Genomic DNA, 144179 nt, shown 5'->3' with positions numbered 1-144179 from the left:
TCACTCTCCTGCCTGTGGGATGAGGAAGAGAGTCAGAAGGGTAAGTGAGAAAACTCGTGGGTTGAGATAAAGACAGGTTAACAGGTAAAGCAAAAGCCACTGCACCCAAGGAAAGCAACACAAGGAATTCATTCACCACTTCCCACGGGCAGGCAGGGGTTCAGCCATCCCCAGGGAAGCAGGGCTCCTTCATGTGTAACAGTTACTTGGGAAGAGAAGTATCATCACTCCAAATGTATCCCTCATTTCTTCTTTTTCCACATCTTTATATGCTGAGCATGACATCATATATGGTATGGAATATCCATTTGGTCAGTTGGGGTCAGCTGTCCCCACTGTGTCCCCTCCAAACTGCTTGTGCACCCCCAGCCTACTCACTGGTGGGGTGGGCTGGGAAGCAGAAAAAGCCTTAACTCTGTGTAAGCACTGCTCAGCGATAACAAAAACATCCCTGTATTATCAACACTGTTTTCAGCACAAACCCAAAACACAGCTCCATACTAGCTGATATGGAGAAATTTAACTCTATCACAGCCAAAACCAGTACAGGCTCCCACTAGGTTCCACAGCAATGCTTCTACAGCCCTGAACCTTCCTTGCTTCCTAGTCATCTCTGTTTCCTCAGGAGTCCTTCAAACTTTGGCAAGTCATATCATCCTGTCTCGGTTCTGCTGGTCAAGGAGAGGTTGGAAGGCAGGTCTCCTCTTACTATTGCTGTATTTGTTACTGGCCTTTCCTTCTTTAATTTCATTTCATTTCATTTTATTTCATTATTTCTGTTCCTCGTCTTTCTCCTCTGGTCTTTACCTTCCCCTTCTGTTACAAAAAGAAGCAGCAAGGCATACCTTTTCAGTCCCAAAAGGGCTCAAGGTCACCTAAGTCAGAGACTCCTCCTGGATATAAGCAAGAAAGACGACAGTAACGGGGAGTTTCTCAGACTTTGTTACCCAAGGCAGCTTCTGTCACTCTTTAAGTCTCAGTCAGTTGTAGGGCCTCTAAATATGTAATATGGTAACGTGTTTCTATGAGACTCTCCCAGTCTGCATAACCTACTCCATGCATGCATTCACAGAAGTGCCTCACGGTCTCATTCTAGATCCTGCAAAAAACACACTTGTGCTTAGTGTGCCAGCCTGTAAGCACAAAGATCTGTGAGGCCAAATACAAGTAATTAGAGATTCATGCATTTAAATCTCTTTAAGAGTAAAGGAGAAGTAACCAAGCCAGTCTCTTCTGTTGCAGCATTGTCAGATCACCAGCACTCATCCAGATGTCGTGCTTTCCTCTGGCAGGATGTGGGTGTAAGTAAAACCTACTAAAAAATGGATGCTTTTAAGACTGAAGATGTCCCTTTCTTCCACATTGCAGGGAGAAAATTCAGCCATATCCACAGGTAAATTACTCATCAAATCAAAGCTGCACAGTATGGATTTGGGTTATAAATCCACAGGAAATCTGACTGCTGGTGCCTGATCCCAGCAAACCCTTGACTGTGTCACAGCTTTGAAGGCATTCAGTTGGAAAAGTCTGCCTGGAAGCCCAAGCACGTGAACTATGCCTTTGGTGGTCTTTGAGTAAGACTTGTTTGATGGCAGCTATTAGTGACTTTTAGCAGCCCAATATCTTCTCCTACTTCTGTAAAACCAGAAGATTAGAAGTCATTCATTTCACTATGAGAATGAGGTTCAGCTGCTTTTTCTTACAAGAGTTTGAAGTATTTTTTTGTTAAATTCTTAATCTTTTGCTTAGGCTTTGTGACTGAAATAGCTTTATATTGTTTTAACTTGCTCGTGATAAACACAAGAGAAAATGTATGCTCACACAGCAGCCTATTGTTCTGTGTAGATTTACCCACACCATCATGAACAATGGCTGCTCAGTTGCCAGTATTTAACTATAAACAAACACCAACAAATAAAAATGTTTGACAATAAATTTAATTACCGTTGCGGGGAGAAGATGTTTTTTTGGTCTTACGTAACACCAGGGAAGAACTTGCTCAGGAAGGACAGTCAGTATTTCAAGCAGAGGAGATATGAAAGTAAATCATCAATGGAAAAAGGGCCCTGCATCTGGGACAGAGGATAAAACAGAGCTCAGCAGCCAGCAGGATGCAAAATGACAGCTGTTTAAACCACATTTCTAACTGCTGTGGCCAATGGTTTAATATCTCTGAGGAGCAAGCAGGCAGCCATGGTGGGGTGGGACACAGAAAAACAGAAAAGATCAGCATATTATTACTTCTATTGTGACCAGACTGTCTGTTCCTGTCCAACTTCTGTAATAGCTAACTAGCAACTGCCAGAGTTTGCTCCATCTAAACATCTGGTTATCCAGGCCCTGCTTTCCTCTTTAAAGCTTTAATGAATTTTAACATTTGAAAGTATTTCCCTCTGTCTTACTGAGATAAAACAAGATATAAACAGTCCCCTTGGTACAACCTCTGCTCAGTAGTGATCCCAAAATGGCTTATTCCCCTATCCTCCCAGGCAATTTATTTGATCCTCAGATCTCTTATCTCCTGACTTGCTGAAAAAAGCATCTGGTGAAGTACACATAAGCCCTTTGCCTTATGAGAAGGACCATTCCCCAACTCTGTCCAGGAGCAAGAATAAAGCTGCTGAAGAGGATACTTCTTAACTCCGAATACTGTGATGAGGCTTTGCAGCAATGGAGGATGCTACCTCCTGGCTCTGATAATTCCTCTGTGTGCTGTCTCCACCCACGATGAAGCACACCTCTCATCTGCAGCAGCCAGTCTGTGAATGCTTTCAGCTCTTGACTTATTTTTATACAGCTTGTATCAACCAGACCTCCACAACTGTCTCTAGTGAAAGTCTTACTAAGCATGTTCCACCTTCTCTAAAACACCTGGATTTCATGTTAAATCTGTCTGTCTGACAGGAGGAGGTTGGGAATACAACTAGCAGTCTGTATCAACAGTGATCAAAACCAGCCTTCTAGGAATATAGAGTCCTACCTGGCTGTGTGAAAGGATGAAAGGAAGGGAGGTGGAAGAAACTGACCTGATGCTCCAGTAACTCCTGGAATTACTCCAAACATGCTTCACAAGTTTCCCATTGAACCAAACACCTGTGTGCCTTCACATGATGCATCGCCTATTTGCTCATCCACTTCTTATTCTGAGCACCCAGAATACCTCACAGGCAGGCAACCTGGGTTTAATCCACTAGCTTGGTACTATCAGCAGCTGGAAGCCAGAAAGAATTATGCCAGTGAAAGCTTCCACCCAAATTTCTGTAAGGTGCTTCCACACTGCTTTAGGAAGTCTTATTCAGCTGTTCATTCACGTTAGCTTACACTGAAACCAGTTACATGAATGAAAAATCTAGCTGCAGTACTGTACGCAGAGAATGATGGTAAACAACATACCAAGTTTGACAAGGTCTCTGGTGAGAAGTCACAGGGTACTGAAGCTATCCAGTTTTTCACTGTTTGCACAGAACTACCACATCAGAGGAAGAGGAAGGTGACAGTATTTCTTTACACAGCCCTGTAAGCCTGCTGCTATATCCACTGAATCCTCTAAGACACTGACAATAAGGAAATTCAGAAAAAAAGGGAGAATGAGTATATGGCTGAAGGATGGATTTTTCTGCAGCAGCTTGCTTCAGAGCATGAATGATTACAGCTACTACTCCTGGCTCCTGTTTCTCCGAGTTCCCAGTCTATTTATTGCCATCATCACTCCTGCCTTCTCACTACAACTGCCCTACAAAACGTCTCAGCTAACTCACTCTACCACCTCACAGGTGCTGTTGCATATGCATCTCAGCTGTCCCTGCTCCCCAAGCATGCTTCACTGCAGACAGCTGTGAGAAACAAGACCGGGCAGAGCAGAAACCTTGTGACATACACCACTACACATTAGGGGAGCTCCTGCCCTCTTCCAGGGCTCATAACACCCCATGAACCACCTGCAAATCCCTGAAAATCCCATCCACTTTGACTTGACTGGAATGAGAAGAGATGAAAAGAGCACACAACATGGATGGTGCTATGGGCAGTTTCTAGCATCCAAAAAGAATGTAGACTGTATAGATGCAAAGCATAGCTAGAAATTACATCACATACTGGAACGCTATAACTGTTGATTAAAACAGAGCAGCCATTTTTCTTTGGTCTTTGGTCATGCAACAATACAAGGCAGCAAGTAAAGCAGAATTTTGTGTCTCAGACGAAAACTGATTTTAGAAATAAGGACATATTTGCCAGTCTACCTGTAAAGTCATGCGAAGAAGAAATTTGTCCCCTTTACTTGGGAAGTTAACAAATTTTATTTTCCTTTCCCCCTTCCACACCCCTGAAATAATCCCTTATCCTCCTGGGAGGGCTGTCCTTTCCTGGCATTTTCTCTTCTTTTGGGTTTTTTCCATACACACTGTCTGCACCTACACACTCAACATGTTTCTGCTACCATTAGTTATCTGAGTCTTGTAGCTCAGGTTTTGGGAGAGCTTATCAGAGAAAAGGGAAAAATGAGAAAATCAGCTCAGTGGACCTTCCGCAGCCTGCCAAAATCTTATGTGACACCAAAAGACGGGCATAGCAGGAGGTGTCGATGATGGCTACAAGACTAGAAACACAGATCCATGTCACAAGGGAACATCATCTGTAAATTTCACATGTGGTCTCAGCTGGAGGCCATCTCTGAAACCTCAACTAGTGGTCTCTGCTTGAGGCAGGATCTCATGGTTGCATGTCATCTTCCTTTCTCCAGTTTTCTGGGAAAAGCGATGCATTAACTTGCAGTGTCTGGAGACATTTTTTTTATAGTCCTTCACAGGAACATTCAGGTTATATTCCAGATTTCAGCTGGAGATCCCCTTAGTGAGCTTTTTATGGCACTTGAGATGATGGAGCTTTGACTTTTATTTCACCAGAGTTTGAGTCCTTAAAAGGACTTACTCGTCATTTGAATGCCCACCCCATATCCACAGATTTGTCACTGGCTACTAACACATCAGTGAGGAATACCAAGCACATGCATAATGTGGTTTTTTTATTATATCTGTGTGGGGCCATTATATTTGATAGATTCCATTTGAGGGAATTTAGGCGTCTGTGTAATCAACCTGTGAGATGATGCACATGAAAAAGCATCAGCACAATTACACAGCCAGAATGAACTGTGGCATTTAGTGGTTAACTGTGTAAACATACTCTTGAGTTAATGTCAACTTTTGTATTTGATTCCCCTTGGATTTGTTGTTTGTTCGTTATTTTCCTTTGAGGATAACATTTCAAAAGGCTAATCCCTACTGCTTCGAAGCTATGCTTCTTAGACAATAATTACACACAGCAACCATGCAAGCATTGACGTTTGACTTGACACTAATCCAATCCTATCATTTTATTCTATTTGCCTGTAACGAAGATGCCTTTAAAGTAATACATAAGTGAACTGTGAATACCATCTTTCATTACTCCCTGGACTGGAATTATTATTTTTCTCTTAAATTATGTCCTATCTAGTTTGCAGTTGTCTTGGAGTTCAGGGAGCTTGGCTTATACTACACAAGCACAGACTGCTTTCAAAATGGCAGCTTTTTTTTCCTAGTGCCATGCTTTCCAAACGCTCATATTTAAATCAATTAAAACTGGGTTTTCTTTGCTAAAATACAATGCCTTGCAGTCTACGGAGAGCTATTTCCATATCAGTCCCAATATTTAGTTTTCAGCTTTTGTTAGGCTTAAAAATATGTACTTTTTCCGTTGTAAATATGGGGGGGGTTCACTCCATCCAGTATCACTAGCTGAACTAATGTTTCTAAAACATTTCAAAGGCAATTGCTTTTTCACAGAAAACTCCAGGGAAGGAGTTAGACAGTAAAACGGTTATGTCTATGCTTGAGGTCCTTCAAAGCAAGGAGCAAAAGGGGCCTTGTTAAAAAAAAAAAATACAGAAGCCTATAAATTTATAACTGTTGTGCTGCTTTGTATTATTTTTTGTATTGCTGCCTGGCAGATTAATACTGGGTTTTATCTTGCACATACCTAAATGCCTCAGGGATAAATGCACCAGTGATCCAAGGTAAAAGCATGACACTGGCTTTCTTTACATGTGGATGATTTACAAGATACTGAACATTGCTTCTGTTTACTATCTCAGAATTTAAGGCTCAAGACAAATTACCCTCCTTTTCCTACGTGTTGATTTCCTTCTCTATAAACTGTGAAGTAATTATGATGGTCAGATAAATGGGACTTGGGAACTTCACCCAGATACATGGGAGATACATGGGAATGGGGAAAAAGACTGATTTCACTAACCCAGGAAGAACAGTAATATAAGTTTAGACATTAGCACTATCACTTAATCATTTAGCACTAGAACAGTTTATGCAGTGTCTATGCAGTCTCCATCCTTGGAGGTTTCACAGTCCCACAGGATGAAGCCCTGAGCAACCTGGTCTGGTCTCAGAGCCAACCCAGCTTTGAGCAGAGTTTGGACTAGAGAACTCCTGACATCACCTGTAGCCTGAATTACTCTGTGACTCTGTGCCTCCCCTCATCCTTACAGCCACAGTGGCATTTCTAAAGCAAAAACCCATCTCAGAGGTTGCTGGATTTGAACAGGTTCAGAAACTGATAGAGCAATTACTTCTACCCAACTTCTGGTGCTGAATTATGGCAGAGGTTTAACTTCTGTATTACAGGTATGAGGTGCTGAGACCACTGTAAGAAGCGATGCCTGGCATTAGTGGTAGTTGAGTAGTGAGTGATCTCACAAGGTTGAGGCTTCAGTGGTGTACTGCAGTGTATCGCCTGACAGCATCTGGACAGAGAAATGAAATGAACAGTAGGCACTAACCCAAAGGTTTTAACAGCAGATCTTTCGGGTGAAATCACTTCACACCTGAACAGATTGATCAGAGAGAACAAAAGTGTCTGAATGGGATGGTTTATCAAATAAATTAAAAGCAGAACATTTTGAGAGGTTGAGAGAACAGCCTGTAAGAAGTGGATAGCACACACCAAGTAAACAGTAGTCTGGAGTAAATCTTCCTATGACAGTGGCTGACCACTAGGCTATTTGCACTGTTGGAGCTTGAGTTCTGAAGCAGGTCTTTTTTCTTGTTACTATTATGATCATTTGGTGGCTAAAGAAACTTCGGACTCCATCCTGACCAGTGAATGATCTCTAGCCATCAGTTTTCTCAGGCAGTAATTCATGTCCCTCTCCATTCAGGCTAGGAACGAAGACACTAAAATTCACTGTGATCATCCTTAGAAGCCTCAGTTTAAGCCAAGGCATGACAATTTTCTGTTTCCTGCCAATACAAACTGAGTTAGCTGGTGACCAAGTTAACTCAAAGCACAGTATTATTTCTATAAGGTTAAATGCATCAAAGAGAAAAGATATAAATTGGTAAACTCTGTATGAATCCCAAGTTAACAAAATGGAAGTATGTCCACAATCTGAATAGCTAAATTAATCAGAAAAGTCTTTCTATTATGGACCAGGTTTTTAGGGATAATCCCCTAAACAAACTTTAGTCTGTCTACAAGCAACGCAGAAGATCTGCATTGGCAATCTCCAAAGCACTTTGCTATGACATAAACAGCATGTGCAACAGACTGAGGGGAAAAAAACATATTTCTTTAAATAAAAACTTCAGCTCTTCTGTGGAGCTACAGCCAGCTCCTTCATTAATTATACTCTGTAATACTCAGTTTTGTAAGACATTGTTGCTGAATCTTAACTATAAAGTCATTGGAAACAGTGACCCATAACTTGGAAACGATACCCAATGACAGAACTAATTAGGACCACTGAATACAGTTTTATTACTGGAAATTACTCTCTTATTAGAACGATAAGAACATATTTCTGGCCATAAAATGCTCCCAGTCTTTGCAGTACATATACACAAAAATACACATAGAGAGAAAACAGTGGATGTGTACATGGATATTGCTAACCGGGTTTGCCTGCAGACCACTCACAAAATTTCCACTTTCATGCATATATTAAATAGGTGCATCCTGCAGACTGGAACCTCTAGTGATCATCTCGCTTTTGGGTCAATACACTTGCTTGCTTTATAAGCCCACTGCTAAAATCACCTATGTAGCCAAATGATAGGAAATGGAGAAAGGGCTTGAGGGCAAATAAATACAAGAGAATAAGGATTTTAACTAAAAAGATAAAATCCTCATCCACTGTAGTCAAAGATACTAGTTTCAATAGACTGGATTTCACTGTATCTTTTTTTAAAAAAGGTTTCAAACAGCATGTCTAGATACAACTCTATGACTTCTTTTATTTTAAAGTGCCATTATTGTGACTGTGTTTTAACCACTCCGTTCTTGCAAAAGGAGTTGTCTCCCACTGTTTTCTCCTTTAGAAAAGAAGGAATTGTTCTTACTTTTTCTCTCCCTTCACTCCCCCCAACCTTTCTACTCTTGGGTGGCTACTCAGTGAAGTTTCTTTCATTAATGTATATATTTCCCCTCTACTCAGCAATGCATGCATAGTCTCGGCACAGACACTTTGAGAGGATTATGAACTTTACCAGGTATAAAGGAAAGAGTTGAGTTGTCCATATCACAAGGCAGAATGAGCACAGGATATGTAATACTCCTTGATCTAAGCAAATTCTGGGTTATTTTAACATCTAGCAAGGCTTTGGACCAGATTACTTCCAAGTGTGTCTTTCAACCCCAATTATTATTCAATTCTAGACATTTAAAATGTTTCAGGACAAATTCTTTCAACATCCTTCACAGTTTGTTGTACAAGATGATTTATCCTTTTATACAATAAGCTACTCTATTAGTGATGGCTTCTTGCAAACTCCTCAGAGCAGGGTGGATAGGATTTTCTTTTAAATGGAAAAAGTATGATACAGCACAAAGGAAGAGAGGAATGATGTCTGTTTTATAGACATGTACAGATCAAGTGGCTCATCCAGAACGAAGAAAGTTCAGTGCAGACTCAAGTAAACTCTGACCAAGCTAGTTCCAATCCAAACCATTGACCACACCACATCTTGCAAATCCTATTAATGCTCTGAGAAATGCTCTGAACCAGAAGAGAGAATTAACTCTTGTCAATTGTCAGCTGTTCAAGTGCTGTTTCCAGATAGACGCTATGTCCCACAACAACCACAGCCTAAATATGGTGTGAGTGCAAACCAGCAAAAGCATGTGAGGCTGACACTGACAGCTCATCCTGAGACCCAGCTATATTTCATGTGTTGCTATGGAGCAGTGGGATCCTGGAAGCGTGATGTTTTCTCCCATTTGTGAGCTACTTTCATATGTGATCTTTCCTGAAGATGAGCTTCTCTCTGCAGTATACAGCATATGTCTTCTGGCTCGGTATACCTGCAAAGATCCAGAAGTCTGATTGTGTTCCTCTGGATTTAATCCTAAACAAATGGAACTTAGTATTATGCCCTGGAGGTTAAAAGCAGCTTTTCCTTAAATCCAGTAGATTTCAAGGATTCCATCCAGCTTCCAAGCATGATGCCATTTCACCAGTTTTAAATAAATGCAATGGTTTTAATGCAGCAGATTTTCTGAACAGGATAATGTAATATGTATGTACACTAGTAGGTAGGCATTTTAGTAATATGCTGTATTATCTATTATCCCTTCCATTATGAGATTAACTGATTATTTTGGCAGTTTAAATAGATTTGTTTCTCTTTCACAGGGATGAAAATGGTGCTGGCATACCGTGGATGGCATCATTTGCCGACTGGAAAATTTATTCATGAGATGAGTTGGAACTGAACAGTGTTTCAAACAACTTTCAGACACTGTTAGATAATTATTGGGTCAATTTTATGGTGATGTTTTCAAGTACCATTTAGGCAATATTTAAAAAAAAGCAAAAAGGCAACTTCAAAAATTTTTCCTGTTAAAGAAGATAGAAATATGACATGGATTAAGTTACTAAAAGCTGTTGTCTTGCCACCCTCTTCACGTGAAGTACTTGGCTTCTGCAGAAGAAAGGTTTTCATTGGAAGGAAAATTTCACAAGAATTTCTTTAGATTATCAGAACTATTTAGAGATGGATTTCTTCAGAAATGACCCACCTATGAGATTTTTCCATTTGTTTTCTATATTGAAAGGCTCCTTATTATAAAGAAAGAGTTATGTAGGAAGAACTGTTTAACAAGGTAGACAATGCAGAAATATTCTGTAAAAATAATACTTACATACACCATGATATTTAATAAGTGACTCTAGCCTCTGAAAACTTAAGCATTTAAAGACATTTCACGGAATTACAATTCATGTTCCGTCTTAAACATGAAAAATCATTTTTATCGGTTCATATTACATGTTAAAACCTAACATGCCAAAAGAGCAAAGTATGAAATAAGTATGATATAAGTGGAAGCTAAAGGATGTAATTATCTGCCAACACTGAAATTTTAGTGACCAATTCACGAGCAATAAGCTGGGCTAGGGAATCTCTAGCCTGGTAGCTCTGTGGGACTGAGATAAATCCAGACAATGTGCTAACAATGTGCTAGAAAAGGCAGAAAATCCCAGAAATGAGCAGTCAGTAATTTCTCATTAGCCCCAAATCCAGTGTTTGAGCTCTAGCACAAAGCAAGGTGTCTTTTGGAGGCAATGACTGACAGGGTCCCGGAAGAAGTCTTATATAGCAGATGGCAGAAGTGAACACCATCCAGAGCACATAAAAGTTATGTTACACCGGCAAGGCCTTATTGTGAGCGCAAAATCCCAGAGCTCACTGACTTTTGTGACAGAGCCACTGCCACCATCGCTGAAAGAAGGATTTCACCCCTTCTGTATAGTGGAAGTCAACCAATCACTTTTGTCATACACAGGGGATGTGAAAAAAGCCCATGAGGTAATTGGTAGCTAGTCAATATTCAAAAGGGAGAACTCAGGAACTACCAGATTAGTTTATCAGATTACTTCAAATATAAAAACAAATAAAATTATTCTTTTTTTCAACAAAGATCTACATACAGCATCTTGTCACTTTCACTTTATTTTGAGTTCTGGTTTTTCGCTGTTTGAGCGGATATACAAAATTCCAACCAGAAATAAAAGTAACATTTCTTTCTTAGTATTACCACTGTCTTCTTGAGTCATTATTAATTTGAAAAATAATAATTAAACACTTTCTAAATATGGACATCTCATCCACTGACTTCTGTTTGCCATTTTGAGAAATAATTGTAAACTTGCTTATTGAAAGTACTTATTTTTCACACAGACTTTTGCCTTCAGTATTGCCCAATACCTTCCATCAGGCAACATACTCACCTCTACCCATACTGGTTTTCCGCTGATCTCTTTGGTAATTTTTCCTCAGCATGAGTCTCAGCTGGAAAACTCAAACTTTCACTAAAGGGTTTTATAGATAATTTTCACAACTTTTGAAGAAAAAAGAATAAATTCCAGAGTAAAAGCAAACCCACTCAATGCACTTACATTGTTGTTTCCCCTTTTAAGAAATTACATTTTGAGCTCTGAATAATTTCATTATTTCTGCCAGTGAATAGACTTGTCGCTATACTAATCTTTAGATTGTGACTCTATTAATCCTTCTTTTAGATTATAATTTTATTTAGATTATCATATTATGTCTGAGGGGGTGGGTGCAATTCTGGTCTAAGGAACACAGCTAAAATTCCAAGCCTTATTCCTAAGAGATGTATAATTCATTTAGATGCTTTGATTACCAAAATAGCTGACACCAAGTCCACGGAGACTGCTGTTCATAGTAGTTTGTAGCTGTAACTCTGTGTTACCATAGTGTGCTATCAAAGGATCTGAAATATAGGAACGTGTAGGAATATCCTGTTAAGATGATAAATCTGTGGATTTTTCCACTGCAGTAGAAAATCATTAACTCTTTCTTAAATATCAAAGGCACAGCACCAAAGAAAAGAAGCAAGCTCCTCCCAGCTCTAGGGAAATTGCTGCCCATTTTTTTCATGCTCTTAGCTAGTCAGCTAAATCCAGCACTTCTGAATTTGTTCTTCAGGACACATGGATGCAGACAGGAGATTTTTAGAGGTGTTCACACAGTAAAGTGTTCATGTTGTAAATGAAATATCTCTTATAATGACTTAGTCAAAGGGTGCTCGGCTTTCCGTTGAGGATGAATGCAACAAAAAGCTGCTTTCTTTTGCTTGTCTTTGTATTATGTTGCAGTCACTAGGGAACTAGTAGTCTAATCACTGCCTACTGACTGTCAACACCAAAGCAGCCTCTGAAGTCAGTTGAATTGTAATAATTTCCCAGGTGTTTTCAAATGGCTACAAAGAAGATGGTAAGAAAATTACCATGTGGCAGAAAGACAAATTACCACAACTATTTTAGGTTTACATCTATTTTCATTACAAGAAATACCACCCCTGTTTTCCTCCATTATCTCTTTCCTTAAGCTAACGCTAGAAGAAACAGACCATAGAAGTGGGTGCAGTCATGGTAATTCACAGTAGATTAATTCTTCCATCAGTTCATAGTAGAGATAAATTTTCTCTCATCCCCATGAACATCCATAAGAAAAAACTGATCTATGCTTCCTTTATCAAAAAAATGTTGTCAATAACAATTTAAAACCATTTAAAATCAAAAGCAACATTTCCCAGTTTGGGGGACGGTCAGTCACATTGTACTTATATAATACTATATATAGTTGAGTCAGACAAATAAACAGGACAAATTGTCAGCCAGGATAACCCAGGGTAATTCAAGGGATTTTGCTGACTACATCACTTGAACAAACAGTCTTAGAGGTGTACAAGAAGCAGTGCTAGCTTTATGGTGAGCTTCATAACTTCTGTTCCACCAAAAATAATATTTCACATACATTTCTTTGCCAACATCCAAACATCACCTCTTAAGGTTTCAAATGTCACTATTAAAAAAGAATGATCCATTGTCTGCATATCCAAACAGTGAACTGGTATGTACTAATAAAATCAAAAAGCTCTCTGCCCAGGTAATACTAACAGCAACATCTGGCAACTAGGTAAGTAAGCACAGCAAAAATTCCCTTTCACTTGCCCTTCTATTGCCCTCATAGGTTCTTTAGTTGGAAAAAAGTGTATTTTATTGAATTTTGATGATAAATTTGAATTAACTTGATGATCCTAGATATGAGTTTATAACTTTCCAAAATACTAAGGGGGGGGGCAGGTGTGTGTGTGTGGGGGGGGGCGCGGGTTCTAAAGTAATCTCCTGTCACAGCACATTAGGTCCTAAAATGCATATGCAGAACAGAAAAATGTTCGTAGAGATTTGATGGGAATCCTGGTCATTTTCATTATGATGATTATCATGTGGGAAGCCACTGATGAGCAAACAGATGTCGTTCTTTAAAACTTGTCTTGTCTTGGCAGGACTATCATATCCACCAAATCCAGCTGTCTAGATAAAACAACATCAAAATGTAACACTGGGGGGCAATTGAAAACTTTTTCTTCCCATTATTACATGTTTTCTGGTGGTATGCCATACAGAGCTGGCCAGGAAAAAATAAACAGCCTTAAGGCTATATGAAAAGCTAGTTAACAGAAATTTAATGTAAAACTATGATTTTTCATGTACAATTTTATCTTGTGATTTACCCCATAGCTGGCCAATCAATACCTGTCATAATAACAGCCTTTTAGAGTGCTCATGGTGATGAGGATGCCAGGTCCTTCTGACTCAGCGTTAATCTTCTGCCTACAGCTTTTACACTGAACTGTGAAAAAGATGGTTATGAAGGTCATTAGGAGAAAACCTCTGCAACTTTCGATGTAATGATAGCTGTCCTGGGAACCACATTCAGGTAAAAGAATCAGTCTTATTTATCAACATTCAACTGCACAGGTTTCAGCTCTGTATTCCTGACTGATGATTTGCCAGCTGATTCTTTTCTCCATTTCAAAGTCACTTTGCCTTCAGCTAAAAAACTACAGTTCTTTCCTTCATTATGCCTCTATTCCTGCAATAATCAGCTTGCAGAGAAGAGAATATAACTGTCTGAAACTAAGTGCAGCAGCACAGAAGACACTGGTTTGAAGGTCTGGAATCCAGGGCTGAAGATAATTTGAATTGTTGCTGGTTTATTTATTTAGGTTTTTTCTCAGTTTGCCACTTGTAAAATGAGGTAAAACATTTTGCAAGACCCTTAAAACACTCTGGGAAACAAAAGATGTTCACACATTGCCCAGATTATGTCAGGGCCCCCACATGTACCAACAAGCTTTGTAAGCTCGTGCCCCCTCCTTAAACACATTTCTGGTTGTGTGTACTGTGTTACAGCTGGCCTGTGTAGCACAACATATTCTTGTTCTAGCTGGTGCCACTTCCAGCCAGGAGTTCTTGTAGGTCTCCTTGCTGACAAAAGCCCTCACATACTGCAAAGTTTTCTGCCAGCAGGGCAGCAGCAGAGGGCCCAAGCTACACGTGAGTGATGCCCATGGATCAGAACACAAAATCAAGATAAGGCACAAGTTTATCACTGCTGAAAGAACAGACAAGGTTAGGCAACCTTGAAGCAAACTTCACGAATCTGATGGCATCATGCTTAAGACTCAGGCCAGTAAAGGTGTACCTTAGCAGCTAGGGGCTAGAAAGCTTGAAGACCATGGGAAGGATTCATGTAAATGGATAGATAAATCTGGAAGAGTCACACTAAAAGCCACTAAGGAGAAAGAGTAACACCTACCGGGGATCCTAAAGTGGGTGCCCAACATAGGTCAGGTGAATTATCCCCTGAAGCACACCGCATGCATAACAGGCTTTATCACTGACTACAGAGAGACTGAAGAACAGTTGCTTTAGATATGTGTCTGTCAAAACACTGATGAGATAAAACCGTCTCCCAAATAACTTGAAGTGAAATTGGAGAAAGCAGGCTAGCAGCTCTCTGATCTGCCAGGTGAGATTCAGACCTGATCCCTTGGCTGTTGTCTCCTAACCCTGTTTCAGCATTCTGTTTTGCATGATACCGCATGCTGTTGGATTGGATCCTGAGAGATGAAAAACAGGCACAGCATCTGAGAAGAAAGGCTATCACCTAGATCGCTAAGAGCTATCAGTGTTGTGACCAAGACACTGGAGTTCAAGCTCACACCCAAGCAATTTGTAAAGAAACTCTCAGAAGAAAAGAGGAACTACAAAAGGGAGTATACATAAAGCTGAATAAAGTCTTCTTAAAAAAAGAATTATGTAGCTTGGGAATTTACTCACATGTAGTAATACTCAACAAGTGCTTTCTCCTAAACACATTTTTTGGAAGTAACTCTTCAAGTGAAAAGGTTTCAACTCTTGAAGTGACCTATTTTTAACATTAAAAGCATTACCTACCCAAAACAATGCCTCACTAGGCCTAAAGCAAAGTTAGAGAGAGGCAAGTTTTACCAAGACATTCAAGTAATTTCTGGTTTACTTCAGCCCAAAACAAAGCCACTTTTCATTACCCTAATACAAATACCTACAGATGATTGCAAACCAAGTAGTTTCATACAAAAATTGATGAAAAATAACAACTCTGTTTCTCCTCTGCCTTTTATCCCCTTTGGATATTAGTTATATTACATTTGGGATGTCATCAGTTTCAGAAAGGAAAGAGGTTTTTCTCCATACAGTTTAGGATATGCAGAAAAACGACCATTGGAGTTCCATAGGAGTTAGTTCTGGAGAATAGAAAAGGCCTCTACTTTTTGTGGCATTTTAGAAAGATTTTCTGTTAAGGTTGGGGTGGGATGGTGTTTATTTTTTCCTTTGTTTTGTTTTTCTTCTATAAATCATATTTTCCTTCCAGAAGAAGTTAAAAAATAAATGCTTTATACAGAAATCATTGTGTAAAAGTGGGAAAGCATACTGCATCACTTGCCAACTTCTGGGAAAGTATTACTGTCTACTGGTTTGTTTAAAAAAAACAACACTATTAAAGGCAGAATTGGCAGTGCATGAAAAAATCATCTAATAGTTGCTCTCATTATTAAATTCCCATTAGCTTTGCTAGATTTTAACCATTTGGCAGAGATTTCATACAATAGGTATCTGCCATTAATCAAAGTTTAAAACTTCTCAGGCAAAATGTTCTATATTTTTGAGACCAAATCTAGAGGATAAAAATGTACTGTTTGTGCCAGAAGGACAACATGGGAATTTTTTTCTTTCATTAGTCTAGCTTTGAATTAGTCAACTTGAAATTTTGCTGACAAATACAAAAATAGTTTGTGTAGTTTATGTTGATTCCATGAAATCTGCCAAAATTTGTCGAAGGTACAGCCTTGGAAAAATGGCAGTCTAACCCTGACTAAATTTCAAAAGGTTTCTGTCCACACTTACTGAAAGGATCACCTGAACTTGAATGCTCTGTGGCTACAACTCTGGGACAAGCCAAGACTTTCCTCTCTAACAGAAAACAGAAAGCTTCCTTTCTTTTTTTCCTCTAATTAGGGATGGGAGAAGGAGGCTGCAGGCTTTAAGATGAGCAGCATTTTGGGTGCAGATCTATGAACCCAGAAATGACAAAGTACCAGAGTGTAAATCTCCTTTGGTGCCTTTTTTGGTCTCTTTGGGGAAGAGCCCAGTTCAGAGGACAGAGCAATGGCTGCAAAACCTGCACAGCTCCCTGCCCAATTTCATCCAGTTCTGGCATTATGATGGGTCTTAATCACACATTCAAGCTGTGTGTTGCTCAGGGTACAGGATGTCCTAGCTCAAGGAATGAATCAGCACTAAGGAGTGTAGGACACTGCTGTCTTTGGACCACTGCTCTTTGTTCAAAAGCTGAGAAGCATAAGGTGACTGAAGATGGCAGTCATAGGGAGAGAAATAGGAGTCCTCATGTGAATGTTTCCCCAGAAAAACAGTTTTTATCTTTTCATCTACTACATAGTTCTTTTGTGGTGCTACCCAAGCCATTTAAACTGAACTTTTCACAGGGTTCACTAAAGTGCATGCTCTTTATTCTCTGGATACTTGACTTGAGACCTGAGGTCTAATAAGCAAGGGAGCAGAACACTTAGAGCTGCAGCTGATGTCAATACCACCTGTGCTCTGAGCCTTTTAGGAGTTATTCAGAGCTAAGTATATGGAAAGCAGGATATCAGACATTTTTACTTGGACAGCAAGAATGAGTTATTTTTGCCAAGTTACTTTTAACAGATGTGGCTGACTCTACCCAGTCTTGTGAGAGCATCCATGCTGAGACCACATCTGCCAACCTTCTCACCACAGAAATGCTCCTAGAGGAATCTCACTGATAGACCAAGAGATAAGACTCCAAGTGTGTTCTGAAGTTTTAAGCCCTCATTAGGATGCCCACATACACACAGAGTAGACTGCCTGACCCTAGGATTGACTCTTACCTGACTTGCACTGCAGCTCTCAGCACAGCTTGCATTCCAGCTGGAAACCCATAACCCTCACCCCATGACCAAGTACTGGTAACCCACTGCACTTGTTCTGTCCATACAAAAGTGCAGCAGATGAGGTAGGGTACACAGCCTGATTTTTTAAGGCCAGATCATACTGCAAAAAATGTGCCACAAACCCCACAGAGCTATTACCAGGACTGTAAAAACATATTGTTTGCTTCTCTTGTTTTCAAGAGCTGTCAAGCAGCCATAAACCCATCATGAACTCAGAAGCAAGCATCCATTCAAGGGACTAACCTGGGAGCAGTGCTCAGAGAGCACAATAGCTAGATGAGTATGTTCAGGATACACCAAATTCTGGAGGCTATTTGAAATGGGACACAGTAAAGCCCATTTCCAAACAGCTCCATCAAGGACTGGAGGAAAAAAGAGTGGAGCAGAGAAAGCTTTTTACCTCAATGTAGACAGCATGCAAGATTTTGAGGACAAACAGCCAAAACTTAGGGGTATTGTAATAGAAGGCCCCTTTGGCTGATGCACAGATACCTTTCAAGAGGTAACATAACCAGCAACCAGACATTTTCTGCTACATGGAAAATACAGCACAGATCCATCTATGAGGCTATCCTATGACTTGGATGCAACCCACAACCCGAGCCAGCCAGGTATAGCTGAGATGTCATTTCTCCTTGCCAATGTGAGAGACCTTCTAGACTTCTCAGCAGCAGGAGACAAGTTGCATCTAACATATGATCCGATACAGAACAAGAGAGACACCTCAGGAAAGAATAAGAAAGAAAAAATGCAACAAATTTTGCTTGATAACCCAGGAAGAAAGTTGATGACTTTTCCAGCCAGCTCTGATAACCTACACATCTCTGAAGGACCTGCAGGGACATTGCTGAAGGTATATAATCCTGGACCACATTATTTTATTTCCGGACCCTCCACCCTAAAGAGGTTGTCAATAGCCAGAAGGACAGCTAGATGTGTTACAGTTAGAGGCAGGTCCTCAACAGGGCTGTAAGTCGCTTCTAGACAATGCTGCACTCATTTATTTCTCTGCTGTGAGACTAAGCTTCACTTGTGCACTAGAGGTCTATTGAGAAAGATGATCCTGAAGGCTACAAATCAGCTTAAATTTTGGCTTAGGTAAGGTAGAAAACTATAAACTAAAATAATTGCTTAGCTCTTAAGAGGCAAGGCAGCAAAGCTGAGAATGGGTTTGGTCCACCTGGCTATAGTTAGTCCTCTGGCAAACAAATGAGGCTATACTAATGCTAAGGCTAAATCAAATGAAAGGATAAGGAGCTGTATAGACAGAATCTGGGGATCTCCTACATTAAGAAGTGACTTGCCAGGTGAAAAGGGGAAAGGGCTGGCTGGAGCATCCATCGGTCTACATTGCTGAGGTAACATGAAGCATAAGGTTTCAGCATACAGAAGTTTAGCAGCATGATTAATGTTCAAGTTCAGAAGGTGACTGCAGAGGCCGGTGAGGACACCTGACTATTTCTGGAACAACCAGGAAAGCGGGGCTGGAGAAAACACTTAGGACAGAAATGGTTATGTTCAAAGTTAGCAGGGATCATTGACCTGAAGTCTTGTCTTGATCTGTAATGGGCCATAGGTCTAACTTGGAGGTTAACCCTGGGAGGAGACACCTGGCAAACCCTGCAGCTCTTTAAAAGACCATGGCTAAGGCTGATGGCAGTGTTACAGACCAGGTCAGCAAAGGCCAATGAACTGATGCACTGGCTGTGCTCAAAGCAGACTACCAGGAAAAGACTCATAAAAATGACAGCTGATTAAATTTAGCTTCAGACGGTAGGTGTATTTTTAGTCTAAAGTTAGATGACAGAAAGCTGAGATTTGAGCATGAATATTAGGATTTAGACCAGAAAAGGCCATTCACCTATTTATTTTATAGATTTAATAATCTATCATTATTTATTTTAGAAAACCCATGCAAGATAACTGGTGCTTAATCAGTTAAATGACTTGGTTATATTTGCTTCTGAGGATGAAAATTATAGTTCATGGAATTAATGCTATGGCAAAAGTTTGTCTAGGATTGGGTTTATAGCTGGAGCAAGGATGATACTTGTTTGAAAAGATAGTATCTTGTGTAACTTAAGAAGAAAAGGTGATAGGAGACAGTTAAGTACACATACATAATCCAAGCTGAGAGAGGTACTTGCTTTATTACAATTCGGTCTAAGAGGCAAGTTAGGCAGTGCAAGTGAATTCTGGGCAAAATGAATGCAATTATGATTTCAACTACATCCAAAAATAGTCCCCCAAGTTATGCCAGAGAAGTGTTTAAACCTTTAAGAATATTTTTAATTCTCGGTAAAGAAAGTTAGAGATAATTTTCAATTTATAGCACTAACAAATAGGAAGGAAATAGAATGACTTTTAATATAATTGCTACTAGGTTAATGTAAGTACACTGATCACATTAAAGATAAGTCTCAGCTAGAATAAAAAAGTGAACAAATAATAATCATAATTTCAGAAAACCACACAAAACAAAAAAACCCTCCAGGTCCGAGTCAGAACTACTTGATCAAAAATGGCCTTAAAACAAAGTTTCCAGCTAGCTACACTCAAAGCCACCTAAACCAGTCCCAAGCACTGTATGTCAGAGAATAGTTCACACTAGCCTTGACCTCAGGCTAGCACTCTTACTTCTTTCTTTTACCAATATTTACACAACTGTCACTTTCAAAAATGACCCCAAATGGCAGCTGTCAGAGCCCAGGCATGGGTACCAGAGAAATGGGCCTTCCATCTAGCCCAGCCATCTCCACCATCCTCTGAAATGCAGGTAGGCAAACAGAATAGCAGTTTAGACATTCAGAAGTTGGGGTTAGATTTAGATTTAGGATGAGGACTCCATGAGCTGAAGAGCAGGAATAAGGTCTGGTCTGGTAGACCCTGTGCTAATCTGGGGACTGGTGCTTGCAAAGGGCCACCTAGGTATTTTCATACAAGAAGTTGTGGATGTAAAGTCACAGTAGCAGCTTTAAAGCACATTCAGAAGATTTCAATTAGGCAGCAGCAGAGCCTGTTTATGCACTACACAAAAATGCAGAGTACCAGGAGCAGAGGGCACAGCCCTCACCCCTCTCGAACACAAAGGTGGTTTTGCTCCCCCAGGAAGGGTATGGTTTCACTTGTTGATTGCCTGTCTCCTTCCCACTGAGGCTGTACTTTTTGCTGCAGACCCTCACCACTCCAGCCTGCCCAGCTGCAGTGCACCTAGGTCTTTACTTGGGGTTGGAAAAAGACAGCTTTGAACACTGTAAAATCTCTAGACATTTGCATATTTCATCAGGCAATAAGGTCTGTCCCATTTCATCTGATCCTAATGTCACCTTGAAAGCAGCACAAGGAGTCAAAGGAAAAAAACCCAAAGCTCATGTTCCTAAAGGCCCTACTTAAAGTAAACACACTTGTACTATCAACTGTCTGATAGGGTAAGCACTATTTAAAAAAAAAAAAAAACACAAAACCAAGAACTTAGTATTCATCCAGTTTGGCCTCTAAGAAAAAGAGCTAAGATAAATACTGTAATACTGCCACTGTCTTTCAAACAAAGCCTTTGAGTTTGTTTTCTTATTTCATTCTTTTGGAATAATCCTCCCTCAATTCATGGTTACATCCATTGCTAAGCAAAATCAAAGTAACTTATACACACCAGTTTGGGGGTATCATGTTTTGGTTCATGAATGAGTTCTGAAAAAAAAAAAAATCTTTACAGAAAATGAAAATGTCATACTGAAAAGGTTACCTGCATTTGCAAGTGTTCCTTCAGCCATCTGAAAAACGTGTGTTCATTACACACAATTTGAACATTTGTGGAGATTAGTGCTTCCTCACAAGCTATCTAACAAATAAACCACCTTTTCCGAAGCTTCACTTTCTAATCAGGCAACCAAAGAATGCCTAAATCAATTCTAATGGTTTCCAATCAGTTCTGTAACACAACAAAATAGTGAATTACCAATGTTTGGATGAATTCTCAAATATTGCAATACTAAAATCTGTCTGTTCACAATTATTCAGTTAGCACACTTGTTAAAATTAATATCTAATTATAAATAATGCAACCAAAGGATAGATCAGTACTATTCTTCCATGAAGGATGAACAAACCAGCGTTAGATCCCGCTGAATGAATCAAAACAAGTGGGGGGGGAGGTTGTTAAAGGCTTGCAGGTATTTCATCTTCTCTTGCAACTTACTATATACTTGACTCAGATCTTTCCTACCAAACTTCATGAATGTGAAAAGTAAAAAAAAAAAAAAAAGGAATAAAGTTTAATAAAATGTATGGATCAGGTTACCTTTTGTAAACGGGCGTTGATCTTGAAGCCACTTCCATCTGACCTGCTAAACAAATCCCCTAGAAACAAATCTACAAGAAGAAAAACTAGTTCTCCACGCCAGCATTTGATAAAGAGGCTTTAAAAAAGAAAATGCTACTGCTAAGCCTAATCAAGCACTTGTTGAAAATTTGACTTAATTGCATATGAAAAGGAGGTGACTGTAAATTGGTAAATCTTCACATGGTTACCTTGGTAAGTTTAATCGTGTACACTAATTTTTCTGCATGTGTGGGGCATATTTCTGCACTTTTCTTGATGTATTTTCTTTACAAAATTTTGTTGCTGAGAGATTCTACTTATTAAAAATAACTCATAAGTATTCACAAAAAAACTCGTAAGTTTTGACTTACTAAAAAAGAAATAAAGCTTGGTAAACTGAAAAGCAAAAAAAGATTCTATTTTTAATACAAGATTTCTTCAATCTTGCATACTTCTGCAACAGAACTCTATTTACATGAATATCTGGAAGCTCATGCCAAGCTGCAATGGCATTCTTGGAGCATGGAGAAGAGGTGGTTATTAAAAGAATAAAACAAAAAACCACAACCAACTAAAATCAACAAAACCCGAATCAAACCTAAAAAAGCAAAAAGAATGCCTGACCAAATAACGATCAGTTAGATGTGATTACACTTCACAAAATAAAAAGTCTTGAAAGATTAAAAAGTGATAACATAAATCTTAGAGCAGTGATATGCAATCATATCTTTGCTCAGAAGTGGAAAATAGTATTAATTTGTTATTATTGTCATTCACGACATATCTTCAATGTGATTTTTAGTGCTTGTCCATTTTAATAAGTATATGTGCTAATTAGCCCTTATCTGTTAAAGGGGAATGAACAGATGTTAATATATTTGTGGCTATTCACTACAGTTCTGAAAAAAGCCATTTCCATCATAAAGATACTCCTTTTCTTTCTGTAAGTGTCTGAATAATTGTCTTCTAATAGCTGAAGAGTTTGTAAAAAGAAATACTTTGAACTAGCAAACTTGATGAAATAAATGGATTCTAATCACTTTATAAATCAATCTGATGGGACTATATAATTACACAAAAATCATATTCAATATATGATATTCAATAGCTCAAGAAAAAATTCAACATGTTTGAATAAACTTATTCTAATAAATAAAAGTGCCGAAAAGAAGCCAGCAATCACAGATTTAAGATTCCTTTTAGCAAACAAAGAAGCTGAATTAAAGAGATTGAATTAAGAATCTTCAGTTATAAGTTGAAATATCAGATCAGTTTTAGAGAGACTAGTCATCAAAGTACCTTAAAATAGAGCTTCATAAATCACAGAACATAAGACTATTTACTGATCAATCAATAGATAAGTTAATTTGATAAACCATTGTCTTCATTATTTCATTACAACATATACATAGTGTTTGCTACAAAATACGTTCCTGCCGAAAAGAGTGATTAGACTCACCTTACATAAATGCTAAATTGTATTTGCCTAAGCATTCAGCAAGTAATTAGTATTTGTACATAGATGATTTTGCAACAAGTAGGAGTCCTGAGAGCTAGTGACTTTGTTTTTATCCCATGTATAGTGATCCCACTTATTGATGGGGGAGTGGCAACAGGAAATTAGGTGGCTGCAGTACCAGATGAGAAGAGTTCCTAATTACACAGTTACTCTGTACTACCTAATTAGTTCTACTGACTAATGCTGACACTGCTTGCACACTCAAAGTTAGTGGCTGTTTAAACAGCTTGCTGAAACTGGGTCCTGAAGCTGTTGAAACCCGCATTTAAGCAGGATTTGAAGTGCAGGAAACTGTTCCTGTGCTAGTGCATATATCTACATTATTGTCTTTAGATTTTTTTTTTAACTTGTATATTTTCCCATATAAAAATTCAAACAGCAAGTTTCTAATAATCTTTTCTTACCATGTTCCCTAGGTACATACAGCTATAAATCTTCAGGCTGCAAATAAAGAATGCAACAACCAAGCTCTGATTATTCTCCAGACCTGGTCAAAGAAACCTGCATTGGCGTGGAACTTCTAAACAGGGAAGCTGATCTTCAGAAAGAAAATGTTGCTTTGTCCAGAAGTAGCAGTCCAGAAGGTGCCTTCAGTTCCTGTGAAATACAGTCAGTATCAGCCTGTATGGACACCACCATAACTCCAGGTGACTATGTTCAAAGACAAGGTTATACAGAGTCTTCACCTCTGAAGCTTCCCGCAGAGGAGGGCACTGGGAGCCACCATGCACATTTCCAGTTTGACCGGCAGGCTCTGGCCAGAATTTCCACTTCTCCGACTTTAAGGCGTCTGAAGATGGCCTCTGCCTCGCAAGCACTGTCATTTCGGGACTGCTCTGACACAGCTCAGTGGGGGAATCAAAAGGAGTACACCAGCTCTCTCCACCACATTTGTAAGAGCCCACCTCGGTGTACTACAGCTTTGTCATTGTCATTGCCTTCTTGTGTTCATGCAAAACTACTGTCTTCCAAAGCTAAATCTGAGACAACTATAGCAGATCCAGAGTCTCCTGGCCCCTTTGGTCTTGGAAGATCAAAGCTTCCAAGCCAAGAAGCTCCTCTCAGCAATGACAGTCCCAATGAAACACTCCAAAACTCTTGGAGAGCCAACTCTGCTGTGCTGCCAAGAAGACTCCCCCATCCCAGCCCTGCACCACAGGAGGGTGTCCAGGTAAGAGGACTAGGATGATGCAAACTCCTTCTCAATCTTACATAATCACTGTTAGTCCATCATGGCCCCATGCATAAAAAACCCCACAGTTCTTAACCTGAACTGCAAGCTGGCACGTGTTCCTTTGACACAACCGACTGAGTTCTACACTCATCAGGAAGAAAGTTTTTTCCTTCCAAATCAGCAAGAGTCAATGGTTCCAGACTTGTCTCTCAGTGACCAAGTTGGTCTAGTCTGCTCCTGTACATGGAGCAGAATCCTTTCCCACTTCTGTCCATTCATTCTGGTGAAAGAACCAGACTAAGCAATTTATCTAGTTCTCATTTGGGTTTTAGATTATTTCCTTTATGGGGTACTTCAGCAGGATTCTTCCTAAGCTGGGACAGTTCTCTATTCTGTTCTACTGAATAACATTACTAACCCCAACAAAACTAGGAATTAAGTCATTCAAGATGGTTGAGCCAAATTTAAGGTTTGCTGTTTGCTGCTGCCAAAGGAAAAGGTCTCATTCCCTTTCTTTATTTCCACTTACCTAGCTCTGCCACTCACTGCCCCCCCTCCATTTTTATGTTCAACTCCATAAACAAGCAGGCAATTTTGCAATCTTTTCTGGAAAAAAAAAAAAAGAAACATTGGTCTGGTGAGCATCAGCATCAGTAAAGAGAAATACGCAAGGGAGGAGCTAGCCCTCTGGTTTTCCCTGGCAGCAAACTACTGTTCAGCTATCCCCCATGACTTCCCCTCAAGAAGAAAAGGAGAGGCACTGCACAGGCCAAGTTTGCACTTAAGTCTACTCTCAAAGACTTTGCATTACTTACACAAGCAGTTAAATTCAGGCACATGCTTGACTCCTTCCTTACACAAAGCACCTACGCACACGTTTCGCTGAAGATGAATAGTGTCATATAGGTGTATAGCTCTTGACTAACTGGTTAGTTTTGTGCCACAGACCAAAAGCTATTTCCCCCTGCCCACCTTCAAATACAGAAAATTATCTGGATATCAAATGAGTTCTCCTCCTTTCTCCACAACAGTGAAAATGATTAGCCAATGTCTAAGTATGTAGAATATTAAATAATAAATAATTAAATAAAAAGAAAATAATACTTTTTCACAAAATCAGATTGCTTGCTTGCTTTCTGACCAAGTAACAAGGGTATCTCATTTTCTTTCAGAAGAGTGGATTGCCTATACAAAGGTATGCATATATTTGTTTTATATTGTCCTGTGCTTCATTTCTCTACATTTTTAATTAATCCGTTTCACTGTAAGACAAAACTGACCAGTGAGATACCTATGTGTAACTCAATTTTAATTTGTAGATTCGCTTTGTGAAATGCCTGTTACCAGCTTGTTAAACCAAACTTTTTAATGCTATTTTCTTTCAAAAGTGTTCTTGTCCCCAACACATTTAGCTATATTTCACACAATATTTCAGCTGGACCATTGGAGAGCTCTGCACTAGGAACTAACTGCTGTTTGGATTAGCAGCGTCAAATTTCAACTGGAAGAATGTGAAACATCTCATAATCCTGAGCAACATTCTTCAAACCTTTGTGGGAGGGAAAAGGGAGTAAAGAAGCCAGCAGAACAGCTAGATGTTTTTCTTATACGTGAGCAAAGTAGATCTAGGACTGCTGCTGTATGGACAGATTGTTACTTCTACAAACTAAGAAGAATACTTGAATTTTGAGTTATTTCTGGAAAGATAAGGTGCTGCGTACCATAGATCTGTGTAATGAGTTGCATCAAGCTCTTACAAGCAATTATCAGAAAGTAAAAACTTGATTAGAAATGAGTTTGATTCAGCCATATTTGTTTCCTTAAGATGTTCAAATATTCACAGAAGGGAAACAAAGTTTGTTTTCACCCCACCCAACAAGGAATTAGGAGCTAGTACCTCCCTTAATAACCATCCCTCTCTCACTGATGGTGCAGCGCTCACTTCACTGCACGATCCCCTTGAAGATTTCAGGTGGGGCATGCAGGTCAGTGAGTATATTAAAAGCACCAGCAGTGGTGAGCAAGTCTCGCTGAAGACAGAAATAGCCTCACAACAAACAGCAATGCCCTGCTCCTGTGACCCTACCACAACATGCTTCACTTGTTAAGGCAGTAGGCATCATTAGCTGAGCTGTATCTCTTCTTCTTCCCAATGTTTACTCATTTTTTCAGGTAAAAGCTCTGTTACAACCTGCAGTTTACAAACAGGTCTGTGTTTCAAGTAAGTTTATAGCAGGCTGACACAGTCTGAGTCATTACACAATGCAGTTCCCTAGATAAGGTTTAACAGATGTGTGTGTGCACCTGAAATCACACCTTTACTGTAGAAGAGGCCTCCTAGATTTTCTGAATTGTTACAACTCTTACAAGTGTTACAACTGTAGTGTTTTGAAATTACAATGGAGATGGAAAGAGTAGGGGGAGGGAGAGATCTTTGCATCATCACAGTGTGAAAGTAGGTGATCTGTAGCTACTATGGGAGAGCCTGCTCTGATCAAACTCAAAACTGTAATACATAAGTATATCTCACTGACAGGCTGAAGATTTGTGTGATCTGTAGCAAACTGGGAGAAAATTTGAAGATGCTGAATGCAAATGGCTAAACAGGAGAACATTAAACATGTAATGTACACACGTTCTCTTGGTACCACTTGCCTGGCAGCTTCAGAGGGAAGCCACTATATGCCAGCTAGGATACTGACTCTGGACTTCTATCCAGACACATTTTAAAATCAAAAAATCACACAAGGAACAATGCAAGCTTTGTTCTGTAGCCACCAGCAGGAAAGATTGACGAAAGGAGATTTGGATGATATATTATGATTTCTATTTTTTGTTCTGAGCAATATAAGAATGTGCAGAAATATAAAAAGAAAATCACCAGTTTCTGCTTTAAAAAATGTTTTTTGTCAAGTTGAATTTGGTCTAAGGTCTGGGCAACGGCTGTATTCAGCTGTTCCTTTATCCAAATCATTAGGCTAACTCCTTAACAGCAAATCCCTTTACACCACAGTCAGAGAAAACTGCTGAAATGTCAGATTATTCTTTCCATCTAGAAGCACATTGTGATATTTGGTAACCCTCCTCCAAGACTTATGTATAATTCAGGGTGAAAACATACCTCCATCCTTCAGTTTCAATGAACATTTCTTCTCCCTGCTCCCAGGCTGTACTTTCAGAAGTCTTCCTTAAAGCAGCAATGCTCATTTTAAACAGCCTTCCCTCACACAGCCATCAGTCAGGAATGCCAGTACATCTCTGTCGGCATGGCAACAGGCTGAACTGATGTTGATAAAAAATAATCAGCCAAAATAAATAAAGAAAAAGGACAAGAGGGGGAAGCACAGAGAGAGGTGTGCAGTGGTGACAAGGTGAGATGATAAAGTCAAAGCTGACATGGAAGGAAATGCTGCTAAAAAAAACCCATTTGTTTACTCTGAGCTCATTTTCTCCTTGCATCATTCAGCATATCAGAGACTGTGTGGAAAACTGGCTTGCACTATTTCCCAAAGACAACTGGCTAATGAAGAGTCTTCTCAATAACTGCCAAGGCAGCTTGTTTTCAGTGAATTAAAGGAGCTGGGCCCATCTATCTTGAAGTGCTCCTCTTCTTCCTTTAATGTCTCATATGCCCATAAAGTGTCATGCTAACTCTTTGAATCAGGGAGTCCAAATACCCTCCCTGAGTGGCCAATAATATATCTGTTATTTAGGTAATGTGATATATATAGATGTTTGTTTCCTGGGGCAGCTATCTAGACTAAGATTATGGACATATAAAGATACACACCTCTAAAAAGCAATCAGCTGAAATTCTCCATGCCCTAGAAACAACTATATGCACACAGTATTTACTTGTGCAGACCATGAGCTGGTTCAGTGTCTTTAACAATTTTCCATAACTTTTTAATGCAAACCTGTGACATCATCTTGTTTCACAAAACGAGTAGATTTAAAGGAGGAATTATTGCAGATGATATCTCCGCAGGTGCTTGAGTTCATCCCTACAGAATAAGCATTTCTGTCGCTCAAACACTTCAGTCATCTGCCCCTAGTAAGAAAAACAATCAAAAACTAAAGAAAAAGGCAAAGCCGCAGGGTATGTAGGTGTGAAAAGATGCTAAAATATTGCATACAGATGCAAAAACTGGTAAATTTCATTACACAGCACTTCATTAGTTTCATTTCTCCCGTAAAACTAACAAAGGCATCTAATGTATCTAATACATCTACAGGCATCAGGCCAGGTGATCACAGATACCTGTACCTTCACCTGTGAAGCATAAGTCATTAATCAGCCCAGGCATGTCAGATTGCAAAGGTATATTGTAGACACAAATCCAAGTGACCTTGGCATGCTCCCACACATCACAGGCTTGCATACCTCTGTGAAGAGCTTGTTTAGACATATGTGTCTGAAGTTCAAGGCCTTTTTGATCTAGGGAAATGACACCATTTAACTCCGTTAATGATGAAACTGTACTTCCCATTAGTAATCTTCATAAACCACTAGCCTCCAACTTCAAATAAATTCTGAAGTAGGCTAGGTACTTTAAAAATCAATAACACATTGGCAAATTTTTCATGTGAATCCAACCTGAAATAAATCTCCAAAATTTCCCAGTACTGGAGTGACAACTTTAAGAATTATCTTGGTATTATATTGCAGCATCTGGCTTGCATAATAACCCAGCTGACTAAGAGATTGCATTGCAGAATCACTAGAGGTTTCAGAAGCATCTTAATACAATTGTTACCAACACTTAAAACTTGCACTGGGTAGCACTCAGTGCATGTCATCAGGAAGCAGTCTTCCTTGCACTGGTATGGTCTTACAGACCAAGAAACAGATCCCACCCAGAAAAGGTCTGAAACCATGTGTTAGGTTTGGTTTTATGAGAAACCTCAGTTTCATTGTAAATCCCTAAAGTTAAATAAACAGATCCCATGTTCCCTGTTCAGTAGGACTACTAGAAAAGGAAAAGCTTTTAGAGAACTTGTACATTGCACATTGTAAACTGCTCAACACATAGTTTTCGAGCCCTAATGTGTCCACATGCCAAGTGTTAAAGTCCTAGAGCTGGCCCTCCCAACAGCTTACATCTCTTTCTGTTGTTAGCAGCAGTGTTTCATCTATAAAATTTGGTTGGTTTAGCTAAGGCAATTGCAAGCAATGTCATTGTCAGATCATAACAAAAACCATAATCTCCATGTCCTGCTACACATATCAAATCCCAGTTCTCTACCTCCAAGCCCACCAGTTGATAAGTTATCAAGTGATTATTCATGCACTTAAGGGGAAAAATACACCTGCCAGGTTTCACATCAGGTGTTGGCAAATGGGTAGATATTCACAGTAAGGTATCTGCCTAGGCCAAAAAAAGCAGTAAGAATTACACTTCACTGACCAAAAATACCATCCACAATAACTGATGACTGGAAAAGAGAATTTTTATCTATGTACACACACTTCATTCTTCCTCCCTCAGTTACTTAATTACTGACCCTTTGAACTCTAATGCAGTCTTCATGCATCAGTCAATTGAAGACAGCACAACAGCAGCTGTAGGTACCAGTCACTTTGCAGCACAATGCAACTAATTAGGTATTGGTGTGAGTTATTAGCAAAATCCAAAAATTTTTTTTATGTGCACCAATAGTTTCTGTATTTGAATGCAAGCAGCCTCTGGCACAAACACCCTGTTGGGAACAGAATACTGTGTCACTTCACTTGATGGATCTATGTCCTGGACAAAGCCCTCCATTAGTAACAACAGTGGTTAGAAAGAGCCATTTGTTTTTGATCAGCAGGGCCACTGAGTCATATTATATTCAAAATACAAAATATTTGAATTAGCAAAAAAAATCAAAAAATTTAGAAAGAAAATAAATAGCACAAACTAGCCAAAAGGTTAAATATTTAAAAAAAACAAAAAAAAACAAAACAAAACAAAAAAAAAAAAAACAAAATGAACAAAACACACAAAAAAAACCCCAACAACATACACACACCCACCCCCCAAACAACATTTAAAATGTTTCACTAGTATGCTGGCTTTTCTTGAAACCACCTGAGTTATATGAAGGTTAAAAGTAATGATAAACCACATATCAACTAGAGACATGGTATTTAACTGCTGCTTTGGACGCCAGTGCCAAAACATAGATTCTGAAATTTCTGCTCACTTTTTGCCTAATCTCAGAAGAACCTAGGGATTTCCAATATTTAAATTCTCTAAGTACCTATTATCTGAGGCAAGCCATGGCCATAAGCACCTTGATCTCAGCAGCAATATGGAGTTGGAAAGAAAATTAGATATTTGCTGTCAATCACTGAACTTTTCTACTCATTGTTCCTTTAACACATTATGTCACAGCCACTGTGATTTGGTTTTTTAGCTCATTTCCTCCTGCATCAGCAAGGAGCACTTCAGAAGTTTCCTCTGCAGCCAGGAGCAGAGGAGATGATGTGTGCTGTTGTTGCGTCTCACAGATCAGCTGAGCACAGGCGTAGCTCCGTGGTAGTGAGTCTGCCGGGACTCGAGGTGTTCCCTGGAGACCTCCTGCTGTCAGACAGTGCCATGGACTACCTGTCCCACGCAGTCCTCCTGCTGAGCACAGGTCAGATACAGGGTGGGGTTTGGTCATCTAAGCCCAGCAAAAGCCGCGACTAAAAAATGTGTAGGTGTGGGATGGGGCGAGAGGATCGGTGCAGCAATGACACATGAAGCAGAGCAGCCTCCACGGGGTATCCAGTTACCCCGCACCAAAGTGACTGCATTGCTAATTTTTAAATTCCCCTCAAGCCTTTCTTTTCTTTTTTTTTTTCCTTTTTCCCTGTGTTTTATTGCTGAATGCATAATGTAAGAAGTAGATAAGGGGGCAGGGCATGGATCACCTCCCTCCTCCACAGACTAGGAGCAAGCAGAGCCCAGGCCAGGATCTCCACCTGCAAGCAGCAGAGTTACAAATTCCTAGGTGCACAGCTTCAAGCAGAGGGAAGAAAGTGGCCCATGCCACTCTTTTCCAGTAGTGGTCTAATCACAGAAGATGGTAGACCCAACTAATGCCTGGAGGTTGCTCACAAGACCTTCCAACACTGAAACGTAGACTTGCAAACAATTTCAACAAGTATCTATTGTGGAATACAGTATAGTGTGCAGTGTGATTGCCAGAGACCAGAAGATGCTGGTGACCAGAGATTAGATTTTCTCAATAAGTCAGTCAAGGTCACAACCAGCAGTTTCATGAAAGCAAACAAGATATCCATAACTAAAATCTAAAAAGAGGGTTTTGACTGTGATTCCGAGTCACACACTGGCCTGAAGGTGGGTGCCACATTTAGAAAACTCTTCCAAATTTCTTGCTGAACAAACACAGGCATTCCTCACCTCTCACCAGTACATTCCTACATCTAGATCCCCAGCTTTCCCTGAGCCTCACTAAGGACCATAAACTACAGCCAGCACCACTGTGCTAGCTCCAAGACAGATCTGAGGCTTAGGGTTTGTAGGATTGTTTATTTACAGGAGTTTAAAATACCTGCATAGCTCCAAGATATCACTAATGAGCAGACATACCCTCATTCTTGCTTCAAAACAATTAATATCTTCAAGAATTGGCTTGAGATATGATGCATTTTCCCACATAAAGAATTGACAATCACATACCTATCATCTGAAACAAGTGGGAGTGTTTAGCATCATCCAATATCCCAGCACAGATAGACATGACTCTTGCTGGGAGGAACCCAACAGGCTTAATGGGTTTTAAATCTGGTGCACAAACTGTCTAAACACAAGTATTAAATCTAAGCCAAGTAGAGTATAGTACCTCAGGCTTCATAAAAAAACCAAAACAACAACAAAAAGCCCCACCACCAACATATAAATAAGTTTTCTTTCTAACTATTTGTTCTTTTACTGATAACACTTTTGTTTCACCCATTAGAATCCAAAAAGCCAAGATGGCCATTTGCCAAAAGAGGAGTTGTGAGTATTTTACTAGGGTTTTTTTTGGGTTTTTTTTTTTTCACTGACCTTGCTTTCTCCCATAACTAACCTGGGTAAAAATAATTTCTTTACTGCCCTTGGAGAAAGGCAGCCAGCAAGTGATCTAAACTCAGAGGTCTCAGCCAAACCTGGGACTGCTTGGACATTAATCTGCAATTAAGATAAGGTGGCTGCAGTACAGCCACCAGTGCCACTGCACATCACAACACAGTCAGTGCTGCTGCTCTCCATCCCCATGGGTAGTGGGAGGAGAGGTGCCCTTGGCATCGGGAGGGTAGAGCAGTGCAGGCAATGCAGAAGCTCTCATTCAAGGTGTTCAGAGGTGGCAGCAGGTCCAGCGCAGCTCCCTGGGGTAAGAGAGCACAAGGTGGTTCGGTTGCATCATTGCTCTGCCCACAGTGTACCCTGTATTTTCTGCATGCACCTTCATGCCTAGGCTCTGGAGTATCTGCCTAATTCCCACTCATGTGGAAGTGATCTAGGCTATCAGAGTAGCTTTTTAGATGCTTTTTTAGGCCTTTCCTGTCCTCATAAGCACCCTCACACTCACCAGTGACAGCATACACACCAACACACTTCAGTTAATTTCCTTGTCTAACACATCTTGTCTTTTCCAGTTATGAAAATTTTCACTTACTACGGCATCCGAATTTCCTGAGTGTTGTTCATCATTCAAAAAATCATTTACAAGTGTCTTGATAGCTTTACACCCCTAAACACATAACTGTGAACAGTCCCTTCCTAATATATTTTTGCATTTTGTCTTCTAAACCTTGACTATCAGAGTTTCTGCAAGTGAAACCAATGCAAGTACTCAGATTAGCACGAGCAAGAGTTCCCACTTCATCCAATACCATTTCTATAGCATTTGAAAGAGCATAGCCTAAAACTGAAAACTTTATATTCAGCAAAATATTTTAAACTTGCAAAAAAATGCATTTGATATTTAGCCAAAAATTATTTCTGAGGCTATTAAATACCATAAAATTTAATTTATGAAGGATCATTTGCTGGTGTATTTGTTAAGTGTGTGTATACATAATTGCATTATTGTTTCTGCTCCATTTCAAGCTATTTTTCAAAATTAAGAGTTGAGCTTAAACTCTGAATTTCAAATACTATAATCAAACACATATTTCAAAATTGGCTTGAAATCAGTGCCTAAAGTTCAGACAATAGAAATCCATGTAATACAAGTATACTGTTCCAGAAAGCAGATAAAACTTAGGCAAACACCTTATAAGTCTATGCTTACAGCACTAAATTAGAGTTCATAAATATTGGTTAAATTTTTTACACAGCACTGTCAGCCTGAAAAACAAAGCCAAACCAAAAGCAATTGTTTTTATTTCATGATGCCTCACACAGACAAACTCCTCCTGCTCTTTGAGTTTTCTAAAAGCTCATTTTATAGACACTACTCTGCAACTGACCAAAGGAGTTTTTTCAATATGTAGCTCAAGTTAAAAAAATGTTAAATAAATAAATAATCACACAAGCTTTGTATACCTATGGCAGGGGGATGATTTCAGCTATGAGTTTGTTGTCCCCTACTTCTGACAGTGCTGAAGGAAGCAAAATATTTTATTTGTTCTGAGAGTAGTCCATTGCCGGTTGCCGTACCAACGATTTGCCCTGCCAAAGACTTCAGCATTACATAAATAAGACCTTACACACCCATACCTAAGCCACCTAACACACCCCACCCATAGCTACTAACAGACCTCCCATCACTCCCTCACCTCTGTGTAGGAGAGCCTGGAAATACAAGGAAATCACTCCTGTTAAGGGCAAACTCCTTACAGATCAGAGCAAGGTTATTAAGCTGGGTAAACTTCTTAATGGTCTTTAAAACAGTGTATGAATCAGGGTAGTTTTTTGTCATTCAACAGGCTAAAGACAAGCAGAAGCAAGCGTCTGATCTGGAAAACTGTCTGTCAACCTTTAAGTTCATAGACTGCAGCACATATGAATTTTTCTGCTTTAAGGTATTAAAATATTCAGTGTACTATAGCAATGATACTTAAAGATGAGAATAAAAATGTTGTGTTCTTTTTAAATTACCATTTTTCACTACATTAATCTGGAGATGAGAACATCCTGTAAAATTAATGCATAAGCATAAGGTGTATTTTTTTTGTTTGAAATGGAGGAGCAAAACAGAAACTGTGAGCATCACAGAAGCTTACCAAGGGCATCACACACCCCCAGATTTTGCTAGGCCTCCAGACTGCCCTAGATCAGGGAGGTACCACCTTCAGAAAAAAGACATCAGGACAACACTCTCAGCAATGCCTGCAGATCTGGGAAATTCTGCAGAATCTGCCTTGCAGCTTGGACACCAAGCTGACCATGAGCCAGCAGCGTGCCCTGGTGGCCAAGGAGGCCAATGGGACCCTGGGGGGCATTGGGAGGACTGTGGCCAGCAGGTCGAGGGAGGTTGTCCTCCCCCTCTGCTCTGCCCTGGTGAGGCTGCACCTGGAGTGCTGTGTCCAGTTCTGGGCTCCCCAGTTCAAGAGAGACAGGGAACTACTGGGAGGGTCCAGTGAAGGGCTACCAAGATGATGAGCATCTCCCTGATGAGGAAAGGCTGAGAGAGCTGGGCCTGTTTAGCCTGGAGACATGACTGAGAGGGGATCTTATCAATGCCTACAAATGTCTTAAGGGTGAGCGTCAGGAGGATGGGGCCAGGCTCTTTTCAGTGGTGCCCAGAGACAGGACAAGGGGCAATGGGCACAAACTGCAACACAGGAAGTTCCTTCCGAATATGAGGAAGAACTTTACTTTGAGGGTGTCAGAGCACTGGGACAGGCTGCCCAGAGAGGCTGTGGGGTCTCCTTCTCTGGAGACATTCCAAACCTGCCTGGACATGACTCTGTGCAACCTGCTGCAGGTGAACCTGCTTTAGCAGGGGGCTGGACTAGATGATCTCCATAGATCCCTCCCAATCCTGACCATTCTGTGATTTAGGGAATGAAACCGCAGCTCACAGAGATGCCAAGTTGGACTTGGTCACCCCCACTGCTGCCTTAGGGGTGCATTCAGAGATGGCCACATAGAGGTCACTGCCAGAGTTCAGCCACAGAAATCCCACCAGAGCCTGTCTGCCAAAAGGCTTCTGGCCTCCAGGCCCCCTAGCCACAGAAACACCAAGCTTGGGCTACCAGGGTAGTATTCAGATAACTCGCATCTAACGCCATCCCCTTTGCAAAGCAATCCTTCCACTTCTCACGGCAGGCTGTTATATGCAGTTCCACATAGACTTGGTTGTTGGGGACTCCTGTCCGTGCTTAACTTATATGTGAATGTCTGACTTTGGAGCAGTTCAGTAAGGTGAGAGTGGCCACCTTAGGACTAAACAAAACCAGTACCTATGAAGACCCAGACCTTTGGTACATTTTCCAGATGGTATTTTACCATCTAGAAAATAGGAACCTATCATCCATCCCTGCTTTCTAGCGGCAGCAGCACAACAGACTAAATTCTTTAGCATTTGCAAGCTGCCCGCTATTTTTTGATACAGGATTCTACACAGACTATCATACTGTGTTACTTTCAAACTCAGTGTGTTTATATTATAAATATTTTGGAGGAAAATGTCAGCTTTTTAAGTCTTTTTAAAAGAATCTTCAAGCTTTCAGAAGAAGAATCACTAATACTGGCAGTTGGGCTTTTACGTGAGCAAATAGACCATAGATTCTTTTCATAAGGTCTGAAGCAGTTAGTGCAATCGCCGGTCGTTTTCTTTCTTCTTTGATCAATAGACTAAATCCTGGCATGAATTTATAAAGGCACAAAAGACTGAGCAGGAAGATGTCGACAGCCGGATAGAAGTGAAAAAAGAAGCAGCAGTGTGGGAACTTTTCACAAGTGAATGCACTTACTTTCTGGATCATTTGCTGGTTCTCAAGATGGTAACTTCAGATTTTATTTCTCAAAAACAATGAAACAGTATTTGCCCTGCTGTCAGGATGGCAGGCATTAAGCTACCTATAACCTCTCATTGGGTGCCTACAGGGGAATGAGTGAAGGGGTCGTTTTTTCTTCCATCTCACCTGCTCATTCTGTTTCCACAGTTCCCTTTGTTTTTTATCTTCTTGATGGAATCTCTTTTAGACATCACTTTCTGCAAATACCATCTGATTGCAGATTCTTGCAGTAGTTTCAGCTGATTTTCCACTGTTCCTCTCACTAACACTGAACTGAAGCCATTCTCCAATTGACTATACTGGGTATTTCTCTACTGCTAGTCTGTAACTCAATACTCTTCATTTAACTTCATATTGAGCTGTGGTTAGATTATCTTGATTAGAGTGTGAAAGCCTCAGAATTCAGCAGACCTGTGGTTTTAGTATTACAAGAAAACAAGCAAACTAAAAAAACCTCCTCTCCCAAAAACTCCAAATTGCCTCCATAATGGTGAATTTGAAGAGCTTTGAAATATGGACAAGAATATTACAAAGTTAGAAGAATATATGCACTGTTTGCATCCATCACACATCAAAAGTTAGTGTACCCATTTAAAAGGATGGAAAATTCCTTATATATCTTCCTATAATTTTTCTCTTATTCCACAGACAATTTCTGTTTTCTTATTAGTCAAAGGAAAAAGATAGTGAAAAATTTTCCATGTTGCTGAAAAGTTAGCCTAGGCAGTGCAAGAAGTATGGCAAAGTAAGGGGAATAAATAGAGAAGCAGGCTGAATTCCTCCTTGGTGGGGCAGAACAGGAAGGGAGAGGAAAGGGGATGACAGGACCAGCTATTGGTCCAAGGCAGGATGGAAGTATCCTTCCTTTCATTCACTTTGTTCAGAGACCTGAGAAGACTAAAAACAGGTGAATCTTGTGAAGGATATGGATAACAGAAAACATGCAGGCCCCTTAGTGAGTCTGATGTAGGAACTTACAGACAAGCCTTAGCCAGCCCTGCATGACCCATAAATGATAAACTATTCAATCCATGCCAGCTTCCCAAATTCTCCTGCCAAAGAAAGAACCCATTGAATTTGGGTAGCCAGTTTTACAGATACCTGCTAATCTAAGTGCTTGCCAGTACAGAAATATCCCACTGATTTTAATGAATCTTCACAGGGAACTTTAAGACCACCATAAATCCCCTTTAAGCTCTCAGGCCAACTGCCTGTGGCAACCAAAGAATTACACAAGACTAAGCAAACACCGTCACTAGCTCTTCAGTCTTGGTACCTGGGTGATGGGTTTTTCCATTAATGCTTTTCACACATATACAAAAAATTCTACTCTGCATCTACATTTTTTAAGCCTGTTTCAGATTTACGTCAGATTTAGCACAGCTCCAAGATCACCATCAGAGCTTAAATAATGTAAAAACTTAAACAACCAATAAATACACATACAGTTAGTAAAATAATCCAAAGAGATAAAAAAAAACTTCATGACCCCTCTAATTACACTATTCCAACAATATATTTTTTCCGCAGTAACTCTAAACAACTTTTACAGCAGCATGGGGTAGGAAGGAAAGCATTCAGAAAGGTCACAGAAATATGTAACTATGACTCTGATGTTATTAATTCCTTCACACAGATCTGCAGGGGGCTCAGCTGCCCCTCTTCTGCCAGAGGGCACAGCAGAGGCATAGCTGCCTCTGTAGCAACCTCAAAGACACCCCAGAGACAACACTCATATCCCTCCTCCTCACACAAAGCCCAATATTTAGCCTTCAGGCAGGTCAGGAGAAGTTTCTCAGAGTATTGTCTTCTGCCCTCCCCAAATCAAATGACCATTTCATGACAATTATAGTGCAAACTTGTTCTTTTTTTTCTTTTTTTTTTTTTTTGGGGGGGGGGGGCGGCGTGGCAGAGAAAAAAAGACAGTCACAAATAGAAAATAACATGGATTTGCTTTATGCTTTGTTTTTAAAGAAATTTATGAACACTCTAAAATACCTCCAGAATAATGAATTTCTCTTAGATGTGGATTTGTGGAGACTTTTTGCAAACTTAGAGGAGTTAAACAAGGTAAGTAAAAAAATAAAAGTCTTACTGAGATCAGAAATCAACTAACTCACTAAAAGGAGAGGAGAAACCATTCATAAAGCCTCTGTTCAGATTCAATGCTTACATTTGGAACTTAGTTCAGATAATTGGTCCTTCCTTTATTTCTATTTTGTATATCAGTGGGGGTCAAATTTCCTCAGTGCAAATTATTTTCATGTGCCTCCAGCAAAAGATAAACAGGCATTTGCACAGGGAGGAGAGCTCATTTGGCAGTTGTTTCTAAAGTAAGCATGAGTCTGAGACTAATTCTAATAAACAGCATCCTTTTAAAACAATTTATGGAGATAAACTCTGCACAATCCTTACAACAAAACAGTAAGAATAGCAAAACAACTACAATAACAAGTTTCATTTCACAAACAGATGTGCACCAAGACTTTGCTATCTATTATGCCACTCCAGAAGAGCAAGTTGAAACAAAACAGTGACCACCCCTCTCCAGCTAAGGTTTCCCTTGGTGTGGGTGGAAGGATATCTCCCACACAGGCTGCATGTTCTGTGTTCATGTGCTATTCACCCTCCAGCTTCCAGGAGAGAGACCACGAGGCTTGGCTGCGAAGTGCTCCAGCTCTTTGCTGCTTGTTGTTGGTGGCCAGTTGCTGGGAGATCATTTTCAACTCCCAAAAATAAAGGAACCCATAAGTCCAAAACAGCTTTTACATAATTTTAGAAGCAAAACAGTAATTTTTATTAGCTTGAGAGGTGTCTTACAGGACACTTCAGCCTTCATAGCAAAGTGAATTTTGGAAGGAGCTCTTCAGGTGCATATATTGAATGACTGATCACAATCACACCACATGCTCTAAACCAGTTACTTGCTCCAAGTTCTTTCCCTTAATGTAATTCCCTTGCCTTAACAGATAACATTTCCCATTTTAGCCAAAACAAGAAAAGCAGGAAAACTCTTCAGAGTAGGGGCAATTAGCCAGAGCTCAAATACATGAACAAGTCACCTCTGCTCAGGGGCTGACCTCACACCAAGTGAGCTGCTGCCAGTGACCACCTGAGCAGGTTTGGAGATAGAAAGAAAGAGATTTTTAGCTGATGTGTTTCACCTTGCACTGGCTGAGGGCTAAGACCATGCATGCAGCCAGCTACCAGAGTTCAGTTGATGTGTTGTTGCTGATTGCTTTGGTCTTGTTCAAAGAAGTGAGTAGGGTATACTGCTGTGTGCCATTTAGTGATCACTAAAGCTCTGAGCTTGGCTAGAGTGTGGGCATGTCTTCCAAGATTTATCTTTAATACGTTTTCTGTTTTGTTTTCTAATTTTGTTGTCCTCATTAATGAGAATGGTAAATAATCATCCATTATGCATACTTCTATATAAAATAGTGATCAAACTTAGGGGAAAGTAGTGGCTGTCAATACCTGTAATGCCTTTTTTTTCATACATTTTACAGCATGTCTTTCTTCCTGACAGCAGGCTGAATCCATTAAAAAAACGCATACTGTAAAAGGTGTAAAATGCACCCTTGCCCAACAGAAAGAATAGGCATTATTATCCTATTAGCAGCTCTGCCCCCATAAATACACCAAAGTAGTGTGTGTAGCTACAACAGCAGTTCATAGCAGTATCACAGAGAGTGATGTTCCCTTCTGGCCTAAAATTTGGCCAAAAGCTGAGCCTGGCAACAAATTTGTGTGGAAATAGTGTATTCAGAAGGTAAGTGTGGGCTCAAGAGGAGGCTTTCACACACATCTGGGCACCCTTGAATCCAGTGCAAACATATAAAGCTATTTTATGGGGCATACATGACTTTTTATAGTATTTTATAGAAATTTCCCTCATCTCCAGTAACATGAAATAAATTCAGATTATGAAAGATGGTATCTTCTTCAAATGACCATTAAGAATTCCTTAATTTTCACAGCTCTGTCATACACAATCAGTGTTTTCCAGTAGATACCATTCATCCATCGTGATTTTTCATGTTAAATACAGCTTCTATACTAAAATAAGTTTAAATGGAATAACTAATCTTGTTTCAAAGCTTTTGTCAGATGGCATTATCATGATTTAAATGGGTATTTGTATAGATTTGCTTTAGCTTCCGACTAATCAAAGCACTCCAGGCATAATTCTGAAGCTAATTCTGGCAATGTAGGGGAGATAAGTATAGGCATCCCATTAGGTTTGGAGCCTCTGAAGAGACCAGGGATGGGAAATAAAGTTGTTTTAAACTTAATTTCAGAAGATCACTGATGCTAATATTTTTTTTTCCACCCTTACTTAGATAAGTCTCAGTTTTCTGAAAACCTTTTTTGAAACTGTGAAGGAGCATGTCAGCACATCAGGCTCTCCTATGGATTTCAGGTCCATACTCAGAAAGGTAATGTGGTTAGAAGTATTCTCGCTATCAGCGGGTCCTTGCAGCAGACCATTTATCATAGCATGCAGGTGCTTTAGAGCAATCAAGTCAGTCAAGGACCCACCATCTGCCACAGGCAGTTTGGTCTCAGCCTCGAGTACCTCCTGCCAGTGGGATATTTCTTTTATTTCATTGGCATGTTTGAGGTGGTTGTGGAAAGGTACTCTGTGTGTGGAAAGAATTTTCTTTTCTGGGGAAGAGTAGCTCAAACCCTGAGACTTTTCCACTGGCAGAGGTGAGATTCTGGCTCTATGGAAGATGTTACCCTGAGACCAGACCCCAGCCCCATCACTGGATGTTCCCTACCTCCTTCCACTCCATCACAGAGAACCTTCCTTTACTCCGTGTACCAGACACACAAGTGTATTTAAATGCTTAATTAAGAGCTCAAGGGGACTGAAATACCTCTTATACTTTGGCCTGTGCCTCTCAAGTAAGAGAGAGGCACAAGCACAATTGTCCTGCTGCTAAGCGCTGCCCTGCAACCCTTTCGGGCAGCCTGCGTGGTAAACAAGGCAGCTGCTGAAAAAGCAGTCTCCAGGGACTCTGTTTCCTGCACAACTTCCCAAGGACTGAAAAGCTGGAAATATTAATACGGATAGAAAAATCAATCCGTGGAACTGAACTTTCCCTAGTAGTAGGGGCCACTAGAAAACTGCTGGGAAAATACTAAAACAGACCCTACCTCAGGGTTAGGATTTTAAAAAAGGGAAAGGGAGCCTAGAGCTTGGCTTCTCACCCCCATTACCTCTGACTTCAGGCATTCTAATCAATAACATTTGTGTGACACAGAGAAAATCTCAGACAAAACTGAGTTCTGTCATGGATGGCATTCAACATTTCTAAGAGCTGTCTAATGTACTTGGATATAAAGTGACATTCTATATGAGGCCATGTAAAGCTGTTGCATATATAGTGGGTTTTATCTTCAGCTTCTACATTAATTTCATGTCTCCTATTTCTAATGAGAACAAAGTCTAAGAATGCCTCACACATCTGCAGAGCTGTTAGAACTGTTCCCATGCATAACTTGAGCACTGTTGTAGTTTTTTTACTACTTTACCACTTTTACTACTTTTTAACTTGCCCTTTACTTTTTTAACTGCCCCTTTCCCTCTTCCCCTATTTTCCTAAGTACGTGGAAATCTCAGGTAAAATGCACATTACAAAACTAAAACTGTTGTTCCTACCTTTGTCATGACATTTTTCTTTCTTGATAAGTTTCCAAGTCTTTTCTGCAGTTTTTCCAGGGTGACCTCTGCCAGACACACCAGATTTATTGCCTTAATTATACCTCCGCTGTCTTCTACTTGGAAAACCTGAGGCAGAGAGAAGATTTTGGCATCTACCTGAAAGTAAAGTGATGGTGGTGGTGGTGGTAGTGTCTTCAGACAGCCTTATGCCAAGATTTTAACACCAGACTAGGGAAGTTCATTGGAAGCAAACCTGCGTAGACAGCATTTTACACAGATTTTTTGAACTGCAGAGGGTATCATAAATATGAAGTCACCTTTCTGAGTGTATGTTCCCCTGCACATGAAAGTCCATACTTGTAATACAGAACAGGCAGGAGGAGGAAGCCAAAAGGCTGCATTCTTGCAGGCAGGAAATACATATTGCTGTTGTCTCACTTCTAGCCTCTATCATTCAGATATTTTCACATGTAATCCCTTGACTTGGTGGCCTCCACCCTAAAAAAAAATGAAATGGTTACAGAAAAGAAGAAACAAAAATCAAGCTACACTATAAAATCTCTTTTAGGTGTTTTGCTTTGATGTGTCCTGCATATCAGCTTGGTTTAGATGCTGGGTGGGAACACGGTATGTAGGGTATTACGTGCTTTAGCAGATGAAAGGACTCACATTCTCTAAGTACAAAAAAGTCCCCAACTTCTATGCTATGCCATATCAGCAAGGGCACAAAAACCTCAATGCTGGAGAAGCATATGATGGCTTCCTTCTGCTTAAGGAAAGGTGTATGTGATACAAGCCAAAACAAGGGGAATAGAAATCCAGGAGCATGTCAGTGCCTTTATGTGTCTTAGGAGCCTGCAGTGAGACAGCAGGGTGGGTTTTGGCTGAGCCCTGGCAAGAAAACCGGGCTGCTCTCCTAGCTCACAGTATTTGCTGACCCACATACCTGAAGGAAGGAAGCAACATCCTGGATAGGACAGCAAGCAACCCCTCTGCAAGGCAGCAGTTTAGCTCTTCTAACAGGTTTTGCTTAACCATAAAGAAAAGGTAGTGCTTGTTATCTAAACGCTACCAGTAAGTGAGCATTTACCTCCCTCTAAGGCTGGAAAGAGCTATCAGCGATGTCTTCATGAAATTACAGCACTAGGGTAGGTTCAACGATGCATCTGTCTGAAGCAACAGCTACAGCCAGTGCAGAAAGTGGGGCTCCCAGGGAGAGGGCTGTGCTCTTTCTGACTTATTAGCAGACCAACATGTCCTGTACATACTTAAGACTGATCTTCAACATTACAGGCTTAAAAAAGAGAATCCTGAAGAAGTGGGGTTTTCTCAAAGGTAGCCTAAAACTGGGAGTACATCTCTTTGTAGCAAACTCTTCAGCTTTTAGGGCCTGGCAGGGTTAACGTTGCTTGCTCCCATGCCTAGGAAAAAGTTCCCAAGTGGGAAGAAGTAGGTGACCCTAAAGCAGCCCTTAAATGTTACTCAGGTTTTCCTGATTAATTTAAAATAGCCAATAAATAAGAGCACTACTTGATCTGCTAGTATGGCCACTGTACTTGAAATAGGAAGCAGTAAAGTTAATCTGGAGGAGTAATGCAATTCCCCCTGTAGAGAGCTGCCCTGATTTGGGCTTAGAGACTTAATTTTCTTCCTCGTAGCTGAATAAGTGTTCTGTTTTGGGTTTAGGATGAGAATATTCCTGATAATCCACTGATGTATTAGCTGCTGCTAAGCAGTGTTTACACTAAGTCAAGGATTTTTCAGCTTCTTACACCACTTCACCCCACCAGTGAGTAGGCTGGGGGGCACAAGAGGCTGGGAGAAGACACAGCCAGGACAGCTGATCCAAACCAGCCATACCATATGATGCCATACTTGGTGTATAAACTGGGGGGAAAGCTGGCTGGGGGCAGCTGCTCAGGAACTGGCTAGGCATCAGGCAGTAAGCAATTGCATTGTGCATCGTTTGGTTTATGTATTCTAATTATATTATTACTATTATTAGTATTATTATCCCTTCTGTTTCTCTTGTATTAAACTGTCTTTGTCTCAGCCCATGAATTTTACTTTTTTATTTGTAATTCTTTTCCTCCATCCCACTGGGTGAGGGGGCAGTGAGCAAGCGGCTGTGTGGTGTTTAGCTACCTGCTAGGTTCAACCACAAGAGCCTTTAGCTGCCCCTGCTGTCACTGTATGAGAAGTTCATCCTTGATCAGTCCCTGCCTCGTTACAGTCAGCTGAAGATGCAGAAAACTGTTTGCTACCTCCCTGCCAGGGAGCAAGCTGAGGTTTTCCTTGTCTTTAGCAGTGGTGTGAACAAAATGAACAGTGCAAGAGGCTGCATCTGCCAGAGCTGCTGGTTGCTCCTTTGCATCGACTGATGCGCTACCCCCTCCTCCTTAACAACATCTGGAGAAGGTGCACTGACGAAACAGAGAAAGGCTTTATCCAGTCACTTAAAGAGAAGGTGGAAAAGTCAATACGTAAGTTGCTAAGGTTAAATGTCAAGTGTGCAATTAACAATTAGCAAGTTATGTGGCCTTTCTGTGCACGTCTCTTTCAGTGTGAATTGGTCAGGTCTCCCTGCGGAGATGCAATGAGGACATGCATGTCTTTCAGCAATCCTGAGCCCTTCCTCATTCTGTAGAAAATGATTGGTGCCACTCTTATGCTGTCAAAGTCTCTCTGAGCGAGGTCACAGGACTCCCAAATCAGTGAGTCATTTGTGTTTGCTCAGAATCATCTGCCATGACATGCAAACAATTAAGAGCAGATCACAAATTGGAACAAATCAAGAACTCAAACAAAGAAATCTTTGACTTGAATTTATGTCTAGGGAGGATTTGTTGGGACTAATCCTTAAGAGGATAAAATCACAAGGGGAATATTACGTCCATGACCTTTCACTAAATGACAGGGTCCTACCATATAACATACTGAAGAGCTATCTCAGCTACAGATTTTCTTTAGCTATTGTGGGGGAAAAAGGGGGGTTGGTGCAGGACTATTCTTAGGATTTTTTCCTGCATTTTGTTTTAAGTAAATAATTTATTATTTTTAAATAATTTATTAATTCAGTCTTGTTCAGGAAGCTATAAATGGATCTCTGTAAGTGTCTTATGGTAATATAGTACGTCAGCAGATAAGTTTATTCCCCAAAGGCCTCATGCAGCCGCCACTGAAATCAAAGACAAGACAGTGCCTCAGCAAAACACTTATCCTGCCAGTCTTGGCAGGGAGAGGTCCCAGGCAGTGCTTCATCCTCACCAGCAGCACACCAGGGCCTTGACCCACACAGCTTGGTGGCTCACTCTCTGCTGCCATCCCTTTCCCCATCCTGGAGGCTGAAGGCTTGAACATCTTCTTGGGAGATGAGGCAGAAAAAGAGTTAATGTCTTGCAGAGACAGACAAATCTGGGGCTCCTTCTTCTTGGGTAAATACTCCAATGACAGAATTACTACCTAAAAGAGGGACTCTGCTTCTTTCTCTTCGTGCCAAGCCTTATGAGGAGTCTAGCCTAATGGCCACACAAGGAGCATACCTTTCAGCACAGAGCAGCTCCTGTAGGAAAATAATACGGTTTTGTCACTAGTCTGGAGAATTCTGCTGAGAGGACAGCAGTTTTAGGTATGGCCCCAAAGACCACGGGATATCTGGGGAATATTACTGGCAAACAAATAAGTCCTTCCAGAGTTTAGATACCTCTGGGCCAAGAAAACCAAAGATAGAGGGGTCACCCGTGTTTATTCACAGACACCTGACAAAGACCTGCCTTCATTTTTTGATCAGTGAATCACTGACAGAAGGAAGAGTTGCAGCCATTCCCCCCCCCCCTCTTCTGGGGGATGGGTGCGTGTGTCTGAAACCATTATCTGCAATATCACTCAAATCTTGGAAATAAAGTTGCATGTTAAAGTTTTGCCTATAGTGGCCCTGAATCGGCAAAGACTTAGTCCCCATTTTTCGCAATTTGAGGTGCTCCCTTCCCAGTTAAATACTTCAGTCACTTCTGGCACCACTTCCCTTGAAATTAATTCTCATTAATTTGAAGTCTTTTGATCAGGCTGTATATAATGAAAACTGTTTTTCTCTCATTACCCCAAACAGTTTAGAAAGGCAGGATTTTTTTTAAAGGACTTTTAAAGATTACAGTTTAACTGAGTTTAATATGATGCCTCCTGTTCCCCAGTCAGATTAGTAAATACAACCTTTTTCATTTAGCAGTGAACTTAAGCATGTTTGAATGCATGGTTTGAAATGCTGGCTCTGCTGACCTAAGAAAAGTTCAGGCAGTTTTTACAATGAGGCCAAGGTTTCATCTGGAGCTTCACATGTGGGGCGCTTTGGCTTCCACTAGATAAAATCAGTATTCAGCATCTTCTAGAAAGAGGATTTTTGCCAGCCTTGGCAGTAACTGATGTTTCACATATTTCAGGGGATCTGGAAGGTAAAGTCAAGTGGTTGGACAACTTTCAGAAGTTCAGGCAGCTGCAAGAGATCATAATTTGGCCTCTGATCTGGGATCGTGACAAGAGATTTTTTTGTCCCAGAGGTAAGCAGTTTTTTAAAGGGCATTTTTCCTTGAGGAAGGTTTAGTTTCCTATCTATTTTTATAGCATGGTCTCAAATTGGCTGGTTGTCTATATTCTAGTTACTGGGGATGGCTCTGCTCTAAGAGGAGCAGCTGCAGCCCGAGCACTGCAAACACTGTAGCTGAACATGCAGGCTGTGCACAGTGCCTTGGATGGGCTGCTCTCAGCTAACATCCGAGAGAGTAAGATTGTGTGATCCAGGAGGACTCTCCAGTGTTTGCTTTTAGGGGGCAGAATTAAATGGGATAGATGTAAGTATTACTACCTTTTTTATAAGGATATGAAGTAAAATTATTTCCCTCTTTCACTCCTCTAGCTGAGCCAAAGAAATTTCTGTTTAAATAGCATTACAAAAAACTACACAGCATACCTAGGAACAGGTGCACCTTTCTGCTGTGCTTACCCCCTTACCCAAACAGACAGACTTTAAGCAGCATTATGGTAACATCACCAAGTGGGTCTCACCTCAAAGATTATGCCTGTTCATGTGCAGGGTTGCAAAAACCATTAAACTCACTCTGAAAAAAAACCAACCCAACCTAACATTTCAAAAGTGTAAACACATTTAAGCAAGGGAACTGCTAAAGAAACAACCCTGCTGTTGTTAGCTGTGTGATGTATTTAGCCTGAGATAAGAGCACACATGCTCAGTTTGTTTAACTCCCAGTTCATCATCAGATACACAAGATTCCCCATTTTCTCTCTCTCTCTCTCTCTTTTGGGTCAAGTGTTTGAAGCAAAGCTTAAGAGAAAACAGCAGTGAAAACGTTCTGTCTTCAGTGAACAGACTTCTCCTTCATGAAGGGAGGCTAACATTAGCAGGTAATGTCCCTAAATGTCCTGGTATCAGGAGTTAGATTAACAAAACCATATTTTGTTATGGCAGGTCCAGAATGAACCTCTGCAGCAGTCTTTAGGCAGGTGCGGGAAAGAAAAAGCAAATGTACAGCTTGTCAGGCAGCCTGAGAAACAGCCAAAAGGATGAGTAATATGAATGATTGTTTATTGTCACATGTGGGTATTCAGTCTGCCAGGTGCTGAAGAAGTCAGCATGGCTGGCCAACACCTGCCACTCAAAGGGCGCATTTTACTGTCACATTCAAGGTGGCCATAGGAAAACAGTAAGTTTAGACTTTCCTACACAAGGTGCCCCATGTGCCCAGGAACCAATATCAACACACCTCACCCCTCTGGCACTACATTCACTATGTGTTTCATTGAAAATTACTGAAAAGTCCAGAGGTTTTTCCTATTTTTATTTCATACATCATGTTTGCTAAGACTGCTGTTTTGATGGATACCTTGGAACAAGAAGGTGTTATCCTACCAGGTGGCTTCCCTTTTATGAACAGCGCACTCACACAACATGCCATTAACTCCACAGATAGCACAGCGGTCCCACGTGAGCATGTTGATTTCTTTTTACAACGCTGCTCCCAGCTGTCTGTCACCCTGGCAGAGTGGAGACTCACGTCTCCAGGCACACAGGCATCATTTTGTAGCAGGGTACAGGTTGCTTGCTGGGGAGCTGCTGCAAAATCTCTACCTGTACAGGAGAGGAGGATTTGCTCCTTGCATGAGCAGGAAGCAGAGCCTGGGCAGTTTGGAGAAGGCCACCATCTGAAAGGATGCTGGAAGCCACATGCCACGGTGGCTGCAGGGCTGTAAAATGGTTTGACAGAAATGAGCACAGCCCATGTCTTACATGTCCTTCACCACCTCCTCAGGAGCAGAGGTGAAGACAATGAGCATGCAACACTTTCTGTCTCCCAACACCATTATAACTGTTATAAAGGGAGTAGCAAAAGGGATATGGTCCGTTTTTCGGTGGTTTTGTTTTCCTTTCCACATGAGAAGAATTATGGTAGCAAAGGAGAAGGCACATCAGGGACACAGAGAGCAGAAGAAAAGATTGCTGTTGGTGTTTAGGTGATGGCGGGCAGAGGAGAAGGAAAGCCACTGAGTCCTCTCCTGCTAGTGCTTCCTTCTGCACTGGTTGCTCTCTTGATGAGACATCAGCCACCAATGCAGGAGGTAATGGTGGCCATCACCTGATACTTCTTTCTGCAACACATAATTAGAAAATGGAGAAGGAGGTATGAGCACAGCTCTTTACCCACCAAGACAGCTGGATGCCTGCAATCTGCAATATAAGAGAGCCTGACATTTGGCCACTTGTCTGAATGAAATATCTTTCGAGACAAAAAGGGAATCAAAAATCAAATATAATCCTACACAACAGAAAGAAGCATGTCCTAAAGTCACTGCTGTGAACAGACTCACAGATTTGGTGTTGATTCTTGTTTGAATGAAACTGAGATCGCCAAGACCACAGTTGCATTTTTTTTTTTGTAAACCTGTAATTGAGAATGAGCATCTGAAAGAAGAGGGTTTGTTCAGATGTAGGAAGAGAAGACTCGGGGAAGGAATTACTGTTGCCCTCAACTGTCTAATGGCTGGTTTAAGGCAGATGGAGCTAAAGGTATCTTGGAGTTGTACAGAGAAAGGATGAGACATAACAATGCAAATTCCAGCACAGGGTATTCCCCCATTAGGCATTTGGAAAAACTTGCTAACAATTAGGGTGGTCAAATATTGGTACAGGGGACCAAAGAGGCTGCAGAGTCTCCTTTCTTGGATATATTCAAAACTTGACTGAACAACCTGCTCTAGTTTGGCCCGCTTGGAGTGATGGATTGGTTGGACCAGAGACCTCCAGAGGTTCCTTCCAATTGATACTGTTCAATGACTCTGTAAACATGGTATATATCAAAGAAACAGAAAGGTTTGTCCACAGCAGTAGACAGGATTTACAACAAATAATTCTTTCCTCTATAACACCCACAAAAGCCTACTGCTGTACAAGAGATGCTGTGGAAAACCCTCTATGAAGTTTTTGACTTCATAAAAACTTATAGAAAGGTAGTCTTTATAAGATGTCTAATACACATTAACTTGCTTGTTTGTGGTCTTCTGGCACATAAGAAGGTCCTCAATGGTTGTTTCTTTATTCTTTGTGCAGATCGACAGAATTTTAATTTTCAGTAGTTACCGATGTTTTGTGCAACATTAATAACACAAGTTTTCAAACCAAACCTTTCAGAACCAAACACCCAAGAAAGTGTTTAGGATCCTGCAAGATTGCCTGGAAACAATAGTTCTGACCAATCCCATCTGCTATGAAAAGTAGCTGGGCATTTCATACCTACTTTCCATGCCCAGAGATGTCCTATTGGTACAGAGTAGCTGGAGGAAAAATTATGAAGCCTGCATCAGAGAAAGGAGGTGATTCTGGAAATTAAATAGGAAAGCAAGTTGGGACCAAAAAGGAGAATGAAAGACAGATTAATGGGAAGGGATAGAAGGAGCCATAAAGAGGTCAAAGAACCAAACTCTGCAAATCCAATAGAGTCCAGGTTTCCTGCAGGAAGTTGCTTTAAAAAATATTCTTGTTTTTGTTAAATTTCTCCCTATTATTATTATAATAATACCTGAGTTCTCAACACGGTTTGGAGATCAACCTGAAAGACTTTGAAGCATTCTTACAGTTGTTATATTCCTCACATCCCCATGACCTCTAAGCTAGGAAGAAAAGATAAGCCAACACTGTTTTGTGTAGCTTTTGACAGGCTTTTGTGATGTTACCAATTAATATTTCATTAACTTTGTAAGTCTGTGAAGAGGGCAGCATACCAGTATTTAAAGGCACCAGGAAAAGTTGGCACTTCCCTACTTCTTTATCTCTGCGATTTTCAGAAGGTTCACTGTTCACCAGTTAGGATTTGCAAATTTATAGCATGTTGATTATTGTATTTTTAGGTACTCCAGGTGATCCAGGTCACTTTTTCCTGGCAGGCAATTAGTTGCTTTTTCGTGATGAGATAGCTGCTACAGGGTACAAGTATTAGTAGCCAACGAGAGACACAATTTTTTAAGTGTTGCATTTGAGAGTTCAGACTAGGGGATGAGTAGTTGTGTACTACATTGGAAACAATGCTGCTTTGTTAAAAGTATTTTCTAAGATACAGTAATTCATGGATGTGCCTTATCTTAGAAGTAGCAATTCCTTAAAATAATCACACCATAAAATTGACTTTTTTTTTGTTTTCCTCCTCAGAAAGCACAAGACTCCTTGATGTCTACCTCTTCTTGTTCAATGATTTCCTATTAATTACCAAAATTAAACGTAACAAAAAGGTAATAATGGATAGAGATATACATGGTTGCAGTTGTTATGTTTTTTAGTTGGTAAATATTTTGATCGTACTTTGGAAGACTGGTCTAATGATAAAAATACAAGATGACAAATTGGCATGAAGGTTGGGTGATACTTTCTTATGCTAATAGCAAACCGTAACACTGATTCAAAACCCAGCTTCTAGGCTCAGCAGTGTTATAGGAACACTATAACAGTATAATTCACATTGTAAGACCATATATTTTCCTGGTGTTGTTCTGATGTGCTGGATTCCTAAAGCTCAGAAAAGTTCCAAGAACATAAGAAGTTTTCTAATGCACTGGATGACCTGAAATTCCTAAAGCTTCAGTGTAGGTGTGTATCTAGCTAATTAAGTTTATGTAGCTGATGCAAGTTAAGGCTAAGTGGACCTGTGCTAAATCTCAAGAAGTTTGTGTCTTATTTAAAGACTTCTTGGTGTTTTTTTTTTTTTAAAGAAGTGGATGTTCTACCTTTGTAGGAGATGGAGAAGGCATGCAGTGAGAGGTTCTAGACCAGCAGCACCATCCCTTAGCAATGCAGGGGGGTGAAGGGAGCAGGAATTCAAGGGACCTGGTGCCCACAGGCAAGTCCCTTTGGGGGTTGCCTCACATACATGTGCTGAAGAACCTTCTGTGAAGGGCCGCAACTCATCTGGAGCTCCAGCAATTCTGTGTTCTGCATGTAGGAAAGGGGAGATGGGGAAACACACATCCAAAGACTGAAGAAAAAGTCCTGCTACTAAAATAAGGGGGGGGGGGGGGGGGGGGGGGGGTGTAGACTTTTGAACACCTCAGGCTGTCTGTTTTCCGCTTGTGCACTTGTATTGTGTTTCTACTGTGGCTTTTCAGTATAAGGTGTGACCTTGCAGGAGAGCCCCAGGTACCGATGAGGTTTTCTGAGGTTCCTCAGGTGAATAAACTAAGTAAGTTTGATAAGAGAAAGCACATAATTTAGGACTGTTCAGTGCCTACACTTCATGAGCAGATGGCAGATAACAAGCTAACCAACTTCATTTTCTATTCCCAGAAATATGGGGGCTCAGAAACCAGCTTTATCCCTGTCTGTCCTTCCCTCACTCCTGAGCTGCAGTCCTTCATAAGAGAGGGTGGATTTTGCACAGTCCTAGACCAGCCTATCCCACTAGACAGACTGATACTGAAAAACATTGACCCCATCCACATCACAGGTATGTGCCTGCGTGCATTTGAATGTCTCCATAAATACCACCTCAATGCACTGTGTATGTGGCAGTGTAAGGATAAGAAGCTGTTTGCCCAGCAAACCACCCCCAGACGCCTGGAGTGCAAACACCGGTGCCTCAGCACTGTTTGACTTCACATGAGAGGCACAAGCTACTAACTCAGACATTACACCCCACATCTCCCTGCCTCTAAAAGGGTGTTTCAAGTACACACTAGCCACTGTCAGATATTATCCTTTCACCCAGAGAAGGCATCAAGACTCCAATGACTTCTTTCTCACAAGCCAAGTATTTCCTTGCCCCAAGTGTCCTAACAAACCCTGTCAAACCCCTGGCCACTTTCCCAAGTGCATTTCCAATTCCATGCTAGTTATGCAGAATTTTTTTCGGTTGTCCCACTGCCCCACACCCCACTGCCCCGCTCTCCTGAGCGTCCTAGCACATGCACAGCAGCAATTCTCAAGGAGGCTGGAGAGGAGATTTACCTCCAGCCGCTGCTCTTACTCACCTCCCCACCAGTTCTTCAAGAAGGTGGAAATCACCCACCGTATGTCAATGCTTCCTTGCTTGCAGACATCCAAATGCATCGCCAGGGGAAACCGCATCCAATAACTGCCTAACCCTTAGGTAAGGAGCCGGGGAGGACTGACCTTCACACAGAGGGTGACCAGCCTTACCCTGCCAAAACAACATCCCTGGAGTCACCAGATCAGAGCTTGGGTGAGGGAGCAGGCAGGAAAACCAGGTCTTCCCTCAGTCTGAGCCACTCATGCAGGCTCGCTCACACCTCAGTCTAGCACTGCCTAGGTTCCAGAAGTCTCCTGTACCAAAGAGAAATAAGAGAAATACAAATCCGTGGGCTCCAGGGCCTGCGAGCCATCCTGCTCCTAAAGACTGGGAGAAAACGCTCAGGGAGCTAGACTGCTCTGTAGGAAATCAATAGATACGGAAAATAAATCTAGAGCCCATAAAATTTATGGAAACTTTGAAAAACATTCACCTAGAGTAATTAGCATTCAGCATCAATGTTGATAGGAAATACAGGTAGGCAGTAAAAGGCAAATGACTAAAGATGAGGTAAAGAGATGAGCACAGAGAAGAATAACGTTGTTTTAAATATCCTCCAAGTGCTGTCTGTCTGCCTCACGAGTCTCCCTACCAACCCAGCAGAAATGAAGGAAACGCAGCCTCTGCCACCCACCTGCGGGTGAAGGGGAGGGCAGCACCATGTTTCTGCCTAAGCCCAGACTAGATGCAAGGTTGACAGCTTCTGGGTGCTGGAGGGGGTGGTGCAGCCACCTTCTGATTTGCACACACAAGACTGGGCAAAAACATCCACAATGGAAATGGGAATAAGATTTTGGGATTTTTTTTCCCAAGCCACCATTTCCTACATTCAGAGATTTCTAACCAGGGTCCTATTATGCCCGTGATCCAGATGCAACCAGCAAAACAGACAGTTACCTGCTGCATCCCAGCCCAGGCTCTGGATGCTGGTTATGGCCTTTCCCTGCACTCTGGACCTCATTGCCTGACTTCTCTTGAATATATTTCTAGCAGCTTTATAACAGCTGTAGCCACAGCAGTCTCCATTACTTACTGTAGTCTTGTAACACCTTGGAAGCCCCATCCCAATACAGGAACCCTTGGAATGGGATACAGTAAAAATAGTGAGAAAAATAACTATAGGGAGCTTGCAGTTTCCACCATTTTGTGTAAAATGACAAGCAAAATTTCCAGTGTCATTAGGAAATGTCCCTTTGCAGGAAAAAAAAACCCAAACAATTATTGTCAGGAATATGTGACCTTGAGGAATGCTGGCAATTTATTTGGAGTCTCGAGATTTTTACTACAGGTGGCAGTAAAAGATTAGTTAGCATGTTCTCAGAAAGGGCAGCATGTGATTTGTAATGATCCATCATGTTAATAAAAAATGAAACCCTGATTTTTGATCTAACAAGTACCTTTGTATCCATTATCTTGCTGAGGGTTGATCTCACTTTGAAATGTACCTCAATATAAGAACTAGAAATACATATATATTGCAATATAGAAATACTCTTTTGGCAGGAGGCTGATCATTATGCAGGATAATTCTAGCCCAAAGCCTGCTACGTGTCAGTGAAGGGGTAAGAGATATAATGGTGTGCTCATAACATGGAGAAGCTACCCTAAGAGCAGAACTACCTGCAAATGCCAGGACCAGGTACAAGAGATATAACTTTACATGTAAGCGTAAATAGTAGGAACCCATCTCTGAAGATTGTAAGCAGCAATGTACTTTCTAATTAGGAAATCTCTTTCCTTTTAACATTCTGCTCTGGATTTGATCTTTGCAATTACTTATTATTGCTCCACTAATAATCCTTTACACTAAGTTTGAAGGGGCCAGATCCACTGGTACAATGCTATATCGAAGACTGACAATTTTACAGCCACAAATTTTTTTTTTAGAAAACATCACTGAGAGCCTGGTGCCAAGCGTTGCCCAGAAAATTCAGTTTTAGAACTGTAAAGTTCTATTTCCTATTGACCACAGACAGACGGAAGGCATGAGTTCTGAAACATACCCCCTCTGCCACTACGAATTGCTGCTGCTAACTGATTTGCTGCAGTAATTTAACCAGTCCATGCTCCACTTTCTTCTATAAAACTTGGATTATAGGACACTTTATCTTCCAGAAACATTTTGAAGTCTGACTGTAGAGCACTTGGAAATGCTTGGACAAGAAGCGTTACCCAGCAGCAAGGTATTCTACATAATACAAAGCTTCAGAACAAACTGTATGAACTGGATAAGTTCAAAACGTTATGTCAACTGTAGCAGACTCAGAAAAATGCTGCCTTGCCTTGGCAGCTTGAAATCTACTCTCTCCTTGGGCTGTGTGGGTTCGGAGGCAGGGCTCTGCTTGGGGCCACTGCTCACAGGGAGGCAATCCCACACCTTTTTCACCATTGCTTTATTAACAGCAACACCAACTCCAGCTAAAAAAACCAGTGTCAAGTGAACCCAGTGTATTGTAACAGGTTGCTGTGCCCCCCTCCATGCTACTACCAGCCTACCCAAAGCACGCCTGCTGGCTGCCGTGAGATTTTGGCTACCTGAAGATGCTCTCCCCTCCTCTTCCCCCAAGCTTGCTCTGTAGCAGGCTTAAGGCACCCTTTCACTCCGGGCATGAGACGTTGGTGCTGATTTGTCCCTTTGCCAGGAGACCTGCTAGATGATGCTCAGTCACCTGCAGGACTCAGGAGATACTGCTGTCACCCGTTAACTTCTCCTGCAGAGGTCTGGCAGGAACCGGTGCTGCTGGCAGCATGCCTGGCCCTGCAAGACATTGCTGCTGGCAGCTGCCGGAGGGCACCCCAGGCTGCAGCACTGGCTCATGCATGCTCCCCAGGGAGAACCCAAACACACCATCACCCTGAGTGCAGCCACTTCCCTACGTGGCAGCCATCGTTTGGACCTGTTTGAAATAAAATAAAAATGGGCCATTCCTCTTTAATTTTTTGTATTTGTTTTTCTCTAACTTCAGTTACGATTTAGTCCACTTTGAATGGGAACTTCTCTTAATGATCCTCAGCTAGACTCAAAAGCACCTTAGCTACACAATGGTAAAGTAATGAAAAATAAAACAAATGCAAGCAGAACTGACTTTCTGAAATAACAAAGCTTCCCACAGAACAAAAAACTAACTAACTATATATATAAAAAAATGCACTAATAGGGTGCATTACTACGTTAAGAATCAGAAAAGATGATTACATATATCATTTCTTCAATCATAATCGGAAAATGTGATATAAAATAGGACTGACAGCTGCATGAGGGAATTTATATCACTTTATATTTTTCTGCAGTCTTCAGCCTGCGAAATGCTTTCCTAACACAGCACGAAAACAGGTATCGTCAGTGCATAGCAGTCTTCTTGCTGCAAGCTCAGACAGAGACTGCCAAGGTAAGTAGCATACTTCTTTTTCTTCTGTAAGTAGAACACTTTTTTTTCTTCTGTAATTACACAATTACATTTTCTCTAAAGGAGGATCGCAGCCTAAAAGTGGCTGTGATAAGAATCTATTACAGCTGTGACATTTGACCAAAACCAAACCAAAACAAAATAACACTCCAGTGCTCTGGCTCACACATTTGTTACGGAATTTTTGCCGTTGAACATGTACCAATTTTATATCAGGGTTGATAGCAGGTCATATTCTTGTTGAAAAACATTATAATTTCTGATTGCTAAAAAAAAAATATGCCATTTCCTGTGTCACAGAAACGAAGACAGTCAGCCCCTCCAGAGAAGTCAACATCAAAACAGCCCCCCCACCCACAACTCATATGCAGAAGTACTCAGATCAGAAAACTGTATCATGCTCGTCTATGCATGACACTTCTTGCAATTTCAGATGGAACAGATGGCATGATTAATTCCACTGTAACATAAATGTACCCCTCATTTTCACACTACATCACATTTCTAGTAACAACGCTGTATATAACATCTGAAAGTGTGGTAGGCACTTCACAGAAGTGTTTTTTTTTTCTCCTGTAAGTTGAATTTCATTCTGTAATACCTAATACACAGAAATTTGACTACTACTCATACTAATTCTTAAAAGTAAATTGCAGCAGATAGACTTACTCAGGGAAAAGCAATGAGTGAATTCTTTCCATTTCCAAGTCACTTGGAATAGGTATCTACTATAGGTGTCTACCCAAGAAGTCACTACCTTCTCCTGTTACTGAAATATTACTGTTCTCTTTCAAAGCTGCCTTCAGACCACGTGGCTCCCATCTTCCTAATGTCTCCGAAGCCCAGTTCATCAAAGGAGAAAACCCTGCAGTGAAAGGTTCTTTCCACTTGGATGTGGTGGCATTACCACATTTTGTTGACCTTGGGCTCTCCGAGCCCTGGGAAAGGTAGACAGGCCAGCACTGGTCAAATGAGCTACCTTATTTCAGCCCCCCAAGAAACCCAAACTGAGCGTGGTCAATATATTTTTTTTAATAAACTTTCCAAGCCAAGCCAAGCCCATGGGTTTAGCTGACGTTATTCTGCAAGGCAGAAAGGAAGCTGAGCTGGGTAGGATTGATACCGGTGAGGACCATCAGAGCAGGGCCTCAAGCTAGCTAAGCTTCATCAAGAGGAAGACAAGTAAACTGCATGAAGTCATACGTGTCATATTCCCACTGACTCGTCCCACACAGAGGGCTGTTACGTTGCAAGCTGCCCCTTAGATCTCCTGATTTTTGTGAAGCGCCTCCCTGTGCTCCCTGGCGAGGCCCAGGCTGACCCTGCCCACCTGCCTCCCACCGCCATGCTGGGCTGTGCCGGCCGCACGGGCAGCGCACGGAATGCGCTGAGCGTAGATGCAGTGATTCCCCTGCCCCACTCTCACCTCTCTCTCAGAAACCCAATACTCAGCAGACACGTGAAAACACAGACCTGAAATACACCGCTGCTGCTCATCCCACCCACAGACTGCCCTGCCCTCTGTTCTCTTCCCTCGGTGCCCCCATCTCCTCCCCCGAGCCTTGACAAGCTCCACAGTTTAAATCCTGACTCCTACATGTCCACTACTGCCTGGCAAACCCCTGTTCACCACCACCACCATCACCACACTGTGCATCAGACCCTCCTCCGCCAGCAGCTCCAGAGGGGCCAGAGCAACTGCCCGGTGCCAAAGCCACCACGCCGTGCCAAAGCCAGGCTCTGTGCTCTGCCTGACACATGCAGGCTCTTCCCACGTCCTCTGCTGACTCCTTAGACCTGTAGGTCATCCCATTTCTTTCTCCAGCTTTCTATTTTTCAAAGCAATATTTTTAACTCATTCAGGTTGTAAATACATACAAGAAACAACCAGATGGGTCAATTACAAGGTTGATGAATGTTAGCATAGCACGAAGAACAGAAACCCTTCTCATGGGTTTCTACTCTTTGCACCAAAGCATAGTGTCTACATGCGCTACAGCAGGGAAAGCAGCTCCTGACTAGGCAAAATAAAAACCCTGGGGTGGGAGAAGCACAGCTAGACCTTAAGCTCATATTGCTGCCAACTAATTTGTAATGTCTAATCATAGCAATTCAGAGACAACTCAGCTTCTGCGACCCAGACCATCTGGACTAGCACAGAGAGAAGGAAGTTACGTGTTTTAAATCCATCTCTCCAGTCATCACCCCCTGCCATCGTACCTGGATGACAGCAGATACAGAGCCGAATGCTGTCAGCACGATGCTAGAAACTGAAATTCATATGGCAGCACTTGACACATCTCGGAGGGGGACAGAACTTGTGATGCTTATAGCACTGGGGCTGTCTTTATTCAGAAGAACAGATAGCCCAAACTGAAGGGACAGCATTAAACTATATTACACAAAAACGGTGAAACAGCCTGCAGCAAACATTACCATTACAAGCAAACAGAGCGTTAAAATCCTACCTTCCAACCAAAAAGGAAACCCTCGCTGGAAATCCCTGACCCCAGACACAGACTCCAGCGGCATGTAGTGGCCTGACAAACTTGGAGTCTCAGTTCTGGCATAATTCATGTTCACTTCAGGAATTATGAGCATGAGCCTGAAGAAAGGCTAAATAAAACACAAAAACTCTGGGTGGTTATGCACCAGAATTACTGGAACTTTATTAAGATTGTCTTGGTTTACAAATTATTTTTTCCTGTTACAGAAAAAATGGATGTCAAAGATAGAAACGGCAATCTCCAATTACACCACGCAACATGAAACCAAGAAAAGCACTACTTTCTGCTTCCCAGCTGAATCCTCTGAAATTTAATAACGTCAGCACAGCACGAACAGAGCCAATGGAAGACTGTTGTGGTGATAACACAGTTATTGCTTCCAGCATGCCTTAAGTTTCTGAAGCTAACAGATTTCTGACTTGACTAGACTCTGTCAAGGAGTTCTGACCACAGGATGCAGGAATAAACCGGAAGGGGGAAAGGAGCCATGCAACATATCTATCACTCTTAAGACGCTCCTTTGCTTCAGCTAGGAGAAGGCTCTTGCCATCCCAGGAAGTTTTAATACAGCTTGTCATTTCCTAGAAAGCGGGACGAGGGAAAAAACCTGTGTTGGTGAGGAGAATTCATTCACCAGAGAAGTCTAGAAGGGTTATTCCAAGACCATCCAAACTGCACTAATAAATGTCATTAAATTAAAATTGTGTAGCCATAGCTCCTGACAGTTATACCTCCCTACTTACTAAACTATAATATCGCAAGATTTTTTTTTGGCATTAATATTGAGCTTGTGGAGGCAGATCAGTAAAAGCATGTATTGTGTTGGCTCTCCTTTAGTTTCTAAAATGAGATAATGTCAGTTTCTTTGGAAAAGGTCGTAATTACATCTAACATTCAGTTAAACTACAGATGCTACAGAATATATAAAAAGAAAGAACAAATGTGCAATGATGCCCTGCTTTATTGCGATTTTTTTTTTACCTGAGGTTTTTCACCACCTTATTAACAGCAGATCTGTCATTATGCATTCTTTGCACGCATTACAGCCTTTAGAGTGCAAGTTTGCTCCACAGACTTCAGTGCTCCTTTTGCATTAAACCATTCAGTACTTCACTGCTATCCCAGACCTGTGGCCCACATAGCAGAAATGTGCCCCTGTTAATCACTTTATTTTTCCCTCTTTTTGAGGTACTGGACAAGTAGAACACTCTGAAATTGCTTGCCACAATATCCATGCAGGTTACTACCACAGCGGGAGGGTGCTCTCACCAGATTAGCCTTGGCTCATCCCTTGAGATTAAGCCACAGTCAACAGAGGCAGGGAAACTTCCCTCAAGCGACTGTGCCACTTCTCTCACCTTCTGTCCCCAGTCAGCAAGTCTCCCTCAGCAGAAAAATTAGCCTTTGGAATAACCGCTCAGTATCAGAAATTACTTCAGGGGGAACTGCACAGAAGTCACACAGATGAGGGATATGCTGACGAATGTATGAGTGCCATTGCAACCGGTCACATTATTCACAGGGAAGCCAGCATTCGCCTCTGTTCCACAATCAAATTAGTCATGAGTTCAAGTGTTGCCCTTAACCCAGCTCCTCCCCAGCTCCACCCATGAAGATGTGGCGGTACATTTTATCTACTTGAGCTGGTTCACCTGTACGTACAAGCTATGGTCTGGAGGCTGTGTATATATATATGTACTTACGTGGTTGAGCACCCTCCAGATGCAGTCTAGACTGCTGCGGTACGCATTCCTGCTCTGTCCCCTGTGCCTGGGGTGAGCAAGCTTTTGTCACAGCTTCCTGGGAACGGAGCAGCCACTCAGGCTCCATGCCACGTGGTGCACGTGTAAGGCAGGAAAGCAGAACAGAGTGGAGACAGGAGATCTGCTCCAGGGCCTCACGCAAGCCGCGAACACTGAGCCACAACTTGGCATACACAGCTGTGCTCAGTACCCCCAGCCCCAGGCTCTTGGAGCCAATGCTGGTAGGACAGAAAGACATTTCAAGCCCAGAGAAGTCACACCTGAAAGACTAAGCTCTGTGCTTTGCATGCTGGTGGAAGGGAAGGGGTGTTTCACTCCTCTCTATGTTTTTTGCCAAAATGACCTTAAGCCAGGCTTGTTCCATTCACCAGACAACTAAGTAGTCCCAGAGATTCAGTATTTCCTGGGGGCCAACAAGGAGGACACCCCAGGGGAAGGAACTATTCACACACAGATTCGTTGGTGAGACATTAGCTCAACAGGCTCTTCTGTGGTCTGGAGAGAAAGGCATCTCAGAAAGCATATGAAGCAGAAATTAACTTCCCAGCTTGAAGTGCCTTTCAGACAGACCTCTCCATCTTTCTCCACGGTCTACACTGAGCCCCTAGGAAGATCGGCTGCAATGGCTAAACGTAGCTTTTTATGAATGCTCCCACAAGTCAGCGGTGGCTTTGTCACCCAACTGATCTCACACACATTCACCACCCGGTTTCTCTCTACAACTCAGTTCAACCCTGAAAGAGGTTTCTGTCTCACGAGCGAGTCCTTCATTAGCCTAACAAATAAAACAAGTGCTACTTCCAAGTCTTCCAGTTATGCCGACTGTCCAACTACACCGAATTTGTTGCCTGAACACTGCCAGTGATGGAAGGATTTTAATTGAATGCAGGAGACGCAGCAGCCTTGTGCAGGTATTGGGAATGGAGAAACTACTCTGAATTTAACCTGTGAAAAAACAGATTTGAAACAGTCATTATCACTGCCACCTCAGAAATGTGAAAGCTTTTCTTGCAGCTCCCCACAAGACTAAGAAACCGGAGCTTGTTCTTAGAGAGGTGGCTTCCCAACAGTTCAGTTGTAGAATGATATATCCCCCATTTCAAAGTAGCTTTGCTGTGTGAAATGGGGCAAGGTAGTTTTCAACGACAGAACTGGTCTGTTAGAAAGGGCTACTTTATTTTTTTTATTGTCAGTAATCATTCCTTTAACAGGTTAGAAAACAAAAATGACACTTCAATAATATTTCATAGTTAATACAGAACCGGTCGAAGCATGGTGTCATCTTCTCATCCAAATCCACAGCCGCCTTCCAAATTGCAGAGTTTAGGAATTACAGTGCACACTGGACTAAATTCTTTCACAATGTAAGGCACAACTACATGATCACAAGTAGTAAATACAAACACTGAAAATAGAACTTAAAAGAATCGAACTTCAATTAAAAAGAAACAAAACCAAAACACACTCATGCAAAAAAAAAAAAAAAAAAACCAAAAAAAACAAAACCAAAAAAAACCCCAAACTATCTAAACCTACCAAGATGGTATGATCCAGTTTAAAAGAAGTACAGTACTCTGTAAGTAAAACTGCAACATAAGTCTATTATAATACATTACCTCTAAATATTGTGTAGGAACTTAAAATTTTTCCATTTAAATTTTATACAATTATACAGAAATTAAGCTGTATGAGCAGTATTCACATCTGCAATAATAAACTGATCATCAAAATTCAGAAAAGAGGCAAACGAGACAATGTAATTTGTGGCACACATCCATTACAGAATACCATTCATCAAGTTCAAATCACAAGTACTGAAGAAAAAAACAAGACGACTAAATTAATGGTGAATGAGGCTATCCACAGCCAAACAACAAAGCTGCATACAAAATTGTTTTTACCCAGCAGACCATAATTATGAAAGCTTGTGGTTATTATTTATTTCCTGTCCAGCAGCTAGAGTTTGCAAGAGTTTACCATAACTTGAAACTATTGGATACTTTCAAACACATTAAAAAAAAAAAACAAACTACTGAATTTTTTTCCTTTTTGGTGATAAACTTTAGCAGTTTTGGCATTCACTAATTTTTACATATCGTGACAGTGAGTAAACCTTATTAAACTGAACTAATGTTTGCATTTCACACTGAGAGGTAGTTTAAATGAAATCTTATGTAACGGCATCAAATGGTGGGATTTTCAGATATATTTTTTTTTGTGACTTTTTTCCTTTTCTTACAAAAGTGACAAATCCTATACAAGCAGCATTTTGGACACATTGCTATAAAAAGTTCTGGTATTTGCTAACCCAGCGAGACATTTTCAAACATCCCTTCTGTGCCAGGAATCAAGCTTTAGCGTGATACAGGGGAGTACTTTGTCATAAAGCCAACAGCAGGAGCCTGGACCTGCCAGCACTGGCCTGTTGACATACAATGATGAACACTCTTTCCCATCCCTCTTTACCCAAAAAAGGCAGGAAATAAAGATCAATTTGGTTTTAGTTTAGATCATAGGGGGAGGAAAAATTGGAAAACATGCCTACCAGGCTTCTACTTTCATAGTAATGTTGATCCAAAAGGGTTAGCAGGGCTTCAGTAATCTTCCAATGAGCAGATACTCCTGTATCCGCTGCACAGTGAGTGCATAGAATGTGGTAAGCTACAGACAAAAGGCAGCGTTTATTACATTAGGCAGAGTTTATTACATTAACTAGTACCTATCCTCTTCATTACTGTGATCTTAAACGGCATCTAATGTTCTCTCTAGAGATGCAAACCTCTTTATTCAGTGCCCCGTAAAACAAAACAAAAAAACCCCACACCCCAAATTGAGTTTTTGTGGTGGGACTTTACTATCTGAATATTGCTGTTCTTGAAAAGTACACCATTCAGTGCTTTTGGAGAGGCTGTGGTTGGACAATAATTTTAAACTTATCCTAGAAGGGATACTGACATCAAGACTTCAAAAAATAAGAATTGGACAACTGTCAAGACCCTTGAAAATACATAAAATTCACGTTTTCTCATTTTATAATCTTAAAACGAATCCCTACAAAGATGACCTGTGCGTGACTACATGTTTTTTGTTTTTATGTGTGCTCTCAGATGATGATCGCATTTTTGGTACAAAGGAATTATGAGTGCAATTCTCCTTACATAGCAAGGGGGCAAATGTAATACAGTGAAAAGTCCAGCTGAAGATAAACCATTGTCCAGCTGAAGATAAGTCCATCGATTACAGCTAACACATGCAATGCAAATTATGCCATTCCACTTACTGTAGATTATATTCAGTTAGACAGCAAAAAGTGCGTAGTGCAAATGACAGTGTTGTTTCCTAGTCCTCCAAGAATATGAGAGTGGGAGGGGTAGTACTTGGAAGAGTAATTTATCAGTTTCAACATACTCAAACCATGATATCAATCTTCTTGGCATAGTTTACAGTCTGTTCAAACTTAAGCTCCTGCAGTTTTCTGTCTGCCACTCAGTCATAAACTTTTTAAGTATGCAACAAGCACTTGTTCCTTCTTTGCATTTAATTGATATTTAACAATCCAGAAATGCACTTGAGTTTTCCAGGTCCTTTCTTTAGGAATATCACTTCTCTTATCTAGCATTAGATGCTCAACTGTTCTTGCTTATGTAATAAAAACGCAGCAAGGTTACGCTACTTCATGCTTCTCCTCCCAAATCTCTTCTGGCTTCACTCAAAAAGCTTTTCCAGTGAGGATTCACAAATAATCCTAATCAACCCAAAACCAACAAAAGTAGCCATTCATTGTTCTTGTGTACCTAGTGCTCCACACTCCATGGGAATTTGGTTACTTGACACCTTGCAAAAAACAGAGGAAAAAAACTCGCACTGTAACCTACAGCCTCAGAGTCTTGTGCCAGAGAGCGAAGCCGGCTGAAAAACGAGATCCCTCTAAACCTCCTGCCTCTGCTGGAAACTGCAGCAGAAAATTCCTTTTGCGTCTTCAACTGCAGACAGCAACTTTTCCTACTGTGACTCATTAATTTTATCCTCTTTGTTCAACCTTTGCAGAAAGGGGATGATTACTGGAGGAATACACGGGGAGTAGAAATAAGTAACAGGGAAGTACAGCCAGCTAAAGACAAATGCCTGCCACCGACCTTTACAACACTACCTGCCTCCAGAGGGGCTGCAGAACCAAAGTATGAAGTATGTATTGCTGACACGGTGAATTTGGCATTTTGGAGGCAACAATACATGGGACTGTGGCTCTTTGACTGGGAAGAGAGGAGAAGTCTCCAGGAAGTTAAAGAAGCTCTTCCCATCCTTAATAAGACTATCCTCTACACTTTTCTGATTGCCTCTGTAGCTTGTCTCAGCCAGTCTCATATTCTGCCCCCCCAGCAATTCTGAACATGGATGGAGTATCCTGCAGAGGGGACAGTTTCACAACCAAAGCTCACACTTCACTGTCCTGCTCCTGACGCCATGCTAATGCCTAGTAGTCAAAGACAGCTTGAGGATCCCACGCATCTATGGGTTCCAGCACCGGTTTTACCATCATTTCCACCTCTTCCTCTATAATGGCCTCACCTCAGTGAATCACAGCAATCTGGCTCTTGCTAGAGGCTGTTAAAACACATCACTTTGCATCCTCTGGTTCCAAGGCTCTAGTCTCTTCTGCCATTTTATTTTATTTTTTTCCCCTCTGTTCCCGTGTTTGTGGTCTGAAAAATCAGTGCATTTCACTATTTTGTCTGGAATGCTTTAACTCAGAATGGTGAAAGTTACAGGCTTTTTACTAGGTTTTCCTATTTGTATTTTAAAGCAGTGCAAAAAAAAACCCCACACTCCTACTGAACCATGCCCATCAAAACAGTCAAACTCTGCAAGCAGATTTATAAATACAAAGCTTTTCACCTTCCAGTTTCCCTTCTTACGTATCCCATAGGTCATTTTACTGAGCTTGAGCACAACTTTCAACCTGGCAGTAAGACCAAGAGCATTATAGGGTCTAGTACACCACCAGCTTGTGAACAAATACAGACTAGCACTAAGAATCATAAGCACAAAAGAAGTGTGAGATTTAGCAGTGGTGCCTTAGATTTACTCTAGTGAAAAGCTGTAGAAATCCTGACCTATTGCTGCAGACTCAAAGCTCAAGCATGAAAGCTTCTACCCCGCCAACGTTCCTCTGGATTTTAACAATGCTTCTTTCTACAAACGTGTATTTAAAAAGCATTTCCATCCCCTCAAAAAATTGGTCATATAAACTACTCAGCAAAAAGCAGCCTTCAGAAACCAAGCTGGTTTTGCCCCTGAAACTGAGGAGCACCAGACCAAGCTCTGATCTGTGGTCAGGCAACCACATGGATTCAGCAGCCAGCTGAGTGAGGTCACTCTACTTGTCTTCACACACAGGCAGCCCCAAAGGCTGAATTAAGAACAACCGTACTAGAGCTTCTAACACTTCACCTTTCCTACAGACCTCTCTCCTCAGCTTCCACATATTCCCATTCAAAAGCAAAATGCCTGAACACAGGTGAATCTTCTAATCCTTTTCCTAACTCACACTGAAAAATTTCCATTTCCTCTGCCTCATCCATTTAGTCATGGGAAGTTTCTCTCTCCCCTCTCAAAATCCCTTCTGCTCCATGTGGTTGTCCTTCCCCCGAGAGCAGCACGAGGCTTCATGCGGTACACACAGTGCAGAGTGCATCTAGGCTGGAGCACAACTGTCACACCTCTACTCTTCCCACATTTCTCAAGTCATGTGTCAGTCAAAGAAAGGCTCAAAAGCAAACTCTTCAGATTCTCTCAATAAGTAAGCAGAAAAACAGCATTTCCAGAGGCAGAGATTCCATTCGCATTTTTCTACTCAAAAGACTCCTGGTCAACAGTTACACTGACAAGGAGAAACAGCGAGTCCAGAGGCTCTGTTTATATGGAAGCTTTGCAGCAATTGTTTCTTTTGAGCAAGCAACTCACAAGTTCGCACCAGAACAGCAGGTCAGCATTTCATATAAACCACGGCTGTATCCCAAACCCTTTTACAGTGAGGAGAACCAGTTACATAATTAAGCTGGCTTTTGGGAAATAAGAATTTAATCTTAAGAAAACTCCTTGAGGAAGACTCCTCAAGGCTGCAAATGTAGAACTAGACAGGTAAGCTAAGAAGGGATATGAAACATACAGATCACTACTTCTGCAGTAGAGGGATTTAAGAATTTCTTTCACTTGAGAGTCAATCAGGAGTACACATTTTTCATAAAAGAAACTCTTCTTCATTCACATATAGAACTGTCAAGAGATAAAAGCAAATGACCTGCTAAGCTTCCATCATTGTGACAGAATTTCATTCTTTAACTTGGGCAAGTAGAGGAATTCAGCACACAGTCCTTTTCTCTCAACAGCTGACAGAATTTAAGACACAGAATGGCTTGGGGTGTGGGGAATTTATTAGGGTTTTTAAGACAAGGAGTCCCTAACTATTGGAAGGCATAACCCGTGCTCAGAAGAAACAACCTTAACAGTTCTCCGAAACACCAGATACAAAGGGAAGAAAAGTTACAGATAGGCAGGAAAGAATGAACAGGTGTAAAAAAAAAAAAAAAGAAGTTTGGAGCCCACATGAAATCTAAAAGAAACCTCTGTTGCAACAGAAAAAAAAATAGAAACAAAGATCTAAAGACATATATATTGGCCTCTTATTTAAATGAGTTCTTTGGCTTATAACTAAGCCAGTGGCAGGTGAGCAGACTAAATCATGTAACTAACATAACATTTAATGGGGATCCGATGGAGCAATGGAAAACTGAGCTTTGTTAGGTGTAACAGTTTGGCTTCTTCCACCAAAAGCTGAGGGAAAGGACAGAAGAAACGGTCAGATAAACTGCAGAAGTCTCAAAAGAGACTTTTTCTTAGTGGGGTACCTAGCATGGAAGGTCTGAATGTCCCTTAGAACCACAACGATCTCTCAGGACTTCCAGGGTATGGGCAGAGGGAGAGATGCACTACAGGCTACTACCAGTATAGATTTGCTTCTTAAAACCCACATATGAAGGTTCCTGGATATTAAAATCCATCAACTAAATATGAAAAAGTTAAATCAATCAATACAAGATGGAATAGTGCAGTGCATCACGTAATATTCCTACAATGCCAGCTAAACTTCGTCTCATCATCTGTTCACACACTCTCTCTCTCAGACACACACACACAAACTACGGAATACAGTATGTGTAAAGAAGTTCCAGTATCCAAGCGCTGTATTTGTATAAGGACTTGGGTGCTGATACTACAAGTTCTAAGTGGGCAAACAGAGCTGAGTTGGAGTCGAGTCCAGCCATTACCCTCACCGTGGAGTTCAAACTTCAGAGAGAAAAGTCCAAGAACCAGAGAGATAGAAGGAAAACAGAATCACAAGGGGTTATAAAGAACATCAGATATGCAATCAAATGCAACAATTAGTTATGCTTTTACAGCAATATTTGATACATAAAATCCTCACAAGTTTCTGCATCTTCCTTTTTCTTTGAAGGAAACGAATAAACTGCAATATCACATAAACGCTGTTTCTCTTGAACAAAAAAATAAAAGATAAAAAAATACATTGTTACTCCTCTGTTTAAATTTTATTTACAAATAACTGGGTATTTCTAATCTAGACATAGAAGCTCTTTCCAGGATAAATGGCAATAAGCTATGGATGATCTGAGCCCATGTCTCACAAAAAATACAATAGTTTTTACTTGGTATCAATAAACATTTTAAAATATACTAAATTTTGCCAAGTGTTACAATCATCGTCCAACAGAATAGTAGTCTGAGTGCTGAATGAAGTGCATCAACAGAAATTACAAATTTTAGTGTAGCATTTCTTTGTCACTCATGATGGCCAGTTATCCTTGCAAGTCATTAAAGCAAGTATCACAAACTCGGACAGGCTTCTTAGAAGAAGGAGTTAAGGCATTCTTTGCTGAGCACTCGGCACAAAAGATATTTCCACACTGTCTACAGTGATGCTGTGAAAGAGAAGAAACGTACATGCTGAACATCAATGACAAGGCATCGATAACTAATAGAGATCACTATCATGTCAACTCCCATGTTTCAGAAGTTATTTGAAATTATAAATAGTAGTTACAGAGCACACAGAAGGCCATGGGACTAAATTGTTTCTAAAAAGTATAGGAGCAAAATACTCAGATGCACTTCACTGAGTTGGGAAACTATACCAGTTTCAGAAATTAAGTGGTTGAAGTTCATCCTCCTCTTGAACTTGTTCTGGTCACATGAAACATGTTCTTACATGTAACTACCTGCTTTCACATTGAGAAGTATCCTTGATCAAAGCATCCAGCAGCCTTTGTGCAACTACCCAAAGAACATCACTGAAACAATGCAGGACAGGGAGAGCCACCTAATACCAAGTCAGGAAGCACTGCAAAATGAACCTCCCGAATATTCCTCATCTGTTTCATTGCCAAGTCACTTGTTGGAGGGATGGTGGTGTGAAATCTGGATGAAGGGCAGACCCTGCCAACTGAGGGATGCTAACATCTTAGCTGAAGACACCTATTTTTACAAAGAAGGTCTGACTACAGACCTAAAACACATCCAGTTGTTTCTTCTGTTCCATGTCTAGTTAGTGTTTAGAAATATATAGTCACAAAGCACCAGATCATGTTGATGCCTCGTATTTTCACAAATATCTAATTTCAACATTTTTGCATTCCTTTTAAACCTGTAAATCCAGTTCAGGCCGGTTATAAATAAGTTTACTGTAAATACCCTTACAACAGTGTAATTTTTCTTGCTTGCTTGGGGAATTGAGCTATTTTAACACTGTTTATAAACCGATGCTGTTAAAATGGCAAAAGCATTGTGAATAAAGTAAGTGCCACAAACTTTGTTTTGAACATTTAAGGCACTGCAAGCAATAAATGTATTCTGACATGTCCTGAGTATCATGGCACTATTAAGACCATTTTCTGAAGTTTGTATCCCATCTAAGAGTTTGAATACAACAGAAAAAGAAAATCCCCACAGACACACAGTAAAACACACCTACCCTTCTCACTGTCACTGAAAAGCCTTTTCCACAAGCCATACAATTCTGCACCTCATTGTCTTCTGCCCACTTCCTGTTGAGAGCTTGGGTGTGTTTGATCTATATTGAAGATATTAAAAAAGCAGAGTTTTTTAAAATGCATGTCCAATTCCTACTAATTTCCTCCATTTTCACTGCACACACTACCTAGTGCAGTATAAAAGCACCAATTCTGTGATGATAATGAGAGCTTGTATTTGTTCAGAGAGAAAAATCTTCCAAATTTCAAAACTCTAAGCAGATTTAAGAACTCCAGACAGCAATACAGCCCTCGTACACCACAAGCATACCATCTTAATCATTCTGGAAAGGTAACCCACCACCAGTCTGACACAAACTTGAATTTCTCCTAAGTTCCCACACAAAGAATCAACAGCTTTAATTGCTTCAAATCAAATTATACCTGTAATGACTGGTTTTCTCGGCCAAGTTCCTGCATTGCAGCAGTAGTGTTGTCCAGCTTTTTCTTCATTTCTACAAGTTTGGCTTGAAGCTTTTCAATTTCTCCCTCACTTTTTATACACCTGAGGAAAAATATTAAATAGTGAGCTCAAAGCATACAAGGCAATGTACACTGCCTCCTTTGGGCAGGCTGTCATGTCTGAGAAGTTACTCTCATAAAATCCAGCCAAAGATATCCTTGCTGTGAAAAGTTCTTGGATGCCTTGACTGGAAAAATGTTTTGATGTAACAATCAGTTTAAGGTTATCCGGCATTGCTCCCAAGTATCTGTGGCTTATTAATACCTGGAGTTACTCCCAAAACCAGGGACAGTACTGAATGCAGTACATCAACGGCAAGCCCCGATAAGTACCCCTGGGCAAGAGGACACTCTCACAAACCAGCTGCAGCAGATCAGGTCAGACAAAGGAGCAGAAAAGAAACCTTTCTCTTCAGCAAGGACACCTACCATCAGCTGAAATTCAGTTAACTATTGAAAGCCAAATCTCAAAGGGTGTTTTTCTGTCAAGTTGTAAACAGCTACTGGATGAGTTCAGCACAGTATGGCAAGGGACTGCTGAAGAAAGAGGATCTCACTTGAATTGATCCCATCCTTTTCCAAGGTCTACTGCTCAAGAAAACAACTCAGCAAGCTTGACAGTATCGAAAAAAGTTTTCCACTGCCTTCACCAAACATGTCAGGAAGTAAGGATGAAGACAAGTTTCCTGTCCCACAGGCGTTTCTTCTACCCTTGTAATCGCTGCTTTCAGGTAACTCCTGCTGCCTGAAGGAAAGGCACTCTGCTTACCTAAGATTTAAATATACTGTACAGACAATAGCAGAACTGGAGAAAAGACGACTGTAATTTTTCAGGAGGAAGAAAATGCCTCCTGTGTGAACCTTAGCCTATCTAATCCAATTACACATTCAATCTCGTAACATTGAGCAGTGGGCATACCTAGAAGTCCCTAAGCAAATTCTGTTATGGAGGCACTGAAGAGTCTCTTCCAGGCTTCTGGATGACTAGTGCATCTACTCTGACTAAGTCAAGGCAGTAGAGCCTCAGTGTGATGGAGAAGGATAGTTAACTCAGGTAAGAGAAGCTCTCTCTGACGGGCCTTGCAAAATTCATACAACAGATCAGATGAGAAGCCACAACCTACATACCTCAAAGTTCAGAGGAGCCTAGAGGATTTGGAAGGCTCTTTACAGATGGGCATAAATCTTCGAGCATAAGCACAGAGCTGTGGCTTTCGTGACAAGTAAGGTCCTGATAAACCTGACTGATTTTCTAAAAAAGTCACCCTGTCAAAGCCCTCAAAGAGCACAGCTTGTTTCCAACAACCCTTTGCTATGCTTTGGCAGGGACAACAGAAAACTGCTCTCTGGAAACTGCACCCACAGCCCAGGCACTAGGAATAAACATAGATTTAAATAAAGTATGCATAGAGAATCCTGAACCAACTGAAACAAGTTTTCACTGTGAGGCTATCCATTTCCCAGAGTACACTTCCACATGGTCATGACCACAGCTTACCTCTCCAGCAATGCTCTTCTCTCATCCTGATTATTCTGCACTGTTGCTTCCAAGACAGCAATGTCCCCACGTAAATCGTCCGTCTGTTTCTCCAGCTCACTCACTCGCCTCTGACTGCTTTGCCACTCTTTCTTCATGGTAGCCAGGTTTTCATTCAGGGCTGTGACCTGCATGGTAAGCTTGGTCTCCTTTTCCTCATGTTTCTGGTTTTCTTCTTCTTTCTCTTTTTTCTCTGTGTGCTAAGAAAACGATGGAACAATGAAAAACAACCTTCAAAGTATTCTTTCCCTATATTTATTTATCTTACTATACTAGAATCACTACTTTTAATAAACAAACTACTAGAAAAGGGCTGTTATCTCATTGAATTTTCCTACCCTATTAAATGCTTTGAAGATTTCCAATCTTGTCATTTAAAAATTAACGTAATACTGACGTCAGGTCTCTGCTTCCTCTCTGTCCCTCGAAGAGTCCAAAGGCACGTTCATACAACAACAGACTCATACTCTAACATACTAACCAGTTTAGCTTCAATTTCAGCATATTCTTTCTTCAGCTCCTCTTCTCTCTTTTTCAGCTGATCTTTGACAGCTTGATGGGTCGTCTTCTCCTGTTCCAGAGCTGAATTCATATTATCTATTTTGCCCTGCAGTTCTAATTTCTGTTGAATCAATAGCTGGTTTGCATCCTTGAGATTTGCCACATCCTGTTAGGATACAGAGCTCAAAGTTAAAGTAATGACACTGAAAGTATAAATGATTTAAATTCACAACTACTGTAATTCTTCCCAAGGAGAGGACAGCAATAATTTTTAGTTTTATCACTGGAAGAAAGGATGATTTTATAGCACAAAGTATCAGTGATTTTCATGATCAAATATTTTAAACTTATATTATGAACAACGTTCAATTTTTAAAGTAAATTTAATGTATGTTTCCTACTCAAGTAGTGGAAGCTCTGCTGGGTTATTTTCTACAGTTCTTTGAAAACATACATTCTTTGTCATTTTTTAGAGTCTGTTCTAAAATTTACTTCACCTTGTTCTCTGGTTGCAATAATGAGGTTAAAAGCATCATAATGACAATGTAAAAATGAAACACTGATGGAAGAAAGCTAGTTTCTATTAGTCTTAAAAGTATAAATAATTACCGTACATTTAAAGCAAGTAGGACTACACATTTAGTTTTAAATATGTTTTACTTGTTCTTCTGTAATAAAACACAAAAAAAATCCTGAGGTAGAATAGTTAAATTTATAGGAATAATTTTCCTTAAAATGACATAGCCAAGCATGAAGGTACTAACAGACTAACAGGGGTTGACAGTTTTCCATAGAGCAAAATCCATGTCACAAATTAAAATCAAACCAAAGACAGTGAAAGAACATATCCTGAGGACAGGGGGATGCCCTATAAATGCACAGATATCCATTCCTTGGTAGGAGATGGGAAACAGGATATAAATCTTTAGGACACAATTTCTGGTTTAGTCTGATTGCTTGTAGGGAGATTGAGAAACGCATTTTAAGCTGCCATTGGTGTGCACATATTTTACATACCTCTTTATAAATCTTCCTCTTTTGAATAGAGATTTTAGGAATTATGAGAATTATAATAACCTTTCCCCAAAATCCAAGAAAGTATTGGGCATAGACTGCTCGACAGAAACAAACTACAAACCTCTATCTAAAAATAAGAGACCATTTTTTAAACACTGGAGAACAAAAGAACATCTGAAACTCATAAGATATCATGTTACTTTATTTTTATTAACGTATAGGGACTGCACCTTCATTTATACTTGTGCAGCAACTTAAACCCTGTGTGCCTAACAGATGTAAACACAACTACTAATAGCATAATATGGAAAACTCAAAACTACAGGAGTGTTTGTTTCTACAGAGACTAAAAAATGAAATACATAGAATGTGGCAAGAAATAGTTTGTTTTACTGAAGACTAAAATTTATTTAATTAAAGTCTCTAAACTTTTACCCTTTAGAGAGCTCATTTGATTGTTTTGATTTTGGAAGAGGGTCTTTTATGAGGCTCCTGACATTGTTTCTTCCCCAACTGTGACTTTTTAGGACATTTTAACAAACCACAGCGTATCAAGGGAGTTTCAACCCTACCACACATCCTTGAGAAGTACCAGATGTGCCTAGAATATCTGGGAAACTTCACATTCATGACACACTTGGACATCCTTTCTGCACTTCAGAATAGTCAAGCAAGAGTATGCACAGTGATTCTACAGTGAAACAGAAGAAAAGCTGTGACATACAACTCATCCTGAAGCTAAGACAAGTTATGTGCTCTACCTGGCCAAGAACACTGGGCACTGGCGCTCCAAGATTATCACTAATCAAGTCAGCATTGCTCAGGAACTTCAATGAAAGCTGGGCTTTGGTCCCCTTACCTGTAATAGTGATATTTACAGCAACCATCTTTGAAAAACCATTCCATATAGTATCTACTGAGCAGGCACATATTTCTTACCAGATAACCAACCACAGGAAGACTCAATATGTCTCAATATACCTTCTCAAATTCTTGTTTGCAGGCTCTAAGCTCTTCACCCAGCTTGGCACTTTCTTTTTCAAGTCTACTCCTTATTTCCTGGAGCTCTGTTGTTTTACATTTTTCATTAGCCAAATCTTTTTCTTTCAAAATCTTAAAGAGAAATAAAAAGTGCTAGAAATATTACTTATTTCAAATTCACAAAATAAATAAAAAAAACCACTAAAGAAACAAAAAATATAGAGGGCCCAAAACCTACTTGGAAGCTTTGTAATTAAGGGAAACAACTGCCACATTTCTCTATTCACAGTTCGTAGTGCAAACAAATAGCAGCATGTTTGTAGTTTTAGATTTAAAAGTACAACGTTTTTCCACCTGCCTAGTCACTTAGAACAAATTAACAGCCTACTGCGAACCAAATTCACTTCAACTGTATGTTAAAAGTCTTTGCACCAGAGGTTCAGTAAAACTGCCATTGCTGTGCACTACACAACAGTGAGCTATGCCCTCGACACCCCCTTGCTGTTTAGAGACGTAACAGAAATTAATAAAGGGTGCCTGAATGGGGTGGATGTGTCTGTGTGATTTCAAGACAGAGGCATTTACCCTGTCATTCTGAAGATCCTGTAACATTTTGGTCTTCTCACCCAGCTGCTGCTCCTTCTTTGATGCATCCTGCTCCAGTGCAGACTTTGCTTTCTTCAATTCCTGAATCTGCTGATTATTGCTAGCGATTCGATTTCTACTGGAAACTAGTTCTTCTTGAGCTAGAGCAAGTTTTTCTTCTGTGGACTAATTACAAAGAGAGTTCTGCAAATTATCTGTCAGTGTAAGAGCTTCAGATACTCAACAGTCACTTAAAACATTTTCCACATGGTAAAACCATTATCTAGTGTGCAACATTTAGTTTCAAATGTTAATAAAGCATAGTTAAAGAAAATTCTACGTTACAAGTTACCCTAAGTAAAAAGAAACTGCCCCAGTACCATTTCCAGCAGCATTACCTTACTATACATATTCCAGCTTGCATCCTTCCACAGAGAAAAGGTGAAAACACACAGAAGGACAAAGAATAAAAGGTGACTGATTAAAAGAGAATGAATCTGAATTTGTTCACAGAAACTGATTTTATTCTCTGGGCAAATCAACTGGTCTATAACTCTAGACAGCTGTTATTTAAAAGGCAGTGAAGCTATACTGTGAAAATTTCAAAACTCATTCAATGCTATTTTTACCAATGACTAAATTAAGCTAGTGCTATAATAATTGTAAAATTTTTGAAAAACCTAAAGTCAAATGTACAAATTGAAAATGCTGATATCAGGACAAACATTTTACTGTCTCAGCTGCACCAGCATTCTAAAGACAAAATTTAAACTTCCATTCAAAATCTACTACAGATTGTATTTTAATTTGCCTCTAACTCTCCCCATTACTAAGAAAAAATCCTTGCGTTTATCTTTCTACAACAGGTTGCAAAAAACCAAGAAACCACCTAATACTTGCACCCAAGACTCATTCTATTTGCTCACAACAAAGTCAAACTTCAGGGTTCTTCTTAAGTTAGTATTCTGGAGGTTATTTTTTTTTTTAAGCCTTTGCCTTAGGTAAGGACTAGCTCGACTTAGAAGCATGTTCCTTGACAAAGAACCAATGAGAAAGAAATTACCAAACTCATCCTCCACTCCTCCAAAATACTGGTATTTTATGGAAAACTTTGATGCTACAATACAGAACGTGAGATGAGGAGATTTAGTATCAGTAATAAACTTCCTACCTTCAGTGAACCAGTAAGAATTTCAATTCTTTCAAAATAAACTAAAATATTTTTGAAGCTCTTACTTAAATCCTAATCAAACCTCTTGTTGAAGGTTAGTGATTTTAAAAGGAATAAGCGCAACTTTGACTTCACTTAATTATCCATATGTTTTAGCCACTCCTGTGCTGATTTAAACACAAGTTGATTTCTGATACCTCCTAACCCTCCTTTGTAATGTCTAAACTATTTTGCCTATAGTCAGACTGAGTTTGAACCATCAGTGATGGAACACTGCTAATTCAATAGCACTTCAAGAATCCCAGTGGCTCTTAAAAACCACACACTGGCTTTTAAAATTAATTTGAAGACAAATTATTTAATTTGCTTTCTGAGTTATTAGAGTTTACTACTTAACACTTCACAACGTATTAAGTAAGAAATGTTTTTAAGCAAAATAGGGAGTGCTTTTAAAATTTCAAGCCTTCAGCAAGGTGAGTCTTTCTGAAAGCAAAATTATCTCTTTCTGCTCCACTGTGAGCAGTGGAGTACCACATTTTCCTAACAATGAGAAAGGATGGGAAGTGTAGCAACATCGTATAACATCCTCACAGGAAAACCCAACAGTCTCTACAGGTTTAGGAAGAAACGTAATGAAGCCACAGCTTTTACTCAAATTTGTTTCCAGTAGTAGAAATGTGGTTACATCCTGTTTGTTAGCACAGAATGATGGAATTTGATTAATTGATAGTGACATCAAAATTAAAAGCCTCCCATAGGGGATACTTGTCTTTCAAGCCCCCCACACCTAAAGTGTCTCCACTGGACTGGTTCTCTCATTGTGTCTATACCTATGCTAAAACAACGTAAATGTTCTTGTAAGGGGAGACAGTATTCAGCCTACTCTGCACCGTATTATGCACAAACATTTCTATAAATCAGTAACTTGTAATGTAAGATATTTGGCATTTTGCATACAATTTGGCATACTACAGCTTACATATGTAAGTGCCTCTTAATTGTGCTGTGATTAATAATGATGCTACCTATCTACCTTAACTGGAAAACTATTCAATATATTCTTAACTGTGTATCAACCTTCTATCTATTTATGCCTGCCTTTCTGCTTTGGCCAAAAGTCCCTCACAGCATCTTTTGGAAATGGGCAGAAATCTTCTGGCACATGGTTAAACAATCCAGTTATTATCCTTGCTCCTGGCCCAGTCTCCACTGAGACTGTAATTCTGCCTGATTCTTTTGGACAGCTGAGGAGCTCACGTCTTTAACATAAAATCACCTCTCAAGACATCTGATGCCACTTATTTAATTTCCATTCAGTTTTGCCATTACTCCCAGAATATGACAGGTGTTCTCCTGACAAGATACCCTCAGTCATGAGATGCTCTTTAGGATGACAGACAAAACTGAATGCAAGGAAAAGGTATAGAACAAAAGATGCCAATTTGTACTTATTTTTGTAGGGTGGCTGGTACAGAGTTTAAAAAAATAAATAAAAAGATATCACAGTCTGATTCACTATAACTTGGGCTGTTGCAGTGCAAATAAAAGTGCCAACAGCAGAACTGGTCCTAGCTGGGTGGCAGGACCTGGATTCATTCCACCTGAGATGCACAAATGAGCATTATAATCTGGCTCCCTGATGCCAGCTCACAAGGAGAGACATGAAATTATTCACAGATACTATCCTGATCTTTCTTCATTTCCTAAAAAGAAGGGTTAGACTGACCGTAGGCAACTTGGGCCCCTGACCTGAGGTTTGGCAGCATGAATATCATCCCAGAACATCCACCGGTGATACACTGACAGCGATGCCAATATTGGAGGCAAAGAAACATTCTTTTGAGAACACAGAGGAAACCAAAACTGACTACAAAGATTACAAATGCCAAGACTGAAGGCTACTTGGCAGAGCTCAGGAGAGCAGGATTCACACCAAGTATGTTTGCACTAACTCAGAATCAATGCAAAAATAAAATTCTGCATATTTAGTAACTCTTCTATACTAAAAAAATGACATTTTCACACAAAAACATATTTTGTGTGTATAGAAAAGGTATTAAATTATTAAGTATATACACATACAACATATTTGTATTTGTGTATATACATACAGAAATATTTAGTGGCATTCTTCTTTTATTATATATATTCTTTTTTATTAAAAACTACAGCTTTTACGAGCACTCAAACCCTACTCATTTTCTTTTTTCTGTCATAGAGGCAAAAACGTGTGAGTGTGGTTGCTGTTACAGACAGTGCATTTTCAAACCAAAGTACATTTGCAGCAAATTGTAACTACGTACTCACTTCCGATTTTGTAACACTTTCCACTTCGCCTCTGCAAGCCTTAGAGCTTCAAAGTTTGCATCTGGCTCCAGCTGCGTGGCTGGGACCTTCTGCTCCTGAACCAGAGGGCAGGCCCCAGCGTGCCGCTGGCACCCCGCGAGCAGCGCGCTGCTGCATCCCCCGCTGCAAAACCCCCCCGAGCCCGCCGCCCCCCCGCCGGCGAGCCCCGCAGTGACATTCCCACCAGAGGCCAGCAGATGGAGCTGTGCGCACGGCCCGGCTCCCGCCACCCCTTCCCGGGAGCTAGACCCACCACCCCGCTCATGCCACTCACAGGCTGTACAGCCTGCCACCATCCATCCCCACGCCTGACACCTCGGCCTCACCAGCAGCACGGTGCTACACCACGTGAGAATACTGGGGTATTCTTCCCCTTGTGGTATTTTTAACTCAAGAACACCTAGCATTGCTAGGACCTCAGGGTATGGCCCGGCCCTGCACAGTGCTGGGCTTCAAACCGTGCTGACTCAGCACAGCTGCGCATGGAATTCATCTCTCTCCTAAAAATCCTGCACTGAAAGACACCGAAGCCCACCTTCTATACAAATTTTAAAATCTTCTACTACTGCCTACCAATAAGATTCAGAGCAATCTGAACCCCAGCCCACCCCCATCAGCTTTGGTTCCAAACTTTAACCAAAATCCATAGCTCTGGCTCAAAGGATCTACTTTTATTGAGTAACTCACCCAAGGCAAAAAACATAATACAGACAACTGACTTTGAATTGGACTGTGACACTCTACCACGAAGTTATTTTGACTTGATGGCATTTTGACATTCAGCTCTCAAGACTAACATTATCATGCTGAGGCCTTCTGAATGCACTTTTTTTTTTTTTCCCTTCATGGTCTTCCAAGACAAGTCATCACTGCTTCTTCAGGTTACCGTTGCAATAAGGAAGTATAACCATGATTATAGACCAGCTCCCCACCTTTCCTCTCTTCCATATTTTACAGAAAAAAGTGGTAGCAAGCAGACCTCACTAATCCCAAGTATGTTTTTAAAAATTCTTCTTAAAATCAAGCAAACAGCCTCCAAGTTGGTACATCACTTCAGTACTGAGGACCTCAGTCTTCTTCAGGCTCTCTAGGGTCCACAGACACAGAGAAATAAACCAAGGTACCTGACCACTTATCTTGATAATCTTGGTTTCCCATTGCCACCACCTTACTTTACCTTTTTGCATAGATGTTCTCTCTCTCTCTGGCTACCTCCCCCATTCAGGTTTAAAAGCATGTGGGACACCTACTGTCCTATTTTAAACTTGCCAGAACTAGAGGTTATCAAGCTGGTTTAATAATACTTATTCAGAGCTATTTTTGCAACAAGTGATACTTAAATGAAAACTATACCAAAAAAACCCAGTTACTGAGCACACCAAATACTTCTACAGGTCATTGCATTACCAAATGTTGATCTAAATGCACTGCAGAAAATTAACTCACAGAGGTACATGTGCTACAGGACATAACAGTAAGAAAGAATATGTTTACATGCTTACACCACCATTGCTTGTTAATCATGCTGAAGTGTTTCACAATTTAACATAGCGATTCAACCAAGCTGCACTGGAAGTAAAGCTTCTGTAATCTGCAGGGAAACATGGCAGGTAATCTAATGCTACAGAGGAGGAGTAAGATCAGTAAAACTCCAATGGTCTATATGCAAAGGAGCCATTTATCTTCTTAAAATAACCCTGAACCTGGAGTTTGGCTAGGGCAACACAGCGCACATGGGCCTATCTGAAATGGCCACAACTATTTCAGCGATAGGAAAGGGGACTGAAAGGCCTCCGCTGGGAGAGGTGAAAGGGAGTGATGAAATCCAAGCAGTCACCAAAGCCTCCCTTTGTACATACAAAGCAAACAGAAGCTGACATCTAAAACAGATCAGATGATCTGTCCTCCCAAAGTGCCTATTCCTCTCCATAAACTTCAGAACAGCCTAGAACAACAGTGTCAGACAGACACAGACAAAGCTGTAGTGGGATTTATCTGAAGTGAAAAGTGCCAAAGCTACACATCTTGCCAGTAGACAGCCAGTCTCTGCCAGCACAGTATGTCCTGGGACTAACTGGAGCATTGGCTTAGCACTGACATGAAGGAGGAGGGCAGAAAAAAAAGGACAAAACCCACCTTTGCTGACTGACTCAAATCTCAGCAGTACCTCTTTGAACACACTACACCCTAATATCAGATCAGATAAATTACACTTGGGCACAGCAAAAACTTCAAGGACTAAGTTTGGACACTTGTATTCCAGACAGGTCCCTAAACCTACTGTTTCTATTTGTTTGACATCTCTGAACATCTACAACCAGCCAGGAAGAGGTGGAATGGGCAAGAACATGGGACAAGACTGACAACTAAAATCCTAGTTAAATCACCTAGAAGACAGCAGTTTCTCACACGCTGGCAGACTTTACCCTAATCAGCTATGCTGTTTAAATTAGTTGAAAGCTACAATGTATAACAAGAAAAAGCAATATGAAAAACTAATTCTTAAAAGCATACAAAAATAAATCATCTTCCACTTCGCTGCTGCACACATGCAAGGGTATTTCAGGTAAACTGGCAAATACCCTTGGTTTTAGATTAGTTTCAGGATGTCCTTCGTCCCAGGGGAACGGATTGAACAGCACTAGATTCTATATATAGCAGAAGAGCTTTTTTACCCCTATACAGTTCTAGCACTGTGTCTTGGTCTTCAAAATGGATATACACAGATCTACTAAGTCATATATGACATTAAAATGACTGTAAGTACCTTAAGGTCTTGCCTGGTTGCCAGCAGCTCAGACTCTTTCCCATAAAGATCCAGCTGCAGCTTCTCCATGTTTTCCTTATGTTTTTCATGGCTCTTCTGTAAGTCTGCTAGCTTTACTCTTTCTGCTTTAAGCTCCTGTGCTGACAAAATAGACTGCTGTTGGAGTTTATTCTCCAGTTCTGCCTGAAACATAAGAAAAGGAAGTTTCAGTTAAAGTTACAGACAGTAAGCTTAATTATTTCAATAAACTGCATTTCTGCTGCAAGATGAGAATTTTTTTCCCACTTATGAAACAACAGTTCAGTAATCTGATGTTTGTCATTATTTTGTAACTAACATAACAACAAAACTTAATTCATTCAAAAGACTAAGTGAAAGACATTAAGACCAAACATTAAAAACCTACATAATGTTTTCAACTCTTAAAAGTTTCCGCAGACTGACTAAATCACAAATATGACCACATAGCATTGGGCAGCCAAAGCCAGAGCAACATTTAACAGTGCATGGCACACAACACAACATTCCCTAATCTTGTAAGACATTTGAACTCTTTCCATTATGGTTTATGAGTTTCATACTGTCAGATAAATTCTTCTGGTATAGTAAGACAAGACTTAATTCCTGCAGAATTCCTATGTCAGCACTGGTTCTTTTTTACTTTATTACTGTTGTTGATGTTGTTTCTATTTCCAACAGCACCTGAAGACCTTGTTTCTGCATCCTGATCTTATAATTTCCTACAGCAAACAGCTGTTTCTCACAAAGATACCGACATAAAAGCTGCAGCATTTATCACAGAAATTTACATTAATTTTCTTAAAGGATTAAGACAGCCCAGTCTTACCTTTTCTAAAAGGGCAGTTTTTAATTCAGCTTGCAGTGTTTCACTATGTTTTTTCTTCTGCTCAAATGATTCCTTTAACTCTCTCAGCTTTCCCTGGAGATGTTGTTCGCTTCTTTCTTTCTCCTTCAGAAGACCCTGAATTTCCAGTATTTGCGCTCGTGCTGAATCAAGTTCTATCGACAACTGCTTAGATATCTATATTCAAAAATATTAAATAACTGTATATAATTTTAATTTAAATCACCATTTGTACATGCTGTAGTATGTGAAACTGCCTATTGAACTGTGTGGGTGACAAATTACGTTCTTCCAAAAGCAGACAGACAATTTCACAGATGAAAAAACTGGTCAAAGCTGTTAAAACTAAAGATACAGCTGCAGGAAATCAGCTCCCAGAAGAATGCTAGAAGTTGGGGAGAATCCCCTGACTGTAGGAATGTGAAAGGCTTGCCCTAGTCTGCTTTTCTCTAGGCATCTGCCACTTTCCTCTGCCAGAAACCTGATACCAAGCTAGCCTTCTTGTGATGCAGTATGCCTACCCTTATGTTATTACAAAGAGCTGCAGGTTATTTGCAAGAAACAGTTATCAAGTATGCTACTGTTATTTCTTGTACACGGAACTAGGCCACCCCACAGCGCCACTGCTGCTACCTTCTGCTTCAGAGCTCGGTGGTCAAACGCTTGGCAAATAGATTTCAAGAGCTACCATAACACACTAAAATCATCTGTTATTTCCATTTCCTACCCTTAGAGCAACTGCAGTCTTTGCTCACCTTTCAAAGATAAGAGCAGGCAACTCTTCTTAAGCCAGCAGTGGTCTGGGCTCTCCTGCTGCCAACTGCAGCAGGTACCAAACTCATCCTCCTGCACTGGCCACAGAGCACCACAGTGCTTCTGCTGAACAAGAGAGGAGCCAGGGGGGTAGCAGCAGTAGTCATGGAACAATTACCATCCCACCTGCACATCCAAACCCTTCTTCAGGCAGTAAGAATCCATCACAGACCATCAAACTGTGTCCACTGATCATATCTTTTCTGATTCCTTTAGGGAACAGGTGACCAGTTGGGTAAGGAAATACATGAAAGTGGATTTGGCCTTCAGGCTGCCAGCTGGACTACATGATTTTGCAGTCTGAATGCTCATCTTTAAAAAAAGAAGTACGTTTGGTCCTTAAGCAGTCACAGGCAAGTGACTTATACAAGTTTGCAAAAGCAACTAAATCTTTCAAGAATATCTGAAAATGTCTAGTCAACCCCACAGCAAACACACTGATTAGGCCTCAGACTAAAACAGATCTCAGGAAACAAGTAACTTTTATTGTATGCAAGTATGAAACAAGATAAGGACATGGTAATACAAAGTAACTGTTTCACTAATGAAAAAACCTGAAAAGCTAAAATCGCTCACTAAGGTCTGTGGGGCATATAAAGGTAGAAGTAAAACCTGAATGTTAAAGCTTCATGCTAACGTCTAGGAAATTTTCAGTCTCGCCTTATTTCAATGCTCCAGGTAGGTCACAATTCAAGAACTGCAACCTCTTTATCTCTAATAGGCATGTGAGACTGAAAACAAATCTTTTGAACATTTATTATCAGTAGTTTCTAAATTTTTGAAACTAAATGGACAGCTTACCCCCTCCTTTTTTTCCAGTGAGTTCTTCAACTCATTCCTCTCTTTAGCAACTGACTCTGTTTGTACCTGGAGCTGGTTCTTCACTTCTTGGCAAGATTTTTCCTAAAATACATAAGACAAGGAAATATTCCTGTGAGCTTCTAAGACTGGCTATCAGGTATTTTTGCATGTTCTACAAAGCCTTGAAAAATTATGCCTTCCTTTTCAGTGAAAAATATTTCCTTCTCAGCTACAGACATATTTTAGCTCAAAATTTCTCAAAACTTGAACAGTGGTAAATTTAGGCTGAACACAGCTGATACCCTGTACTAACAAATGCAGCCGCGTGCCAGAGTTTTTCTGATTAGGGGTAGTCTCCCTGTCTGAAGCTGCTGTTGGTAGCCCTTCTTCTTGTGGGAAGCAATAGGCTCACCACTCCTCAGGATCCAAAATTTCTTGATCTAAAACTTACGAGCAAGTACATTTGCAGGACTTGTACGCAAACAAAACCACATTTTAAGCACAAATATTATGTAATTAAAAAAGTGGCTAGCCTCCAAATGAGTACAGAATTAGAAGCAGAATCTGGACTCCTATCTTTTAAGTCTAAATTGGGGAGAAAATCCTTCAAGTGTTTAGGAGAAACAAATATTTAAACAGCACTAACTAAGTAAAGCAAACAAAAAGGCTTATCTTAGAAGGGTGAAAGAGTGAAGGAAAAAATGTTATTTTTAACTAGAAACAGAATTGTATTTAGATCAGAATAAACGCAGCTCTGATCAGGTTTTGGGAAATGGTGACATGTAAAATGAGAAGGGAATGAGAAAGGCACCCTTACCATGTTCGAGGAAGGGCTGCAAGAACATAAGAAAATCTACAAAACACGTATTCATATAGTGCCCGTTCATATTACCAACAAAGCAAAACAGGGAAGATGCATGTTAAGGATAGTGAAAGTTCACCTGTACCATAATAGGTTGTTCTTGTTGTTCTGCTTGTGAGACCTTTCTGAAACTCAAATAGTTCTAGTACTCTGATAACACCTTAAGCTAGGCATCTCCACAAACAACCGATGATGTTACTTTGCCTGCAGTACACAGCCTTCCAGTATGTCCAGAGAAGTGCACAGGAAGGTTCTAGATATAAAAACTCCAAAAAGGAAACTAAAATGGCCTCAGAAAAATAACATCATCAATATGGTTGCACTTTAGCAAAGGGTTTATCACTTTGTGTTGTTACAGTATGGCTGATGTGTTTTTAAAAAGGGGGACATCTTCCATCAAATTGTTTCACCGCTTGGTTCCATTTAGTTTCTTCACCTTATTAGTCATGCAGCAAGAAAAAAAAAAAAAAAAAAAAAAAAGAGATTCTGTTGTGTGATACAACCGATGTTTACTACTGTAAACATCCAGACAAAAATTTAAGGTAGGACACATCTATGAACTACTAAAAATCACAATTTTGTTTTTCTTAAGGCAATTAATTTCCACATATTGTCACTTCATGTACCCTGGTTTTAGGCAGAAAGCAAAGTCATTTTATCAGACTGTAAATACATGAAACAATGTCTAATGAAAGAAACTACTAACCATTTCTGCCACTGCTGCTTTTCCTTTTTGTATTTCTTTTTCTAATTCATCCTTTCTTTTTTTGAAGGATTCAGAACTTTTTGAGAGCTTGTCTTTGGTAGCTGTAAGGTCCTTTAATAGAGTATCCCTCTCTAATTTCACTTGTTGCAACTCTGATGTTGCTGCTTGCATTTTACAATCTAATTCCTTGAGTTGTTTACTTGTATCTTGATTTGATTTCTCAAGGTTTTCTTTGAGGCTGGCCTTTTCCTCCTCCTGCTTTGAAATTTGCTGTTTGGCTTGTTCAAGGGCCTCAGATTTCGTCTGCAAATCCAGTTTAGCATTAGACATCCTGCAAATATATAGAGAAAAAATAGTATTTTTTTAAAATTCTTCTTCACAGGTTCTTTTGGATCATTAAATGTCTCTATTATTTAAAACATTAACTGTAGAACTACTTCAAAGCATGCCTTTTTCATCCAGAGCATGGGCATTTTGTCTCTCCAGAGAAGGCATACCAGCAACTCTAAAAACAATATTGAGATGGATTTTTCTTCCTCAACTATAATGAACAGAAAATTCCACTTCGCTTCTTACGCATAAATTGCAAATTATTATTTTGAAAAAGTTGACAGAGCTCTGGATATTTAAATATGGACCTCACTACATCAAACTGTTCAGATATTTAGCCGGCAACAAGCACAGTGAATAAGCTGAAGAACTGTATTGAATCACAGCAGTCAGCAATTCACATGAGGCAACATGGCAGATGGAGTCTGCATGGCGCACAGAGTGAAAGAAAACAGGTGGGACAAAAATCAGCTCTCGTAGCAGAGGGAACACATCACTTATCTATGATTTTAAGAAATCACAGGAGAGGTGAAAAAAATTTCAACTCTAGTCCAAACCACTGCAGTTTTATGTCTGACTTTGAGAAGTACTATAACACAGGAAACACATACGCTTCTCTTGCTGCTTCAAGTTGTTTACTCAGGTCTGCTGTTCGGAGGTCTAATTCTGTAGATTGCTGTCGCTGCTGCTGCAACTCCTGAAGAGCTTGTTCTCTGCTTGACTTAGCATCAAGAATGTCGGCTTCAAGTTTCTGAGATAGAAACATTAAAAATTACACCCATCAGAACACATCCAATAAAACAACACCAGCAATAAAAGGCATGTTACCTAATCTATGAGTATCATTTAGTGTAGAAAGTCTTCACTCTAAAAAGCAGTCACAATTCTCACACACTGTCTACCTATTTCATTAGTTCACTATTTATTTTTCATTGTTGAGTTCCTGCAAATCTCTTGTTCCTTCAGAACCAATTTTGGAAAACATTCTGGAATCATAAATTAATGGCCAAGCAGCCATTTAACAGCAAAGTAACAGATAAAAAGGAGAAATCTGTGAAGGCCCTACCCAAAACACATATACAAAAAAAGGCTATACACAGTGCTCAGCTTCAGGGCCAGGATCTCAGCCATCACCGAGCAGTTTCAGCAGTTTCAAATGAGTGCTGATTTACATATCCCAAGAACTCTGCTGTTCTTATTAACAAAAACAAAGACACAGACTACAGCTGTGAAGAAATCCTATGCTTTCCTAGAAGAGGCTTTTCTAGTGTATTTTTCTGCGGGTACTTGTTCATTTAGATGGAGTGTAAAGAACACAGGAGTCTTCAGCAAACAGGCACTGCTTACGCTCTTCAACACATCGGCTGTTTTACAGGCACTTCTGCTTTCATGCAGTGGCTGCAGAACAAAATGGCCAAGTTCCCCTGAGAAATTTCATGAGGGCTTTTTGTTTTCTTTTTTTTTTTTCCTAATTTTTTTTAAATATCATGCATTCAACTGGAATAATCCCAAAGAATAATGATTACACCAAGATTTTACACAGAACTGCATTCCTGTTGACAGCATCAACAACACTGCTCAGTTTCACACTTTGGCTACCAGGAACCTCATAAAATCTTGTGCAAGCAAGCACTGTATTCCTCCCAAGCATTTCTGTCTGTTGGTTGCTTGTGAAACTTTAGCAAAAGGATGAAAAATAAAAACACAAATCAAAGTGGGCAAGAAAAAAAAAACAGATTGTAAAAGTAGACAGAGATGGAAGCATGAAATAATTATGCTGGTAATGCAAATGTATTACAGTTTTATTTTTTCATAGCATTGGATTTAAAATTTCATATGGAAAAAACAATCATTTTCTTCTATAGTGCACGTATGCTAGGAAAAACACCCAACTCAGACTTGAGCATAAAGACTGCTCATCTCCCTCCAGACAGAAAGCACTGCAAAACCAACTCTGCATTGCTCCTAAAATCCCTGTATCACATGATTTTATGTATTGTGAATTTTGACTACCAAGAATGTTTACAAATAGTTAACAAAGGTTAAAGCCAGAATTTAGAAGCTTCCAAGAATTATGACTAATTCCTATCCTTAACCGAAAATACTGGTATCTCAAAACACCAGAAGGTTCTGCAAACCTTCTGCCAGAATTAGGCATACCTTAAAGAAAAACTGATTCCAGAACTGGAATGCAAATCTCAAGATCAAGTTAGAGGAAAAATATTGATAAATACATCTTGAAAAAAAGCCTACTGAAAGGCTTTAGAAATAAACCAGGCAGGTAGCGTTAACATGGGCTTACCAATGTAACACATAGTCCCTGCTACCACTTGTAAAGTGCATAAGCTTGAACCTGAAGACTCTAATTTTGGGACATACTCATGTTCTCTCTCATAACAGTTTCCACATAGCACAGAGGTTGGTTGAAGCACATATACAGGAAAATGACAGTATAGTGGCAATGCTCTAAACCTGTCATCTTAGTGTAATATGCTAGCATGGTAGACGGGGAAAATGGGATTAAATGGTGGATCAGGAAACACTAGTGAGAAAGAAAAGCTACAAAAGTGGTATTGATATAATCCTTCCCCCATAATTTGAGCACAGTTTTTATCACATACGACCAAGCAGTGGAGAACATTGGTTTCTGTAAGCTCAGAAACTGTGTTCAATACAAACCTTAAGCTGTCCTTCTAGCTCTTCAGTTTTCTGTTCTAAATAAAGACTCTTCTCTTTGTATTCTTTAAGATTGGCTTCCAGCTGAGCACAGTATTCCTGCTTGTCATTCAGCTTAGCTGTAACCTGATCCAACTGAACGCTGACCTTATTCAACTCCTAAGGTAAAATAAAAATACAAGGGTTGTCAGTTTTTAAATAACTAAAAAGAATTACTAATGTCGTATATGCTTTTAAATGATCTGAAGTATTCAAATAAAAAAGGAAAATAATGTTTCTTTTTATTCTGAGTGGCAGGAAATTGAGAGGGAAAACACACACGGGCACAAATTCTCTCTGTTGAACAGACAAAATTTCTTTTAAAGCCTCCATATTCCTCTCAAAACTTTATAGGCTGTAGGTTAAATCTTAACAAAGGTGGCTTAAGTTATAAACGGAAGAGGAATTATACATAATAAACATGCTAGATCCTGCAGTTAGTACAACAGTAACTAGAAAGTAATACTACAAAACCTTAGAGAAAATTTATGCTGTATTCATGAAATGAAGCACCACCAAAGACGAAAGCCAAAAGATGGGCACAGTCCTCCACATACAAGAGATGATTTCAAATGATCTGGTTCAACACAAAACAACGTAATTTCTGCAGAAGACATGAACACATTCACCTAATAACCACTATGGTAACAGCTACATCAAAGCTCATTGCTCTCCAACCATGCTGATTTAATTATTAATTATTTAATAGTTGCAAAAAGAGGTCTTCTGTTTATATCAATTAATTACATTCCCACGCCCAAAAATGGTGCTATGTTAGCATCTGCTGGATGTTTCCATGAAGACCGCAGCCAGCACTGACTCTAACAATGCAGTATTTGATACAGCAGCCAATGGAATGCTTCACTAGGATTAACAGACATTAAAACATGCAATTTTAACAATAGTCTTTTGGGGTTTTGTATCAGTTAGCATACAGATAATTACTTCTGAATACAGGCAACTGATTCTGAATTTATCTGAATCTGCAGTAAGAGTTAAAACTTGTTTTCACTTGTACCCAGTGCATTGTACAACCTTTTCTTCATAACATACGGGTGAGAATTTAATTATACCCCAACAGAACAGTTTAGATTCTGAACCATAATGTTACAGCAAGGAGGGGATTCCCAAGCATATTCTTTACACTGCAAAATTTACCTGGTCCAGATTACAGCAAAAAAACCTGAATACATATCATTTAGTTAAAATAGCCTAAAGGATGATTTCCAAATGCATATTCACATGTTTATATAGTTTGTAAACAACTATTCTTAGGTTTTTAGGTAACATAGAAACTTCATGTTTATATGTTGCTCATAACCTGTTGCTTATCTTGCAGTGCGTGCTGAGCAGTGTCCAGATGATTCTGAAGATCCGCCCTTTGAGCAACTTTTGATGCTTCTGCTGAAAGTAGCAATTCAGTCTTTGCCTTTACCTGAAAAGACAAGTTGTATTTCATTAGAACATCTACTTTACTGTAGCTCATTTGAATTTTTTTTATACTCATCAGTAAGTTTAATAGTAAAATCAGTAGTTTTCATGTGCTAGTGTTAAAAAAAAAAAAAAAAAAAAAAAAGGAGCGGGGAAGCGGGAAGAAATACTTTCAGGGTTTAGACAAATATCAGGATTTTAAGTCACTGTCAGTTCTTTGAGCTAAAAACCCACATAAAACCAAAAAAAAAACCCCATCAGTTTCACTCATCTTCTATTCTAGGAAAAGATTTTTACTTACTAACAAGGAACAATCTGATACACTTAGTGCATTCACACAGATGCATACCTTGATAACCTCAAACTACATGCACATTTAAGGGTCTCCAAAATTTTTAAAAGCAGAAAGAACAAGAAACAACAAAAATATGCTTCTACATGCATACCATCTTTCTCTGCTCCTACCTGCCTGTTAGGGAGCAACCTCCCTTCTTTCCAAAACACCCACCAAACAAAGTCTAGAAGGTGGGTATGAATGGTGAGGGTGCAGAGTGGCAATATTCAGGGTCACTTGTTACTGTGATTTACTATTTTTCTCCCTAATAGAAATGCTACTTCTCTAAGACTGTAAGGAAGCTCATTTTGCCTTAAAAACCAGTTGCAATAGTCCATAGATGATTCAGTTCTAGCTCTAATGTCTTGCTGAAAAAACAGCCCAGACACTGTAGTGAAACCCAGTAAAAACATCACAAAGCTACATCAGATGTTCCTAGACCTGTTTGGAAATTGAGTAACACTAATTCAAAAGACGCCACAATGTATTAATCCAGCAACAACAGTACTAGCTGCTCCAAGTGCACTGATGCAAGAACTTCTGTTCAAATGTCATTTTTTCTTTGGGAAAGCTGAACATAATTAGCTTTTAGCTTAAGCAGCACTTCATAGTAGGAGAGTCCGCATTGTTTCCATACCAGGAAATTCCCTTGTTTGGTAAATTAAACTGACAACAAGGTAGCCCACAGCTTTTTTGTTTGTTTGTTTTTGACAAAACACATAAGCATAGGAAATTTCTAGGTAACAAGAAGATCTTAGTGACTTTACAGACTTTCACTCTGGAGCACAGAATCCAAGACTGGTAAGAGCAGGGCTTTGGATGTCTAATCATTACAAATACAGTAAGAGATGCTTGAGGACAAGAGTTTCCGCAACTCAGTTATGAACTCTGGGGGGGTGTTAATTAACAAAAAAATAATATAGCAAAAAAAAACCCACAACAAAAAAACCCCAACACTTGCCATCTATTGCTATTCTGAATCCAGTTACATTTTCCTCAGTTTTATCTGCCTTATTCTACTTCATTCATTTGTTAGTAGAAACATGCAATTTTTCTCAAATGGTCTTGTATGTTCTCTGGAGAGAATACAAAAAGCACAAGCAGGATTTACCATCACCACACAGTATAGAGTTACCTGTACATCAAGTTGTGATACTTTCTCTTTACTTTCATTTAGCTGGCTGGTTAGTTCAGTGATGTTTGCCTCCAGGGAAAGCACGCGGTCTTGAGCAGCTCTTAGATGAGCCTTTTGCTCCTGCACTTGCTCATGCAAATTCTCTTGGGCTTGTTTATGACTTTCTGATTGATTCTTCAGCTTCTCTGTCAGCTGAGTTACCTGCAGTGAAACAAACGAGGTATATAGAAGGCTGGAACAGCATGTCCAGGGAAGTCACAAACCTGTGTCTTATCGTGGCTCTGGAGACTCACCACCACCACATTTCTTTTTCTGAACTATTACAGTAAAGCTATATTGTACACAATACCAGAGTTTAAATAGGTTACCAGTTGAAAATGGAAGCAAAAGGAATCGCCAACTTGGTCTTATTGTAACAAAACCAAAATACTACGGAGACAACAAATGCAGGCTAAACTGAACTTTGGTGTTGAAAGTGGGAATTAAACCTCTTTTCAAAATAATAAAACCAAACATGTATCTGTATCCAAAAATTATTTGTAAGCACATATTACTAGCATATGTACATAGGAAACATCTAGGAATTCCTGTCCCTATATGCTGACAGCAAGGAAGTCACCAAAACTCAAGTCCTGTGAAATTTACAGTAAGATCTTTAAAGTAAGTAACAAAGAAACAGAAGAGTACATTAAAGATTAGTGTCGTATCTGATGAGATAGGAGAAAAGGAAACAAGATTCAATAATGAGAATTGAAGCATAGAAACAAGTCTCCAAGTTCTTACCTGTATTTGCAATGCATGGTTTTTCTCTTGCAGCTGGTTAAGAACTGCAGTTTCTCCTTCACCAGCTTGAATTTTGGCATATAAGTCCTCTCTTTCTTTTTCTAGCAGTGAGATGTTTTCCTTGCTTTTTTGAAGCAAAGCCTCAAGATTTTGAATTTTTTGGTCCTTATCTCCAATTTGTCGTAGTACTTGCTCCAAATCATTCTAGAAATTTGCATAATAGCTTCCTTAATTATAAGGACCTTAGAAGTTACTCCTAACGCATAAAATGTTGGATAAATTTATTAAACATTTTCTGTATATTCTGTTCTAGATTTACAAGTTAATTTATTGAAACTAGTATAAGTCATGCAAGTCACCTTTACAGAGAAAACATATTCAAAATAATGAAATCCTTAAATATACTTTCACATGAGGATACGTGTTACCTGGGCTTCTCGTAGTTTTGCTGTAGTATTTTGCTGAAGTGTCTGCTGCTCCTGGTACTGCTGTTTTGCCTTATCTAATTGATGCTGCAATTCTGTGGAATTTGCTACTTTTTCCTTTAGCTGAAAAAAAAAAACCAAAAACCAAACCAGACTAATGAATGAACGATCACCATTCAGTATGCCAACAGTGCTCTATGTTCAATCTAATGCTGAAAGATTTTAGTCTAAAAAAGAGTATTTGAAAACTGGTATAAATATAAAAGTGTGTAATGCTAGTTAAAGCATCAAAATCTAACCAAAGCATTCATTACTATTAATAGGTGAGATTCTCTATCACAAGCGAGAACTATAAAACTATCAGATATATATGGATGGAATTTAGCTCTCAAAAATCTAAAACATAAGAGATTTTTAGTATGATTTTTTCCAACAGCTGTTAAGATGTAACATGACTGATGACATAGATACCTGTAAAATAACATTATTATCACTATTATTAGCAGTTTTAGTAACAACTTCAGTTTAGCAGTGTCTGCAGTGCTGTACTGGTCAAGGCTTTGCAAATTAGCTACAGAAAAGCTTTAAAGCTTTGACAACGTACCACTCAGGTATTTGGCCAATCCCCATACAGGCAGCAGAAAATCAGCAACATATACAAGATGCTCATTAACACAAATAAAATTTAATAAAACAAGTGTTTTCTGCCCATCCACCCCACACTGGTTATTAACTATCAATGACCTGCTTTGCCACATTCATTTTTATTTCATGTAGGGCTTTATCTCAAAAATACCTACACACAAAACTTCACCCACATGGGCTTAGGTGCTCCTACATCTTATAAAAAAGATCGTTAAACAAAGCTCACAAGTGCAAAATGTACATCTTTTGTTCATCTGTAAAGCATCATGAACATACATGCATCCGATAAGCATTTAGCCTTACAAAAATCTGTAATGCAAGTGGCATTTTCACAGATTTTGATAATTTTACCACTTTAACAGCATTAGTCAAATGAAATTCCCATAAGGACAAACTTTATAAACTGCAACTTCACCACAAGTGTATGTACAGACTACTATCAGAACCAGAACAAACTAGAGTCTGCATAAAAGCCCCTACCTGTTCTTCAGCACGAGAAAGTTTTAACTGCAGATCAGCCACCTGCTGCTCTTTGTCCATCAGTTTCTCACTAGACAGCTGCCTCTGCTCCTTGAGCCGCCCGTGTGCTTCCCCTAGCTGACGCTCTGTTTCTAGAAGTTTACTGTGCAACTGAAAAAAAAGTTATCCATGTTTTAGTCATTCTTTAGCCCATAGTACTGTATTTTAGATCCGTTTTGTCAAATGTTTACCCTAAGTTTTCATAATCTGGAGTAAAACAACTACATGAGCTCCTGAAGTCATGTATGTATATCACACACCTCAGAAACACAAATCATGTTTAAGAACAGCCTCAACTGCAAAGGCATGAACAAATATTCAAAAAAGTAAGTTGGAGGGACCCAGAAATATCCTAATTTCTCTACAGAAACCCCTCAATATGAGTTACAGAGACTTAGTAGAAACACAAAGAGGGCAATCCTTCTAAGACATAAGGACTATCGTGTAAACTAGTGATGCTTACAGCAATCTCAGCTTATATAGCACACACCTTCACAATATGTAGCACAATATGGCTGAAGCACCATGCCTTTACCTGCTCCGCTGGCTCCCACAATATACTGCTCTGCATTGCTAGAATACTCTAAGGGTGTAATTTTTAGCTTGTCCTGGCTGCATCAATGGCATTCATTCCCTGCAGACCAGAGATGCATGAACCTTCGATGCAGAGTACATAGTAGCTTTGGTGGCTTATAGTCCAGCAGCGCAGTAAGTAGGGGGATGAGCTCTTCCAGCTGCATATAAGCTTGCCTCATGATTTTTTCAGTCAACAAAAGCAGTACCGCACCATCTTCAGTGTTCAAAGATGGCCTTTTACAACTCACTGTTCTAAAAAGCTCTCTCCATAAAATCAACTTTTCTTCTACTCGAAACTGTCACTACAGGTCCTGGGCTACCTCCTGCCTACTTCTACATGAACACATTCACAGATACACAAATGAACTTTCAACTCAGTGCAAAAAAAAAAAAAAAAAAGAGACTGGATCAGACCTTGCAGCACAGCAAGAACTTTCCATAGGTATCAGGATAAACGAAGCCTACTTCCCTATGAATTTATGTCCAAGACCCTTAAACCCTTCACATTTTAACTCCAGGTACTCCCTTCAGTATCCCTAAACCTTTCTCAAGCTTTCCTCAAATCCCTACTAATATCTAGGCAAAAGGCAGCACAACCTTGCTGCTCACTGCAAGCTACCACTTGTTGACCAGCTGTCTGTCTAGCAAGACGGAAAAAAGAACAGCGCTTTTGCTAACATTACATCTTCCCCCCAGGCACTGAGGGGGTGAGGCATGAATATAAGTCTCTCTCCTTTACCCAGCTGCCTGTTTCCACAGTAATTTAACACTGAAGAGCCTAATGCTGAAGACCTTTGGGCCACCTGTTACAATCTGGCTGAAGTTATCAAACAATGCAAATGTTACAGGGGATGGAGACCAAGAACCAAATGTGCCTATGTCTTATTTTCTTAGGAAGCCAAGCTAAATTATTTGTTTATATGTCCACAACCACAAAACCTGTGAATGAAAAGCTGTTCAGCATGTGGCTGAGATGCCAACTGCTAACTGTGACCGCACAGTTAAGAGAGGTAGAAGAGGGCGGACACAGTGAGGAAAAAGACCATAATCTCTTCTCCAGTAATCAAGAACATTTGTCTTTCTTCCACAGAAACCGCTAAATTATTAATACTTCCTCCTGACTAAAAATACAAACAAGAGCGGCAGGAAAAAAATTAATGAAGAAAGGGTGCAACAAGATAACTATTGTAACTATTCATGGGTAACCTGATACTGGGAAAGAATATTTGGAAAGGGGAAAAAAATCAGCAAACGGCATTTTACAAAAGTCACTTTTACAGGCACAGTTAAGAATTTTTCAAGGACTTTAAGATTGACTTTAAGTAAACAGAACCATAAAATCCAGGATTAACCAATGTTTCAGACAACAAAATGCAAAAAATAACATTTAGACTTTCAAAGATACAATAAAGTAGATTCAAAATCTCTCAACAACCATATTTATCAGCAGTTAACATTTCTTCAAGACTGAGGGAGCCTGTATTTTCTTGTGTTACCCTCTTCCTACTGTTGCGCAGAACCAACATTATCACTGAAGTTTCCTTCCATTGTAAAGATCACTTCCTTTATAACACTCAAACTCTAAAATACACAAATTTAACCAGACATGCATCTGTTCAAATCAATTTTGAGAAGATGGCAAAGATTCTTTGAAATTGTGGTTTGACTAAACAACTACATATATGCCATCATAAGCAGCATCCATTTTGTCAACACAAGCTATGGCACTACATCCATAAAATGGTAATTCCATTAAACTATTAAGTGAATATGAGAAATTTAGTCTTTTCATGACAATAGTAACCTAACCCTTATTTGGAAGGAGAGAGAGGAAGAGAAGTTTTTGCTTTGCTTCAATTTTATTTTATGCCATGTATGAAGGGCTTTTTTTCCGCCTCCACTATTCTTTTACAATACAATTCCAAAACACATCCTGAGACCCAGCGGCTTGTTCAGGTTTCCTTGCTTAGATTGTCTTTATCCCCAATGGTCTTTATCCCCAATATCCAGAGGATATGTGATGCCTCCTTTGTCTTTCATAGTAATTAATTCAGCAATGTTTTATTTGCCTTCCTCCTCCTTCACTTGCCCACCCTAAATATTCTTCTTGAAAATGCCCTTTCAGGCTGAAGCCAGATTTCAGCTCAACCTCTTGGCTGTGCTTCAGAAGCTTGCATACATGTTGCCTAGGCAGACTGAGGCAGTTTACCAAGTGAGGATTCCTAAGCAGATAACTAATATAATTATCTCCCCTCCCCCTGACAGAAGACTGATGGGAGAAGGAAAGTCATTCTGGGGATGTAATACATACATAATGAAGTTTTGCCAAGCCACAGTTCTTCCAAGATAAGCTATACATGCACAGCTTGCAACTTCATCTATTTCAGACGTGAAAAAGAGTTGAAAATTGATAAACGCTCACTTTAAAATGACAACGCTTCAGTGAGAGATTAAAATTACGTACGTCATACTGGGAAAAAAAACCCCAGATTATTTTTCCCATCTTAGGGCTGGACACGATTCCTGATGCACAAATATTTCTCCATTACATTACAATGAGAACACGTTACTCCCCAAGACACTAGATATAACAAAGTTCAACCAGCCTCAAATTTCAATAAGCTCAATGTTAAATGGAAGTCCAGCTTCCATAACCCATTGGAATCAGTAGAACTATATGTAAAAAGTGCAGGGATGTATGCTCAGGGTGTTCTCACAGCTATCAGCAATATACAGAGGAGGTGTTTGTGGAGAGACACAAAGGAAGCGATATTAAGACTTCACATTACCCCTGCTTTTCACACTAGGTATTCTCTACTGTATTCACTATTCAACTTTAAAGCAAATGGAGCATTATTCAGTTTGAATGTAAAACGAAGAGTCACTTTTCTCAAACTTCCTACAGAGTATTAAAATTTCTACTAGAAGTGAAACTACTTCTGATACTCTACCGGAATTTGTTTTTCTCATAATCTAAATTCATTATAGCTTCAGCTACCATACTGAACCGGAATAAATAACCTTGCTGACTTCTTAGAATTTGTCTATTACCGTATTTGTCATGGAAACTCAATATTCTGGGTTGTCCTCTAACTTTACAATATTTTCTTTATTTCAGGGAATGTCCCAACAAAAAAAGGGGAGGGAAAAAATTGTAGGATGACAGAAGACTTCATTTAACACTGTAAGAGAAAAAGAGTGGACAAAAACCTGTCTCAGATCAGATAAACCCTTTTTTATTCATGCACCAAAAAAAGTAAAATCAGAACATGAGAAATAAGCTACAAAGTTTATGCTCGTTCAACCGTAATTTTTAAAACTGTAATTATAAAGATAGTTTTAAAAAGAGCTCCAGATACAAAAATAAGATATTTACCTCTCAGAAAAAGTAGAATTATACTACAGACAGACAGATATTACATTAACCTTTCCAGAAACAAAAATGTGAAAAGGCAGTTATAAAACTGTAGATCTTGCTGAGTTTGATTGTGACTTAGAGGCTACAGCTATCCTCATCTGGCACTGACAGAAGTTTGGACCTACTAAAAAGATTCAGATGTAACAACAAATACTGAAGAATTTTTGCGCTCTTATCACAGCCTCTTCTTTTTGCCTGTTCTTTTCTTTAATTCTCTGAGGGGAAGAAGCGATTGTATTTCATTCTCTGCAGCGTCAGGAAGTATACTTGTTTATTCAAATACCAGCTAGCGTTGTTATTTATTCAAATACAAGCGCTGGTTAATTACTGCCCTTCAATAAGGAAATGCAAGTGCACATGCATGAAAAATATGTATGCACAGTTTAAAAAACCCTAACAGGATGGTTTAAGGAACCATCCCAACAGGATGGTCTAGGAAGCTTAAGGAACCTTACCTGACTGAGCTCGCTTTGGAGTTGCAGGCCATGCTGCTCTTTTTCCTCCCTCTGCTGCTGCAGCTGTTTACATTCCGCCTTGAGATGCTGGTACTTCATCTCTACTTCAGACAGCTCTTCTTTAAGTTTCTGGCTCACTTCCACCTTCTCACCTAGCTCTGTCTGTAATCTCTGTATCGAGGCTTCAGATACAGACAGCTTTGCCTGAAGCTGTTGGCAGTCCAGGTCCTTCTGGTGAAAGCTTGCCTGCACATTCTTCTTACTCACAGATACTTCATTGTGTTTTTCTTCTAGCTGGGTGTAGTCCTGTTCCTTCTTCAGCAGCTTCTCAGTCAGACTCTACGAAGAGAGTTAGAGTTACACAGCAATTCAAGTGCAATCCTGCTTACAGCTGTTCAATGCATTATTCAAACCTCTTCTCAAGAGTTGATGCGGAACACTGAACAACTTGCTCAAAACCATCATTAAAGACAACGCTGACCTCTGTTTTGTACTACACAATTCTGGATCCCATACAGCACACAGTTTCAACTGGAAATACTGTTTTTCATACTCTCACAGAAATCTGCTTCCCGTCACTGAGAACACCAGAGAAACTCTATTTCTTTATCCTGAAGACTAGTTTGCTTTCCCTGAACATTCAAGTTCTAACCTATTACAAATGCATATGCTTGTGGAATTGTTGAAATAGTAATCTGAGTTATCAGTATACAGAAGTTTTCAACTATCAACTCCTTTAAACAATTCCCTAAGCAACAACATTTGTGGTTTAATTCCCACCTAATCCAGTACAGTCATCATGCTGGCCATTTTTAGAAGGATCCTAATTTTGCCCTGTCACTAGCATGCTCTGCTATCCAAATTATGGAAGAGAACCCATGAAAATTAAGAAAATCTCTGATGTTGATAAATCACAGAATGAAACACTCATGATTAAACCTTCATTTTAGAAGATGGTGTTTTTACACTTAATTCATACCATCTAATTTCCTTGCACACAAATCACCTCAAAGAGGATAGTTGTTTTGAGCTTGAAAACACTGAAAATTGGGATTCCCGAAAGCAAAGGCATGAACATTGCTGAGTGTCAGATTTTAATTACCACATTAATGACAGTAAATATTGCAGGGTCTAAGGTCATAGTATCAAATTTACATGCTGAGACAAATACTGGGGAAAAAATTATTTACAGGTCATTTTCAACCATTACATACTGATTTTTATCAAATTTCATGAAGTAATCAAAATTATACTCAAATAAAAATTAAATTATCTTAATGAAAGATACAACTCCAGAAAGTTTGGGTATTTCCCCAAGCTGAGCTGAGGCACTAACTAGAGTTTCAGAGATCTCCAAGCATGATGAAGGAGCCGTAAGATCCATTTCAGTTTTCCAGTGGCACTTTTTGAAGCACAGAAACACGGTTGCATGGAGGCCCTGGTCATCATCTAACCCAGGTAATTAATTCCATCTTCTTGAAATGTACTAGCAGGTTCCATTTATTGCAGCATCTTACTGATACCTATCTCAGTGAACACTACTATGCACGCCTTTTAAATGTTTGCGTACTTCTGGCAGTTTCAGTAAATACTATATTCTCTAGTGACCCTTTCAATTAAAATACAGAAAAATAAAGAACACTTCTAGCGTGTCCAGCTAGAAAATATGCCAAGACTGAGGTTAGCCTTATATATCAAAACTTTAGAGTTCTGCAACTCTGGAACAACACTGTTTCAATGATAAGATAGATAGTGCTGCAATTCTAGCTATGCTGGGCATCTTAAAAGTATACTTCTTTGCAGTATCCAGAGATGAAACCTGCTTTGCCAGAAGAAAAAGCTGTAAAATCATTCCGGTAAGTTGAACACTTAAACGGTTTTGTTCTTTACAGATTTTAACAAAGGATGACTATATTGGTTATATATATATATACACACACACATATATATAAACCATACATAGACTTCCATTTTTCAATTGTGATAAAATTAAACAGAAGAAGCTATTAAAAAAGAGCTGTTAGAAAGCAAGGAATCTTGCAAACGAAAACTCTAGCAGTCCAGCAACCCGTGTGAGAGCAAATATAAATAAAGCCCTAAGTGTTTGTTTAAGAAAATATATACTTTCTAAATGTCCTGGTTTCAGCTGGGATAGAGTTAATTTTCTTCTTAGCAGTTAGTACAGTGCTCTGTTTTGGCTCTTATGTGAGAACAATGTTGATAGGACACTGATGTTTTTAGTCTTTGCTGGGTGATGTTTATACTAAATCAAGGACTCTTCAGTTCCTTGGGCCCTGCCAGCCAGAGGGCTGAGGGGGCACGGGAAATTGGGAGGGGACACAGCCAGGACAGGTGACCCAAGCTACCCAAAGAGGTATTCCACACCATACGATGTCATGCTGAGTATAAGAACTGGGTGAAGAAGGAAGGTGGGGACATTTGGCATTACGGCGTTTGTCTTCCCAAGCTGCCATTACACATGAAGGAGCCCTGCTTCCCTGGGGATGGCTGAACCCCTGCCTGCCCATGGGAAGTGGTGAATGAATTCTTTCCTTTGCTTTGCTTGTGTGCGTGGCTTCTGCTTTACCTATTAAATTGTTCTTATCTCAACCCTTGAATTTTACATTCCTTTCCGATTCTCCTTCCCATTCCCCTGGGTGGGGGGAGCGAGCGACTAGCTGCGCGGTGCTGGGTTGCCGGCCAGGGTTAAACCATGACACTAAAGCACACAACTTAGCCAAAAATTCCAGCTCAAGACTAAAGTTTGGCTACTGAATTCTAGCCCTGAAGTAGTGTATTTTGAAATGTTTCTTGAAAAATAAAACAACCTGTTGCTGTTACAGGAATAGAGCACATAAAGAACATGCTGAGGCCAAGTGCCATCTTTACCCCCCTGAGGTCAGTGGCAAGGCTACCACTGCTTTTAGAGTATGTTTCACCCTCAGATTATAGAAGAAAGTTGCAGTTCCTTTTTCATTAAAGAGAAACGACCAGGCAGGATCATTAACATTCATAATGAATCATGTTCCTGAAATACCAACACACCACAGAAACTTTTTCATCATAACCGGGCAAGACAGAGCTCAGGTATTGCTCTTACTACTACTCCATAATCGGATCCAGACATCTCACGTAGAACTGCTATGTGCTGTTTTATGAAAAGTCAGTGCAGGGCACTAACAAATTTTAAAGGGGGCCAGGGGGCAGGGAGAAAGAGAAACAGTTACTGTTGTCTTGAAGCAGACTGAGGCTCTGGAAAGCTTTCAGGAACACTAAGTCAAAAAAGAAGCAAAGCTTCTTCACCATTACCTTACAAACTAACCAAAGGACAGCCAAGAGCAGCAGCTACACACACTTCGAGATGCTGTTCCGCATCCTGCACTATTCTTCGCTCTTCCTCCCTGGTCTGATGATCAATACAGCAACCAATACCAGCGTGTAAAGCCTCTGCCCCTGACAGCTGAACACCCTCTGCAGTCACAAAGGGCCAAACAGAGCTGCAAACTGCTACTGTTGCTTTCACGAGAGAAGAAGTGGGTTTGCCTGACAGCCCGCTGCCTCCATGTGTGACTGAAGCTCATGAGTAAATTCAAGGCCACAGAGCTGCCAAGCTGTGGTCATTCAGGTCACATCAGAGGAGCCAGCAGTGTTCCCTACCTGGACGCACGTCCCAGCTGCATCCCAGACATATAAAGGGATATGTGGGCAAACACAAGCCACCTCTCTTCCCCAAGTCATGATTTCCACAGAAAAGGAAGAGGGAAGGACAGTATGTTACAGAACTCGGCAAAAGGCCCTGAGCCTTGAAAGCTCACCAGATACAAGCGCCAACATCACACTGATCCCTTCTTTTATAACTGCTCCTTGGAAAAATACATGTAATACATGTTAGTACTGACCGTGGCCAGATATTAAAGAACAAACTCTGTGGTAATTCATCAAATTTCAGAATAGTTGTCAATAGAAGGTTAGAAACGAAGCATTTTTCCCTGTAGATAATCCATCACCATTTTTCTAAAAAAAAACCCAAACAAAAACCCCCACATGCAATTGGTTTAGAATTACAGCAAGCCTTACACTTCAGGGAATACACTGCTTTTACACATTAGGTCTCTTCTGGGCTACAGGCCATGACTGGCCTCTACAAGGCAAGCCAAGCCCCATAATTACAGCACTTTATAAATGAAGGAAAGGCAGTTCCTGCTGGTCTCAGAAAACTGATCCTATCTACTTATCATCTGCTTTTCTCAGTACAGCTCCTGAAAATACAAGAAACAGCTTGCTTGCTTGAGGTTGTACATAAGCTTGAAAAACTCTGCGTCAGTGCACAGAAATATCTTCCCACATTGCAATGGAATTATAAATGGATGTACATATCAAAATGCAATATATTCCATTCTGCATTAACGGCTCCTCCTTCCTCCATGACAGCATCTTCAAGGACGGCAAACTGTTCAAAGTAGGAGCAGTTTCTGTTACTTGGGAAGCTAGTCTTACCTTTTCCAGTTCTAGATCCAAGTCCTCCAGGGCCAAGATTCCTTGGCTAGCATACCATTCTTATGGATATCGCCTTTCAAAAAGCTGCATAAAGAGGTGGCTGTAAACTGCTTCAAGTCACTGAAACTGAAAGAGGAAAAGTAGCTTGCTGCCACTTCTCTTCTTCCTATTCCAAGTGGTGTTTGGCATTAACCCGACATAGCAGAGGACTCTCTCTTGAAGTATGGTTATCTTATGCATCAATCTGTTTCACTCACATTGTTAATGGAACAGCAATATATTCAGGCAAGGGCTCTACACTGTATAGCAATAACTGCCAAAAGCCTGATTCACTGTTGCTGGTCTGTGGAAAAGCGCAGCATGACAATTCTCACCATTTCAGTTCTGCACCTGATTTAACAAGCCAAACCAAAAGTCATCCTACTAAAGGCAAGTTTAATTTACCAACTTTTAATTGCACCTTCTTACATTCTTTGAAAATGCTGCTTTAATACTAGATTACATTAAAGAAACACTGTTAGGTCTCTGCCCTTTCCAATTTTCCAAGATTGACAAGGTTGCTGGTAAATACACACATGTAGTGTGTACAGCTTATATACAGTGTTATATATACATGCCACAAAAAGCAGCATGCATCTTTCTCATTGTCTCCTTTCTGCCCGACCTCTATTTATTACCCCACAAGATATGCTTTCTTAATGCAAATACAAAACTCAGCAAGCTCAAAGAGCTTTGACAAAAGCTCTCAAGGAATACTTACAAGCTAAGAAGCTTCTGGAGTTTATTTCCATTTTCTATCATTCATTACTCTGATAAATGGCCAGAAAATATGACAGGAGTACCATCTAAAAGCTAAGAAACTGCAAAACCAATGAAGAGAGCTCAAAATGTCTTCTGAGTTATGATTCTTAGGCAAACGTAATATGTAAAAGGGTACTGCTTTTTTCTTTTAATGTGTGAGGTGGCAATACTGCTTAATGACAGTAAGCAGAAACTGTCACAATTAGAAATCCGCAACCATAACAACCCTGAAGATTTCAGTTGTAACATAGTAACGATCAATAAAACACAGCATTTGCTTGTACATTATGATATCCCTCATGTTAACCAAAATGGCAAAGGAATTCTCAACTTCTGCCACACCAAGAAGTGTTTTGTTAGTCTTCAGTGCTTCCCAAGGCAACACGTGATTTGTTTCCATTTTAATGTGAGCTAACAAGCACAGGAAATAACAGCATTCTCACCTGGTTTTTCTGTTCTAGCTCTTTGACTGAACTTTTAAGTTTTTGCAGCTCTTGAACATACACAGCTACCTCCTGAGGTCCTTTGGCAAGTTCAGCTCTTAACTGGTTAATAGTAGCCTGAACAAACAGAAAAATCCACATTAAAAACAAACCTTTGCATGTATAACCCAACAAAAGCAAGATGTTTGGTAGCAAAATAAAAAGCATCTTGTATACAAATAAACAGCTTAAGAAAAAAGTCATCTGCAAACTAATCTCAGAGCACCATCAGCTACAGAAGCACCACGGAGCATTATTTCCCAGCTTCCTGGCTGAGATTCATTCATGTCTTATTTCAGAAGACAAAAATTGGCCCCAGTCCAATAGAAAATGTCAGATAGAGCCCACACCGATAAAAATCACAACAGATTATCCTTTAATCATTATCACAGTTCTAGCTTCAGGTGAAACCCTCCCAAGTCACCACAGTTACACAGCCAAAATCTTTGCCTCCCTGATAAGGAAAGCATACTGGAAAAGGCACTGGAAGTGAGTCTGGCATGTGATGCAAACTTGGTGTGTGGCTTTGGGACACATCAACCCTGCAGGTCAGCATGATCAGAGGAACAATACTATCCCATTAAATACCCAGGATTGGTACAAACAGAATATATCAATGACTGCACAGTATTTGAACACAGTAATGGAAGCAAACAAGAAGAGCACTTTAGATGGGTAACAATGGCTGCCCTAAAGCATGCTGTGTATGAATGCACTCACTTCGAATACACTATATAATAGTGACCTTTTTAAAGAAATTTTCTTTCCTATTGTTCTCAACCACAGAATTCAGTACAAATGTATAAACACTGAATTCAAGAATGAACTAAACAGAAGTAGTAGACAATAAATATCCTATTTACAGCCTTCCTACAGAAAAAAGGAAGACTAAAGAGAACATGTGAACACATTATATGACTACATATAGTTACTAATTGAGTTTCTGTAATATTGTGCTTTACAAGACTTCTGTTACAGAGCTGTTCTGTAAAACACATCCTCGGATCTGTCCTTAGCAGAAAACATTCCAGCATGTTCTCTGAGAATAGTGTATGGATATTTCACTACTGAAAGAATATAATGCAGAAAATGTGCAGAAGCTTGCTAAGGACACCACTGCAGTCTTTCAAACTAGAATCATAATATAAATGCATAAAGATACATTTCTGTCATTCACAATTCAATAAGCCCATCCCACATTTCATTCTTAACATGGAAATATATCATGGGTGAATAGTCATTCATTATATTGTCTGGCTGATGTGTCTGTATAATTAATGAACCAATAAGCAAACAGGAACATATCTGTTAAACAACCTCTTGAAATTATCTTGATACAACAGAAAGCTACTTATAAGGATAAAAAAACTTTCAAAAAATTTACCTCAAATTTAAGTGTCTCCATTAGAAAGCAGAAAAAATAAAATGGATGGATGAAAGATGGAAACAAGCAGTCACAAAAGCCGTTAGTAGAAACACTTCCTCAAATTTGTTTTTTAAGTATTCCGGTGTTTTTAATGCCTTTGCTTAGGGGGGGTGGGGGTGGGGAGGGTGGGCAGACAGGATGACACAACCGAAAAAAACCACAGTCCTGGCTTTATTGAATTCACACATAACTTAATCTACTAATCTTGTTTAATTCCGTGGGCACTCAAATTAACAATCAAACCTAGGACCTGTATTTTATGACCATTTATCAGATACTGAAGCAAGTGCCGATCTGCAGAGATTCACAGAAATGTGTAGTCCCACAGCAGTGCAGCTGTTTTCATAAAGTGTCTATTATGCAGGAGTCACTATAGAGAAAAACTCAACATGGAAGGAGTAGCTCAGAATGTATGTTCATCTGAGAGGTCTAGACACCAGAGTTTCAGATGCAACTCTGAAATATGACAAACACCCAAGGGAAACAAAACAAAACAAAAAAAGGACAGCAATGAATACATCTAGGCAACAATTGTACAGCTATACTATCCTTCACATCCCTCTCCTGCAGCATTTGAAGATGCTCATATAGGGGTCAGATGATCTTTGTTATTCTCTTCACCCACACCATAAATTTAGCTTTTTTTAAAGACATCTCACTTTGGAAACCAATTTAATACATGTATTCTCAGCCAGCTTGGCAAAATAGCTAAGGGTGGTGTAAGAACCAACTAACATTTTCAGCCCCTGAGGTGGTCTTAAAGAACAAAGCTGAGATGAAACACGGCCAAACTTTTAAGGCCAGAACTGCATCCACTCTGTCAATGAAGGACTTCCATTTCATGTTTTCTTATAGCTGACACTATTCACAATTGTGTTTTTTTTAAGAAAAGTTTTCACCACTATGACTTTGAGTAATGTTTATTTTTTTTTAAAGTCACTTTACATCAATAGAAAAGCTTTTATTTTGAACACATCTTGGGCTATTGTTGCCATGTGTTGGAATTAAGCAGAGAAGACAGTGACACTTCTGAGAAGAACCAGATTGCCGCTGCTTACCATGTTCTGCCACGCAGCAACTCTGTCTTCTCTGGTTCAGCCTACATACTGACGATACTACACAGACATCTGATCTTATTATAATTGCTGCACTGTGGTTTATAATCTTCCATACATCTAAGACTTCTTATATGAGCACATCATAACAGCTAGGTGCATCATACAACCTTCTTCCCAATCTGCTGCTACTTCCAGGAGGACTGAAAAACACACTTTCTCTTATCTTTTTTCCTGTTGAAGGCTGCACTTTATAGCTACATTTTAAAATGGCAAGTTATGTCAAAACAAATATACTTAATTGGGGTAACAGGAGCAATTCACACTTCTGTGAGAATGTTTTAAGATGAAAGATTTTTGTTAGCCCATGTCACTAAGTCATTTTATCTTCACATGAAAACTAAAAATCCAAAACCCCAAAAGACTATAGAAACAGTATTTTGAAATGAAATTTGAATTCTGCAGCATAGTTGTGGGATCTCACAGTTAAAACCATATTACAATTACACAGCAACTTACATGGCCACATAACCACATTATATTCACAACTCCAACTGTGATATTCCTTTTTTCACATCTGATGAAGCTCTTGGCATACATATTTTAACTTGAAAACAATGATAGATTCATGTTTAGTACAATATTGTACCCTAGTACAATTCCAGGAGATCAAGATATCTGTGTGGAGGCCAGGGGGCAGGAGGGAAAGCCCTGAGGAGTTTAGAGTAATGCCAGGCAGCACTTCTCTAAAGCTCTGCAGTGCAGAAGAACTAGAAATTTAAACCTGCAGTTTTGAAATCTAGGGCGCATGAAATCCCAGAATAAAAAGATGTCAGAAATCCTTCACATCTACAAATCTCACTAGGACAGAGGATACTAGGAGTCCTACAGAAATCCCAGGCATTCCCTACGTAAGCTGCGAAATTCTGTAAGGACCCCACTTTACTGGGGACCACAGCTCTGCATTAACAAGTTTTGCTGGTATTGCTGCATTGGTGGGGGACAACAGAAAAGGGGCAGGGCAAAATTAAAAGGTCTCAAACACAGCTGACAGTCTTCACTGAAGACTGTTACACTGTCAAGTAATCCATTAATAAAACAATTCCAGCCAACCCACCAATGAGGTGCAACAATACCCCAAGAAGCAAATTCCTCTGCAGGAATGGATTTACCAACCCCTCAGTAGAATAAATTTTGGTGATTCTGTATTTTTATCAGGATTTCTTGCCACTATCTCTGTCAGAGATTTCCCTCACTGTTGTGTTAAACAACATCAAACAGGCTTTAGCTAGCAGTGGATCCGAGACAGTTTGAGGAGTAAAGTTCCCACTTAAAGATCCAAGTCAGAGCTGTTGCAACCCTTTTTCTTCATCTTGTATGGAAACAGAAATGTTCAGTGGTGGAAAAACAGAGGAACAAAACCAAGAAAACTGAATATTTGCTATGGGAGAGGCAGTTACCTTTGCTTCCTTAAATACAGAGTTATCATGAATTCTATATGCAAGAAAGAGACAAATGTTTTCAAATCTCCCATCAGCAATTTAAAATTTCTTCTACTGACTCAGCCAAAGCAGAGCCAGCCTTCAAAGTACTTCTGAAGAAACCAGCATATTCTGCAACTCAAGTAGACAACAAGGTCCCTCTTAAATGACATTAATTTAGAAAGTTCAAATCCAGGAAAATATGGAGAAAAAAAATGTAAAATAATAAAAAAAACCCCAACCAACTAACATGAGAACAATAGATTTTATTTTATGTTTTAAACAGCATCAACAAAGAGGAAAGTTAAGATGGTGTTGCCTGGAAACAAGTTACAGGTGACATCCTGAAATCTTGACCTTAAGACGTGATGAGGCCTGGCAGTCACTCACTTCTGCTCTAATCCATAACAGGCAACACTTGGAGGCCAGGATGTATAATGGGGTGGGGGGATATGCATGCAGAACAGATTTGTACCTTATACACTAAATATTCCTCCAATAATTAATAGGTGTAAAAAGGCCTCCCAACCTGACAGTAAAAACTAGAAAAAACAAAAATTAAAACCAGTTTACGATATCCATTGAGATTTTTAAATGTTGTGTAAGTTCAAGAATTATGTATGTCCTATAAGAATATTAAAATTATTATCTACCTTGTACTAATAATTTATTTTTACATACACTCTAGCATCCATTTTCAGACACATTCACGCAAAAGTTAACCAAACTGATCATTTTCAGAAACAACTTTTCATCTGCATGTAGCTCACTAAGCCTTTGAATCACACAGGTATTGCTCTATTTCTCTCTCCCAGTAGATAGAGCACAGATCTGCCAGAAGATCTTTTCCTCTGCTATCAGGCTCTTGTAATAACTTTTTATGCCAAGAAAAGGTTTTCAACAAAAAGCATGGGAACTTTTGGAGGGTAAATAATGACATAATTAAGTAATTTACTGCAATGGATAAACCTGTCTATTAGATAAGTTAGAAGATTCAGTTAAGAAAAAGGCTTTTACATTATGATGAATTTCCATTTTCATATGAAAATCATGACAAAGCTAGTGGAAACACCTTTAGGTATGATTATTACCTCCGACTCAGCCTGCTCTGCCTGCAAGTGCTTGCACTCATCTTTCAGCTTTTCAGATTCTCTCTCACGTTCCAGTGTCATTTTGTCCATCAGCATCTGAACTTGGACCAGCTCTTTTTTCAGGACGGCCACATCTTCCACACCAGGCCTTTGTAGCTGGAAAGTAGAAAAGTAGCAGTGAGCAACACACATGCTTCCAGCGTCAATGTCATCTCTAAAAATCTTTGAAATTGTCAATTTATAGACAAGGTGACATATACAGTATTACAGCTGGGAAAAAAAAATAATAGATTGAAACCCAAAAAAAACCAAAACCACAAGAAAAGTACTTATCATTCCCAAAGGAAACAGGATTTAATGGCTGGTTGTCAGTTCTTGCCTGCTAAACTCTGAACTTTTTGATTGATTTCAACCAAATCTGACAAATGGGAAAAGGTCTCAAAAATCAAATTTCTGGAATTTTTATGTAGGTAGATGGAGAGCTTCCCTGGGAGAAAACACTGAAGTGACAGTGTCAGGGAATCCATGCAAGAAGTTTATCTGAAGTCACAACTGTCTGAGAAGTAGGCTGCATTGACTCTACCACTCCACAGAACAGACTACTGTATATACTTTGCTGCTGTTAATACTCACAAGCCCATCTCGGGACTGAGACACAATAATCCGGTGCTGCACAGACTTTTACAATGATACTGCCTCTGTCTTCAAGAACTATTTCAGAAAACCATAAGAACAGATTAAAAAAGGGCAGCTGAAGGAAATGTCTTGAAGGTACTGTTGGACATGCCTCATACCAGACCCCCAGGTAAAATCTGTCGCTAATTACATCTAAGGCACCGTAACATCCCTCAAAATGAAAAGCTATGGAGGGAAAAGAGGGGGGTGATAGTGGACACCAAAAAAAGCAGAGAAAAGGAGTACTGGCACCTAGAATAGAAAAGCTACAGGAAAAGGGTAAGAACGCAGAAGAAGAAAGGAAGACAAGAAACAACTAAACAGAGAGGAATGGATAGGTCCACTGGCTGGGCAGGAGCAGGAGGGACTCATGGGCCCTTCAGGGCAGCTGACTATAGGGAAGAAGGGGGATAAACGAGTCCTACTTTCCTCCGGAGTCTAAGCAGTGGTTGAGTGGGAGAAACTAGGAAGTCCCCTTCACTACTGCTTTAGAAGCGGCACGACTGCTGGGTGGCTGGGATTGGTCCCTGGCACCATGGCTGTACATAACAGTCAGCAGGAGCCAAAATCCCAGAATACACGCACATTGGTATTATCAGCCAAGCACAAGAGGGACAACATTAACATAGGCATGGTGATGACAACTGCCAGCCGTTCAGCCACCATGTCACAAAGCACCTCTCTGAGCATGTCTGATGAACGTAGCTGTCCGGGGACAGTCAGACCATAACACCTCACGGAAAAAGGGTGATCTAAAGACAGCTGTGGAAATCGGCAATGGCATTGCTCCAAGTACAGGCATGCACAGCACATCTACATGTGTGATATCCTGCAAATATGCTGAAGGGTAGACCATCAAACAAGCAGACTATAGCACAATGTAGGGTAAATTTTAATAGATAATTCAGAAACAACATATATTTTCTCACTGGAAAAACACTGAAAATGTAGGTCAGTGAAACAGATGAGAAACAACTGTGTTTTGAATTTTTCAGCCCACAAGCAGATGTCTGCAAGTTCAACAGAGTTTGACTGTTTTAAAACTGCATTTGTAAGCTTTTAAATATATCCCTCCCTGGATTTGAAAAATAACAAAAACATTAGTGTAATGTGAATACCAGCTCTGTCTTTAAGTCTTCCACTGTACTTCTCTCCTTCTGCAGTTCTTGTGTCAAGTTTGTCACTTTCTGTTCTACACCTTCCCGAAGGCTGATTTCTTCATCATACTTTGATTTAAGATCTAATAAGAAGGAAGTTGAATAAATGAACACTTGCACAAGTTGCACAAGTAGAGAACAGAATCAGACCTCACATTAATACACTTACCCACAATTTCAGTGGCCAGTTGCGCTGCTTTTTGCTCAAATAAGTCTTTCATCTGCTTAATGTTAAAATTTTCTACTTGGACCTCTTCTAGTTGCCGTTCTAATGATTCTATTTCCATAAAAAGAACAGTATTATTTTCTGGAAGAGCTAGGACAATACAGTTACTCACGCCCATAACGAAACACAGCAGGTAAATAAGTAATCTGAATTCACTTAACATCCAATTAGCTTAGCAAAGTGAACAACTTCACCGAAGTTAAATATCTACAAGCATGATGCTGGAACCTGTCACTAGTTGAGTACTCTGCAGGATTAAGTACATATTGGTTTTCACTGGTCATAAATAGGCCTTCAGATCACTGCAACATACTGCTGAATTCTAAGCCCCAAACTGCAGTTAAAAGCTCTTTTAATCATGATCAGCTAGACATTTTATGCACACCTAAGGAAAATTCTATTTCATGTGTGCCTCACGAACAAAAACATAATGCAAAAATTATTGATCTGCAAAACAGACAAAAATTCAGTTTCCTTTCCTAGTAATGAGTACAGAAAAACACTAAACAAAACCAACCCTCACAAATGCTATAATCTAAATATCAACAATCACTGACTTTCCCAGAAAAAGACTTGTACTGAATTCTTGAATACATAAAATGATTAAAAACATGTTCAAAACTACTCATGAGAAGTGCTTTCAGAGTCAGGAGAACTCCTGTCTCACTGCTAGAAATCAGAAACCCCAAGCCTCTGGAATATTTCCCCGGACTATAGCTATGAAGAACTATCTATCTTAAGCACTTACAATTAACTTTTTCCCAGTAATTGTACCATTCCAGCTTTCTAGCACTTCAATTTACCGAAAGTGTTTTTTCATAAACCAAAAAGCTATAATGAAAACATATTCAGAAATTCCAGAACGGTGCAGAAATTAATATAATAGAATGTTAGCCACCTGTAGATGTAGCTGTTGTCAATCCATCGGACTTAGAATCCTTAAGAAAACAGAATAAATTGATCATTAGATGGTAGCAATGAAAACTACTACTTCCAAAGTTCTTCCCATTTTTGGACAAGACAGGGGAATAAACACTTCTGTGCTCAAATACTGCACAGCAGTATAAAAATACCTAATTTCATACAGTTATATCTGGAAGACTGGAAAAGACCAAGATGATTTTCCATTTCATGTATCACTACACTATGAGGCTTCTAGATTTGCAAGACTCTAGTAACAATCCCCATCCCCCTCCCTTTCTTCAATATTGAAATCTGCCCTAAAAATGGAGGTTACAGACATAACTAAATACATTATGAGAGGCATTCTGTCAGAAAGCGGCTTCTGAGGTTTGCAACAATTCAGCATCTAAGCAGCTGATAGTAATAAAAGAAGCAAGAGCTTCCTTAGGGCACAACACACCACAATTTGCCTTGCCTTGTTTGTTCTGCTTATCTGGACGTCTGTGAAACAACAGTACTCTTCTTCAGAAGTCCTTACAAGAAAGGCATCATCGCCTTTTCTCATAGCAGATGAAATTTCTTATTAGATTTCTTTTGTTTAATAAATGGAGTTCTGAATAAACCCAACAGAAGGTAAAGTCTCAAGTGAACTTGCAGTGAGTAGCATAGAAGAATCATTATCTATTCCGACTTTGTTCTTCAGATTTATATATACAGTTACATTGCGGAGAGATAACTAGCTTTGTTTTCAAGAACATGTCAATATTCAAATTATGGAACTAACTAAATCAGGCCACGTGCCTTACAAAAAAGGTATTAATCTTCAGTGTCAATGCTGATGATAAACCTGCTTCAAGTATTTTAAAGCAATTACTTGCTGCCGCTGCCCCTGCAATTTCTCTAGTTCCTTCTTCAGCTCTTCTGAATACCACCTCTCCTCCTGGGGGGCAAGAGAAAGAACTGTAAATTTGGTTGTTTAAGACAGTGGAACACTTTGCAATTTGAAACAAAGAACTAAGTGCAAGTAAAACACATTTCCAACCTTCAGCGAAGCCTGTAAGTCTTGGACTTCTTGTCGGAGCAGTGATACTTCATCTCTGAATAAATATATTCCCAGAGTGGAGAAAATGAATATACAGTGGTTATATTTTGTCAATTACATACAGGTTATAATGTGTATTAAATAACTGGAGTGATAGCCACACACTACATAAATATAACTTAAGTAATTATAAATAGTTATTTTTAGATTTTTTGAAACTTGGAACAAATTGGATTAATAGATACTTATTAGTTCATTTTGCACATCACTTGAAAAATGCTAAACATTAATTGGACAAGTAAAGAAATAGATATGCAAGAAGTCTCATGAAAACAGAAGGTAAGTCTAAATCGGTGCATCAGCTCAGCCACATAAATTCAGAATGGCAAAGCTGTGCATTGGTACATTTAACTGTTTTGCATGCCTTTTTATGAAAAGGACAGGTTTGTTCTCCTTCACTTCCCGTATCATGTAAAGGAACACTGCCAAGAGACAGCACACTATCTTACTTCTTTTGAAATACACAGTTTTATGTAATTTTTCATCCACACAGCAATTCAGCATGCCCCACAGACACACTCACTTAATGGTCTGAATGTTTAAAGCCTCGGGATTTTAAGTTCTCAAATTCTGTGCTTGAGTCTCCAGCCAAGCAAGAACACAAGATCCAAGGCTACAACTGTTACTAATTGATTTAGACAGCAGCCTTCTGAATCACAAGTCTCCTTACAGAATTGCACAACTATACATATAAGGATAATGTTGCATTACTCCGCTATAGCCACTCCAAATCTAGAATACACAGGTCATCAAAATAACGCCAAATATATGTGTGTGGGTGCCAATGCCAATACATTCTCTCAGTTTTATACCATACAGTTTTGTTGCTTCTGTGCTGCATTATCCCCTCCTCCACAGATGTTCTTTTAAATTATCTACACTTAGGGGGAAAAAAAGGCAACAAAGTAAGCTATTCCTTAGCTAAAGTGAGAAGGCATAGATTCAATCTACATTAGCATATTAACATCTGGTCAGGGTCATCAAGAAGCAAGTGAAACACATGCTTGAACCAGTGACGCAAGAATTCCAGGGTGGACCAATTTTAATAGGAAAACTAACACAGGATATTGGGAGGGTAATTTTTTTTCAGAGGAAGGTTTTCTGCTATTAACACATTATTTCTGCTTGTGTGAGACATTTGCTGGAGGTTTGCAAATACTACTGCACTGAGGCAGGTGCAGCTGTAAGCCAAAACCCATACATTGGTTGCGGGTGGAGAAGACAGAGCCGCTTTCTCACCAGTATCAGTAAGTAAATCAGCTAATATTCACACCTAAGATTATAAACAAAATCTCAGGCAGGTGAAACAGCTTACTATATTGAAGTTGGGCTGAACATATACCAGATCTGCAGTACTAAAGCACTTAAGATGCTCTGGTCTTTGTAGCAGATAAAAGGTTTTGAAGCTGTATAAAAATAGGTTGTAGTAGAAGGGAAAGAGAAGGGGAGGAGGAAAGAGTTTGTAGTGTAAGGACCCTTCTACAATAGTTGCTTCAATATTCCCAACACAGTTTTGCTTGGCAGTTTTAAGATGAAACCTACATACAGTTTAACTGACCAGTGGAAAACAAATGGAGAAAAAAAAGCCTAAGAGGTAACTGTAGACATTGTAATTTTGTTTTTCTTACTGCCATCCAAATCCTCACCACATCTCCCTTTCTGCTACAGCTGTTACAATTCCTTCCTCCTCTCGGCACATCTAAGCCTCACCATCTGGCAAACCCTTTTTACCTTTTCCTTATGCTCCATGTCGTTCCCCACCTGGAATGCCAGTGCCTCCATCCTAGCACTGAACACCAATAGCCTTGCTGAATCACAACTGGAGAGGGTTACATGATTAACTCTTGGCACTTAACCATGGTAGTTTATTGCAGGGGTGGGAGGAAGAGAACACAAGGTAATTCATAGTACCTAGCTTTCTCTATTGACTAAATAAGGAATTTCACCTCCCAGTCTTGGTCCCATGAATTACATGTAAGCTTCACTCCTAGATGCAGGCTGCAATATTTAATACGGTATTTCAAGTCTTGGAAAAACACGTTTATGCTGAATGAGAGTTTTCTCAAGCAAGCATGCAACTGAGAAACATTAAAGAATGCCACATTAACAGGAAGAAATAGCTCATGTGTTACACAACAGCTCTCACCAGACTCCTTTCACTCCATCCACACTCCCTGACCTTGTCCACTTTTTCAATTATATGAGAGAAAACAAAGCCACTTGTCCTTAAACTGTCAAGAGCCAGGAAAAAAAAAATTCACCAGCCAACATCTGGTTGACATTGGAAAATTGCAGGCATAAAAATAAATATTTCATAAAATGTATAAAAAAATATATTTATGACCAATAATTCCCCTACGTGAATGCTATTATTATACTAAAAGTATTATTTCAGGTCGAAGCTATATCACTCTGAAAAGGCTTAAATCAGACAGAGAAGAAATAACTCATTCTTGAATAAATGTGCACATAGGAAACCCAATATAACTCCACTAGTACCCTACCACTTTCTCCTATATAAAGCCCTAATTTTGATTTCTTTTGTTGCAGCAGCTGGGAGAGAAGGCAGCTATCCACAAGGAAGGTCCCGTCTGTTGTGAGGACAAGACCTCTGCTGATGCTGGCTCTCGCTGGCTCGCCAGCTCTGCACAACACCAGCAAAATACAGTAACAACTGAAACGTGTTACCTTCCACACTCTTCTCACTGAAGAGCCACCTTTTCTCTTGAGTTAGTTACATAAATATACATATTTATTTCAGTGTAGTTATTCATCATTTTGGGTCCCATTTCTACTAGTGACAAAACACTTGAACCGTTTACTTCCCCGCATCGGCAGAAGCCAGCTCAGTTAGCAGGTAGCCACCTGCGGGGTCGCACAGTGCGTACCCCCGCTTGCTGAATGAGGCCACAGGCAGCTGCTCGCTGACACTGATGTGCACAAACAAAGGGACTTTGGGGTAAATGTGACAGAACAGCAGCATGGACTGTCATTTACAACAGTCCAAAATAAACACTGAACAGAAAAAGATCTAGCAAGAAGCAAAAGGAAACCTGTGTAAATTTTACCCCTAAGAAAAAAGCTTCCCAAACCAACACAGGCAGACTACTCAGTTAAACTCTTCTAGAGAAAGTTTCATACAATCAGCTTCTGCTACATACCATTGGTCTCAAAAATAAAACAACCCAATATGCTTTCTAGCAAACAAATCAAACACCACAGTTTTGACTAACAGTTAAATAAAACAGAGATTTCTGAAGATCAGCATGGAGTTTCTGTAACACAGAAGGAGAACTAGCGACACAGACAGAAACTTACAAGATTTGCAAATAACTAGGTAATATGGGAACCTATTTAGGCAAATACTGACATTGTAATTGCCTGGTAAGTACTCTAACTACCCAGGGGCAAAATCAGGTTTCCTGTCTGTCTTCAGGGCTGTCCTCCACCATACTCAAAAGGTGAACTTTCAGTTCTACGCCAGAAATTAGGAGGAAATTTTATTTTTTTTGCCACACTCCTAAAAATCATTCCAGTCTATAATATTGCATTGTCAGCTGCATGAGAAACAGGTGACTGAATTAATAATATAAACATGTGTATCTGATTTTCATTTATTGTCAGATCAATATCAGCCAATGGAAGTTTCAAGCTGCTTTTTAATTGTAGCTGGAAACGGGGCATGAACATTTAAATACTTGACTACATAATTAAGTGTTCAAATTAATACATCCTTCAATGTAATCAGAAGCAGCTCAACACTGACACAAAAGCAAATGCACAAATGAGTACTGTTTCACCTTTCCGGTGACAGATGACCTTCCCCTCCATGAGTTGAATCAATGCCAGAATTATGAACCGCTTCATAGTGCTTAAACAGCTCCTCAGCTGATCCATGAGACTTCATACAGAGGGGACAAATAAAACCCTATTATAAAAAAGGAAAAGAAAAACAAAACACAAAAAAAGAGGTAAGAAACAAGAAATATTTTTCATCTTATTTTTACACAGAATTTTAAGTTTTGTTTGTGCATCTAAAAGGTGGCAAGTTAAGACTCATACTCATTTTTCCATGCTCTGGTAACAGTTTTGGCAATTAAAAAGTTAGAAAATGCCTACAAAAGTAATAATTCACTTTTCAGTGTTTTTTTTCCCAACAGCATTACATACTAGTAACAAAACCTTTATTTAGAAAAATAAGAAGTCATTTCAGAAAGACTGCTCTGCAATTTCTTTCCCCCCTCAAGAAAAGAATTTCCTATACAACTTTCCATAAAATCAGATTCTTCTCCCAAAGAAGAGACGGGTTTGCTGTTTGGTCTTAAAGAAGGAGTTACAAAAATCCACTCTAAAGCACAGCTATTCATACACTTATTACCACCACATTTAGGCTACTGATTTTAATACGGGCCAAAAGATTAAGAACCACTTTTTACCTTGCATATAATTAATTAGTAGATACAATTCAGAGAAATACTACCTCAAGAAATTCAGATCTCTACAGCCATCCACCCAATACATCCATTTGCATTCCAGTATATTTCCTGCAAGCTTACCAGAATGAAAATTCAGCAGAGCAATGCCCTCGTTCTACCCATTGGCCCACAGACAAACGAAAACAATAAATATGATGTACCTCTAAACATTCATGTGGTGTCCAAAGTGCCATTTATAAGAAGTACCATCCACCTCATTTTATCTAGCAACCTATTACACCTCTTTTTAAGTGCTGGGCTTCATACTGGTTCTTCACTTATTTGGCTATCATGCCAACTCTGAGCCCAATTCCCATTTACACTACAGCCCATACACACCACAATGGCAAAACAGAGATAGGTGAGAGGAAACAATTTAGTCTCACATTAAAGGCTTCCTGTAATTCCAAGCTGTGCAAAGAGAGCCTCGTGTGAGATTAAGACCCTCTGTTCCTTAAATACATTTCAAATACACTTTTGCATATTTCTGTGTCACCTTCAGCTCCTTATGCCAGTATGAATCGCTGCACATTCCAACACTAAACCAAGGCTCTCCAGTATGCAAGATGAAAGTACTACTGTGAGATTACCACACTTCACCTAACATACACTCCCATACGATTCCTGAAGGACATATGAAGAGTTCCGACACTCCTTTACTGCTTTTAATTTTGCATTTGCATGTTAATAGGCAAGGCACAGAACTTTAAATATTAGCACAAAGTGAACATCCTGAATGTGTATGTTGATAACCACAACAGCACTCATCTTCTAACTTGACATTCACAGTATTTTGTTTGACAGTCACTAAGAATTCAACAACCAAACACTCACATGGATTCAACCTGGGAGAACCCTCATATTCAGCTACTCAAACATGGCCGGATCTCCAGAGCACTGGACAGGGACTTTATAACTGCTATTATTTTTCTAGTGTTTCAGAAATCAATTTCTAAATAGAGTTGCTTATCAAACCCATCACCTATCATATTGAAGATTGATTTTGGCACAACTAGATCAAACAAAACAATATACTCCTTCCAAAGCAGACAACGGGCATTTACACTTAACAACCATTTATTTATCTCCAGAATTGATCACCACTTTTACTCCAAATTAAACCATGTTAATGCACATATATATGTATATGTGCCAAAACTGCTACAGAAAATTTGTTTAAACTACTAGGTTCCCAGCAATGCTAATCTCACACAATTAGCATGTAATTATATGATGGCAATAACAGTCACTCTAAGTAAAAGAGCCAGAGGAAGGTTCCCCTGGCAAACAGCAATGGCAGTGAACCAGAGGAGGGATCAAATAGCAAGAGATATTTTTCTTCCAAGTAGATGACAGCAGTCAGTCTCATACAATGACAGTGAAACAGCATCCTTTTGGGATGACATGCTACCAAGAGGTTCTCAGTGTTGTGATTAGTTTCCCTGTGACAGGAACGTCTGCTGTTAACAGAGAAAAGCAAATGTTCCTTATAGCACCACTAAGTGCATCTAGAAAGAATGAATGTAGAAAATTGCTCTCGCCTCTCCTTGCTTTTGCTCTTTATTTCTTTCCATTTAAACAGCAAAATCTTTTTCTGTGTTTGGTTTTTCATGGGTTTGGTTTTTTTGTAACTGGGTTTTACTCTGTGGAAAGAGGAGCCCTGGAAAAGAGGAAATAATAGATTATATTTGCAACTAGCCCAGAGGAACAGCAATCATTCATTTGTCTCAATTATAAGGTAAAGCCAGCCCACAATTTCCCCAGCAGGCAGATCTGAAGGCAGTGGCTGCAAGGACAAGGGGCCAGAGGCAGAGCAGAGCTGCCAAGCTGAGGGAACATGCTGCAGCTGAGAGCCCACAGGAGGACAGGAGCTCCGGGGACACATCGCTGGCAGAGGAGGGAAGAAGCATGGACAAAACCTCCTCTCTGCAGTAGCCACCCCCTTCCTCTCACACAGGCAGGGATAAAGAGCGTATCACCCATGAGCCCCAGTCTCTCCACCAGCACTGCCATGACCACAACCAGCTTCACTTTTTGGGGACCTGGTGTTGGAGTCAGCACTGGATTACAGCTCTCACACATGCCCTTACTCTAACGCAGCGTTTTCTACACATCTGATGTACAAGCTCTAACAGAGTAAGATGTCACCCTTCTGCAACGGGGCATCCTCGCCATCCTTCCTGTGCTGAGCTGGGGTGGGCAGGAACACCAACTCCTACAGCTGCAGGCACCAACCGCTCGTACATCAGCCTTAAACTGCATGAAGCCAGCACCCAGCTGTGTTTCGCAGGCTGGTAATACTCAGATATCAACTCTTCTGTTGGCAGCGTTAATTCAGGTCTCTTTAGAGTAAGAAAATCGGAGTCACCAGGATCTTCCTGGGCACCAGACAGTAACGGACAGGAGTTCAAAGGTTTCCTGGGCCTGCAACTATTAGCCCCAGCTGACAATCTTGTTCAGGGACTTGGGTTGGCGAGTCTCTTGCTTTCTCTCTTTAAAAAAAAAAAATAGCCATAAAACTATCTCTCAGCAACATCTTGAGATTAATTTTGAAAATATATGCAAAAGTGTATTTTATTAATCTAAAGGCAAGTGTGTGAGAAGAGGGGAAGAAACCTGATGGTCTGAGATGCTTAAATATTGTACGCATTTTTTTTAGTTCACAGGAATTCAAAGTGCAAGATTCAAAATCAAGTGCAAGATATTCCTATATTGGGACTATGCCTGCCCTGGATAAAGAGGAGACTGCAGTTACAACCATAAGAGGTAACACTTGTCACCACGACCTGGGGGAGCTGAGGTGTCCTTTCCAGTAAGCCTGAACTTGGCTCCCTTAACTGACAGACCCCTTTACAGAAGAAGCAAGTATGACAGCAATGGTCTTGTAGCTGAAGAAGGAAGCTACCTTATAAAACATGCACAGCTATGCTTTTCAAAAGGTTGTATTTGCCAAGAGACACTTAGTAGGTTTCCTTTAAAATGGATTTAGAAATTACTTTGCATAAAGCACAGCCACAGAGAAGTGAAAGGCATTTCACCTTCTTCATTTAATAAAAGCAAAGACATAATTTGTAGCCCCTGCATCACTGCACTGTAAATCGCAATGCCCTAACTGATGTTTCTAGTTGGGCTCCTTCTTTTCTTTACACAGGGAGAAAAGAGCATAGATGTTAAATGATTATTAGTTGAGTTTTGTTTTTATAAACAGAAAATCTTTTCACCAGGAAATGACAATTTATTGAGTCCAAAGCTTTCTGCACATGCCCATCAGTTAACGGAAAACAAAAAGAAAACCACAACCACCATATGCACAAGTTTTTATCAGGAAGGACTTCTTAAGATCACCACAGAATTTCTGAAGACAGACAGAGCAGGAACAGTAAAAAAGAAAGAGTCCCAACCAAAAGCCCATATACACACACAAACAACCCACTTGGAGTCTGCACACAATTTATAGCTCAAAATAGCCCTTGGCCCAGCAGTCAAGGCATTCCAATGAGAATGACAGAAATGCTAAACTTCAAATCCACATTTTTTGATCCCAAGGGAAACATTTCTCTTTCAGGTGGACACCTGCGAGCCATGCCTAGCCCCAAGTGCCTCCACAGCACCACACTGTTTGCCATGGGACAGGCCTTCCTCAGTACAAAAGACTCATCAAAACACACCAGTTTCACTCAGAGAAGAACAGAAATTGCTACATAGAGGTTTTCCAGGGAAGCGTCTTGCCTCACCTTAAGTTATAATGCCAAATTTCACCAAAGTTCTTGGACTCCGTGGAAGCACCGAAGGCTTCTTTACTTGACTTTCCCAAGGCAGACTGATGAATAAGCCTGTAGAAGAATGTTTGCAGCTATTTCCCCCCTCTAATAGTTAAGATTTAATTTCAGGCCTGATAAAACTAAGTATCTCAGTACTCCCTTTCCTGAAAGGCATGGAAGGTAAATGATTCCTTTCAGGTAACATAAATATTCATACAAATCATTAATATAACATTCTTTGGGAAATATGCCAGGATGCCAAAAGCAACACTGGAAAGAAACTCTCACTCCAAGAACTACCATATTTGTTTTTATTGTACCAATATAATTTACAGGGCTATTAACTGTTGGAAGAACTTTGGTCTCCCACATCAAAACACACTGCTTAGGGAGAGCTGGGGCACAGATCCACAGGTGCACAGTGCACAACCAGACCAACTGCAGGCTACCATAGAGCCCTCCTAATCCTCAGACTATTTTAAAACTGATTCAGAAACAGTTTACATAACAGAAAAATTAATGTATAGGACTGAATGGATTGTGTCTCTGGCTTCTCCTTATATTACTCTTGTAGGACTGGAAGGGGTAGGGCAGGGTGTAAAAATATGTTTTTTCAAATTTCAGCCTTCCCAGAATATTGTCTTACTTGCAATGTTTTTTCCTCACCATTCTGCACAAACCTGATCTAATGAAGTTGTGTAGTGTGATGTTTTGAAAACCAGTACTTTCCTTACTCACTACCAAAGACAATCGAAGATTTTCAAAAATATTCTCTCAAGAGGCTGAAGGCTCCCACTTGTGGTTTAAAAAACAACCAAACATTTACATGTCAGTGTCTACTCCCCAGTCACTACCAATGCAGGGCTATTCAACACAGTTAATGGAGCAAGAAACTAGTCAGCTAACCTAACAAATATGTATACCATATGTAGGATCAGCATAACAGCTCTCTGGGCTCCATCGTTGATAACCAGAGCCTGAGACACCTACATACACATGCATTAAATCTGTCTTCATCTGCCAACTGGCCTTGTTTCCCCCAGAGCTTTAATGAAATGGTCTTTGTAGAGCTAATATAAAATCTCGTCTTAAGTAACTAATGAGTGCAAGTACAGCTTGCAACAGTTTTTACACAATGGAATTCAGATTTGCTCATATAGTTGGAGTCCAAGAAATAAGGTACCCTATTTAACTTTGAAAGTCACAGCCATAGCTACACAGCTTCCTTAGCATTTTCTTGAAGTATGTGGCGACTGTGTAGTCTATTCTCCAATCCCATTTTTATACTGCATAGAACTGCACAAGGGGTCCCCTTTAGGCTGCTATGCTTGCTGCTGATCTACAGCTGCATGTAATAGGGAGCCATATAGCACACATAGTGCACACATAGCTCTATTTGCTAATACAGAGCTTCTGCAACATCTTGAATTTTTATGCCAGCAATTATGAGTCAAGCTTAAACTTTGCTGTTTTCCACTGAAGTCAATTTTATTCCACAAGCACTCTCTCTGGAAAATATTTAAGTACTGTGGTGAAAAACAAACAAACAACAACAACAAAAAACCAAACCCCACAGAATTTCAGTTTAACTGATACTTTTACCATACAGAAAAGATTAGTGACTATTCTACCATATACATGCTATAGGACAGCTTAGCACAATCCAGTATGCATTTTAACATGCTTGGCTTCACATGACCAGGCTTTAAGTTTAAATAAATTTGAATTTCTGGGCTTCGTCTCTGACCTTCCAGAAACACTGGGCCACCACTCAAGCCTACAGCCTGTTTCCAGTAAGCTGCATGAACAAAAAGCAATAGCTGTGATTCAAGCCCAGAAGAGCTTTAACACCTTCCAGCCATGACCTAGGTTTGTCCATGTCTCAGAATCCAGACTTAGATTAGCAACTCTTTCACAACTGTAGGTACAATAATCTGTATGCTGTGAATGAAGTCCAGCATGTTTAAAACCTGAAAGTAAATTCAGGATTTGTATGGCACATTTATGTGCCGAGAGGAATAAATGCTTTTCTGGATTTCTGACATACAATTTCAGCTTTTGTGTGTCACAAATATTTGGGAAAATTCTAAATTCACTGCTCACATTTTTCCACTGCAGGTGAACCTCCACAACCTTCCCTGATACAAGATTCTCCAGCAGTTATACAGTAAATCTAAGGTAAAACTCAGATATTTTCCAGTTATACAATGATTTAAAGGCTGCAACATTTTAATGACAGATTAGGAATTGTATATACTTAGGGACGAAGGACAGCAACTTATTGTTTCAGAACTGAATGATGTATCAAGTAGTTCCCAGGTGTTATTTCCCAAATACATACTGAAGTAATTAACTGAACCCTTACAAAGTTCTCAGAGGCAGATTAAACTGTCTGCCTAGACATCAAGGGGAAGACCACGTTTCATAATTTATTTCAGAAGTCTTACATTCTGATAAAAAATATTCATGGGGTATTTTAAGTTAAAGAATAAATAAATTAGGTCACTCTTTATATATTGTTAAAAGGAAAATATAGATGACTTTTCCATGCCTTTCACCAGAAAAAGCCCTTTCCTCTGTGTTTACATGAACAGTAAGATGACAGTGGCTTCCTCAGATAACATCTCTATTTAATCATTAGAAAAGTAGGTAAAAGGTAGTGTTTTCTATAATTAAGACCTGTAGTCCTCTTTAATTTTATAAGTATTTACCTTCCTGAACAAAAACAAAAAACATGACTTGCTACAGTTTATTTTATACCAGACTGCAGACTTGATGACTTCCCAGAAAAGCAGCTGGATTCTTCCTGAGAAGAATAGAACCAACATAATTTCTAGTTCAGTTATCTTCTTGTTTTATTACTACTGATGAGTAAGTCTACGATTCTGTCACAACCTACAAAACTACAATTTTGTCACATATTAGAGATTCTAATCTGGTGGATTCTCTATTCCTTAAAGTCGCATCACATGGCCAAGTCAAATCAAACCAGCATCTCTAATTCTTCATTCTCTTAGTTTTGTTCAGATTTTGCAGCAAATTAATGTACTTATGTAGCTCAACCAACGATTTTTGTTCCCGCGCATAGCAGGCAAGTACCACTGAAGTGAAAACAGCTGCCACAATCTAATTTGAGAGGCAATTGAAAGAGCAGCCGAAGAGAGTATCAGCATTAAAGCACTGACATGATGTTCTGTGTAAAACAAGTCCACAACGTTCCAAGGGCATCCATAAAAACACAAGATCCAATCAATTGCATCTATAGTAAGAGACAAATAGGAAAAAAAAAACCACCGTAAAGAACAAGGTCTTTTCAAACAAAGATTTAAAAACCCTACATTTTTGCACAACTAGTATGCAATTTACACTCTAGGCAATCCTGCTGTGAAAAGCCTATTTAGAAGACATCAGGTTCACATCTTGCTTGTATTACCTAAGAAATACATATTTTCTAAACATCTGAAAAGTTATGAAGACTACCCAGAAGAACTGCTAAAAAATTGCCTTAGATTTAGCCTAGTTGTAGATAATAAGACAATAGATACTAACAGCCACTATATTCTAAACATTGCAGGAGTACCATACAGTGGGGTTTTTGGATGCCTCAGGAGAAACCAGGACGGGAATTCTGCAACTAAGCCTCTCTGACTCACTGTTTAGATGTCCTGAATGTTCGACAGACAGTCAGGAAATGCTGGATATGCTTTAGAAATGTATCATTCCTTTAGGAAAAAGAAAACAAAACAGAAGAAGCCACACAGCTTTTGTTAGTGACACCACTGTATACATGAAAGTTGGGGAACAATGTCCCTGTTTGGGAATGTGGCAATGTGTGTGACTTCCATATGGCATTTGTTTGGCTGAGTTGGCTATATATGGGCAGGGACACTTGCCAACATTTTCATGGTTGTTCCTGCAGCCGTTGTCTTTTAAAGGCAGTGCTTGGGGGGCAGGGGAGAATTATTTCACTGTCATTTTCACAGGGTTTCATATGGTGCAATCCCTAGTTTGCAAAAAGAGGGCTGCACAGAGAGCTGTTTAAGAGGAAGACCATAGATAAGGCTGTAGGTATATGGGGATGATCCTTTCCCACAACAGGACATCAGACACCTTTGAAAACTGCAGGTGTGGACGCCCATGACTGAAGAACAAGACCAATTCTCACTGCTTGGAGGAAAGAGAGAAGGGAAGGGCAAGGAGAACAGACAGGCAAATGACCTAACTTACTAAAATCTTTATCGGCAGGCAGGGTGCATCAGTGGAAGACAGATTGCTTTTAATTTTGCCTATAACTTTGTTCGCTAAGGTTGACAAATGCTTTTGTCAACCAAGTGACAACCTTTCCAGTCTCACAAAGTGTGACCAAACACCAGCCTTGAAACACGTCCTATCTCCTCATTTAGGAGAATGCACTGGGCCAAAAAAAAAGAACTCAGAAGCTTCTTCAGCATTGTTTCCAACAAAACATTTTTGAACTTTTCACAGTAGTATCCACAAGCAATAGAAAACCAAACACCAGTTTAAGTAAGCCAAATTCGGCAATGTTTCATACGTCTGCTACATAAGATGACATAGATCACATTATATTATTCTTATAATGCTGTCCCAGGAATGGCAAAGATGGAATAAAAGGTGACAACCTGTTGTGTTGATATTTCAGGATCACAATGCGCTTGTTGCAAATGCAGACTATCATTTTCCATCAACAAATGCAAACCATCTGCTTCTCAGTAGTTCAGTATTTTAACCTTTACATACTAGTATTGATGATAGCAATTAACAGATTTCCCACTTTTTCAATGCACCTATGCATGCTGATATAATAAAAGATCGAACTGAGGGAAAAAAACAATAACCCACAAATATATATATCGGCAATCTTTGTCTCTCACCTCTTCCGGATATTTATTGAATCACTGCACCAAGAAACATAGTTTTAGCTACATGAAACAGCAACAGCTAGAAACAACTGAACTGGCATATCATGTGTTACACTAAATACACAAGTTTTAACAAGTTAAAAAGTTGTAATCAGCTACTGACCTGTAAAAAGTACTGATAAGTAACTGATGGTAGAAAAACAAAAACTCAAAAGCGGACAACAAGCTGCAGGCAACTCCAAGAAACAATGTTAAACACAACCCAACGTAAATAAGAGAGTAACTTCCTTCAGGTAACCAAGCTACCTCTGATGGCTCACATCCCAGAGTCTACTGGTACCGTCACATCAGGAATGCCACAGTCTGTCATTAGTGCATCACAGCTTATTCAAGCATGGCACTTGCATTGTGACCAGACAACACAGAAAATAAAAAGCTGACTTGACCATGAACAGAGCATTCTGCTTCAACAGGAGGTAGGAGTTGATTACAAGCCAGTCCCCAGTTGTCCTGGCTCTCAGGTCCCCTAGCACTCCAGGAGAGCAGCACAGGCCAGTTTTACCATAAGTCCTGCTCACTTTAACAAGTGACACTTTACCCTTGAAAACAGATCTCAAGTAACTCTAGGATAACCAGTGTATTGATGGCTTTCATCACCTTTGGGAATAACATCCCACAATTTGAAGTTTTCCCTTCAAAAATAGTGTAAATACACATCCAGTGTCAGAAAGGAAAAAAACCACTACTTCCCAAATGCATACAGCAACACAATAAAATCACATCACTCACATAGCCTAGAATAAATACTTCTATTCCAAAACTCAAGAAAAGTAACATTGGCAGAAAGCATGTAAAACTTCACCTCCATCCAAACCCGCTTAGTGCATGATGAGCTGCCTGGCCCCCAGATCAAATCTACTCCCTAAAGGTTCACAACAGAAAAAATTCAGATAGCCTTGTGCAGCTGAAGGCTGTTACTTTGAAGAATTTAGATTCTGTAAACTGAGAAGTGTAAAGCTGCACACTGTTTTAATTGTGCAGTTTCACTCACAACTGGAAGAATTTAGAAATGCACTACTATTTATAACATCTATTAAGTGAAAGAGCCTTTGCGTTTTGTTGGAGGCATAAGAAAATTCCAATAAAACTCTATACAAAAACCCCTGGGTTTACAATTATTTTTATAATGTTGTTGCAATATGTTAGGCTTTTGAACACACTTGAGAAGCTTCTAAATTTTTTATATTCCGGTCCTCTGTTCCATCTTTTACCCAATATACCTATCTCCCACTAGAAATCTACTGTAAAAATAGTCAGCTAATAAGAGCTCAAAACATTTCTTTTCACAAAGGACGTACCATATTTGATACTACATTTATCACTATATTGAGTCTGATGTGAAGTGAATCAAATAGTGTTAAAGTCTTATATGCAAGAAAATCAAGCAAAAGCTGCTCAAAAATAATACAGTGACTGCAAGTTTCCCAATACCACAAATGTTTCATGTGATAGACAACTGCAAAATAGAAAGCTACACACAGATTAATTCTTCTACTGAATGTATACTTTGGAATCATGCATAAGAGATCAAATTATGTTTCAGTAAGAAATCAAAAGAAACAATTTAAAAAACTAACACCCAAGCCACAAGAAAAGATCGATGTTCATTTAATGCAGTCCATTACCAAAGCTATTGAAACAAAATAAACAAGACCCACAGTAACAGCTGGAAGGTCACGAAGCTCCTGTCTTCCTTCTGTCCCAGTGTGCTCATTCTGGTAATGCTCAGACAGATCAGTGGGAGTTACACACACTTTCATACATAGCGGACAGATGAAGCCCTGTGAAACGTATATTTTTTTTAAGAAACCAACAGACAAAAAGGCAGATTTGGAATCAAACGCTGTTTAAACTCTTACGCTGAAAGTTCTCTACAATCACAAAAAGCAAAGTCTGTTTTCCTTTGGGAAACAGTTTTTGCAAACCACATATGAATACCATGGAGAAGGCAAGAAGGAACACTTAGTAAGAACATAAACAAATCTATGTTTTAAAAGCTAGCACCATGTTGCATACCATTATGTGTTTTCCAGACGCTCTTGGTAACCCCTTTATGTGACAGAAAATACGTTGCATAACAAATTGTGAACGGACCACTACAAAGCATCATGTCAGATCCATCATGCAGTTTCTTATTAGGGTGTTCAGATGTTTCAGACAGAGACAAGGGTAGTGCAGTGAGATTGCAGAAATACCCCTGTAAATTAATAAGCAAGTCTCCAGCAGCAGATGAGGTTTAGGCACCAGCACAGCTGCAAACCCGGCTGGCATGCAGAGTCAGGGAAAAATATGCACCTTAATAAAAAAAAAAAAACCAACAATAAAATAACAACAAACTCAGCATGCTCACCAGAGATTTACCAAAGCCGAAAGTTAAAATCTTTCTGTTTTGTAGAACAGCAGCTTTATATTTTCAAGACACTTGCTGCATCCTTAAACACCTAGAAAAAGCAGGGTGGAGGCTAAAGTGCTCTGGGCCTCTGTCCACGCTGCTAGCTGGAGGATGCCTGCAGCTCTGTGGCAGAGCACTATAAAGGCAGGCAGAACTGACTGCACACAACCCTCCATGCATGCATGGAAAGGTTAAGGCCTTTTCCAAAAAAAGGTTATCGGGGGCAAACCTGTCTAGCTAATGCAGCCACATTACACTAATGAAAGCATGAGCACACTGGTGGACTCCCTGCAAGCATGGAGTATTTAGCAACCCTGTACTGCAGACAGAGTTGCACTGGGACCTAAGCTACAAAGGTAGGATAGGCTCAAATGTTTCATTGTCACAGTGAATAAAAGATGTATCTAGGCTTGGTTACAGGTCTATGTGTGATGTGACATGCTGACGTGGCCACAGATGGGACTAAAATAGATTTTCACCTCTCCTTGAGCATAGAACAGTTTGAATTCAGAATTCTCCACTCCTTTGGTTCCATACCAAAATTCTCAAAAATGAGGATTTATTTCAACTAGGCTTGAGGGGGTAGGAAACATGAGAATCTACACAGATTTAATAATTATCCTCCATTTGGATCTGGCAGCAAAATAAATTAGAAAATGTAGCCAAGAAACTGGAGTAAAAACAAATCAAGTGGATTTCTGACTATGTAATACTGGAGAACAAGGTGAGAACATAATGACAAAAGAGAGAGCAAACATTCTGTAGAGTCTGGCTATGGTGCTCCTGGAGAGAAGCTCTCAGAGACAACACCTCGGGCCACCTGCACAGGAAGAAGACAACCAACAGAAAGGCTCAAGTTTTGTGCAGTAACATGAATTTCAGGAGAGTAAAAACCCATCACCAGCTTCAGAGCTCAGTTTCAAGCAGATTATGAAATTATATGCTAAGAAGACCCCTCTTGTAACTAATGCAAGAGATGGTGGAATTAGTGACAACTGAAAGATACTATTTCATGTTATCCAGTATCAACCAAAAGAGACACTGCAGCCTTTGGTCTGACCCAGTTTCAACTCAGCAGCAAGAAAAGCCAACGGTGCGATAGTACAGGCACACCACCATTTTGAAAGCTCCTCCTATGTTAAGAAATTACTACCACTTTAGTATTGAGGTACCTCGTAACACCCACCAGCTGTACAGTCAGTGATACTGCAGTTATGTTAAAAGAATTGTGCAATTTTAGGCAAATTTTGGAAACAAGCAATTATCTCATTTACATTTTTATGCCTTAATCAGCTACAAAAATTACGAGATTTTAGCCTGCAATTTACGAATATTTATTTGCTTCAGGGATGGTGTAAATATGCATACAAAACAGATTCAGACTCACAAATGCGTGACATGTAACGCAGCAAAATATTAAGGAATGTCTGATTATATGGGCTGTAATAAGGCTTCAAGAAATAAGAAATAAGCAGTTGCACAGATGGAAGGCAATTAGGATTTTAGACAGCACAGTGAAAGTTTCTCTTATCTCTTATCATAGCAGACACAGGAGTATTTGAATCATTGTACACTTTACTGCATGTAAGAAAGGGCACTTTGCTCCCTTTAATGCTGTAATAGGAGTAATTAACCTTGCACTGCATTTGCATGCTAAGCTTGAAACATTTTAAAGCCAGGTAATCAGGCTACATTAGCACAAACTAGCTTCAACAGCCAGTGAAGTCAGTTTGCATTTTTCAGAGTTAATATTTGACAATACTGTATATCTGAAGACATTGTAATATGGGATAGAAGCAAGAATAACAACTTATTCTGCTGATTAAGTATGGCATACAGCATATACAACGGATAGGATTTACAAGTGGTAGATTTATACACCAACACCAAACAAAAAACACAAGGAGGAGTTTTCCAGTATACATTACAGCTTAGCAGAAGCAAGGTAAAACGGGAGTACAAGTGTGATAAAATGTTAAGCCTTGTTTTTCAGAACTCTCACACACAAGTTATTAACGAGGAGTCTTAAGCTTATGTCTCACTGCTTTTAATTTTAACAATTCATCTCTAGAATTACAGGAAGGATTGCTTGTGACCATTTAGATAGTTAAACCTAATTAACAGTTACATATAAATATGGCACAGCTTTCCTTTTTTCACTGAAATAACAACAAATTCTTAGAAGATTACATTTCTGAGTATTTATTTAGTATAGCTGTTTTTTAGGTAGAGCATCAAAAGTTACTCCCAACTACTTCATGGATCAGAAAAAAAGCACCCAAGGTTTAAGAGTCCAGTCCCACATATGGTGCACAGTACCTCGGAGGAGCCTTCATTGTTCAAGTCCACAGCATTTCCTGGTGTGGCAGATGAATCCGAATCCGAGCTCTGAGACCCACCTCTACCTGGAGTCTGAAATAGAGCAGGGACACAAAAATAAGTGTCTGTAGACTGTATTTAATAAAGTACAGTATGTATCCTATGCAGAGGCCTCTCTTCTACTTGCTGGAATACAGAAATATATTCCCTCCACAAGAAGAATGAAGTGAAAAAGCTGACAAGCAATTATTAATTTTGCAGTGCAACACTTCAACAAAAGCTTTTATCCAAGACTCTCCATGCATCAAACAACAAACAGACACCAGAAGCAAATGCCAGGATTTCAAACCATTTCTTTTCATGAATGCTCAACATAAAACAAAGAATTAGGCTAAATTCTGCCCTTACATCACTCACTCTGATGTTAAATTAGGTCTCTACATCCAATAGAAAAACACTATAAATCACAATCTAAACAGTTTCAGAATTAGTAAACTAGTATCATACTTCTTCCTTGATAACATGTCTAGATTCTGAACAAGCCTTTAAATATTTGAAAGGCAGAAAACTAAAGACTGAGGAACCTACTAATACAACAAGCATGCAAGCAGGTACACTACCTTGATTTGGAAAAAAAATAAGAATAAAGCCTGTGGTAAAGTTAAAACATGTTAATCAGTAAGACAACCTATAAAAATAAATTGCTATGAATATGTTGAAAATCAAAACAAAAGTATTGATTTGAAACCATAAATTTAGAGACAACAAGCAAATAAATTTGAAATACTACATGATTCAAAACCTGGATAGATGGATCACTGCCTTATAATCCTCATTTAACTATAACTTCAATTTAAATCTAACTTCTTACTCATTTCCAGAACACCACCGCTTGACCAATGGCAGAAGAGTTAGCATTCTCAAAGCAAATGCCAGTAAAGTAATTGTCTTAATACTGATAGGCAATCCTAGTTTCAACAAAAAAATAAAAGTTCATTAACCAATTCCATGATGACAATTGCAAATGGGATGAAGTAATGGTACTGCTATATTGTAGCTCACTTGGAAATACTTGTAATGTTATAAAGAATTTTCTGATTTAATATAGGGGGACTAAAGATACAGAATTTTAAATATATAGAGGGAAGAGACAACAGATAAATGGTTTTAGTTTCCAGATTTCAGTGTCTCCAATATCTTATTTGATTTACAATTTTCTTACTCAAATATAGCCTCTTTTTTTTCCAGAAATCAGCTATATAACCTTTTATAAGATACCTACAGCACGCATGCTTTTCCATACTTTGAAAATTAACTACATTTTCCTGCTTTGTTTTGTAAAGAATGCTCTATTTCCCACTTTCATAAAGGTAACAGCCTTTTATTACTAATCAAATTTTAAATACTGTAATAAAAAGGTCACGTTTACTGATTAAGGACTTCATTCCCAGTAAGATACAGTTCAAGTTTAGAAAGGTTCTTTAGACTGGCCAAGGGGAAGGGGAGTGTCGGGGCTAGTGACAGTAAGAGAAGACAACCATCTCTCCTCATTCCAGCCTTCTCTGGGGTCATCAGTTAAGTGATCAACATATCCTGGTTTTCCTACTCCCGTATCTTTTTTCTTGTAGCTGGCTTATGTTTCTAAAGAAAATAAGACCACAATATAGTATTATCCTACTAGTACATTATACAACAACAATAGGCAAGGTGATGCAAGCTCTCCAAGTTACTAACAGAAAAGGCAAAAAGTGTTGTAAGCAAAGATCATGATGCACACGCAAAGCCTATCAAAGTGAAAGCATTAGTACTTCTCCTCCAGGTCACTGATACAGACAGTAAACAAGGCACATTGCAGCATGGACCACAGGTGCAAGCTCTAGAAGTTTTCACATGGGAAGGCCAGTTGATATACTGAAGTGCAGGGCTGCCATTCAGAGGGCCCTAGATGGGCCGGAGGAATGGACCAACAGGAACCTCAGAGAATTCAACAGGGACAAATGCAGAGCCTTGTGCCCAGGAAGAAAAAACCCCTGGCAGCAGCATAGGCCTCTCTGCTGAAAAGGACCTGGAGCTCATGTCAGACATCAAGCCAAATAGGAGCCCACAGCATGCCCCGGCAGTGGAGAGGGCCACCAGCACCCTGGGTTGTATCAACAGAAGCTCAGCCAACTGACCAAGGGAAGTGGCCATCCCCCACTGCCCAGCATCTGTTGGACCACACTGAGGTACTGCATCCAGTTTTGGCTCTCCCAGTCCAGGGAGGACATCAATAAACCACAGTGAGTTCAGCAAAAGGCTACCAAGGCAGCTGGGACTGGAGCACCTGCCTTGCGGGGAGAGGCTGAGGGAAGAGGGCTGGCTCAGCCTGCAGCAGACACAGCTCTGGGAGGGCCTAACAGCAGCCCCACCACCACCTATAAGGAGATCATCAAACAGGGGAAGCCAGGCTGCTCCCAGCAGCACACAGTGGGAGGACAACACACAAAACCTGAAATAAGAGAGGCTCCCAACTGGATGTAAGGAGAAACTTTTTCAGCGTGAGCCCAAGCCTGAGCAGCCTGATCCTGACCTCCGAGCTGGTCCTGCTCACAGCAGGAGCTCAGACTAGAGAGCTTCTGAGCTCCCTTCCCACCCAAATTGTTTTCTGATCTCTGAAGCACTGTCTGGTGGAAACACACATCCTACAGGAGAGCTGCGAAACCCAAGATTACTTACTCCATTGATAAAGACGTGGATTGTGTGCATTGACAGTCAGAGGAATAACATCTAAAACAACTGGTAAGGTGTAGCCAAGTTTCTCAGTAAGACAGGTAAGTTAGAATATTGCATCTACCATTATAAACAGTTTCCTTTAGTTTATACAGATCAGAAGTTCCTTTCCATGCAATCCATAAACCACAATCACGCAACCCAGAGGTAAGGCTCACTTGTGAACCCATTCTGTGCAAGAACAAAGAATCCAAAGAAGATGTACATACACATAAGATGAAGAGGTCAGGTCTCAAAGCTTTCTTCCATAAAGGAGCTGAACTTTCATGATATAAGAATCAAATTTTCAATGGGAATTTTTAAAAAGCCTTTAAAAATCTAAACATGATAAAAAAGGCTTTTGTATGGCAGTTAGCTATGGCAGCTGCTCTGTTCTAGAGAGCCTGAGAACTTGGACCTCCATCTGTCCCAGCGTCTACATCCACAAGTAGAAATGGGACATTCTGAAATGGAGAGAGTGTCAGCATTAATGGATGTGCGCTTCTTTACTAATGCTTTACAAGAAATGGAAGCCTTTCATTCTACTCCAGCCCCAAAGAAGAATGTGCCTTCACGTAGCCTTGGACAGAAGAACACAAGAGCAGAGGGAGGACCTTAACAAAACTTGATAGTCTGGGCAATGGCAATAAGAGAAGATCCAACTGTCTCTTTAGACAGGCAGCATATGCCTCCACTTTTGCAATACCTGAGCATATGCTTTCAGCTTATATAAGGAATCACTTCATCCCAAAATCAAGAATCTTCTGTGACAATTAATGCAATATTTTCTTTGTATACAATGCCACTGTGCAGTTAATCACCCATTACATTTCACCCCAAAGTTGACTGCATTTTGCAATAAGTTTTGTATATTAAATTCTACTAGTTCTAGCACTACAAATTGGAGATAGTTAAAACCTCCAGGATTAAAGTTCTTATACTAAAAGTATAGTGTTATTAATACTTGGTTGATTAAAGTATTTGCTTTATGAAACACTTTAGACATTATAATCACACTAAAAGGCACCACATGGCATGTCTCATTACACACAATATATAAGACAGAAATTATTATACAGTACCTGGTAAAATTATTTTAAACTTTCAAAAGCTAATGCGCTCTCCTTAAAATAGAGAGCATAACTCCAAACTAGATTTAGAAAGCTTAGTACAAATAGGCAGCATTTTCTGGTGAGTAGCATGCACGGGGAAGAAGGGTGCAAAGGAAAGAGGCCAGTAAGTAACTTTCAAGATCAGGAGGAACACCACATAGCATCCATTTGCAAAGTAATACAGACTAGCAAGAAAAATTTAATATAGATTTGGAAGGATGTTATGGAAAGAGAGACCATAAATGCAATTAACTTATCTTTCAAAGCTGTAATACAATTTAAACATCCTTCACCAGCCAAACACAGAATAGGGGAGTGGGAATATTTTTTTTAATTGATCATTAGATGATCAAATAGGCAAAACACATGTTTATGCTAGGCTCCCAGATCACTGCTATATCACATTCCATTAAAAAAAAAAAAAAAAAAAAAAAAAATCACAACACATTGAACAACTCAGACTTTGTGAACTAAAGAAAGACTCAGAATTATGTTCTTTGTTTTCAGTTGGACTATATAGGGGATCAAAATGATTTATGAATCCCATAGGAAAAGTAGATTTTCACACAAACTTCTGTACATGTATTTTTACAAAATTAGTATTTGACCCTTAAAGTTATACCTGGAGTTGAAAGACTGATGCAAAATTATTCTGTCACCCAGTGTGTTTCTTTCCTAGTTGTCCAAGCTACATTTGTTTACTTTGCAGAGAAGCATATGTTTCTACTAATAGCACTAGAATCATAGTAGTATTCTAAACTTCATAATGTTGTTCTTCTGTGTTTTCTCAAAACTGCAAGCTAATATAAAGAAACATCATTAACAACAAAAAGGACGACAACGATTGCAGCTTGTTTTCTGAAAAGGAATAGAAAATTATATAATGAATGAGTTGAGCTAATGCATTAAAATGATGGAGTGTAAATATGGATTGCTACTGTGTCATTTTTGCATAGTCATTTATCTGTCTATAGCTACACTCCATTCAGTTATGATAGTCTTTTCAGCAGTTTTAAATTCAGAATAAATTAAACTTTTGAAAAAATATATTAAGCCTTGAGAAAGTCTGAACAGATACGGACTTACACAGTCCTCCCAGCACAAATTTAAATACTACAGAAGAGTTCTGTTGTCCAAACATAGCAACAAACAAGATGCAAGATGAGAAGGCCAAAGCCCTTGTTATCACATAACTCTCAGTGCCAGAAACAGAGTACAGTGCCATACAGAACAGTAATGTTTACTTCTAAAAAGTGCGATGCTACTTTATGACTCTGTAAAATTAACTGACTCCTGACTCCGTAAGGCATAAAACCTTTCCCACCCATCGCACCACTGGTTCCACACAAGTGGACCTTGTGCCCAGGAAAAGGCACACATTGTTCCCTTCAACCCCACAGGGAAAGCACAAGCATAGCTGCAGTTCAGCATCCATCCAAGTAAATACACTATCTAGCAAGCCCTGCAATTATAAACATAAGAAGAAAATTACAGTAAGGCACGAGATGCAATGCATTACAGACAGGTAAATATCTCTGCTACTGAGCCTGGAATAAGAGAAGAGGTGACTGTACTATCCAAGCTACAGAAATGCCTTCAAAGCCCTCTTCTCCACCTAGACCCCAAGATCTCAAGACCAAGAACTCAAAGCACTGTTAGAAACAGAGCAATAGGATCTTACCACCCAAACACAGCACAATCACTAACAGCTGTAGACAGCCAGTTAAATATGAAGAATGAAAACAAAATCTAATGTAAACAGTAGTCACACTGGCCCAACAGATGACTCCTTTATTACAAAACATGAGCAATGAGAAGACGACTCAGGTCAAAGTGATCAGTTTCCACCAGCTGAAAATAAATGCCTCCTCCTTAGAAAAAGTGGGGTTTTTCTTGTTTTCCAAATTTTAATATCTTGCAAATTTAAGAAGTGAGCTCTGCTTTAACAGCCCAGAGGCAACAGCCCTTGCTCCACTAGTAGATGAACAACAGAGAGGGGACACAATGGCCACAAGGGGCCTTTAGAGTTGAACACAATAAAGACAAGACAACTCCTTAAAAAATAAATACGCTGACAAAAATCAAAATAGCTAAGCAAGAAAGTTGCATTTCGGACATTCCACATAGATGTCTTCTGGGAAAGACTACCTTCTTTTAGATCAGCATGACAAACATTGCATGAAATTGAGAAGTGGCAAGAATGAATGAAAGCGGATGATTTTATGGTGCAAACTTACAAAATATACAGAACAGACGGATCCCTGAGATATCACATTGAAAACACACCTAAAATTTAGAAACAGCTTGCAGGGAAAGTGCCTAAAATGAGGACCTGGTTGAAGACAGCATGGAGATACTAACTTCAAAAATTCAATAAGCAATGTTCAGTAGTAACACGTGTATAGTACTTTCTATTTTGAAACTATGCCACTCAAAGTCACAATGAAGATAGTTTCAAAAACTGGAATCACAACTGTGGAAGAAATAAAAAGGTGATCAAGGAACATAAGTATAAAAAAAAAATCTGATGTTTTAAAACGTCAGGAGCCTGTATTTCAAATAAGTGACTAAATATAAAAACAGTATCTTTGTCTTTCCCCTTTGCAGCTTGATGGCTAGCTGAGGGAAAAAAAAAAAAAAAAGAAATGTAATAAGGAAAAATTTTTATATGCATTCATAACTCATATCATCAGTAATGCCTACGCACCTAGCTAGAAAGGATGGCATCACCTATAATCAAATAATAAACCAAATACATATACAAGAAACCATGTGTCAGTGACTTGAGGGTTTTTTTGACAGCTGTATTAATGATGCACAAGAACAAGCTGAAAAGGAGGCTCTTTGGCCCTCAAATTACTGCCTCAGAGATGCAAAAGATTTTAATACTTATGTTCTTTACAAACAAATTTGACAGCAAGCTAAGGCCCACTTTTAACACCAAAGTACATCAGAAGTCTTTTTCATGCTTTGCCAACTACATATTGTAAGTCAAAAAGGTACGTATGAGGTTGTGCATGCAATCACTACTTTTATAAAAGTCCTTTTAATAAGAGGTGTATTTTTAACAGCATAGTTATTTGCAGCAACTAAGAGATCAGCACCTATAAAAATCTTGGCATTTCTGCATTTATTTTTTGGGCAGGAAGTCTATTTCACCTTTGTTGGCAGTTAGCTCAGCTGTAATCCTGTAATTTTCGGGAGCCACTGGGGAATAGTTACTTGTTTAAACTTTTCAGAGAAGATGGCCGTTTCTAACACATGAAAACTTCTGCAGTGACAGATTTTTACAGGAAGGGTTCAGCTAAACTTATACGTCGGGGTAAATTTCCTTTGGCACCATATCAAGATCTTCATCACAGAAACTTTCCTTGATGGCCTGTTATGTCTGAGAATCAATAAACACCCAGTTAAATGCTGCCAATATTTAATTAGGTCCGCACTAAGTTTCCCTGCCTATTAGCAGGGCTTCCCATCAAACTTCAGGAAGGAAATTCTTCCCTGTAAACACGAAGCTCCAAATAGACCAAGAGCGATCTTCACCTGCTCAGGGTCTATGACTGAAGAACAATTTGAGGCTGGAAAAGTTGGCGGTACGTACACCATCGCCTTCTTCACCTCTGCTCTTATTCCTGTAGCAACGCTTCCTTGCGTGGCAGGTAAGGAGAGCATGCCAGCATTTCCAACAAAACACCCTTTCCGCTGAGGTGTTCTGCTGCAGACAGTACACTCTTTGGGAGAAACACCAGATCAAACACCGAGGACAGCTGGCTCCCGCTGCACCCGTGTGCCGCCGAGACCGCTCGCCCGCGGTGCGGGCTCCGGCGCGCTGCCTGCCCGCCGCCCTGACTCGGCCCTTCGCGGTGCACCCTGCGACCAGGGGCTGCCGAGCCACGCCGGCACCTGCCCTCCGCCAGCACCGCCCTGGCAGCCGCCACCCGAGCTGCTAACGCCGCCGCGGAGACAGGCGAGGATTCTGGATGGCGAGAAGGGTTTCGTCAACGGGTGTCACAACTTGGCTTCTCAAACCAGGCAGAGCTGCCGGAAAAGCCGGTTCTTAAACTACGGGAGACAGCTGGCCTGCCGGCCCCCAGGGACGGCGCACCAGCTCCCCGCGGCGGCTCTCCCCAGGCTGGGCTTCCCTTGACCCTCCCCTCGGCGCGGGCCGCCTGCACGGCGAGCGAAGGCGGCGGGCGGAGCCGCCGCCGCGCTGAGTGAAGGAGCCACGCCGGGGCAGGGCCGCCCCTCGCCCCACCGACAGGCCCCAGCGCCCGGCCGCGGGAGCCCACCCGGCGCCGGCGCCGCCGTCCAGCCCGGGAGACGACGCCGCCCCCAGCCGGGCCGCGGCGCGGGCCTGCGGGCCCGGCCCGCCCCGTCGAGGCGAGGGCCAGTCCCCGCGGCGGCCGAGGGGGCGGCGGCGGACAAGCCCACGGCCTCAGCGGCCGCCACCGGCCTACCCCGTCCCCTGCGCCGCAGGGCGGGCCGGGCCGGCGGCTCCGGCCCCGCCGCGGGGAGCCCGGCCCCGAGCCCGGCCGGCACCAGGAAGCGGCACCTCCCCGCCACGCCACGGCAGGGCACGCCACCCTCGCCGCCGCCGCCGGGGCGGGTCTCGCTGCCTTACCCGCTGCAGAATCCGCCTGAACATGGTGGCGGAGCCCGGGGACCGCCGGGCAGCCGCGGCCAGGCCGAGGGCGAAGCCACGGGCGCCGCGCAGCGCCGCCCCCGCCCCGCAGGAGCCCGGCGCGGCCCGCTCGCCCCGTGACAGCCGCCGCGGCCGGGGAGGCGGGGCAGCCGCCGCACCGCACCGCACCGCCCCGCCCCGGGGAGGGACGCACCCGGCGGGGACGGACCCGGCGCCCGGCCGCGGGGAGCCGGGAGAAGGAAGCACGGGGCGGAGAGGCGGGCGGGAGCCCGGGCGGAGGCCGCCAGGCCGGCGGGGGCTGCTGCTCGGGACCGTGGCGGCGCGGGGTCTGCGCCCCGATCTCCCCCGCGGGGGCTTGCCCCGGGCTCCTCACGCCGCGCCGGGCCCACCGCCGCCGCTCCGGGCGCGCCCCCGGTTCTCGCCTGCCGTCTTTGCCGCCCGGGAGACGGACGTCCCGGCTCCTGAGGGCCGGCGCGGGGGCGGAGGAGGGCGGCGGTGCCTGCCCCCCGGCCCTCAGCGCCCGCGCAGCCCGCTGGCCGGGAGGAGGCCGGGCGGGATCCCCGGGCCCCGGCAGCGCGGCCCTTCTCCCTTCAGGGGATGCCCCAGGTGCTTGGCAGCCGCAGGGCCCCTCACTGCTGACATTTCTCTGGAATCGGGGCCTGGCCAGGGCAAGGAAGCAAACTGTAGTTTGAACTGGCTGCTGAGAGCTCGCTGTGTGAGGCAAAGCGCAAACGCAGCCCGGTCATATCTGTTGGTCGTGGCGACATCGGCAGCACTGAAGAGTGCACGTTCAAGGAGTGTTGCCAAAGCATACTTGGGTGGATAATTCACTGGAAATTCAATTCTGAATGCACGGTTACTTCTGTTCAAGCCCTGAATTGAAAAGGCAACCTTGTGGCACGACCCATTAGGGTTTTTTTAAATACCAGAAAAGGAACATTTTGCTCGCACAAGCACACATGTATCTTCAAAAAAAAGTACAGCCTCAACACCAGTTCAGCCAATAAAGAATCTGTATCTGTAGGTGCTGAGGGAAAAGCCACGTGAGATGTGGCAGGATAGTTGCTGGAATGCCAGTAGCCTCTAGAATATGTAATTCGGCACGCTAGCGTTCCCTGTTCTATTCTCAAACTGCAACTTTTACATACTAGATGCAAGACAAAGGCTTATGAGTAAATAATAAACCTGTTCAATGACCAATTGTACCAAGTAGAACAAATCCCATAGCAGAGCACCAGTTGTGCCGCAAAAGTTGAAGACATTTTTCCACGCGAAGGCTGACATTTGTAAGCAGTCTAAAATCCTCAGACTTAGCATGAGTTATGAGCACATGACCAGAAGGATTCAGTTGTGGCAGCTTAAGGCTTGAGGCACCGCAGCATTATGTGCTTGAACTCAGTTTGCTCCAGCTCCAGGCTCCAGTGTGTTTCATGCTAATGTCATTTAGTCCACAGCTAGGGTGGGTTAAGAGTGCACATGCAGTTGGTAATGGCTTCAGCTGATGAGCAGTGAAGTCTTTGGTCACATTCATTACTTTGTTTTCATTTATGTGTCTACAGTACAAAATGGCTTTGAAATTTGGCAGTTAGGTTTGTTTCTGAATTTGGTACATGGGATTAATAATGGGAATAATAGGGTTGGTTTTGTACAGCTGTACAGTTCTTCAAATATCTAGGCAGGCCATAGACATTTACTCTAAATCTAACCAAAATAACTGCAGATTTTAATATCTCACTCCCTTTACCAGATACTTAAAGAAGAGCAAGTGACAGCCCAGACATTGAACTGCTGGGGTGCTCAATTTGCCAACCCCAGTAACAAGCAACCCATCTTTGCAACACATTTTTTACTCTCCTGGGATAGCAATTCCAGAGTGCTCTGAGGAAGATGATAGCAATGTGAGGACACTAGTTAAAAGTCATACATCAGAGGAGGATTTTCTTAGACAAAGGAAATGTATGATCCTTTACTCGGTGTGGATGTTTGTCTGATCATATGCATCTGTCTCCCTGTCCCTTCATCATTCCTCAGTAACTTACAGATCCATTGGCCAATTTCAATCAGATACAACAGAGCCAGATAAGGCTCAAAGATAATGAGTTCTTACAAATTTAAACAGGCAGCCAGGGAGAGGAGAGAGACACTTGATTCCTGTCTGTAGAGGGAGGACTGCAGTGTGACTGCCTTTACTAAATACCAGCAAATGCACATAAATATTCACCCTTTGAGTGCAGCAATCTAGAAAAAAAAAAAGATTAAATCAGTCCCATTTCCAGTGGAAGTCCTTGATTTTAATTATTGTGTGTATGGTGATCCCTATGAATTCATATAATGTGCTGCCTTAATAATGAAATCTCAGGCTGTCAGCATATAGGTTATGTCCTCAAGCATGGGAATTGTAAATTTTTATTTCCTCCAACCTCATAAATTCTGTGAGGGGTTTGGTGACAGGAGGGTTAAAAGTTGCCTCTCTGTGAAGTCCATTGGTGGCAGAAAGTCTCAGACCGCAATCACAGCAAAGACTTTCCCAAATCCAGCTGGAAGCAGGCACTTCATCCTCTAAACAGAAGCCAAAGACTGAAAGTCTAAGCACAACTTCTTGCATACCTGCAGGAGGCAGCAGGTCTTTATTTCAGTAGAGAACTGAAATCAATCTTTTGACTGTACAAACAGTATTCAGGATGGCCCAGCATGCACCAACACCTCTCAGACCTTCCAACAGATACCTGCCTCTTTTTTTTTTTTTCTTTTTTTTTTTTTTTAATGGCTGCGCATATAGCCAAATAAAAGCAATGATACCCGGACCATGGCTGACAGGAATCGGTGCCCATGCAATCTTCTGCTATGACTAAGGGCCACAAGGAAACAACATTACTTGGTACAACATGACAGGGAAGATAATGTGTGGTATGTCCACAGCACATATGGTCACTTAGACTTGTGGCCTATAAATCTGCAAAGATTCTGAGCTACTGTCCTACATGTTTTCAGTGTCTATACAGGTGATTATTTTCAGTCATGCTAAGTTTCTGACCTCAAAATCTCTCAGTCACAAGCTCCTTGGGTTCATGACATGCTGCACTGGAAATGTATCCCATTTTTTTCAAGATATTGCTTTTAAATATCCTACTTATATGAGGCATCAGCCCCTGGTTGTTGGGTGGTTGGTTTTTTTCCCTAGCTCTTTAGCTGTATGTTTTTTACTGTCACTATATGCTACTCATATACTTTCAGCAAGAAGCTTTCAAATTTACCCACCTTTTTCCTAGACTTTCTCCTTTCAAGTGAAACTCTATGAAACTCAGTTGAACACAGTTTAAAAAACTGTAATAACAAGCAAGTAAAAATCATCATGGTAAAAATTCACATCACAAACCATGGAACAGACAAAAAGAAATAATAAGACTTAAAAAAATCCAAAAGTTGCCAACTATCTGTCTTCAAAGAATAAAACTTTCCATAAATTCCCCTTTATCTCCTCAGCCAAGCTCCTCCAACAAACCCATGTTTAAGGTATTAGAGAAAACTGGCTTCTACACACAATTTAGATATGAACACCTCCCCCAAACCCCAAGAAATGATACAATTTACCATATGGAAATTATTGATCAAAAGAAGTATTTTATCTTAAAATACTTCATACAAGCACAGCAAATTTGTTAACTCTTGGAAACTTTATAATATTCATACAACTACTGTGCATATTTCTGAAATGGCAGTCAAGGATTCAATATAGAAATTAAGATTATGGCTATGAATAGGGAGAAATAAGGGTTAAATGGTTGGGATGAGAGGTCAGTGAGACTCACAGTATATCAAGAAAAGATAATTTTAAAAGTGACACATAAAGGTGAAAAGTCAAAAAGGTGGAAAAGATTGGAAAACACAGAAATCCCACATTTTGTTTCACTCTTTGTAGGCTTATGAAGACACAAAGTCATAATTGAAAGCTTTATGAAGTACAGATTTGGGCACAAATGCATTTTCAACTGAAGGCAGGGCTGCTTAGCAGCACAGATGGGCCACTGCCATATAGTGGGGGTACATGGACCTTGCCAGACAGTGCTAAGGCAGGCAGCTGCCAATCCCTCCCTGCCTGCCACCTGTACATGTAGGGCACATCTGCTCCACAATGGCCACAGGAGAACTAAGATATCCAATTAAGAACAGCTAAAAGGCTTCTCAGAGTTCTCAAAATATGAAAATCTGTATTTGTTACGGGTCTTACTGTTTATGTAGGAGTAATACTTCAAAACGGACAACAGTTAAGTATTAAAATGACAGCATTTATCTTCCCTTCAGAAGAGTTTGACAATTCAAACTGAACTCAGTATTTCATTATTTACCATTTGGCTCCCCCTCAGCTTTATTGGGGAAACAAATGTGTTTAGTCTGTAAAAATATTTTGGGTGGTTTTAAACTGGCATTAGCAAATCAAGATTACCCAGTGTCTTGGGCACTAGTCTAAGTCTTGGGAGACTGTGTATAATTTTGTACTTAGCCCAAAACTAGTCCTCTGAGTAAAACTCCCCACCTATAAAAAAGGAAATATTAATACCTCTCTAGTGTCAAAAGAAATTGGAATCTTGTGATGAAAAGCATTACAGAAGAGTCAAATATTGCTACTAATGTAAATTTATTGGTAAGCAATGAGGTGGTGATAACCAAATTATTTATGAGCAGTGAAAGGAATGAAGTCTAGTTTTCCATGAAGAACATACCCTACAGCTTCACCTTTACAGAAACTCCATCTTCTGTCCCTCCAAGGTCACTCAGGGCCCCTACCACACAGGAGACAGGATGTGCTGTGGTCAGTCCAGAGCTGCGCAGGAGCTTCTGTACATCAACTTGGCTCACTGATCTTTCCAGTAGCTTAAATGTGGATCTTTTACGCAGTCATCAATTTTTTCAGAAACCCAAGAAATGTAACTACCTTCGAGACATTATTCTGTGAAATGTCATAAGAGAGCTACAGAAAGCAGGATGCTGCTGCCTTTGCTTCGGTACAGTTGTTCCTCCTGCCATCTACTTCTGTGACACTTCAGTTTAGACTTAAATTGCCCCATGGGTTCAAAAGGTATGTGGTGGGGAGCAGAGGGGAATGATGTTGAAGGACAGAAGAGGTCACCTCTGCTTCCCTAAGGAGCTAGGCAAAACCTATAAGTGGTTTTAGTCTACGTTTGAACTAGTCAGCAATCATTCCTGACCCATTCCCTTCTCAGTACAGAGAAAAATAACAGCTCTTCAATTCTTCACTCAAGGCACTGAAATGGTTGGCCATAGTATCAGCACTTCACCCTGCATGTTAGGGTGAGTGTGTTTGC

The 144179-nt window shown here is 40.2% G+C and overlaps 2 protein-coding genes across 7 annotated transcripts; one reads left to right on the top strand and one right to left on the bottom strand.

The window, feature by feature from the left end:
• Positions 1-30881: 30881 nt before the first annotated feature.
• PLEKHG7 (pleckstrin homology and RhoGEF domain containing G7) lies at positions 30882-58897 on the top strand. Its single transcript, XM_056339839.1, has 14 exons — positions 30882-31035; positions 32365-32405; positions 34319-34414; positions 36191-36340; positions 38330-38425; positions 40699-40794; positions 42075-42188; positions 44335-44509; positions 46463-46574; positions 47344-47441; positions 50737-50816; positions 51865-52024; positions 55898-55995; positions 58727-58897. Exons 1-14 carry the CDS (start codon positions 30882-30884, stop codon positions 58832-58834), a joined length of 1578 nt encoding a protein of 525 aa, XP_056195814.1. The 3' UTR covers positions 58835-58897.
• A 2541-nt stretch (positions 58898-61438) lies between these two features.
• Positions 61439-138998, bottom strand: EEA1 (early endosome antigen 1). 6 transcript variants are annotated; one of them, XM_056339761.1, is made up of 31 exons: positions 138835-138998; positions 130354-130446; positions 127301-127423; positions 116267-116394; positions 112407-112461; positions 112239-112304; positions 111360-111399; positions 110405-110512; positions 110197-110318; positions 108404-108559; positions 104735-104749; positions 103312-103428; positions 97571-97909; positions 93083-93232; positions 91961-92080; positions 91533-91736; positions 90750-90950; positions 89171-89284; positions 87814-87969; positions 85746-85885; positions 84805-85135; positions 83237-83338; positions 81605-81799; positions 80758-80940; positions 74474-74659; positions 73889-74020; positions 71871-72056; positions 71351-71589; positions 69775-69895; positions 69333-69431; positions 61439-68283 (listed from the first exon to the last, which is right to left on the bottom strand). In XM_056339761.1, exons 1-31 carry the CDS (start codon positions 138856-138858, stop codon positions 68161-68163), a joined length of 4368 nt encoding a protein of 1455 aa, XP_056195736.1. In that variant the 5' UTR covers positions 138859-138998; the 3' UTR covers positions 61439-68160. The 6 variants fall into 6 exon arrangements, with proteins under 6 accessions (XP_056195736.1, XP_056195737.1, XP_056195738.1 ...); XM_056339762.1 differs by lacking the exon at positions 104735-104749; XM_056339763.1 differs by lacking the exon at positions 127301-127423.
• Between the last annotated feature and the right edge of the window lie 5181 nt (positions 138999-144179).

The sequence above is a fragment of the Falco biarmicus genome, chromosome 5, assembly GCF_023638135.1.
Source record: "Falco biarmicus isolate bFalBia1 chromosome 5, bFalBia1.pri, whole genome shotgun sequence".
Lineage (NCBI taxonomy): Eukaryota > Metazoa > Chordata > Aves > Falconiformes > Falconidae > Falco > Falco biarmicus.
The sequence above is the reverse complement of the archived record's forward strand: the minus strand, read 5'-3'. Positions and strand labels throughout refer to the sequence as shown.

What these genes read in the sequence shown, in the direction of transcription:
- PLEKHG7 (XM_056339839.1), top strand. Translation starts at nt 30,882, where the DNA reads ATGTGTGCTGTTGTTGCGTCTCACAGATCAGCTGAGCACAGGCGTAGC. An exon ending in CATTTGCCAAAAGAGGAGTT is followed by an intron (nt 32,406 to 34,318) that starts GTGAGTATTTTA and finishes GTCATTCAACAG; the next exon opens with GCTAAAGACAAGCAGAAGCA. An exon ending in ATTTTGGCATCTACCTGAAA is followed by an intron (nt 42,189 to 44,334) that starts GTAAAGTGATGG and finishes TGTCTTTAGCAG; the next exon opens with TGGTGTGAACAAAATGAACA.
- EEA1 (XM_056339761.1), bottom strand. Translation starts at nt 138,858, where the DNA reads ATGTTCAGGCGGATTCTGCAGCGG. An exon ending in AGCTAGAACAGAAAAACCAG is followed by an intron (nt 97,910 to 103,311) that starts GTGAGAATGCTG and finishes CTCTCTTCGTAG; the next exon opens with AGTCTGACTGAGAAGCTGCT. An exon ending in CAAAACTACGAGAAGCCCAG is followed by an intron (nt 91,737 to 91,960) that starts GTAACACGTATC and finishes GCAAATTTCTAG; the next exon opens with AATGATTTGGAGCAAGTACT.